The sequence below is a fragment of the Engystomops pustulosus genome, chromosome 2 (genome assembly GCF_040894005.1).
Source record: "Engystomops pustulosus chromosome 2, aEngPut4.maternal, whole genome shotgun sequence".
NCBI lineage: Eukaryota > Metazoa > Chordata > Amphibia > Anura > Leptodactylidae > Engystomops > Engystomops pustulosus.
In genome coordinates, this window is record NC_092412.1 from 259,701,159 (window position 1) to 259,820,612 (window position 119,454).

General features: G+C 51.3%; 2 protein-coding genes across 3 annotated transcripts in view; one reads left to right on the plus strand and one right to left on the minus strand.

Moving 5' to 3' along the window:
* Nucleotides 1–21,637: 21,637 nt before the first annotated feature.
* On the minus strand, nt 21,638–87,142 carry SIDT1 (SID1 transmembrane family member 1). Of its 2 annotated transcripts, XM_072138954.1 has the most exons (27): nt 86,994–87,142; nt 80,909–81,205; nt 39,321–39,442; nt 38,359–38,529; nt 38,052–38,097; nt 37,850–37,951; nt 36,924–37,007; nt 34,058–34,151; nt 33,833–33,904; nt 33,664–33,757; nt 30,526–30,569; nt 30,369–30,440; nt 30,137–30,276; nt 29,988–30,061; nt 29,847–29,913; nt 27,937–28,010; nt 27,737–27,860; nt 27,545–27,662; nt 27,323–27,459; nt 26,881–26,989; nt 26,723–26,737; nt 26,454–26,530; nt 26,150–26,196; nt 25,970–26,075; nt 25,711–25,821; nt 23,149–23,262; nt 21,638–22,655 (listed from the first exon to the last, which is right to left on the minus strand). In XM_072138954.1, exons 2-27 carry the CDS (start codon nt 81,098–81,100, stop codon nt 22,593–22,595), a joined length of 2,469 nt encoding a protein of 822 aa, XP_071995055.1. In that variant the 5' UTR covers nt 81,101–81,205; nt 86,994–87,142; the 3' UTR covers nt 21,638–22,592. The 2 variants fall into 2 exon arrangements, with proteins under 2 accessions (XP_071995055.1, XP_071995056.1); XM_072138955.1 differs by lacking the exon at nt 26,723–26,737.
* A 17,107-nt stretch (nt 87,143–104,249) lies between these two features.
* SPICE1 (spindle and centriole associated protein 1) overlaps nt 104,250–119,454 on the plus strand; it is a 23,042-nt gene continuing 7,837 nt past the window's right edge. The window contains 15 exon segments of the mRNA XM_072138957.1: nt 104,250–104,387; nt 106,932–107,030; nt 107,425–107,472; nt 110,439–110,463; nt 110,466–110,516; nt 110,519–110,583; nt 112,208–112,310; nt 112,388–112,509; nt 112,614–112,720; nt 112,988–113,097; nt 113,876–114,013; nt 114,118–114,377; nt 116,382–116,513; nt 116,745–116,844; nt 116,972–117,130. Of these exon segments, the coding sequence (XP_071995058.1) occupies nt 106,932–107,030; nt 107,425–107,472; nt 110,439–110,463; nt 110,466–110,516; nt 110,519–110,583; nt 112,208–112,310; nt 112,388–112,509; nt 112,614–112,720; nt 112,988–113,097; nt 113,876–114,013; nt 114,118–114,377; nt 116,382–116,513; nt 116,745–116,844; nt 116,972–117,130 (1,519 nt within the window). The 5' untranslated portion in view covers nt 104,250–104,387.

Genomic DNA, 119,454 nt, shown 5'->3' on the forward strand with positions numbered 1-119,454 from the left:
GCCCCGGAAGGACCGCTCTCACCCGCACCGACATCCAGGTTCTTGCTGCGCCGCTTCACATTAGACCCAGGGGGAGAAGGAGCCGCATTGCTACGACTCCTAGTGGAACGTCTCACCCCTGAGTCCTCCATAGCGCTGGCCGGTTGCTGTTCTCTCCTGCCCCCCGCAGGCCTGGCCCGGGAAGCAGGAGCCTGGGAGTCGGCTCCCTCGCTCATCCCCAGGAACCTAACTCCCTCCCTGGGAGAGGAGAGAGCAGGCCCTGGGTGGATAGATGGATCTCCAGGAGCTCAGGAGCACAAGCACAGAGCAGCTCCACACACAGACACACCCTCCTCTAACGAGGTAACCGCCTCCAGAGCTGCTCTCACTATTCTGCTGCTGGTGCAGTCACTGTGTACATGCATGACATTACTTATCCTGTACTGATCCTGAGTTACATCCTGTAAATCTTTTATTTTATATAAAAGTGAAAAACATAACAATAATAAACATAAATAAAGCCATAACTTCTGGCAAAAGAATTACAAAAGAACAAATATAAACGAAAATAAACTTACAAAACCTCCTGGCCCAGCCACACACACTCACCACACACTCAGCATGAAAACAAACAAAACCTTCACCCAGTCCCACCACCTAATTTTTTTTTTTTTTTTTTTTTTTTTATATCGAAATACAGTACACAGCAAAATACACATAAATAAATAAACACAGAAATAACAATGAATATAACGGAAATAACATTAACATTAAATAACAATAAATATAACTAACTAAATCCCACGCCCATCACCCTCCCCCCCCCCCAGACACTGGTCTAACGTCCAAAGTTCACGCTATATAGTCCAGACCAGTGCCCAGGATCGTATAGTCCAAGTCCCGTCCACCCCCCTCCCAACCTAACACCCTAACACCAAAACCCCAAAACCAACCAACCTATATACACACAAGAACTATAACTACATATAACACAAGATACAAACACATTAAACATACCAACATATATCAAAACCACATAAAGCCCAGGTTCGGCGCCTGCAAGCCCAACATCACTATAACCTCAGAACACAAAACAAAAATCTACAGTGTCAGCTTCAGCCCAACACCAGGAGAGGAGATGACAGACTAAGGGACACTAAAGGAGAACCCCCTCCAAAGGAGAGAGGCCCTCCCCGTGCCCAGCCTCTCATACTCCAGAGAGCGCACCTTCACCAGGTCACCCAGAATGTTCCTAACCACCTCATCCACCGGGAGGATTTTACGCTGCGTCGACACTAAACACCGTGCGTTCCACGTGTGGTACCTGACCACTAGACTAACTAGGAATAACGTGCAGCGGTCCCGGCCCCCCAGGCCTCTGAATGCTCCATAGGCCCACTCCACATAGGAGAGACCGGCCAACCCGGGCCAATGGATGGAAGCGCCCACCCGGTTGTACACCTCTGTGTTAAAGGGGCACTGAAGCAGGAAGTGGTAAATGCTCTCCAGCAGGCCACCGCACTCCTCCCGGGGACAACCCCTTTCCTCAGAGCTCCTACACTTCAGATTGTCCCTCACACACAGCTTTCCATGGAAGCAGCGCCAAGTCAAGTCCCAAAACTTCAAGGGGATCCGGATAGAATTCAATAAACTCAAACCCACCCCCAGATCCCGACTTGGGCAATCCCTGAGGGCCAGAGGCTTCTGGAAATGGGTCAACAGAACCCTCTTGTCAAGGAGTTTCCTCGACATGGTCCTGATCTCCCACATTCCCAGACCCCACCGGCGAATCACCTTCAGAACCGGGGTAGCGTAAGCCGGAAGATGCCCATGCGGTGTACGGAGATCCTTCACTTGTCCTCCTGTCTCCCATTCCTGGAAGAAAGGCCGAAACCATCCCCTGCAGGAGTATACCCACGGAGGAGCCCTCTCTTTCCAGAGGTTTGCAACATTGATCTTAAGAAAGGTATTCACTAGGAACACCACAGGGTTGACCATACACAACCCTCCTTGTCTCCTCGTGCGGTAAGTAACCTCCCTCTTGATAAGGTTCAGCCTATTCCCCCATAACAGCTGGAAGAACAGACTGTAGACCCGAGTCCAGAGGGGTTCTGGCAACATGCACACACTGCCCAGATATATCAGCAATGGGAGCAGGTAAGTTTTGATCAGATTAACCCTTTCTCTGAGGGTCAAAGACCAACCCTTCCACTGGTCCACCCTCTGAGCGGCGATCTTAAGCCTGCCGTCCCAGTTTTGCATGGGGTAATCCCCCTGGCCAAATTCGATGCCGAGAACATTGGCAGAGTCTTGGGGCCCTGGAAGAGTGTCCGGGAGATCAAAGCCTGGACCTCCCTCTCCCAGCCAGAGACTCTCACACTTATCCCGGTTGATCTTGGACCCAGAAGCCTCTGAGTAGCGGTCAACTTCTGACATCACCCATTGCGCCTCCCCTCTCGAGGACACAAAAACAGTGACGTCATCGGCATATGCTACCACCCTTAGAGTGGCTTCTGGTGCTGCCCGGTCCATCCCGACTCCCACCAACGGCCCACGATCAACCCTCCTAAGGAATGGGTCAATCGCGAACACGTACAGTAGTGGGCTCAGAGGACAACCCTGGCGAACACCAGACCCAACCTCAAAAGAGCGGCCAATCCAACCGTTCACAAGCGGGAAACTCTCTGCCCCTGCGTACAAAACTTTCAGCCAATTGACAAACCCACCCGGCAGGCCATACCTCAGAAGGACAGACCAGAGGTACTCGTGGTTAACCCGATCAAACGCTTTTGCCTGATCCAAGGACAGCAAGTACCCCTTCCAGTTACCAGCCCTGCCCTGTTCCACTGCCTCCCGGACACAAAGCACAGCACTAAATGTACTGCGGCCTGGAACAGAGCAGTGCTGGGTCCCCGAAAGGAGCCGGGGTGCAAACTGCACCAGCCGATTAAACAGCACCTTTGCCAAAACCTTTCTGTCCGTATTGAGAAGCGCTATGGGACGCCAGTTCTCAATACGAGATCGGTCCTTACCCTTTGACAGGATGATCAGGGCAGACCTCCTCATTGACTTCGGCAGAGCGCCCGAGGAAAGACACTCATTGAATACCTCAGTCAAGAGGGGAACCAAGGCGTCCTTAAAGGTCTTATAAAACTCGGATGTTAAGCCATCCGGACCCGGCGATTTCTTGAGGGCGAGCCCTTCAATCGCCCGGCTGACTTCCTCTTCCCTAATCATCTCTGTCAAAACATCAAGAGAGGGGTCTACTCCTGGCTCAGGGACAGTTTCAGCCAGGAAAGCCGACATCACATCCCGATCTAGATCCTTCCTGCCCAAGAGGTGCGAGTAGAAGGATCTGACGACCTCCAGAATCCCTGATCTGGACCTTTTCAGGGATCCCGTACTGTCAACCAGTCCCGTGACAACTTTACCATTCACTGACATCTTGCAGTTTCTGTAAGGGTCGGGCGAGCGGTATTTCCCGTAATCCCTCTCAAAAACCAAAGATGCGTGTCTATCGTACTGACACCTCTTCAGCAAGGATTTCACTCTGGAGATGTCCTCACGACTACCTCCAGTCGAGACGAGATGCTCGAGTTTCCTCCTCAGGCCCTGATACAGGCGGTACCTGTCCAGGCTCCTGAGGCTCGAGAGCTGGCGGAAGAATCTCGCCACCCTTTTCTTGAGCATCTCCCACCACTCTGACTTACTGCTACAAAGGCCCAGCAATGGTACCTGGCTCTGAAGAAAGTCCTCAAAGGATTGTCTGATCTCTGCTTCCTCCAGGAGAGACGAATTGAGCTTCCAGTAGCCTCTTCCCATCCGGGGGGTCTCTGTAACATTCAGAGAAAACAAAATTAAACAGTGGTCGGAGAACTCCACCTCAACAACGGACACTGCTGAAGAGATGGCTTCCTCCTTTAAATAAAACCTGTCTATTCTAGACCTGCAGCTACCCCTATAATAGGTGAACCCCGCGTGGCCTGGGGTGTGCCGGATGTGGACATCCACCAGGCGAGCTTCACTGGCTATGCTATTAAGAGCGACGCTATCATAAGTCAGCTTGTCTCTGGAACCTCCCCTATCTTGGGACCTCGTGACAGCATTGAAGTCCCCTCCAAAGACCACCTGCCGACTTGTAAAAAGGTAGGGCTTGATCCTCATAAAGAGACACTTCCTGTCCCACTTGGACTGGGGACCATAGATGTTAATAAGACGAAGTTCTTGTCCCTTCATGAGGACATCCAGGATCAGGCACCTCCCCATTTCTAACTCAATAACTCGTCGGCATTCTACCGGTGCGGTAAAAAGGACCGCCACTCCGCTATACGGCTCGGCCGCAAGAGACCAATAGGAAGGCCCGTGTCTCCATTCCCTCTTAGCTTTAAACACGGCCGCCAAATCTGGCAGCCTGGTCTCCTGCAAAAATAAAATGTCGGCTTCAACACGGCCGAGAAAATCAAAGGCCGCAAATCTAGCCGCATCAGACTTAATGCTGGCGACATTAATGGACGCCAGTGTCAACGGAGTGGGTGCCGCCATCATGAGTGATTGAGTTAGACGGCTTTTTTCTTACTACCTCCCTTCCCTCTACTGTCCTCTGAGGATGATCCCTTTTCCCTTTTCCCTTCAGAATTGGGGCAACTTCTTTTTAACGAAATCGAGGTGTCCATGTTATTACTGACCCCCAAGGACCCACCCGGACCACCCTCTCCTTCGTCCTTGTCTCCTGACTCTGAGTCAGTCTCCCACTCTGAGGACCCGGCTTCCCCAGAGGATAGAGACTCGGCGCCCCCTGCAGGCTGCTCCGCCGCCACCTCCAGAACCCCACCCTCAGCCTCTCCTTCCGAGGAGGCGATCTCATCGAGGGTGAGGAACTGGTTGGAAAGCTCAACCAGAGGGGAGGAAGTTTTCCCTTCCTTAGGTACCTTAGATACGCCGCGCTTTTTCTTTTTCTGCTTGCGCTTATTTTCTAGCCAAATCCTGTTATCCTCATCCATACTTTCATAATGGGAGGACGTGGAGGACATGGCACCTTTCTCACGCTCCATCCTCCTGACCTCCTCATCCAACTCATCATCCCTCAGGGCCTCAGTAGCATGACCAGCCTCTGAGGAAGGACCAAGGGTCACCCCAGGAACCTGAGGTTTCCCCAGTTCTCTCCCTTTTTGTCTGGCTTCAAGCCGCCTCAACTGAGGTGACTTATTCTTACTTTTCTTCACAGGCCCCTCAGCTCCTCCACCTCTGCTGGTACCTTCCCCAGCAGAAGCAACCTCATGGCTCTCCTCCACTGGGGTCACAACCGCATTGGCAAAGGAGCGAGGACAACGGCTGAAAGGGTGACCGAGCTCACCACACAGGTTACACCTAATGTCCTTACAGGATGCAGCGAGATGACCTAGCCCACCACACAAAGCGCACTTCTGCACTTGGCAGCTGGCGCTAAAGTGTGTGGGGTCACCGCACCTGTGACAGACCTTCGGCTGCCCCTGGTAGAAAATCAGGATTCTGTCCCGTCCAAGAAAGGCTGAAGAGGGAATGTGGGCGACTGTGCCGCCTGAACACTTCAACTTCATCATGAAGGTCCAGGCTCCAGACCAAATGCCAAATTCATCGCGGTTTTTCTGAGGTACCTGTACAACCTCACCATAACGGCTGAGCCAAGTCATGATGTCCATGCAAGAAAGTGACTCGTTACGGGTCAAAACGGTCACTTTCTTGACTGCGTTTTGGCGAGACACTGCTTGCACAGCAAAGTCTCGCCATGCGGGCTCGTTCTTTGCCAGCTCATAATTCGACCAGAAGAGCTCTAAGCCCTCTGGCCGAACAAAGCTGACATCGAACTCCGGAGTGCCATAAGGATGTATCAGGGCAAAGATGTCACTAGCCCTGAAGTTCATCTTCAGGAGGAGCTCCACCACCCTTGACCTGGGTGGGCATGCGTCACTGCCCCTCCAGCGAAGACGAACCACATTCCTACGGGCAGCTCCGGGCCCGGTTGTGGGTAAAGACCATACAGTCTCTCCCCCCCTTTTCTCTTGGAAGGCTGCCAGGCCATGTCTGTCTGTCCAGAAGGACAGATCAACCTCTCTCCCCTCTACAGTGATTGACTTTTCCCCTCTCCTGAGAGCCTCCAGAAGACGCCTTTGCAAAACGCTGTTCCCAGAGCCAGGAGACAAGGAGTTAACCCCACTTGCCCCAGCGGTGACACTCGCATAGCTCCTTATAGGAGCGGCCACCACTGGGGGTGCAGAAGGTCCAGCACGCACAACAGGATCACCCCCCTCAGCACCATTCACCACCCCCACATTCACCACACTATGTACATTACTGCCTCGCTTCCTTGCATCACTGCCTCGCTTCCTTGCATCACTCACACCAGCTGGGCCAGGAGGACCTGGGGTTGCCTCAGCGTCACTGGACACTGGGGGTAGAGCCACCTCCATAGCTGATACAGCCTGAGAAGAGGCAGCTCCAACCCCGATCTTACTTGTGCCCTCTGCCTCATTGGCATTAACCCCTTGTTGTCCCACAGTTTTTCTAAGGTTTGAGCATCGCTGCTCGCTGGATGAAAGAGGCCGCTTGTCCTTATTGACTCCGGACAGTCTCTTTGTGCCATCTCCAGGGTCAGATGCACCGATACAAAATAAAACTTTTCCTGCGCCCTTTCCCGCAGGCTGCACAGGACGCTTGGGAGGCGCCGCACCACAAGCCCCAGCAGCCCCATCACACTGCCGCTGCCCACCGGAGCTAGATGCAGCCACAGCGCTAGGGGCCACAGGAGCCACTGCCCCTGGCACCGGGCCACCCCCCCCTCCCACTGGGGGGCAACGCACAGTACCAGGACCTGCTGGATCGCCCTCACTGTCCGGCCTTTCGGCCGATGCCTTCCCTGCACCATCCTTGCTACTACAAACAAGGCTGGTGCTCTGCGCCATGGTGGAACGTGGCTTTGCAATCTCCCCGCACCCTGGCACCGAGTCCACTGCAGGATTCGTGCTGGGCTGGGTAACGGGGCCTACACGACAGGCTGGCACTGCTGCCCGCCCGGAGGGAACAGGGAGGGGACGAAACACCAGATTCACCTCCTGAGACGCCTTGGTCTTCCTGGCTCTCTTCTTTCTCTTTAGGTCGTCATCTGGCATATCATCGCCGAAGGAGAAGTTCTGGAGGTGAACTGGGGACTCAAGCTGACGGATCTGAGCCATTAGCGCCCCCCCCTGGCCGCTGTCATCACTTTCCTCCTCCAGGTTGGCAGAGCCGCAGCCTGATGGTAATGGCGCTTGCTCTGCAGGCAGCCTGTCGTGCGAGGCCTGCTGGTGTTGTTGCAGGCCACCAGACGGACACGGCTGGTCTTCCTCATCCTCCTCATCATCGCCATCGCCATCATCCGCCTGGACCTGAAGCCCCTTCAGCTTTCTCAGCTGCTCCTGGCGCATGTCATCAAATCTTGCGTCGTTCTCCAACTTTTCCCTGAACGGACCGCTGTGCTCCCGGATCAACCGTCGTTTTTCCTGTAGAGCGGTGACCTCGGCTTTAAGTCTGTCAATGGTGTTAAGAAGATCAGACTTTTTCTTCTGTGTAGCCACCCCCGCTAGGGCCAAGGTCTCGCGTATCTCCTCCTGGAGCCTATTCAGCGCCTTGCCAGCTTCCTCGTACTCACGGAGGTGCTCAGCAATCCGGGAGCCATAGATGGTAGCAGACTCCCGGGCCTTTAGATGTCCCCATGCTTTTTGCACACCTCCGTGAGCACCCAGCTTTCCAGCTGAACCACCCAACTTTCCCGCACAGTCACTCAGCTTTCCAGGAGGAGCACTCAGGCTGATGTCACTTGCCTTGATCTTCTGTGAACCGGAGACCTTGCGGCTTCCCATGGTCTTGGGGGTGGCAGCCGAGGTCACATCGCTGCGTCCTTGGGTTCGGGCAGATCTTCTCACCCCCTCCATGTTGGCCGGTATCTGGCTTTTCCTGCCCCCCGCCGGCCTAGTCCGAGAGGCAGAAGCCCGGGATTTGCCTGGTTCACTCATCCCAGAAAACCCACTCCCTCCCTGGGGAGGAGAGAGCAGGCCTGGGTGGATTGATCTTCCACCAGGTGGTGCAGGAGCTCAGCAGCACACAACCACACCCTTCAGTAGCACACAGCAGAATGAGATTGCACGCACTATTCTGCTGCTGGTGCAGTCACTGTGTACATGCATGACATTACTTATCCTGTACAGATCCTGAGTTACATCCTGTAGATCTTTTATTTTATATAAAAGTAAAAAACATAACAATACAAACCAAACATAATATACAATATATACAATATCTTACCTGCTGGTCCAGCCCAATTCATACCTAGCAAAAACAATAACTTACAAATACACCAAAATGAATAAACACCAAATACCACAACCCCCACCCAACCGATTATCACAACCTAAACCAAACCAATAAATTAAGACAAACCACACCCACAAATAAACAAAAATGACCATAAATATACATAAACCCACCCCACACAGATCACATCCCACATATATAATAACAAATACACATAACACTACACTAAACTAAATCCCTCGCCCGCACCCTCCCCTTCCCCCCAGACACTGGTCTAACGTCCAAAGTTTGCGTTAAGTAGTCCAGACCAGTGCCCAGGGTCATAGAGTCCAAGGTCAGTTCGTAAATCCCACCACCATCACCCCCCCTCCCAACCTAACACTATGTCCCAAACCCCACTATATACAATATATACAGTATTAACAACATAACATAAAGAAAAACAGAATACAAATAAAGTCTAAACAACATCAATACAAACCACATAAAGCCCAGGTTCGGCGCCTGCAAGCCCTACATCACTACAACCTCAGAACACAAAACAAAAATCTACTGTGCAGCTTCAGCCCAACACCAGGAGAGGAGATGACAGACTAAGGGACACTAAAGGAGAACCCCCTCCAAAGGAGAGAGGCCCTCCCCGTGCCCAGCCTCTCATACTCCAGAGAGCGCACCTTCACCAGGAGGGAGAGGACAGACTAAGGGACACTGAGGAGAGAGGCCCTCCCCGTGCCCAGCCTCTCATACTCCAGAGAGCGCACCTTCACCAGGGGGGAGAGGACAGACTAAGGGACACTAAGGAGAGAGGCCCTCCCCGTGCCCAGCCTCTCATACTCCAGAGAGCGCACCTTCACCAGGAGGGGAGAGGACAGACTAAGGGACACTAAGGAGAGAGGCCCTCCCCGTGCCCAGCCTCTCATACTCCAGAGAGCGCACCTTCACCAGGTCACCCAGAATGTTCCTAACCACCTCATCCACCGGGAGGATTTTACGCTGCGTCGATACTAAGCACCGTGCGTTCCACGTGTGGTACCTGACCACTAGACTGACTAGGAATAACGTGCAGTGGTCCCGGCCACCCAGGCCTCTGAATGCTCCATAGGCCCACTCCGCATAGGAGAGACCGGCCAACCCGGGCCAATGGATGGAAGCGCCCACCCGGTTGTACACCTCTGTGTTAAAGGGGCACTGAAGCAGGAAGTGGTCCATGCTCTCCAGCAGGCCACCGCACTACTCCCGGGGACAACCCCTTTCCTCAGAGCTCCTACACTTCAGATTGTCCCTCACACACAGCTTTCCATGGAAGCAGCGCCAAGTCAAGTCCCAAAACTTCAAGGGGATCCTGATGGAATTCAATAAACTCAAACCCACCCCAAGATCCCGACTTGGGCAATCCCTGAGGGCCAGAGGCTTCTGGAAATGGGTCAACAGAACCCTTTTGTTAAGGAGTTTCCTCGACATGGTCCTGATCTCCCACATTCCCAGACCCCACCGGCGAATCACCTTCAGAACCGGGGTAGCGGAAGCCGGAAGATGCCCATGCGGTGTACGGAGATCCTTCACTTGTCCTCCTGTCTCCCATTCCTGGAAGAAAGGCCGAAACCATCCCCTGCAGGAGTATACCCACGGAGGAGCCCTCTCTTTCCAGAGGTTTGCTACATTGATCTTAAGAAAGGTATTCACTAGGAACACCACAGGGTTGACCATACACAACCCTCCTTGTCTCCTCGTGCGGTAAGTAACCTCCCTCTTGATTAGGTTCAGCCTATTCCCCCATAACAGCTGGAAGAACAGACTGTAGACTCGAGTCCAGAGGGGTTCTAGCAACATGCACACACTGCCCAGATAAATCAGCTGCGGAAGCAGGTAAGTTTTAATCAGGTTAACCCTTTCTCTGAGGGTCAAAACCAACCCTTCCACTGGTCCACCTTCTGGGCGGCGATCTTAAGCCTGCCGTCCCAGTTTTGCATGGGGTAATCCCCCTGGCCAAATTTGATGCCGAGAACTTTGGCAGAGTCTTGGGGCCCTGGAAGAGTGTCCGGGAGATCAAAGCCTGGACCTCCCTCTCCCAGCCAGATACTCTCACACTTATCCCGGTTGATCTTGGACCCAGAAGCCTCTGAGTAGCGGTCAACCTCTGACATCACCCATTGCACCTCCCGAGGATACGAAAACGGTGACATCATCGGCATATGCTACCACTCTAAGAGTGGCTTCCGGTGCTGCCCGATCCATCTCCACTCCCACCAACGGCCCACGATCAACCCTCCTAAGGAATGGGTCAATCGCGAACATGTACAGTAGTGGGCTCAGAGGACAACCCTGGCGAACACCAGACCCGACCTCAAAAGAGCGGCCAATCCAACCGTTCACAAGCGGGAAACTCTCTGCCCCTGCGTACAAAACTTTCAGCCAATCGACAAACTCCCCCAGCAGGCCATACCTCAGAAGGACAGACCAGAGGTACTCGTGGGTAACCCGATCAAACGCTTTTGCCTGATCCAAGGACAGCAAGTACCCCTTCCAGTTACCAGCCCTGCCCTGCTCCACTGCCTCCCGAACACAAAGCACAGCACTAAATGTACTGCGGCCTGGAACAGAGCAGTGCTGGGTCCCCGAAAGGAGCCGGGGTGCAAACTGCACCAGCCGATTAAACAGCACCTTTGCCAAAACCTTTCTGTCCGTATTGAGAAGCGCTACGGGACGCCAGTTCTCAATACGAGATCAGTCCTTACCCTTTGACAGGATGATCAGGGCAGACATCCTCATTGACTTCGGCAGAGCGCCCGAGGAAAGACACTCATTGAATACCTCAGTCAAGAGGGGAACCAAGGCGTCCTTAAAGGTCTTATAAAACACGGATGTTAAGCCACCCGGACCTGGCGATTTCTTGAGGGCGAGCCCTTCAATCGCCCGGCTGACTTCTTCTTCCCTGATCATCTCTGTCAAAACATCAAGAGAGGGGTCTACTCCTGGCTCAGGGACAGTTTCAGCCAGGAAAGCCGACATCACATCCCGATCTAGATCCTTCCTGCCCAAGAGGTGTGAGTAGAAAGATCTGACGACCTCCAGAATCCCTGATCTGGACCTTTTCAGGGATCCCGTACTGTCAACCAGTCCTGTGACAACTTTACCATTCAGTGACATCTTGCAGTTTCTGTAAGGGTCGGGCGAGCGGTATTTCCCATAATCCCTCTCAAAAACCAAAGATGCGTGTCTATCGTACTGACACCTCTTCAGCAAGGATTTCACTCTGGAGATGTCCTCACGACTACCTCCAGTCGAGACGAGATGCTCGAGTTTCCTCCTCAGGCCCTGATACAGGCGGTACCTGTCCAGGCTCCTGAGGCTGGAGAGCTGGCGGAAGAATCTCGCCACCCTTTTCTTGAGCATCTCCCACCACTCTGACTTACTGCTACAAAGGCCCAGCAATGGTACCTGGCTCTGAAGAAAGTCCTCAAAGGATTGTCTGATCTCCGCTTCCTCCAGGAGAGACGAATTGAGCTTCCAGTAGCCTCTTCCCATCCGGGGGGTCTCTGTAACATTCAGAGAAAACAAAATTAAACAGTGGTCGGAGAACTCCACCTCAACAACGGACACTGCTGAAGAAATGGCTTCCTCCTTTAAATAAAACCTGTCTATTCTAGACCTGCAGCTACCCTTATAATAGGTGAACCCCGCGTGGCCAGGGGTGTGCCGGATGTGGACATCCACCAGGCGAGCCTCACTGGCTATGCTATTAAGAGCGACGCTATCATAAGTCAGCTTGTCTCTGGAACCTCCCCTATCCTGGGACCTCGTGACAGCATTGAAGTCCCCTCCAAAGACCACCTGCCGACTTGTAAAAAGGTAGATCCTCATAAAGAGACACTTCCTGTCCCACTTGGACTGGGGACCATAGATGTTAATAAGGCGAAGTTCTTGTCCCTTCATGAGGACATCCAGGATCAGGCACCTCCCCATTTCTAACTCAATAACCCGTCGGCATTCTACCGGTGCGGTAAAAAGGACCGCCACTCCGCTATACGGCTCGGCCGCAAGAGACCAATAGGAAGGCCCGTGTCTCCATTCCCTCTTAGCTTTAAACACGGCCGCCAAATCTGGCAGCCTGGTCTCCTGCAAAAATAAAATGTCGGCTTCAACACGGCCGAGAAAATCAAAGGCCGCAAATCTAGCCGCATCAGACTTAATGCTGGCGACATTAATGGACGCCAGCGTCAACGGAGTGGGTGCCGCCATCATGAGTGATTGAGTTAGACGGCTTTCTTTTTACCCATCTTACCACCACCCTCGGGAAATGAACACCCTCTTTTTAGACATATTGTGGTGTCCATCTCCCGCACCTCTAATGCTTCAGGGGCAGATCCAGGAGCTGTCCCCTCATCCTCGTCTCCAGACTCTGGGCCAGTCTCCCCTCCTGAGGACCCGGACTCCCCAGGGGGAGACTCGGCACCCCCTGCAGGCCCCTCCGCCACCTCTGGCCCTTCACCCTCAGCCCCTCCATCGGCAGGAGAGGCTCCATCCAGGGCCAGGAATCGATTTGAAAGTTCGACCAGCGGGGGTTCGGTTGCACCTTCCTTGGGTACCTTAGTCAGGGAGGGAGAAGATCTTACACCTCCCTTCTTTTTACCCTTTTTCTTCTTTTTGGCGCCACGCTTACGCTTTTCCTCTAGCCACGCCCTATTATCCTCGTCCATACTCTCATAATGGGAGGAGTCTGAGGACGTGGCACCTTCCTCTCTTTCGATCCTCCTGACCTCCTCATCCAGTACATCATCCCCTGGGGCCTCAGCGACAGGTGTGGTCTCCAGGATAGCGCCAGAGGTTGTCCCAGCAGCCCGAGACTTCCCCCGCTCTCTCTCCTGTTGACGCTTCTCTAGACGCCTTAGCTGGACAGGCGTCTTTTTCCTGTCTTTCTTCCCTGGCCCCTCCATTCCTCTGCCTCTGCTAGTCCCCTCCCCAGCAGATTCAGCCTCATGGCTTTCATCCGCTGAGGTTGAGCCCGCATTAGCGAAGGAAAGAGGACAACGACTGTACGGGTGACCGAGATCACCACACAGGTTACACCTAATCTGCCCTGTACAGGATGCAGCGAGATGGCCGACACCCCCACACAACGCACACTTCTGCACGGTGCAGTTTGCGCTGAAATGTGTGGGGTCACCGCACCTGTGACACAGCTTAGGCTGCCCCCGGTAGAAGATCAGGATCCGATCCCTCCCCAGGAAGGCTGATGAAGGGATGTGGGCGACTGAGTTACCTGAACGTCTCAACTTCACCATGAAGGTCCAGGCCCCTGACCAGATACCAAACTCGTCACGATTTTTCTCGGGTACTCCCAGTACCTCTCCATAATGATTCATCCAGGTCATGATGTCAAAGCAAGATCGTTACGGGTAAGAACGGTCACTTTCTTGACTTCGCTCTGGCGGGACACTGCTTGCACAGCAAAGTCCCGCCACTCGGGCTCGTTGTATCTCAGCTCATAGTTGGACCAGAAGAGCTCAAGCCCCTCCGGCCGAACAAAGCTGACATCAAACTCAGATGTACCATAGGGATGGATCAAGGCAAAGATGTCAGCCGCCTTGAAGTCCATCTTCAGCAGCAGCTCAACTACCCGTGCCCGAGGGGGACACACATCACTGCCACGCCACCGAAGACGGACCACATTCCTACGGTTAGCACCTGGCCCGGTTGTCGGGAGCGACCATGTTGTCTCCCTGCCTCTTTGCTCTCGGAAGGCAGACAGGCCGTGCCTCTCTATCCAAAACGACAAATCAACCTTCTGCCCCGCTACATTGATCGTCCTTTCTCCCTTCTGTAAGGCCTGCAGGAGGCGCCGTTGCAAAAAGCCGTCCCCAGAGCCCAGAGACGAGGATGATGGAACCCTACTTCCCCCAGCAGCTCTTAACGGGGGCCGCCACTGGGGAAGCAACCGGACCAACCCCTGCACCCACCACATTAACACTACCCACCTGCATATTACACTCAGCCGCGCCACTCACACCCCCAGTCACTCCATCACCCACCCCCAAAGCTGGAAAAGATTCAGCACCACTCACATTATCCACCACAACATTACTGACTCCACTCACACTGGCTGGACCAGCACCAACATCAGGGGACATGACCACCTCCGCATCTTCAGGCACAAGGGACAGGGGTCCCCCAGCAGAGCATCGCCCAGAGGGGACCCCGACTTGTGTCACACTTGTGCCCTCCGCATCATCAGTAGCAGATGTTATTTTACTTTTCTTAGGGGAAGGTAAGAGTCGCCGCTGATCTTTGGCTGGTATGTGGCACCGCTGATCCCCACCTTCCTCAGCACTCCTCTGCAGACTATCTCCAACTCCTACGCAAAACAGTACTTTAGGCTTGGGAGGTCCAGAGCCCTCAGCCTCAGCGACCCCTCCACGCTGCCGCCGCCCCATAACCAAGTGATCAGCGGCAACAGCATGAAGAGGCGCCGAGGCACCGGTAGCTGCCACCAGTGCCGGGCTATCCCCCCCTCCCACTGGGGGACGCACCACAGCACTGGATTTGGATGGTATCGCCACTGCCGAGCCGCCCTTACTGTCCGGCCTTGCGGCCGATGCCTCCCCTGCTCCCCCACTGTTACCACAAACAGAGACGGAGCCCATCGCCACATCAGATGTCACACCTGTAATCTCCCCGCTCCCTGGCACTGAGTCCACTGCAGGACCCGCGCTGGGCTGGGTAACGGGGCTCGCACAGTGAGCTGACTCTGCGAACGACTCGGGTTTTACGGGGAGGGGGCTGTAGACTAGACTCACCACTTCCACGGATTTGGTCTTCTTCTTTCGTGGTTTGCTGCCCCCCGGTGCATCCTCCGGCAGATCGTCTCCAAAAGTAAAGTCCTGGAGGTGCACAGGGGACTCGAGCCGTCGGATCTCCTCCATCAGCGCCCCTCCCTGGTGGCTGTCACTATCCTCACCCGGGCCGGCAGAACCGCAGCCAGATGACATGGCCGCTTGTCCTGCAGGGGGCCCACTGCACGGCACCGGGCTTTCCTCCTCCGTCTGACTCTCAGGCTGAAGCCCCATCAGCCGCCTCTGCTTCTCCTCCTCCATCTCCCGGAATCTCTCATCATTAAGGATTTTTTCTTTAAACGGACCGCTCCTCTCCAGCAGGTAAGCCTTCCTCTCCTCCAAGGCCTGGATGTCAGTCTGGAGCCTGGAAATCTCTGCCATAATCTGCTCCTTCTTCCTCTTTGGGGCAGAGCTTGCCCTGGCATGGGCGCACCTGAGCTCCTCCCGCAGTCTCCTCACCGTCTTGCTGGCTTCTTCGTACTCAGAGAGGTGGCCCAGAGCCCGGGAGGCATAGGTGGAAATAGACTCCCGGGTCCTCAGCATTCCCCAGCCCTCTTCACTGAGGTCAGCCTCACCTCCCTGAGCACTCAACTTTCCTGCGGTATCCAGCTTTTCCGAGGTACCCAGCTTTCCCGAGGTATCCAGCTTTCCTGGGGTTTTGGTGCTTTTTGAAGCCTTTCCTGGCTACCCCTGCCTCCCGCCGGCCTAGACCGGGAAGCAGGAGCCTGGGACTTGCTGCCCTGGCTCATGCCTGGAAACCCACTCCCTCCCTGGGAGAGGAGAGAGCAGGCCCCAGGTGGAGGTGGTTTTCCCTGGAGCTCAGGAGCAGCAGCAGCACACAGCCTCTCACAGCAACAGACAGCTAACGAGCTAACGAGCTCCAGAGCTGCACTCACTATCTGCTGCTGGTGCAGTCACTGTGCACATACATGACATTACTTATCCTGTACTGATCCTGAGTTACATCCTGTATTATACTCCAGAGCTGCACTCACTATAGTATCATAGTATCATAGTATATAAGGCTGGAAGGAGACGCAAGTCCATCAAGTCCAACCTTCAAGAATTAAATAAATGTTTTATCCCCATAACCTGTGATATTTTTTCTCTCCAGAAAGTCATCCAGGCCTCTCTTGAACATGTACATAGAGTCCGCCATAACAACCTCCTGCGGCAGAGAGTTCCACAGTCTCACTGCTCTTACAGTAAAGAACCTTTGTCTATGGTGATGGTAGAACCTCCTCTCCTCTAGGTGTAGAGGATGTCCCCTGTCTATGGTGATGGTAGAACCTCCTCTCCTCTAGGCGTAGAGGATGCCCCCTGTCTATGGTGATGGTAGAACCTCCTCTCCTCTGGGTGTAGAGGATGCCTCCTGTCTATGGTGATGGTAGAACCTCCTCCCCTCTAGGTGTAGAGGATGCCCCCTGTCTATGGTGATGGTAGAATCGCCTCTCCTCTAGGTGTAGAGGATACCCCCTGTCTATGGTCATGATAGAACCTCCTCTCCTCTAGGTGTAGAGGATGCCCCCTGTATATGGTGATGGTAGAACCTCCTCTCCTCTGGGTGTAGAGGATGCCTCCTGTCTATGGTGATGGTAGAACCTCCTCCCCTCTAGGTGTAGAGGATTCCCCCTGTCTATGGTGATGGTAGAACCGCCTCTCCTCTAGGTGTAGAGGATGCCCCCTGTCTATGGTGATGGTAGAACCTCCTCTCCTCTAGGTGTAGAGGATGCCCCCTGTCTATAGGGATGGCAGAACCTCCTCTCCTCTAGGTGTAGAGGATGCCCCCTGTCTATGGTGATGGTAGAACCACCTCTCCTCTAGGTGTAGAGGATGTCCCCTGTCTATGGTGATGGTAGAACCACCTCTCCTCTAGGTGTAGAGGATGCCCCCTGTCTATGGTGATGGTAGAACCACCTCTCCTCTAGGTGTAGAGGATGCCCCCTGTCTATGGTGATGGTAGAACCTCCTCTCCTCTAGGTGTAGAGGATGCCCCCTGTCTATGGTGATGGTAGAATCGCCTCTCCTCTAGGCGTAGAGGATGCCCCCTGTCTATGGTGATGGTAGATCCTCCTCTTCTCTAGGTCTAGAGGATGCCCCCTGTCTATGGTGATGGTAGAACCTCCTCTCTTCTAGGTGTAGAGGATGCCCCTGTCTATGGTGATGGTAGAATCGCCTCTCCTCTAGGCGTAGAGGATGCCCCCTTGTTCTGGTCACAGGCCTAGGTATAAAAAGATCTTTGGAGAGATCCTTGTACTGTCCGTTCAGGTATTTGTACATTGTAATGAGGTCTCCCCTCAGTCGTCTTTTTTCTAAACTGAATAATCCCAAATTTTGTAATCTGTCATTGTATTCTAGTCCCCCCATTCCCCTAATAATCCTGGTTGCTCTCCTCTGCACCCGTTCCAGCTCTACTATATCCTTTTTATATACTGGTGCCCAAAACTGTACACAATATTCCATGTGTATATTGACCGTTTAGAACATAATTATACTTTTTGTTTCCATGGCCCAAGTGCATAACTTTACATTTATCTACATTAAACCTCATCAACCATTTCTCTGCCCATCCCTCAAGCTTCCACAAATCCCTCTGTAATGCTAAACTATCGACCTCAGTATTTATAACTTTACACAGCTTAGTATCATCTGCAAATATTGAAACTTGACTGTGTAAACCCACTACAAGGTCATTAATAAAAATATTAAAAAGAAGTGGCCCCAATACTGACCCCTGTGGCACTCCACTGGTAACATCAACCCAATCTGAGAATGTGCCATTAATGACCACCCTCTGTTTTCTATCACTAAGCCAATTACTTACCCAGATACACAGATTTTCTCCTACTCCCAGCAGTCTCATTTTATATACCAACCTTTTATGTGGCACGGTGTCAAATGCCTTTGAAAAGTCCAGATATACAACATCCACAGCGTCCCCCAGATCCAGTCTTGAACTTACCTCCTCGTAGAAACCAATCAGATTAGTCTGACAGGAGCGATCTCTCATAAACCCATGCTGACGCTGGGTTATAAGGTTGTGCACAGTGAGATACTCCAGGATAGCATCTCTAACAAACCCCTCAAATATTTTCCCCACCACAGCAGTTAGACTTACGGGTCTGTAGTTTCCAGGATCGCTATTTGATCCTTTTTTGTATATTGGTACCACATTTGCTATGCGCCAGTCCTGTGGAACATAACCAGTCCTCAGTGAATCTTCAAATATTAAAAATAACGGTCTGTCTATCACCGTACATAATTCATGCAGAACCCGGGGGTGTATGCCATCTGGCCCCGGTGATTTATCTATCTTAGTGGTTGCGAGGCGGCGCCTTACCTCTTCCTGGGTTAAACTGTTGACATTATAAAAAGAATTTACATTATTCCTCATTGTGTCTTCCACCAGGGGATTTTCCTGGGTAAAGACAGTTGAGAAGGCGACATTCAGTAGATTGGCCCTTTCCTCATCTCCTTCCACCATGACCCCCATGTTATTTCTAAGAGGACCCACACTCTCTGTTTTTAGTTTCTTATCATTTATATACTTGAAAAATAATTTGGGATTATTTTTGCTCTCCCTGGCAATATTTCTCTCAGTCTCTATTTTTGCGGCCTTTATCTGCTTTTTACAGGATTTATTTTTCTCTCTATAATCCTGTAATGCCTCATCGCTACCTTCACGTTTTAGCACCTTAAACGCTTTATCTTTCTCGCTTATTGCTTTCCTTACAAGACTAGTTAGCCACATAGGGTTTTTCTTGTTCCTTTTATGCTTTTTCCCATAAGGTATGTGTTTCTCACAGGACTTTTTCAGAATATATGAGAAAAAGTCCCATTTTTGGGGGGGGCTTTTGTCTTTGAGAGCATTATCCCAGTCTATGCCTTTAAGGTCTTCCCTTAGTTGATGAAAATTTGCCCTCCTGAAGTTTAGAGTGTTGGTTGCCCCTTCCCTAACGTGCTTAGTAAAGCGTAATACAAAATCAATGATATTATGATCACTATTCCCCAGGTTCCCCCCAACCTGTAGTTTTGATACCCTATCAGGTCTGTTGGTAAGGATAAGGTCCAGCAGTGCCCCCCCTCTTGTTGGCTCCAGGACTAGTTGCGACAGGTAATTGTCTTTTGTTGTTGACAAGAACCTGCTGCCTTTGAAGGACCTGCAGGTTTCTGCCCCCCAGTCGATATCTGGGTAATTGAAGTCTCCCATGATAAGTACTTCACCATGCTTTGAAGCCGCATCCATTTCACTTATTCTGCTGCTGGTGCAGTCACTGTACATACATGACATTACTTATCCTGTACTGATCCTGAGTTACATCCTGTATTATACTCCAGAGCTGCACTCACTATTCTGCTGCTGGTGCAGTCACTGTGTACATACATGACATTACTTATCCTGTACTGATCCTGAGTTACATCCTGTATTATACCCCAGAGCTGCACTCACTATCTGCTGCTGGTGCAGTCACTGTGTACGTACATGACATTACTTATCCTGTACTGATCCTGAGTTACATCCTGTATTATACCCCAGAGCTGCACTCACTATTCTGCTGCTGGTGCAGTCACTGTGTACATACATGACATTACTTATCCTGTACTGATCCTGAGTTACATCCTGTATTATACTCCAGAGCTGCACTCACTATTCTGCTGCTGGTGCAGTCACTGTGTACATACATGACATTACTTATCCTGTACTGATCCTGAGTTACATCCTGTATTATACTGCAGAGCTGCACTCACTATTCTGCTGCTGGTGCAGTCACTGTGTACATACATGACATTATTTATCCTGTACTGATCCTGAGTTACATCCTGTATTATACCCCAGAGCTGCACTCACTATTCTGCTGCTGGTGCAGTCACTGTGTACATACATGACATTACTTATCCTGTACTGATCCTGAGTTACATCCGGTATTATACTCCAGAGCTGCACTCACTATTCTGCTGCTGGTGCAGTCACTGTGTACATACATGACATTACTTATCCTGTAGTGATCCTGAGTTACATCCTGTATTATACCCCAGAGCTGCACTCAGTATTCTGCTGCTGGTGCAGTCACTGTGTACATACATGACATTACTTACCCTGTACTGATCCTGAGTTACATCCTGTATTATACCCCAGAGCTGCACTCACTATTCTGCTGCTGGTGCAGTCACTGTGTACATACATGACATTACTTATCCTGTACTGATCCTGAGTTACATCCTGTATTATACCCCAGAGCTGCACTCACTATTCTGCTGCTGGTGCAGTCACTGTGTACATACATGACATTACTTATCCTGTACTGATCCTGAGTTACATCCTGTATTATACCCCAGAGCTGCACTCACTATTCTGCTGCTGGTGCAGTCACTGTGTACATACATGACATTACTTACCCTGTACTGATCCTGAGTTACATCCTGTATTATACCCCAGAGCTGCACTCACTATTCTGCTGCTGGTGCAGTCACTGTGTACATACATGACATTACTTATCCTGTACTGATCCTGAGTTACATCCTGTATTATACCCCAGAGCTGCACTCACTATTCTGCTGCTGGTGCAGTCACTGTGTACATACATGACATTACTTATCCTGTACTGATCCTGAGTTACATCCTGTATTATACCCCAGAGCTGCACTCACTATTCTGCTGCTGGTGCAGTCACTGTGTACATACATGACATTACTTATCCTGTACTGATCCTGAGTTACATCCTGTATTATACTCCAGAGCTGCACTCACTATTCTGCTGCTGGTGCAGTCACTGTACATACATGACATTACTTATCCTGTACTGATCCTGAGTTACATCCTGTATTATACTCCAGAGCTGCACTCACTATTCTGCTGCTGGTGCAGTCACTGTACATACATGACATTACTTATCCTGTACTGATCCTGAGTTACATCCTGTATTATACTCCAGAGCTGCACTCACTATTCTGCTGCTGGTGCAGTCACTGTGTACATACATGACATTACTTATCCTGTACTGATCCTGAGTTACATCCTGTATTATACTCCAGAGCTGCACTCACTATTCTGCTGCTGGTGCAGTCACTGTGTACATACATGACATTACTTATCCTGTACTGATCCTGAGTTACATCCTGTATTATACTCCAGAGCTGCACTCACTATTCTGCTGCTGGTGCAGTCACTGTGTACATACATGACATTACTTATCCTGTACTGATCCTGAGTTACATCCTGTATTATACCCCAGAGCTGCACTCACTATTCTGCTGCTGGTGCAGTCACTGTGTACATACATGACATTACTTATCCTGTACTGATCCTGAGTTACATCCTGTATTATACCCCAGAGCTGCACTCACTATTCTGCTGCTGGTGCAGTCACTGTGTACATACATGACATTACTTATCCTGTACTGATCCTGAGTTACATCCAGTATTATACCCAGAGCTGCACTCACTATTCTGCTGGTGAAGCTATTGCTTGTGACCATGTATTATGAAGTCGATATTCTCTCAATCACCGTTTCTTGTCAATAGTTAAACTTTATTTAAAAAACAAAGTGCATGCCTCCTGCAGTGTAAAATTCTATTCTTGTATGTCTTTCCTGATGATGCGGAGCTTCTCTCTTTATGAATAACTTGCAGTTCTGTGCATCCGGATCTTTTTGGTTCACGCCAAACTACAGTGAAGACTGATAAAGGAGGAAAGAAAGAGGAAACGTCTGTAACAAGTCTCATTTATGAAGGTCAAGAACGGAAGGAGATAATCACAGAATTTTATTCCCGATTCCTCATTAGTGATGAGAACGGGGTCTTCTGTGTGGGCGTGGCTGCAGTGGAGACCCCCGATCTCATGATCAGCGATGGACTCTCAGTGATCACAAGGTCGTGGTCAGGCTCCGCCCCTTTAACAGGGCAGAAGTGTCTTTAACCATTCGTGTTCAGTGGGGAGCTGAAAGCTGGGACTTGGGTGTAAGATAACGCAGAGGGATGGGGGATGGGAAGCAGCTTGTGCCGCAGCAGACGCCGGTGACAATACCGTGACGGGTTCTGCAGGTTCTCGATGATCGTCTTAAGGTTCTCATTACAAAAAAACTGTACAAATTACACTTCAATAAATTAAGAAGAAGAACCACAATTCTACAACACAGGCAGCACTGAAAGAGTTAACTGGACAGGGGGGGGGGGGGGCGCGTGCAGCGGGAGACGGATAAAAAGTTTCTAAAAATTGGCAATAATTAGTAATAAGTCATTTGGCAGTAACACCCGTCCTGAGCAGCAGGGGGCAGACAAGCCTCAGCGCCACGGGAGACCCCAGACCCGGGCAGGAGTGGACAGCCAGGTGGACTGCAGACAGGACAGGGCGACTCCTCCTCCTGCCGCTTCTGACTCCTCCTCTTCTTCCGTATCAGGAAGATAAACCAAGTTCAACTCCCGCCAGGACACAGGACAACGGAGACGCCTGAGGCTCCTCAGAAGACGGGGATCTTGTCTCTGCGCACGTCGTCCAGGTCATCGTCCAGTGTGAGGAGAACCTGAGGAGGAAGAAGCGTTACCCCGGGGAACACTGCTGTGCTCTGTGCACTCTGCAAGTCAGACTCCTCCCCCACTACAAGTCAGACTCCTCCCCCACTACAAGTCAGACTCCTCCCCCACAAGTCAGACTCCTCCCCCGCTACAAGTCAGACCCTTCCCCCTCTACAAGTCAGACTCCTCCCCCACTACAAGTCAGACTCCTCCCCCACTACAAGTCAGACTCCTCCCCCACTACAAGTCAGACTCCTCCCCCACTACAAGTCAGACTCCTCCCCCACTACAAGTCAGACTCCTCCCCCACTACAAGTCAGACTCCTCCCCCACTACAAGTCAGACTCCCCCCCCACTACAGGTCAGACCCCTCCCCCACTACAAGTCAGACTCCTCCCCCTCTACAAGTCAGACTCCTCCCGCACTACAAGTCAGACTCCTCCCCCACTACAAGTCAGACTCCTCCCCCACTACAAGTCAGACTCCTCCCCCACCGCTTACCAGGAACGAGAAGAACATGGCCGTCGAGGAGAGGAAGTGCCAGATGTCATGGTCGTCAAAAAAGTGCATGAGGATACAGTCACGGTTTTTCTCTCGGGACTGGGCCGGACTTTCCTGGAAAGAATGGGATATCTTTAATAACGAGATCACAATATTCTGCGCTCATCTCCTCGCTCTGCTGGTTCTGTCTGTGAATCCGTTTGGGAGGAGGTGGAGATTATTACTGAGCGGCTGCTGGGAGGGGCTTCTGGTGGGTGGGGCTTCTGGTGGGAGCGGCTAACCCTGCTGATTCTCATGCAGGGGACACCATGTGATGCTGCTCTCTGTGCAGGAGAATCCTGTGCCCGTCCCTTCCTCCGAAGCTCTGCCTGCACCATGCAGCCGCCTCCTCCAAGCTCCTGCTTCCTGGACACTATCTACACAGCAGGTAACCTACAGCATCTCACACCGGGCACAGACTATGCACGTCATGTGACTGTTTCATAGCTGGATACTACTCCTGTATCCATGCAGTGTAGCTGCTCCTGCACCCTCCACATGCTGACAGCTCCCACGCTAGGCCCCGGAGCTACTTTAAGCACTGGATGGGGCATGCAATCCCCTGGGGCGCAGCCTGGGCTCCATCTCCTCTTCCCTTCTGCAGCAGTTGGGTCAGTGAGAAGAGAGGAGGGGGCGGGGCACAGCCAGAGAGGAAGAGGAAGCAGTGATCCATGTGTAACCCTTCGCCTTCTGAGGCAGAGAGAAGTCACTGTGCATGGCAGTAACTCCAGGGGTAGCAGCTGCTAAGAGGCCCACAGCGTCAGGGGGCCCAGCAATCAGGACGATGTGTACCATCATGTTCAGTGTATATGGTACTGAATGTAAGTGTGTATATGGTGAGTATATGCTGTACGTGTGTGTATGGTATGTATACACTGTGTGTATGTGTGTTAGTAGTGTATACATGTGTATATACTGTAGGTATATGGCAATGTATATATCAGTGCATAAATATGTGTATTAATGTGTGGGATTGTACAGATATTTACATTTTATTTTAAGGGGAATGGGGGCTTCATTCAGAATTCCGCTATGGGGCCCAGCATCTCCTAGAGCCTCCTGTGTCACTGTGGGTAAGTGTATATGTGTGGTGGAAATATATGTATATAATCTTTAGTATATACCAATGCGCGCGTGTGTCTATGTGCATGTGTGTGTTTGCATCTGCATCTATGTGTCTCCTGTGCATGAGGTTCTGCAGCAGCTGAGATGTGTATTATTATGCGGCTCTGCAACAGCTTTAAACATAACTTTGTGGGGAGGAGCTGCAAATTTTAAGGTTTTCCCTGTTCACTAAATGACCTGGAATCTGCCCTGTTATTCACTATATGGACCTGGTATGTCCTGGGGACCTAGGTTCTAGGGCAGGTCCTGGAACAAGTTGGACACCTCCCGCACCCCTCCCCCACCTGTCCGACCTCTCCCCCATCTGTCTGACCCTTCCCCCATCTGTCTGACCCTTCCCCCATCTGTCTGACCCTTCCCCCATCTGTCTGACCCTTCCCCCATCTGTCTGACCCTTCCCCCATCTGTCTGACCCTTCCCCCATCTGTCTGACCCTTCCCCCATCTGTCTAACCCTTCCCCCATCTCTCTGACCCTTCCCCCATCTGTCTGACCCTTCCCCCATCTGTCTGACCCTTCCCCCATCTGTCTGACCCTTCCCCCATCTGTCTGACCCTTCCCCCATCTGTCTGACCCTTCCCCCATCTGTCTGACCCTTCCCCCATCTGTCTGACCCTTCCCCCATCTGTCTGACCCTTCCCCCATCTCTCTGACCCTTCCCCCATCTGTCTGACCCTTCCCCCATCTGTCTGACCCTTCCCCCATCTGTCTGACCCTTCCCCCATCTGTCTGACCCTTCCCCCATCTGTCTGACCCTTCTCCCATCTGTCTGACCCTTCCCCCATCTGTCTGACCCTTCCCCCATCTGTCTGACCCTTCCCCCATCTGTCTGACCCCTCCCCCATCTGTCTGACCCTTCCCCCATCTCTCTGACCCTTCCCCCATCTCTCTGACCCCTCCCGCATCTGTCTGACCCCTCCCGCATCTGTCTGACCCCTCCCGCATCTCTCTGACCCCTCCCGCATCTCTCTGACCCCTCCCGCATCTCTCTGACCCCTCCCGCATCTCTCTGACCCCTCCCGCATCTCTCTGACCCCTCCCGCATCTCTATGACCTCTCCAGCATCTTTCTGACCCCTCCTGCATCTGTCTGTGCCCTCCCGCATCCGTATGACCCTCCCCCATAAGTCTGACCCCTCCCGCATCTCTCTGACCCCTCCCCCATCTGTCTGACCCCTCCCGCATCTGTCTGACCTCTCCCCTTCTGTCTAACCTCTACCACATCTGTCTGACCCCTCCCCCATCTGTCTGACCCCTCCCCCATCAGTCTCACTTCAGTCTCAGGACATTTTTGCTCCCTTTTGTCAGTTTCCTGTTTGGCCACTAGATGTCAGCGCATGCTGCAGCGTTCTCTGGTGTAATACCGGCAGCAGCCAGCGGGGGGCGATCTCCCGTCTCACCTCCCAGCTGCTCAGGTTCTGGAAGAAGAAGTAGAGAGCGGCGGCCCAGAGTCCAGCGGTGGCCAAGATACAGAAGAGCGGCAGCGGACGGATCTTCTCTGAGCTGCGGAGCTGGGAAAGGAAGAGAGAAGATACATGTGCATAGTCTCCACATGATGACTCCCAGGGTTTGTCAGGGCCCTGGGAAAGTTGTGTGGCAGATATAATGGCTAGCACTCAGCTTTCCCAGGCCCTGATAAGAGTCTCCCTCCCCCGTTACCTTCATGATGATGTAGAAGGCCAGGTACAGCAGCAGGTTACAGATGAAGATCCCCAGCAAGTACGAGGCAAAGTCCCGAGGGCGATAAACCAGACCAAAGATGGCGCTGCAAGAGGGAGGTCAGAGGTCACGGGGAAGGCGGGGTCCACAAAATGGCGCTACATTGGAACCAGTACTCACAAGAACCAGTTGACGATGTTCCCCACGATGAGCAGAACCATCCGGTCCTGGGGGTAGAACAAAAACCACCAAAATCATTGAAAACACGATGGACGCGGAAGGGGTGGGGCTATTTATTATAATGAGGCAGCAAAGCTCTCAGGGCTCCGCCTCTTTAGTGTTTATCTAACAGAAAGGGGAGGAGCCTTGACAACAAATCCGGTGATATAATCGCGGATCGTATCGGGAGGCAAGTAGCTCCGCCCACTAACGATATCACTGGTGCACCAAGCCCCTCCTCTTTTGTGGTCGCGCCTTCACCTACCATGTACATGGGGCGGCTGCACTGCTGGACGCAGTCCGTGTACAGGATCTGGAAGATTCGCCGGAAGATCCCGAAATCTGCGCAGGAAAGACAAGATTCAGTCACGTGACGGCGGGAAGCGGAGATCTATGGGCGGAGCCCCGGGAGTCACCCCGATACTTGGCCTAGGACCGGAGACTACAGCGGGTGCAGCCTGGAACCTTAACCCATTGTATCCCAGGACGCAAGTAAAATACAAACAAACAAAAAAAGCGGAAAGAAGATTTTACCTGCGTTGGACACGTCTGAGAGGAGAGCGGAGGAGAAAGCGGAGAGATGGAGAGCGTCAGCAAGGAGGACGGGACAAAGAGCCAGTGTGTCTATATACCCTACAGTACAGCTATCGCTCTCTGGTGTCTGCCACCAGGAAGCTACAGGAGGGTCTCACCGATCCGGAAGCGTCCCATGTAGTAGATGTGAGTGCTGAGCGCCAGGGAGCCCACCACGTGGATGATGGAGAAGAGGACCCAGAACCACCAGTTATCCTTCCCGAAAACCTGGAGAAGACGATATAGCACAAGTCACATCCAAAGCTGCATCAAACCTGCTGCCTGAGACAGAGACAGGGGGCTTTACTAAGATTCAGTGCTATCCCCTATGAGTCCGGTTCTGGGTCCGAGATCAGCATCTCACAACCAAACCTGTGGATGAGGGAGGAGGGACAACACAGAATCCTGGGACAACCCCTTTAAACTCTTGTCAGGTAGAAAAATGCAGCTTTGGATGTGACTGGAGCAAAGAACATGAAGATTAGGTGTCATCTCTAAAGCCCGCCCACTTATCCTGGAGGCATCGTCAGATGCTGATTTAGTAGTGACTAGAGCACTCACCACCCCCAGGACGGCCAGGAAGATGACCAGAGCGAAGGAGGCGTAGGCGGCGTAGGCGCTGGCGTTGATGTCCGGGTGCCGCGTCTGGTAGAGCTTCAGCATGCAGAGGCCGGCGATCATGTACATGAAGGAGGTGTCTGCGGGGGGAGAGGCAGGATTTAGGGACCGGAACAAGGGGAGGAGCTATACCTGAACATCCCACCAGGGGTCGCCACCTCTTACCAAACTGGAAGTTGGAGTAGTTGGGGCAGACGTGGTAACAGGCGCTGAGGACACCCTCCATGGTCAGGGCGATGCCCATCGTGTAGAAGAGGCCAAAGTGTTTGGGGATCCCGAATTCCTGTAGAGAAGGAGACATTAATAATGTGACACTGCAGAGGCCCCTCCCCCTTGTCACATTGGTGGCTCCCGTACCAGGGCGTAGACGTCGTTGGCCTCCAGAAAGCTGCGGTGCTGCAGATCCCGGTGCAGGACGATGAGGAGGAAGAGGAATCCCAGGAGGACGTGGCCCAGGTTACTCAGGATGTTATTAAAGGAGCTAAAATCACAGAACAAAGGACCGGTATGTGGGAAAGCTGGGTGACAACATGGCCACCAATACCAAGGACACTTACCTGAGGACCCCTAGAGGATGAGCGCAGAGGAAGTTATAGTAACAGATGTCCTGGTTCCCGGTGACATTCACCACCTGAGGACAGCACAGAGGGAATGAGAGGAAAGCATGGAGGAAAGGCAGGGGCGGGGCATCGAGATTCAAGAAGGAAAGGCAGGGGTGGGGCATCGAGATTCAAGAAGGAAAGGCAGGGGCGGGGCATCGAGATTCAAGAAGGAAAGGCAGGGGCGGGGCAATGGTCAACATGGAGGAAAGGCAGGGGTGGGGCAACGAGATTCATGAAGGAAAGGCAGGGGCGGGGCATCGAGATTCAAGAAGGAAAGGCAGGGGCGGGGCAATGGTCAACATGGAGGAAAGGCAGGGGCGGGGCATCATTATTCATGAAGGAAAGGCAGGGGCGGGGCATCGAGATTCAAGAAGGAAAGGCAGGGGCGGGGCATCAAGATTCAAGAAAGAAAGGCAGGGGTGGGGCAACGGTCCTCAAGAAGGAAAGGCAGGGGCGGGGCATCGAGATTCAAGAAGGAAAGGCAGGGGCGGGGCAATGGTCAACATGGAGGAAAGGCAGGGGCGGGGCATCATTATTCATGAAGGAAAGGCAGGGGCGGGGCATCGAGATTCAAGAAGGAAAGGCAGGGGCGGGGCATCAAGATTCAAGAAAGAAAGGCAGGGGTGGGGCAACGGTCATCAAGAAGGAAAGGCAGGGGCGGGGAATCTGACAACATGGAAGACGAGCAGGGACTAAAATCCAGTTAAAATGGATTTTTTTCTATCTACTGTGGAAAATTGGGACAACCCTTTTAAGCATCATGCTAGAGAAATCCAGTGCTGTATCTATGTAATAGGCTTGGTTCCAGTCCTGTATCTACGTAGTAAATTTGTTTCTTGTGCTGTATCTACACAGTAAGCTTGGTTCTTGTCCTGTATCTACGCAGTAAATTTGGTTCCGGTCCTGTATCTATGCAGTAAGCTTGGTTCTGGTCCTGTATCTATGCAGTAATCTTGGTTCTTGACCTGTATCTATGCAGTAATCTTGGTTCTGGTCCTGTATCTATGCAGTAAGCTTAGTTCTTGTCCTGTATCTATGCAGTAAGCTTGGTTCCGGGCCTGTATCTATGCAGTAAGCTTGGTTCTTGTCCAGTATCTACCCAGTAAGCTTGTTTCCGGTCCTGTATCTACGCAGTAAGCTTGGTTCTTGTACTGTATCTATGCAGTAAGCTTGGTTCTTGTACTGTATCTACGCAGTAAGCTTGGTTCTTGTCCTGTATCTACGCAGTAAGCTTGGTTCTTGTCCAGTATCTACGCAGTAAGCTGGGTCCGGTCCTGTATCTATGCAGTAAGCTTGGTCCTTGACCTGTATCTTTGCAGTAAGCTTGGTTCCGGTCCTGTATCTACACAGTAAGCTTGGTTCCGGTCCTGTATCTACGCAGTAAGCTTGGTTCTGGTCCTGTATCTACACAGTAAGCTTGGTTCCGGTCCTGTATCTACGCAGTAAGCTTGGTTCCGGGCTTGTATCTATGCAGTAAGCTTGGTTCCGGTCCTGTATCTACACAGTAAGCTTGGTTCCGGTCCTGTATCTACGCAGTAAGCTTGGTTCTGGGCTTGTATCTATGCAGTAAGCTTGGTTCCGGTCCTGTATCTACACAGTAAGCTTGGTTCTGGTCCTGTATCTACGCAGTAAGCTTGGTTCCGGTCCTGTATCTACGCAGTAAGCTTGGTTCCGGGCTTGTATCTATGCAGTAAGCTTGTTTCCGGTTCTGTATCTATCCCTCTAAGCTTGGTTTACGTACTGTATATAAGCATTTACCTTGATTTGGTACCAAGGATATCTATTTAAATGTTTGGACTGAGGGGAAGTAATTTCCATCTACCGCATCTCACGGAATGAATACAGCGGGTGGTGGCAGTACTTACCGTCTGGTAGGTGATAACGAGCTGGATGACGGGCAGAGCGTAGAAGACGGCGATGGTGATGATGTTCCTGTGGGGAGGAGAAGGGATCATGAATCTGAGGGGGTCGGAGGTGCGAGGGGTCGGGAGAGGCGCAGGACTCACCAGAAGTAGATCTTGTACTTCTTACTGATGGTCCTGCGGTCCTTGATGGACAGATCCGAGACGTAGAGGAAGGCCTGGGGGGAGGGGAGGACAGTAAGTAACAATGGCCGCTCCATGGCAATATGGGGACAGGGTCGTGTCACTTGTACCTTTGCCTGGATGACATTTTTGTCGCCCTCCATCTCGGGGATTCCATCAATGTCGCTCTCCTCATCCGCAGAACTGTCGGAGTAGACCCGCGGGCGGGGGATGGGCGGCAGAGACTTCGCTTTTCTCTGACGCGACTCATCTGGGAAGACAGAATAGTCACAACCACTGGCATCTGCTGCTCCTTCTTTTGTTCCCTGTTATCAGCCCCCTGCAGTTTCCGGGTAGTCTTACCTATCGCCCCGTAGCTGCTTCCCTCTGGGGTGCTGGTGGTTATGGGGTGTGAAGCCGCCACCGTCCCCTCTCCTGTAATAGGAAGACAACATAACTTATCTGCCCCCCCTGTATTATCTACAGATAAGGGGGGATCATTGTATAAACTCAGACGCACCATCATCCGGGCTCCCGCTCATGTTCAGAGACTTCTTCTGCAACCTGAAACAGCAAATTATTTATCAATGTCAATGACCCACAGTCACCACAAGGGGGAGCAGCGCTACTAATAACATGTACTACCCACAGTCACCACAAGGGGGAGCAGCGCTACTAATAACATGTACTACCCACAGTCACCACAAGGGGGAGCAGCGCTACTAATAACATGTACTACCCACAGTCACCACAAGGGGAAGCAGCGCTACTAATAACATGTACTACCCACAGTCACCACAAGGGGGAGCAGCGCTACTAATAACATGTACTACCCACAGTCACCACAAGGAGGAGCAGTGCTACTAATAACATGTACTACCCACAGTCACCACAAGGGGGAGCAGCGCTACTAATAACATGTACTACCCACAGTCACCACAAGGGGGAGCAGCGCTACTAATAACATGCACTACCCACAGTCACCACAAGGGGGAGCAGCGCTACTAATAACATGTACTACCCACAGTCACCACAAGGGGGAGCAGTGCAACTAATAACATGTACTACCCACAGTCACCACAAGGGGGTAGCAGCGCTACTAATAACATGCACTACCCACAGTCACCACAAGGGGGAGCAGCGCTACTAATAACATGTACTACCCACAGTCACCACAAGGGGGAGCAGCACTACTAATAACATGTACTACCCACAGTCACCACAAGGGGGAGCAGCGCTACTAATAACATGTACTACCCACAGTCACCACAAGGGGGAGCAGCGCTACTAATAACATGTACTACACACAGTCACCACAAGGAGGAGCAGCGCTACTAATAACATGTACTACCCACAGTCACCACAAGGGGGAGCAGCGCTACTAATAACATGTACTACCCACAGTCACCACAAGGGGGAGCAGTGCTACTAATAACATGTACTACCCACAGTCACCACAAGGGGGAGCAGCGCTACTAATAACATGTACTACCCACAATCACCACAAGGGGGAGCAGCGCTACTAATAACATGTACTACCCACAGTCACCACAAGGGGAAGCAGCGCTACTAATAACATGTACTACCCACAGTCACCACAAGGGGGAGCAGCGCTACTAATAACATGTACTACCCACAGTCACCACAAGGGGGAGCAGCGCTACTAATAACATGTACTACCCACAGTCACCACAAGGGGGAGCAGTGCTACTAATAACATGTACTACCCACAGTCACCACAAGGGGGAGCAGCGCTACTAATAACATGTACTACCCACAGTCACCACAAGGGGGAGCAGCGCTACTAATAACATGTACTACCCACAGTCACCACAAGGGGGAGCAGCGCTACTAATAACATGCACTACCCACAGTCACCACAAGGGGGAGCAGCGCTACTAATAACATGTACTACCCACAGTCACCACAAGGGGGGAGCAGTGCTACTAATAACATGTACTACCCACAGTCACCACAAGGGGGAGCAGCGCTACTAATAACATGTACTACCCACAGTCACCACAAGGAGGAGCAGCGCTACTAATAACATGTACTACCCACAGTCACCACAAGGGGGAGCAGTGCTACTAATAACATGTACTACCCACAGTCACCACAAGGGGGAGCAGCGCTACTAATAACATGTACTACCCACAGTCACCACAAGGGGGAGCAGCGCTACTAATAACATGTACTACCCACAGTCACCACAAGGGAGGCAGCGCTACTAATAACATGTACTACCCACAGTCACCACAAGGGGGAGCAGCGCTACTAATAACATGTACTACCCACAGTCACCACAAGGGGGAGCAGCGCTACTAATAACATGCACTACCCACAGTCACCACAAGGGGGAGCAGCGCTACTAATAACATGTACTACCCACAGTCACCACAAGGGGGAGCAGCGCTACTAATAACATGTACTACCCACAGTCACCACAAGGAGGAGCAGCGCTACTAATAACATGTACTACCCACAGTCACCACAAGGGGGAGCAGCGCTACTAATAACATGCACTACCCACAGTCACCACAAGGGGGAGCAGCGCTACTAATAACATGTACTACCCACAGTCACCACAAGGGGGAGCAGCGCTACTAATAACATGCACTGCCCACAGTCACCACAAGGAGGAGCAGCGCTACTAATAACATGTACTACCCACAGTCACCACAAGGGGAAGCAGTGCTACTAATAACATGTACTACCCACAGTCACCACAAGGGGGAGCAGCGCTACTAATAACATGTACTACCTACAGTCACCACAAGGAGGAGCAGCGCTACTAATAACATGTACTACCCACAGTCACCACAAGGGGGAGCAGCGCTACTAATAACATGTACTACCCACAGTCACCACAAGGGGGAGCAGCGCTACTAATAACATGTACTACCCACAGTCACCACAAGGGGGAGCAGTGCTACTAATAACATGTACTACCCACAGTCACCACAAGGGGGAGCAGCGCTACTAATAACATGTACTACCCACAGTCACCACAAGGGGAAGCAGCGCTACTAATAACATGTACTACCCACAGTCACCACAAGGGGGAGCAGCGCTACTAATAACATGTACTACCCACAGTCACCACAAGGGGGGAGCAGCGCTACTAATAACATGTACTACCCACAGTCACCACAAGGGGGAGCAGTGCTACTAATAACATGTACTACCCACAGTCACCACAAGGGGGAGCAGCGCTACTAATAACATGTACTACACACAGTCACCACAAGGGGGAGCAGCGCTACTAATAACATGTACTACCCACAGTCACCACAAGGGGGAGCAGCGCTACTAATAACATGTACTACCCACAGTCACCACGAGGTGGAGCAGCGCTACTAATAACATGTACTACCCACAGTCACCACAAGGGGGAGCAGCGCTACTAATAACATGTACTACCCACAGTCACCACAAGGGGGAGCAGCGCTACTAATAACATGTACTACCCACAGTCACCACAAGGGGGAGCAGCACTAATAATAACATGTACTACCCACAGTCACCACAAGGGGGAGCAGTGCTACTAATAACATGTACTACCCACAGTCACCACAAGGGGGAGCAGCGCTACTAATAACATGTACTACCCACAGTCACCACGAGGTGGAGCAGCGCTTTAGAATTTTGGGGGTCCCACCTTAGATGGTGAATGAAGAACGCAAGGAAGGCCCCCAGGTAGAAGATGAGGAAGAAGAGGAGGCAGAGGAGGGAGGCGTGGAGGTAGACGGAACCTGGGGAGTAGGAATTAGACATGTGATTGTTGCTATGGTGACCACAGTATATGGGGGGACCCCGGGGGCACTCACTGCTGATGGACGGGGTGATGGTCACCTCCATGTGCTTCACCCGCTTCAGGTTCCAGGTTTGGTTACCCGTCCCTAAGTAAGAAGAGAGATATAATGTATAGGGGAGACCCTGTGGGGGCGCTGTCCGGTGCAGTCACAGCTCACCCCCAGAGCTGCAAGTCCCCTGCATTGTACTTAATGCAAACTATCAGTTCCTCTGTGTGACCAGCGGGGGGCGTCTCTTACCTATGGTGGAAACAGGGGCGGAGCCGCCGCATGCGTAATCCTCCGGTTTAATGACGAACACCGTGTAGAACTGACCGCGAGGGAAATCCTTCCTCTGTATGGGGGAGACAACATGTCACCAGGAGCTCAGGACCCCCAACAACCAAACATGACTTCCAACACCCTGCATGACCACTCAACGCCGGGCACAAACCCTCAACGCCCAACACGACCTCCCAACGCCCAACCCAACCTTCCAACGCCCAACACGACCTTCCAACGCCCAACACGACCTTCCAACGCCCAACACGACCTCCCAATGCCCGACACGACCTCCCAACACGACCTCCCAACGCCCAACACGACCTCCCAGTGCCCAACACGACCTCCCAACGCCCAACAAGACCTCCCAACGCCCAACACGACCTCCCAACGCCCAACACGACCTCCCAACACCCAACACGACCTCCCAACACCCAACACGACCTCCCAACACCCAACACGACCTCCCAACACCCAACACGACCTCCCAACACCCAACAAGACCTCCCAACACGACTTCCCAACTCCCAACACGACTTCCCAACTTCCAACACGACTTCCCAACTCCCAACATGACCTCCCAACGCCCAACATGACCTCCCAACGCCCAACATGACCTCCCAACGCCCAACACGACTTCCCAACGCCCAACAAGACCTCCCAATGCCCAACACGACTTCCCAATGCCCAACATGACCTCCCAACACCCAACAAGACCTCCCAACACAAACTCCCAACGCCCAACACGACTTCCCAACACCCAACAAGACCTCCCAACGACCAACACAACCTCCCAAATCCAGCACCGCCCAACATGACCACCTGACACCCAGCACAATATCCCTACGCCCAGCACGACCTCCCATCGCCCAACCCAACACCCAACACGACCTTCCAACGCCCAACACGACTTCCCAGTGCCCAACACGACCTCCCAACACCCAACAAGACCTCCCAACGCCCAACACGACCTCCCAACGCCCAACACGACCTCCCAACGCCCAACACGACCTCCCAACGCCCAACACGACCTCCCAACGCCCAACACGACCTCCCAACGCCCAACACGACCTCCCAACGCCCAACACGACCTCCCAACGCCCAACACGACCTCCCAACGCCCAACACGACTTCCCAGTTCCCAACACGACTTCCCAGTTCCCAACACGACTTCCCAGTTCCCAACACGACCTCCCAACGCCAAACACGACCTCCCAACGCCAAACACGACCTCCCAACGCCCAACACGACCTCCCAACGCCCAACACGACCTCCCAACGCCCAACACGACCTCCCAACGCCCAACACGACCTCCCAACGCCCAACACGACTTCCTAGTGCCCAACACGACCTCCCAACGCCCAACACGACTTCCCAGTTCCCAACACGACCTCCCAACGCCCAACACGACCTCCCAACACCCAACATGACCTCCCAACGCCCAACACGACCTCCCAACACCCAACAAGACCTCCCAACGCCCAACACGACTTCCCAGTGCACAACACGACCTCCCAACGCCCAACAAGACCTCCCAACGCCCAACAAGACCTCCCAACGCCCAACAAGACCTCCCAACGCCCAACAAGACCTCCCAGTGCCCAACAAGACCTCCCAGTGCCCAACACGACCTCCCAACGCCCAACACGACCTCCCAACGCCCAACAAGACCTCCCAACGCCCAACACGACCTCCCAACGCCCAACAATACCTCCCAACGCCCAACACGCCCTCCAAATGCCCAACACGACCGACCAACATCCAACACGACCTCCCAAGCCCAACACGACTTCCCAACGCCCAACATGACTTCCCAACGCCCACCAAGACCTCCCAACATGACCTCCCAACGCCCAACACGACTTACCAACGCCCAACAAGACCTCCCAACACCCAACAAGACCTCCCAACACAACTTCCCAACGCCCAACAAGACCTCCCAACAACCAACACAACCTCCCAAATCCAGCACAGCCTTCGACCGCCCAACATGACCACCTGACACCCAGCACAATATCCCTACGCCCAGCATGACCTCCCTTCGCCCAGCACGACCTCCCATCGCCCAGCACGGCACCCAACGCCCAGCATGACAACTAACGCCCAGCACAACCTCCCAACGTCCAGCACAGCCTTTCACCGCCCAGCTCGACCACCTAACGCCCAGCACAACCTCCCACCACTCGGAACAAACCCTTAACATCCAGCATGACCTGCCAATGCCCAGCGCGACCTCTCAACGCCCCCAGCACAATATCCCTACGCCCAGCGCGACCTGGTAAAGTCCTCCATTGCAAAGCCGGAGCCCCGCTGCCTGTCAAATGAGTGGACGGCCATCCTTAGACTAAACTGCCACAAAGAGGTGGGCCTCTCTCTCCTGCCGACGTTGGTCGGAAACCAAGCATGACCTCCCAAAGCCCAGCACAACAACCAATGCCCACCACGACCTGCTAACACCCAGCACAACTTCCAAATGTCCATTACAACCTCTCAACGCCCAGCACAATATCCACATGCCCAGCACGACCTCCCAACGCCCAGTATGACCCCCTTCAACACCCAGCATGATACCTCCAACATCTTGACAGACACCTGCAACACCCAGAAAGACCCCTCAAAATGCAGAATACCCTCCCAACACAGGCACAACCCCTTAACACCCAGCATGTCCCCTCCACACCGCAGGACTACAGCCACCTCCTGTGATCTAGGAGGGTGCAGTTAACATAGGGGCAGCCTGCTGGGGAGCACCCTCTTTTAAGGAGGGTATTCCTATTATTCAACTTCCTAATATGAACACAAGGATAACCCTTGGCATTAACCCCTTGCTGACTGGTGCCCCCACCTGGATGGTGATGGCTGCTTTCTTGGTCATAGACTGGTAGACGCCATTGAACTCCACGTTGTGGTCCAGATCATAGACGGGACACTGGGGAAGAGAGAGAGTGAGATGTGTCATGTGACCCTCCTGGGGGGGGGGGGGGCGGACACTAAGCTTAGGAGGCTTGCTGGGACTTGTAGTCCTATACATGATACAAATCATCCCTTGTTATCATTCCAGCCTGGAATAAGGCTCTGATTTGGGGGTCTCCTCTTCCCTTTGTAGATGAGCACTGATACAACATGGAAGACTGGAAATTAAAGGGGTTCTCAAAAATTACACATATGAAGGTAATATAAGAAGTACATGAATCATATACGGACCCTCTACGGTCTTGCACTTGACTGTAGTCTTGGGGACTGTGGCTTTCTTAAGGATCGGCTTGTTATGTCTTACAGTTAAGAGAATCCTGAGGAGACATCACCAATCAATCCTAGAAACAGTAACAGGGTGTATTCCCCGGGCCCCTGTAATAAAGATCCAGCCCCCAAATATTGGTTTTAGGGATCGATTCTGCAGACGATCACATTTTGTAGGATCGATTATTCATGTCTGGCCAGGACTGTGGTCAAATCCCATCTAAAATCAACAGACATAACCAATCAATCCTAAAAAAAAAGTCACAGCCCCTGAGAACACTGAAAGGTCATATTTCAGGACAATACCAGTCTATGATTTGTGCTTTCATTACTTCCCCTAGTTCGGGGAACCCCTTTAATTTTCATGTCCATAGAGCGATGGTTTTGTTCAGGTATCGGCATTCGCGGCCTGAATCTTTAATATCTCTTAAAGGGACAGTAACTTTATAGTCTCAGTTTACTCGGCTTTTACTATGCAAGCTATTGTCCCTGTTATCACTATTTTGGATTGTTCCAGGGGTGACGACTCACTGCAATATCCTGGACGGACACCACGGTGCAGGGGAAGGTCTCTGCGGACTTCACCTTGATGACGACAGAGTCCACCCCTTCTGGGAAGGAGTATAGGAAATACTGTGTGGGAGAGAAAGGGTTAAAGGCTGAGAACCTTTTATGCCAGTGTCACCCTCCCAAAAAGCAAACACGAGCAGCTGATAGCTGGTGCGGGGCGTACCTGGGGCTGCGAGGGCGAGGCGCTGAAATTCAAGGGAACGTCCGTCCTGAGAGAGAGAAAATACATACAAGGTTCATCAATTTATAGTTCATTAAAGCTCAGCATTCAGCTTTCCCACAGTCCTGAACAGCAGATTTGCTTAGTTAAGCAATCTCACCATCATGGCATTCAGTGGTCTAGGAAAGCTGGGGAACGCATTGCTACTTTTAAATATCGGACCCATGGGGTGACCCCCGTTTTCCCAGTTTTTAGTAGAACTTCACCCTTTATGTCATGAAACCAAAAGTAAAAGAAGAGAAACGCTCACTGCAGCTCAAAATCGGGCAGTCGCCTGACGATCAGCTCATACTGGACACTGGAGGGCGCCATGGAGGCGATGTCTATGTATAAGAATTGCTCTGAGGTCGGGGCCTGGCCCCTGGGGTCGGTGGGGCAGAGGGTCCGGCTCACGTCCTGGTAGGTGTACGTTCTTTGGTAGCTGGTAAAAAAAAGGAATAAAATTGGTAAAATGCATTTATATCCAGGATTGTAGCATGTGCACTGGAGGCGTGTCCTCACACTGCTGTGCTCCTTACTGTGCACACTGAGATGCTCCATAGACAGACAAGCAGCCGCCTCGGTGACTGTCCGGGTACACACCGCGCACTGCACCATCACCGGACGACATAGAAGTCAAACTATGCAAACAGATCATGGCCCCCATAACGTCAGAATGAGCCTTAAAGGAAACCTACCACTTCTGAAGGTAGGTATGAGATGCAAACACCGGGCACCAGCTCAGGGTGAGCTGGTGCCGGTGCTTAGTCTCGTTAGTGTTAAAACCGCGGTATCGCGGTTTTAACACTTTTTAAACTTTCTAGCAGAAACTGCTTCGGCGCTTCGTGCGCACGATCGTGCGCGCGCCTACATTGGAAATGCCGCAGGCGTTGCGCGCGCACGGTCGCGCGCAGCGCCGAAGCAGTTTCTACTATAAAGTTTAAAAAGTGTTAAAACCGCGATACCGCGGTTTTAACACTAACGAGACTAAGCACCGGCACCAGCTCACCCTGAGCTGGTGCCCGGTGTTTGCATCTCATACCTACCTTCAGAAGTGGTAGGTTTCCTTTAAGTGGCTGTGCACTAGTTCAATGCAGAGGGCACAGAGCACAGCAGTGGATGATCTATGCAGGCCATGATGTAGAACAAGGTACAGAATAATGAAGGTGATATGAGCAGAATAGTGCATGCAGCTCTGGATGTGACTAGAGTCACCATGCTGGCTGTACTTACTAGCCCCTAAAGGCGAGGGGCACCTGCCATGACAGGACTCCTTTCTGCTGGCGAACCACAAACAGGAGAGGGAACTCCAGGTCATCGGAATCCGAGCGAACGAAAACCCGCAGCGCATCCACCTGTGGGAGGAGCAAATGATTAGAGGGAGGAGTCAACTATTATATATATATATATATATATATATACATACAATGTGCAGAATATACAGTCATGTGACTTCAAGCCCCCCTACAACAGGGGACCTTCAAACATAAAGTTTTATAATGGCAATTTGCATATACTCCAGAATGTTATACAGAGGGATCAGCTTAACAGCAATTAAGTCAATGTTTGCCTAGAAAATGAACTTTTTCCCCAAAAACACATTTCCCCTTCATTGCAGGCGCCTTAGGCGGAGCAGCTGCCATGGTGTCAGTGATGTCTCCAGTAACACAGGTGCAGGGGCTGATGGGGACAGGACTGGGGACAATCTGTCAGGATTAAGTAACAATCACACCCCTGGACACTTTACAAGGAGGCTGGTGCTTGGCATCATTGTTTCTCTTCTGTTACCCATGGTTATCTCTAAAGAAACACGTGCAGTCATCATTGCACTGCTGTAGAGATCACAGAGCACAGCCGTGTGAGGAGACATCCCCTTATGCTGGGAAGTCTTATGATGTTCACTTTGGTCAGCTTGTCACTCAGCTTCGGGTCCCTGTACGGCTCTGTAGTATTTTCTTTCTGGAGACTGGGAAAGCTGGGTGACAATGAGTGTGATGCATGCTGGGGATTGGACTGTCATGGCTGCCGGGATCTGGTCTCTGTATTCCTGGTCCTGGATGTTGGATGCGCAGATAAACATCAATAAGCAGCCAAGTGGTTGCCGTGGTAACTCCGGGGGATGCTCGGATGTTCTTGGAGATTTATCCGTGTGCGCTCCTGTTGCCAGGCTGCCGTGGGAAGAGCAGGATGTCCGCAGCGCACCGTCTGTTAACCCTGCGTTATCTCTGCATTTGGCTGAAAACGTGTCAATCATGGGAAGATCTGAATTATTTAGACGGTGGAAACGACTGTGACCCAATTACTCATCGGATTTGAGCTAAATATCAGCACAAGAAATTAGTAACCGCGCGGCTGACACCACCGCAAACACGAAAATCACGTCCACTCTTCGCTTCTGCAGTGATCTGCACCCTCAGGCAATTTTAACATAAACCTTTCCCCTAAAGCTGCGCTCATGGCCCTGGTTTGGGTTGGGGCAGATGTTATCCCGTGGTCGCCCTCGGGGCCTACAGCGACATATCCTAATCATGTGTTTCTTGCAAGAGCCACCCACTACGACATGTATTCAAATATAAATACAACTAAGGCCGCGGTCACACGTACCGCTAGGCGTCCATTTATAATGTGACGCTAGCGTACAGGGGGACGGTCCTCACCCCAAACGCACACGCTTTTCCAGAGAAACGCATGCGATCGGCTTATCAATTGCATGTGTTTCACTGGAAACGCATGTGCATTTGGGCCGAGGACCGCCCCCCTGTGCGCTAGCGTCGCGTTTTGAACGTACGCCTAGCGGTACGTGTGACCGCGGCCTAAATAAAATCTCTTTTTCTGTGATCTGGTTCTTAGGACCTCACCACAAAATGTGGACAAGAAAGACTCTTAGAAAGTCTCCCCGTTTCCTTAACAAACAGCGTTCAGTTTTCATCTTTTCAACAAAGTTTCAGCTTGGTTGCTATGGGCAACAAGGATCAGAAAAAGAGAGAGGGCACTCCAAAAATTCTGGGGTCCTCGGAGTTTCCAGTCTAAAGTGCCCCATAAAGCAGGATTACTCATGGTGGGAGTAGTGGTAACTATGGTAACATGGTCACACACTACTAGGCCTCAAGCCTGTTCATAACAATCCACAGAAGAAAGTGAAGGAAAACCACAGCCACGACGCTTACATATCTAAGAACATCACAAAGTCACCACAGACGCCGCCAATAAACACCTGCAGCATAAACTAGGACTTTGTATTTTGTCCGTGTGAATGAGATTCGGTCAATTCTCATCCCCTTTGCTGCCCCTATAAACCCTTCCTGCCACAGTGTTTACATTATTATATGTGGTTTCACTAGCCCTAAATTGTATAGAGAAGGACTGTGTCACTTTAAGGTTTTTAAGGGCGTGGTCACACGGGACGTTTTGGCTGCGTTTGTAAACGCAGACCAAATCCCACTCACCGGGGCGGGCCGTGGCCCGATCACATCAACGTTTTTAGGGAAACACCTGCAATCGGGAACAAGCAGCGGGTGTTTTGCGTTACTTTAATGCAAAACACCCACGGCTCATTCCCCGCGTCGTGTGAATGTGCCCTAAGGGTGGGAGGTGTTAGAAGCTTTGGGGGCACGAGAGAGGCCTCTTTTCTTCTGCCCTCAGGACTGAGCGGTGAGAAGGCTCCCACCCCCCTGCCCTCAGGATATATTTCTTTACAGGTGTTTTTTCTCGTCATTCCGGTTTCTGGTTGTTTTTCTCTTTTACAGATGTCACAGCATTGGTGGATTTTTCACATGCCCGTAGGCGAAATGAAGGTACCCACATGATGTTTGCCGGCCAGCAGCCGCCAATTGGGTGAAGGGTTTTATCTCTGAAGAAGCGAGGGCGCTCGGATGGGCAGTTTTTTTTGTTACAATGGTTTTTGCACTTTATTATGTTTGTTAATTAATTATTTGTTTCTCTAAAAACGTCCCCGGGTCAAGAGCCTAAGTTTCCAGGATTTAGGGTGATGTCACACATGGCGTTTTTAGGCCGTTTATAGTTAGTGCGTTTATAGATCATAAAAACTGCATGCGTTAAAAAACGCATCAGTTTTTTAAAAACGTATGCATTTTTTGAAAATGCATGCGCTTTTGTCCGTTTTTAATTGCGCAAATTAGGAAAATCGGACAAAAACACATGCGCTTTCAAAAAAAAAAACGCCTAAAACCGCCATGTGTGACATACCCTGAGTGCACACAATGCGTTGCGTTTCTGGTACATTCCATTGGCCTCAGCCTTGATGACATGCTAAGGTTACATTGCGTTTTAGCAGATGCAGTGGAAACGCGATGTAACCTTAGCATGTGATCAAGGCTGAAGCCAGTGGAATGTGTCAAAAACGCAACGTGCGACGCAACGCATCGTGTTAAGAGGTAACATTAGAGAGGTATTGATGAGGCAAGGAGAACAAAATGCTTTTAAAGGGATTTTCCAGGCTAAGAATATTAATGACCCTTTCCATATGATCGTCATCAATGTGAGATTAGTGGGGGTCTAACACCTGGCACCCCCAAGGATCTACTGTTTGCAGGACCACGGCAGCGGACGGCTCTATAGACAGCCTGGCTGCTCAGCTCTGCAGAGGAGGGGCCCGGAGCACCGAGGGTTGTGGCCCCCACATCCTATTGATTAATTAAACCTGGTACAAAGATCGCAACAATTCACCCAGGGATCTCCGCAGAGGAGGTTCTGATTGTACCTGTTCTGCTTTGTCGTCTATATCATCTTTGTGTAAACTGCTAAAATCATGTTAATAAAAATTACTTGATTTGAAAAAAAAAAAGAGATCTCCACTGAACCCCTCAAAGTACACAGGACCCCTAAATCACACAGTAAATACAGGACCCATACAAGACTGAAGACTCCTCCTCCTCCTGCAGCTTGAAGCCCCTTTATGTCAGAACCCCAACTCTATAAACTCCAATAAGGCCCCTTTCACACTTGCGTTTTTCACGCGCGTTTTCTGCACGTGCTTTTGACGCGCAGAACTTGCATTGCACTCTGACACATTGGGGGTCATTTACTAAGGGCCCGATTCGCGTTTTCCCGACGTGTTACCCGAATATTTCCGATTTGCGCCGCTTGTACATGAATTGCCCCGGGTTTTTGGCGCACGCGATCGCATTGTGGCGCATCGGGGCCGGCATGCGCGCGACAGAAATGGGGGGGGCGTGGCCGAACGAAAACCCGACGTATTCGGAAAAACCGCCGCATTTAAAAACCGAAATGTGTCGCTTGGGGAGCGCTCACCTTCACCTTCTATGGGATGGTGCATTCCGGGGCGTTAAGATTATTTTCGGCGCTGCAGCGCCACCTGGTGGACGGCGGAGGAACTACCATCTTAAATCCCAGCCGGACCCGAATCCTGTGCAGAGAACGCGCCGCTGGATCGCGAATGGGCCGGGTAAGTAAATGTGCCCCATTGTAACCAATGGGTCTTTTCAGACTTGCATTCTTTTTCACGCACACACGCTCGTTTTTTTTAACGCGCGTTTAAATCTCGACATGCTCTACTTTTGCAAGTCACGCGCGTGAAAAACGCACCATGCAAGTCTATGGAGACGCATAAAAAACGCATCGCACTCTGAGGCACTTGCAAGTGCAATGCAAGTGCAATACAAGTGCAATGCCATAGGAAAGATAGAGGTCAGTCAAAAACGCGCGTAAAAAACTGAGACACTGAACAAACTCTGACTGAAAACTGATTGCACTCTGATGCAAAATGTGCGTTTTTCACTGACCAAACCCTGATCGCACCCTGATCAAACTCTGACGTGAAATGCAACGCGAGTGTGGAAGGGGCCTTACTGATTTGGTCTTTCCCGGTTTTGGAGGGCGATGAATACAGGACAATACGCTCCTCTTTAAGGCATCTGAGTATTTTCGGTTTGTTTCCTCTATAAGTGACGGCAGGAATAAACACGCGGCTCCTGAATGGCAGGAATTTCCTCGTCACTCATTGATCGTCTTATCTGAGGCTGCGGAGTTCCCTTTAATTGCTTCTTAACAAGTAAAGTGCCCAAAGATCAGACAGAGATTTCCTGAATGTAATGTGCTGGTATCGATCGCCCACATCTCTGCGCCAGCCCAGCACCAGGGAGGGCATTAAGCCATCAGTGCCAGCGAGCGGGGAGAAACCATCAGACAGCCCTGGGAACAAGAGCTTACACTCCACACATACAGGACTGGGCAAAGGAGCTTATACTCCAAAAACCCAGGACTGCAGCAGTGACTGGACGGTGTCACGGTGCTGGGAACAAGAGCTTACACTCCACACACCCAGATATTGGGAAGTACCGTAAATCAACAAAACTCTGGGGACAAGAGCTTACACTCCACACATCTAGAACTGGAGCAGTGAAGGGAACAAGAGCTTACACTCCATGCACCCAGGACTGAGAACCCAAAGCCATAACCCCAATGTAATCAAGTAATAAATCTGAATATTTTATAATTCGCCACTGATTCAGATTAATGGAAATGATGATCTGAAGTCTGTGATGAGCCTGATGTGATGCCTGCAGGGCAGTGACACTGATCAGCAGGGGGCAGCAGAGAGCCGTGTGGCTGTGCACATTACAGTGTTGCAGGGTGGAGTTGCCCTTTAACCATTTTAATTCAGGATTATTGGGAGCACAAATCGTATATCTCCGGATGTAGTTTGCCTGGTGATGATGTGGGGTACAACCACTATGGGGGTGCAGGGCACTGGGTGATGGTCTGTATCCAGGGCATAATGTCTGAACTTTGCCCCACAGCTCTGAGCACTGCCCTGCGCCAGGACACGTACAAGATCAATGATTAACCCAACACTGGAGGCGCCCAGAGCACAGACCGCGTCACCCAGCGGGCACCACCAGCAAGGCTAGGGACTGGGCAGAGCTGCCAGGGCCCAACCCAACAGGGGCGCCATTCACATCCCGCTAATACTGAATATCCCCCACACTGCTGATGGATATAATTGTATCCGCTCTACAGGAATCTTGTCTTTTGTTACAGTGTACAATGTATCAGTCTGGAGATGTAGCAATGTCTGGATTCAGGTCTCTCTTATCTAAGACCAGGAGTGAAATCTGCTCAATTCTGTGACACTGGTGATTTTGTTTGCGTTTAATACATACGTTTTTAAACAGCTGAATAAGAGATTTGTCTAATCACATTGTTGTCAACATTGCGTTTACAAAATGCATAAGTTAACACTTTGTTAAAAAATGTGTCTGTTAAAGCAATGTTGACAACAATGTGACCACAGCCTTAAAGGGATCTGTCAGCAGGTGTGACCAAACACATTGCAGCCAGTGTTATATAGTGTCCCTGGAGAGATGTGTAATCATACCTCACACTGCTGTGCTCTGTGCTCTCTGCAGCCAGGGTTATATAGTGTCCCTGGAGAGATGTGTAATCATACCTCACACTGCTGTGCTCTGTGCTCTCTGCAGCCAGTGTTATATATTGTCCCTGGAGAGATGTGTAATCAGACCTCACACTGCTGTGCTCTGTGCTCTCTGCAGCCAGTGTTATGTATTGTCCCTGGAGAGATGTGTAATCAGACCTCACACTGCTGTGCTCTGTGCTCTCTGCATCCAGTGTTATGTATTGTCCCTGGAGAGATGTGTAATCAGACCTCACACTGCTGTGCTCTGTGCTCTCTGCAGCCAGTGTTATGTATTGTCCCTGGAGAGATGTGTAATCAGACCTCACACTGCTGTGCTCTGTGCTCTCTGCAGCCAGTGTTATATATTGTCCCTGGAGAGATGTGTAATCAGACCTCACACTGCTGTGCTCTGTGCTCTCTGCAGCCAGTGTTATATATTGTCCCTGGAGAGATGTGTAATCAGACCTCACACTGCTGTGATATGTGCTCTCTGCAGCCAGTGCTATGTATTGTCCCTGGAGAGATGTGTAATCAGACCTCACACTGCTGTGCTCTGTGCTCTCTGCAGCCAGTGTTATGTAATGTCCCTGGAGAGATGTGTAATCAGACCTCACACTGCTGTGATCTCTGCTCTCCGCAGCTAGTGTTATGTATTGTCCCTGGAGAGATGTGTAGTCAGACCTCACACTGCTGTGCTCTCTGCTCTCTGCAGCCAGTGTTATGTATAGTCTCTGGAGAGATGTGTAATCAGACCTCACACTGCTGTGCTCTGTGCTCTCTGCAGCCAGTGTTATATATTGTCCCTGGAGAGATGTGTAATCAGACCTCACACTGCTGTGCTCTGTGCTCTCTGCAGCCAGTGTTATGTATTGTCCCTTGAGAGATGTGTAATCAGACCTCACACTGCTGTGCTCTGTGCTCTCTGCAGCCAGTGTTATGTATTGTCCCTGGAGAGATGTGTAATCAGACCTCACACTGCTGTGCTCTGTGCTCTCTGCAGCCAGTGTTATATATTGTCCCTGGAGAGATGTGCAATCAGACCTCACACTGCTGTGCTCTGTGCTCTCTGCAGCCAGTGTTATGTATTGTCCCTGGAGAGATGTGTAATCAGACCTCACACTGCTGTGCTCTGTGCTCTCTGCAGCCAGTGTTATGTATTGTCCCTGGAGAGATGTGTAATCAGACCTCACACTGCTGTGATATGTGCTCTCTGCAGCCAGTGTTATGTATTGTCCCTGGAGAGATGTGTAATCAGACCTCACACTGCTGTGCTCTGTGCTCTCTGCAGCCAGTGTTATGTATTGTCCCTGGAGAGATGTGTAATCAGACCTCACACTGCTGTGCTCTGTGCTCTCTGCAGCCAGTGTTATGTAATGTCTCTGGAGAGATGTGTAATAATACCTCACACTGCTGTGCTCTGTGCTCTCTGCAGCCAGTGTTATGTAGTGTCCCCGGAGAGATGTGTAATCAGACATCACACTGCTGTGCTCTGTCCTCTCTGCAGCCAGTGTTATATAGTGTCCCTGGAGAGATGTGTTATCATACCTCACACTGCTGTGCTCTGTGCAGCCAGTGTTATGTATTATCCCTGGAGAGATGTGTAATCATACCTCACACTGCTGTGCTCTGAGCTCTCTGCAGCCAGTGTTATGTATTGTCCCTGGAGATATGTGTAATCAAACCTCACACTGCTGTGCTCTGTGCTCTCTGCAGCCAGTGTTATGTATTGTCCCCGGAGAGATGTGTAATCAGACCTCACACTGCTGTGCTCTGTGCTCTCTGCAGCCAGTGTGATGTATTGTCCCTAGAGAGAAGTGTAATCAGACCTCACACTGCTGTGCTCTGTGCTCTCTGCAGCCAGTGTTATGTATTATCCCTGGAGAGAGGTGTAATCAGACCTCACACTGCTGTGCTCTGTGCTCTCTGTAGCCAGTGTTATGTATTGTCCCTGGAGAGATGTGTAATCAGACCTCACACTGCTGTGCTCTGTGCTCTCTGCAGCCAGTGTTATGTATTGTCCCTGGAGAGATGTGTAATCAGACCTCACACTGCTGTGCTCTCTGCAGCTAGTGTTATGTATTGTCCCTGGAGAGATGTGTAATCAGACCTCACACTGCTGTACTCTGTGCTCTCTGCAGCCAGTGTTATGTATTATCCCTGGAGAGATGTGTAATCAGACCTCACACTGCTGTGCTCTGAGCTCTCTGCAGCCAGTGTTATGTATTGTCCCTGGAGAGATGTGTAATCAGACCTCACACTGCTGTGCTCTGTGCTCTCTGCAGCCAGTGTTATGTATTGTCTCTGGAGAGATGTGTAATCATACCTCACACTGCTGTGCTCTGTGCTCTCTGCAGCCAGTGTTATGTATTGTCCCTTGAGAGATGTGTAATCAGACCTCACACTGCTGTGCTCTGTGCTCTCTGCAGCCAGTGTTATGTGTTGTCCCTAGAGAGATGTGTAATCAGACCTCACACTGCTGTGCTCTGTGCTCTCTGTAGCCAGTGTTATGTACTGTCCCTGGAGAGATGTGTAATCAGACCTCACACTGCTGTGCTCTGTGCTCTCTGCAGCCAGTGTTATGTATTGTCCCTGGAGAGATGTGTAATCAAACCTCACACTGCTGTGCTCTGTGCTCTCTGCAGCCAGTGTTATGTATTGTCCCTGGAGAGATGTGTAATCAGACCTCCCACTGCTGTGCTCTGTGCTCTCTGCAGCCAGTGTTATGTATTGTCCCTGGAGAGATGTGTAATCAGACCTCACACTGCTGTGCTCTGTGCTCTCTGCAGCCAGTGTTATGTTTTGTCCCTGGAGAGATGTGTAATCAGACCTCACACTGCTGTGCTCTGTGCTCTCTGCAGCCAGTGTTATGTATTGTCCCTGGAGAGATGTGTAATCAGACCTCACACTGCTGTGCTCTGTGCTCTCTGCAGCCAGTGTTATGTATTGTCCCTGGAGAGATGTGTAATCAGACCTCACACTGCTGTGCTCTGTGCTCTCTGCAGCCAGTGTTATGTTTTGTCCCTGGAGAGATGTGTAATCAGACCTCACACTGCTGTGTTCTGTGCTCTCTGCAGCCAGTGTTATGTATTGTCCCTGGAGAGATGTGTAATCAAACCTCACACTGCTGTGCTCTGTGCTCTCTGCAGCCAGTGTTATGTTTTGTCCCTGGAGAGATGTGTAATCAGACCTCACACTGCTGTGCTCTGTGCTCTCTGCAGCCAGTGTTATGTATTGTCCCTGGAGAGATGTGTAATCAGACCTCACACTGCTGTGCTCTGTGCTCTCTGCAGCCAGTGCTATGTATTGTCCCTGGAGAGATGTGTAATCAGACCTCACACTGCTGTGCTCTGTGCTCTCTGCAGCCAGTGTTATGTTTTGTCCCTGGAGAGATGTGTAATCAGACCTCACACTGCTGTGCTCTGTGCTCTCTGCAGCCAGTGTTATGTATTGTCCCTGGAGAGATGTGTAATCAGACCTCACACTGCTGTGCTCTGTGCTCTCTGCAGCCAGTGTTATGTATTGTCCCTGGAGAGATGTGTAATCAGACCTCACACTGCTGTGCTCTGTGCTCTCTGCAGCCAGTGTTATGTTTTGTCCCTGGAGAGATGTGTAATCAGACCTCACACTGCTGTGTTCTGTGCTCTCTGCAGCCAGTGTTATGTATTGTCCCTGGAGAGATGTGTAAGCAAACCTCACACTGCTGTGCTCTGTGCTCTCTGCAGCCAGTGTTATGTTTTGTCCCTGGAGAGATGTGTAATCAGACCTCACACTGCTGTGCTCTGTGCTCTCTGCAGCCAGTGTTATGTATTGTCCCTGGAGAGATGTGTAATCAAACCTCACACTGCTGTGCTCTGTGCTCTCTGCAGCCAGTGTTATGTTTTGTCCCTGGAGAGATGTGTAATCAGACCTCACACTGCTGTGCTCTGTGCTCTCTGCAGCTGGTGTTAGGTACTGTCCCTGTGCTCTAGGTTTTCCATATAAAGGCAGTCCCCGGGTTACATACAAGATAGGGTCTGTAGGTTTGTTCTTAAGTTGAATTTGTATGTAAGTCGGAACTGTATATTTTATCATTGTAAAACCAGACAGAACTTTTTTGGTCTCTGTGACAATTGGAATTTAAAAATATTTGGTTGTCATAAGAACGAGGATTAACACTAAAGCTTCATTACAGACGCCTGTGATAACTGTTACAGCTGATCATTGTAGCCTAGGACTAAAGTACAAGAAATTACCAACATCCAGAGGTCCGTTTGTAACTACGGGTCGTATGTAAGTCGAGTCTTCTTAAGTAGGGGACCACCTGTACCTTTCTTTCTGCTTTGAATAAGGGTCGCGGTCCCACTTGCCATTTTGATTGCGTGTTTTTTTAGGCCGAGGAGAGGTGATTTGCCTAATTACATTACTGTTAACATGTGTGTTTACAAAATGAAGTGCAAACGTGATGTAAACGCATATGTTAACTGTGTTCAATGTAAATGTTAACACATACGCAAATGTTAACAGTTATGTAATTAGGCAAATGACCCCTCTAAGCTGTTGCAAAACGCAACGTGTGACCGCGGCCTTAAGGCTGCAGCAGATTTCTGATTGAACACTATAATGGGCAAGGAGGACACGCCCCCAGGGCACTTGAAGAAGCTTCACTCCTGGAGTATAACTCCATGTCTCACAGTCCTGCAGCTACTAATAACTTACAGAAAGGTCTGATTACACATCTCTCCAGGGACAATACATAACACTGGCTGCAGAGAGTACAGAGCACAGCAGTGTGAGGTCTGATTACACATCTCTCCAGGGACAATACATAACACTGGCTGCAGAGAGCACAGAGCACAGCAGTGTCAGGTCTGATTACACATCTCTACAGGGACAGTACATAACACTGGCTGCAGAGAGCACAGAGCACAGCAGTGTGAGGTCTGATTACACATCTCTCCAGGGACATTACATAACACTGGCTGCAGAGAGCACAGAGCACAGCAGTGTGAGGTCTGATTACACATCTCTCCAGGGACAATACATAACACTGGCTGCAGAGAGCACAGAGCACAGCAGTGTGAGGTCTGATTACACATCTCTCCAGGGACAATACATAACACTGGCTGCAGAGAGCACAGAGCACAGCAGTGTGAGGTCTGATTACACATCTCTCCAGGGACAATACATAACACTGGCTGCAGAGAGCACAGAGCACAGCAGTGTGAGGTCTGATTACACATCTCTCCAGGGACAATACATAACACTGGCTGCAGAGAGCACAGAGCACAGCAGTGTGAGGTCTGATTACACATCTCTCCAGGGACAATACATAACACTGGCTGCAGAGAGCACAGAGCACAGCAGTGTGAGGTCTGATTACACATCTCTCCAGGAACAGTACATAACACTGGCTGCAGAGAGCACAGAGCACAGCAGTGTGAGGTCTGATTACACATCTCTCCAGGGACAATACATAACACTGGCTGCAGAGAGCACAGAGCACAGCAGTGTGAGGTCTGATTACACATCTCTCCGGGGGCAATACATAACACTGGCTGCAGAGAGCACAGAGCACAGCAGTGTGAGGTCTGATTACACATCTCTCCAGGGACAATACATAACACTGGCTGCAGAGAGCACAGAGCACAGCAGTGTGAAGTCTGATTACACATCTCTCCAGGGACAATACATAACACTGGCTGCAGAGAGCACAGAGCACAGCAGTGTGAGGTCTGATTACACATCTCTCCGGGGACACTACATAACACTGGCTGCAGAGAGCACAGAGCACAGCAGTGTGAGGTCTGATTACACATCTCTCCAGGGACAATACATAACACTGGCTGCAGAGAGCACAGAGCACAGCAGTGTGAGGTCTGATTACACATCTCTCCAGGGACAATACATAGCACTGGCTGCAGAGAGCACAGAGCACAGCAGTGTGAGGTCTGATTACACATCTCTCCAGGGACAATACATAACACTGGCTGCAGAGAGCACAGAGCACAGCAGTGTGAGGTCTGATTACACATCTCTCCGGGGACACTACATAACACTGGATGCAGAGAGCACAGAGCACAGCAGTGTGAGGTCTGATTACACATCTCTCCAGGGACAATACATAACACTGGCTGCAGAGAGCACAGAGCACAGCAGTGTGAAGTCTGATTACACATCTCTCCAGGGACAATACATAACACTGGCTGCAGAGAGCACAGAGCACAGCAGTGTGAGGTCTGATTACACATCTCTCCAGGGACAATACATAACACTGGCTGCAGAGAGCACAGAGCACAGCAGTGTGAGGTCTGATTACACATCTCTCCGGGGACACTACATAACACTGGCTGCAGAGAGCACAGAGCACAGCAGTGTGAGGTCTGATTACACATCTCTCCAGGGACAATACATAACACTGGCTGCAGAGAGCACAGAGCACAGCAGTGTGAGGTCTGATTACACATCTTTCCAGGGACAATACATAACACTGGCTGCAGAGAGCACAGAGCACAGCAGTGTGAGGTCTGATTACACATCTCTCCGGGGACAGTACATAACACTGGCTGAAGAGAGCACAGAGCACAACAGTGTGAGGTCTGATTACACATCTTTCCAGGGACAATACATAACACTGGCTGCAGAGAGCACAGAGCACAGCAGTGTGAGGTCTGATTACACATCTCTCCGGGGACAGTACATAACACTGGCTGAAGAGAGCACAGAGCACAACAGTGTGAGGTCTGATTACACATCTTTCCAGGGACAATACATAACACTGGCTGCAGAGAGCACAGAGCACAGCAGTGTGAGGTCTGATTACACATCTCTCCGGGGACACTACATAACACTGGAGTGAAAAGTGATTTCACAAGTAAAAAGATACAATTGTATCTGTTTAATAAATAAAGGTTACATTATATGTGAGACACTTCTTCCCCATTCTATTCCCTTTCTGTGTATTGATGCTACATTGTAGGTGGTGACCCCCGTTAGCGTTTTGTTAGGATTAACACTTTGTTTACTGTTGCTCACAGTATTACAACAGCTAAGGAGAGGTGATTTGCCTAACTACATTACTGCTAACATTTGTGTTTACAAAAGCATCGTAAACGCGATGTCAACGCGTGTTAACATAGAGTTAACAAATGTAAACATTAGTGTAATTAGGCAAATCACCTCTCCTCAGCTGTTGCAATGAGTTTTAAACGCAATGAAAATGCAGGACAAATCCCAACGTGTGAATACACATGGCGCTTTGAACCCGTTTTTGGTCCGTTTTTAAGCAGTCCGTTAAAAAACGCATCTGTTTTTTACCATTTTTAATAAAGATAATTGGTAAAAGCTGTAAAAAACAAATGCGTTTTTTAAAGGACAGTTTAAAAAACGGACCAAAAACAGGTTTAAGACGCCATGTGTGGACCCTTAGAGTGATGCCACACATGGCGTTTAGAACCCGTTTTTAAGCAGTCCGTTAAAAAAATGCATCCGTTTTTGACAGGTTTTACCAATTATCAAAAACTGATGTGGTTTCAAAAAGCGCATGCGTTTTTTGATGGACAGCTTAAAAAACGGCCCAAAAACGTGTTCAAAACGCCACGTGTGCCATCACCCTAAGGTGAAAAAGCGTGCGTTTTTGCATGTTTATCATGTGTTTCGTTGGTTTGTGGAAGTGTAAGCAGTTGTGAAAATGTATATATAGGATTCAAACCGGCCAAACACAAGGTAAACACGCCAAAACGCACCAAGAAGGCACCGCGTGACGGGGGCAATAACACAGAGCGCAGTGTCATGTATTGTCAGCCATAGCCCACGCCACGTGCACATGAATACAGCAGACCCAATGTCACTGCAGCGGATTCAGAATAGGACAGGGAGGTCCTCGCACCTCCACCTCACAGACAGACAATCCGATAACCAAAAACTGATCCTGTGCCCGAATGTAACGTTCATTGGACTGTACAGCAATCCCCCCCCACCAATGGAAATGGACCCTGCAGACAGACCCCAAGTCTTTATGTGTTGATAATTCTTGGATGGGTTCTTTCCCTCCATGTACACAGCACTGCCCCCCTCCATGTACACAGCACTGCCCCCCTCCATGTACACAGCACTGCCCCCCTCCATGTACACAGCACTGCCCCCCTCCATGTACACAGCACTGCCCCCCTCCATGTACACAGCACTGCCCCCCTCCATGTACACAGCACTGGGCTAGTCCCTTGCAGGTGGTGCTGTCCCCAGGTGTGGGCTCCTTGGCATGGGTTGGCGCTGCACCCTGTGCGATCAGGAAGTCTCTAGGATGTGTATTATTTGGCCGCTTTGCCAGTTTCCTGTTTTATTAGACTTTTATAATTAAGTAAGAGAAATGTTTGTAATCTGCGGGTACGATGCCAGGAGGACAGAGCTGTGCCAGGACTAGAACCACCACCATCAGATGCCAGGAGGACAGAGCTGTGCCAGGACTAGAACCACCGCCATCAGATGCCAGGAGGACAGAGCTGTGCCAGGACTAGAACCACCACCATCAGATGCCAGGAGGACAGAGCTGTGCCAGGACTAGAACCACCACCATCAGATGTCAGGAGGACAGAGCTGTGCCAGGACTAGAACAACCAACATCAGATGTCAGGAGGACGGAGCTGTGCCAGGACTAGAACCACCGCCATCAGATGCCAGGAGGACAGAGCTGTGCCAGGACTAGAACCACCGCCATCAGATGTCAGGAGGACGGAGCTGTGCCAGGACTAGAACCATCACCATCAGATGTCAGGAGGACAGAGCTGTGCCAGGACTAGAACCACCGCCATCAGATGTCAGGAGGACAGAGCTGTGCCAGGACTAGAACCACCGCCATCAGATGTCAGGAGGACAGAGCTGTGCCAGGACTAGAACCACCACCATCAGATGTCAGGAGGACAGAGCTGTGCCAGGACTAGAACCACCACCATCAGATGTCAGGAGGACGGAGCTGTGCCAGGACTAGAACCATCACCATCAGATGTCAGGAGGACAGAGCTGTGCCAGGACTAGAACCACCACCATCAGATGCCAGGAGGACAGAGCTGTGCTAGGACTAGAACCCCCGCCATCAGATGTCAGGAGGACAGAGCTGTGCCAGGACTAGAACCACCGCCATCAGATGTCAGGAGGACACAGCTGTGCCAGGACTAGAACCACCACCATCAGATGTCAGGAGGACAGAGCTGTGCCAGGACTAGAACCACCGCCATCAGATGTCAGGAGGACAGAGCTGTGCCAGGACTAGAACCACCGCCATCAGATGTCAGGAGGACAGAGCTGTGCCAGGACTAGAACCACCACCATCAGATGCCAGGAGGACAGAGCTGTGCCAGGACTAGAACCACCGCCATCAGATGTCAGGAGGACAGAGCTGTGCCAGGACTAGAACCACCACCATCAGATGCCAAGAGGACAGAGCTGTGCCAGGACTAGAACAACCACCATCAGATGTCAGGAGGACGGAGCTGTGCCAGGACTAGAACCACCGCCATCAGATGCCAGGAGGACAGAGCTGTGCCAGGACTAGAACCACCGCCATCAGATGTCAGGAGGACAGAGCTGTGCCAGGACTAGAACCACCGCCATCAGATGTCAGGAGGACGGAGCTGTGCCAGGACTAGAACCATCACCATCAGATGTCAGGAGGACAGAGCTGTGCCAGGACTAGAACCACCGCCATCAGATGTCAGGAGGACAGAGCTGTGCCAGGACTAGAACCACCACCATCAGATGCCAGGAGGACAGAGCTGTGCCAGGACTAGAACCCCCGCCATCAGATGTCAGGAGGACAGAGCTGTGCCAGGACTAGAACCACCGCCATCAGATGTCAGGAGGACAGAGCTGTGCCAGGACTAGAACCATCACCATCAGATGTCAGGAGGACAGAGCTGTGCCAGGACTAGAACCACCACCATCAGATGTAAGGAGGACAGAGCTGTGCCAGGACTAGAACCACTGCCATCAGATGTCAGGAGGACAGAGCTGTGCCAGGACTAGAACCACCGTCATCAGATGTCAGGAGGACGGAGCTGTGCCAGGACTAGAACCACTGCCATCAGATGTCAGGAGGTCAGAGCTGTGCCAGGACTAGAACCACCGCCATCAGATGTCAGGAGGACAGAGCTGTGCCAGGACTAGAACCACCGCCATCAGATGTCAGGAGGACAGAGCTGTGCCAGGACTAGAACCCCCGCCATCAGATGTCAGGAGGACAGAGCTGTGCCAGGACTAGAACCACCACCATCAGATGTCAGGAGGACAGAGCTGTGCCAGGACTAGAACCATCACCATCAGATGTCAGGAGGACAGAGCTGTGCCAGGACTAGAACCACCGCCATCAGATGCCAGGAGGACAGAGATGTGCCAGGATCGGAACCACCACCATCAGATGTCAGGAGGACAGAGCTGTGCCAGGACTAGAACCGTCACCATCAGATGTCAGGAGGACAGAGCTGTGCCAGGACTAGAACCATCACCATCAGATGTCAGGAGGACAGAGCTGTGCCAGGACTAGAACCACCACCATCAGATGCCAGGAGGACAGAGCTGTGCCAGGACTAGAACCACCACCATCAGATGTCAGGAGGACAGAGCTGTGCCAGGACTAGAACCACCACCATCAGATGTCAGGAGGACAGAGCTGTGCCAGGACTAGAACCACCACCATCAGATGCCAGAAGGACAGAGCTGTGCCAGGACTAGAACAACCACCATCAGATGTCAGGAGGACAGAGCTGTGCCAGGACTAGAACCACTGCCATCAGATGTCAGGAGGACAGAGCTGTGCCAGGACTAGAACCACCGTCATCAGATGTCAGGAGGACGGAGCTGTGCCAGGACTAGAACCACTGCCATCAGATGTCAGGAGGTCAGAGCTGTGCCAGGACTAGAACCACCGCCATCAGATGTCAGGAGGACAGAGCTGTGCCAGGACTAGAACCACCGCCATCAGATGTCAGGAGGACAGAGCTGTGCCAGGACTAGAACCCCCGCCATCAGATGTCAGGAGGACAGAGCTGTGCCAGGACTAGAACCACCACCATCAGATGTCAGGAGGACAGAGCTGTGCCAGGACTAGAACCATCACCATCAGATGTCAGGAGGACAGAGCTGTGCCAGGACTAGAACCACCGCCATCAGATGCCAGGAGGACAGAGATGTGCCAGGATCGGAACCACCACCATCAGATGTCAGGAGGACAGAGCTGTGCCAGGACTAGAACCGTCACCATCAGATGTCAGGAGGACAGAGCTGTGCCAGGACTAGAACCATCACCATCAGATGTCAGGAGGACAGAGCTGTGCCAGGACTAGAACCACCACCATCAGATGCCAGGAGGACAGAGCTGTGCCAGGACTAGAACCACCGCCATCAGATGCCAGGAGGACAGAGATGTGCCAGGATCGGAACCACCACCATCAGATGTCAGGAGGACAGAGCTGTGCCAGGACTAGAACCGTCACCATCAGATGTCAGGAGGACAGAGCTGTGCCAGGACTAGAACCATCACCATCAGATGTCAGGAGGACAGAGCTGTGCCAGGACTAGAACCACCACCATCAGATGCCAGGAGGACAGAGCTGTGCCAGGACTAGAACCACCACCATCAGATGTCAGGAGGACAGAGCTGTGCCAGGACTAGAACCACCACCATCAGATGTCAGGAGGACAGAGCTGTGCCAGGACTAGAACCACCACCATCAGATGCCAGAAGGACAGAGCTGTGCCAGGACTAGAACCACCACCATCAGATGTCAGGAGGACAGAGCTGTGCCAGGACTAGAACCACCACCATCAGATGTCAGGAGGACAGAGCTGTGCCAGGACTAGAACCACCGCCATCAGATGTCAGGAGGACAGAGCTGTGCCAGGACTAGAACCACCACCATCAGATGTCAGGAGGACAGAGCTGTGCCAGGACTAGAACCACCACCATCAGATGCCAGGAGGACAGAGCTGTGCCAGGACTAGAACCACCACCATCAGATGTCAGGAGGACAGAGCTGTGCCAGGACTAGAACCACCACCATCAGATGTCAGGAGGACAGAGCTGTGCCAGGACTAGAACCACCACCATCAGATGTCAGGAGGACAGAGCTGTGCCAGGACTAGAACCACCGCCATCAGATGTCAGGAGGACAGAGCTGTGCCAGGACTAGAACCACCGCCATCAGATGTCAGGAGGACAGAGCTGTGCCAGGAATAGAACCACCGCTATCAGATGTCAGGAGGACAGAGCTGTGCCAGGACTAGAACCATCACCATCAGATGTCAGGAGGACAGAGCTGTGCCAGGACTAGAACCACCACCATCAGATGTCAGGAGGACAGAGCTGTGCCAGGACTAGAACCACCACCATCAGATGTCAGGAGGACAGAGCTGTGCCAGGACTAGAACCACCACCATCAGATGCCAAGAGGACAGAGCTGTGCCAGGACTAGAACAACCACCATCAGATGTCAGGAGGACAGAGCTGTGCCAGGACTAGAACCACCACCATCAGATGTCAGGAGGACAGAGCTGTGCCAGGACTAGAACCACCGCCATCAGATGTCAGGAGGACAGAGCTGTGCCAGGACTAGAACCCCCGCCATCAGATGTCAGGAGGACAGAGCTGTGCCAGGACTAGAACCACTGCCATCAGATGTCAGGACCTCTGCTTGATGTCAGTGACTTAGAATTCCATCCAGGATTTGCACATCTGTGAACGCAGCCTGAGCTGTAATTGTATCCAGGACCTGCTGACACCTTCTACAGGAGCTCAGCTCAGAGGACGGAGATCGTCCAGGGGATGACAAACACTTTGGGGTCACGTCTACAATTTTGTCTGAGTTTTTTCATAAACTTGGCAAAAGATTCACTGCTCCTGCACTGGGACCTAGAGGAGGACAGGACCATGTGCTGGAGCCCGGACCCAGGAGACTGGGGGGCTCCAGCTTTAGATCAAGCATCCTGGGGTCCCAGGGTGGTCGGGTGCTGTGCGGGGGAAGGTTGTGCTAAGGATAAGCAGGGATGAGTCCAGTCCATTATAGAAACCCAATACAAAGCAGTTCTTCTGGAGGTGAGATAAAGCTGCAGTGTAAAGCAGGGAGGGGACAGAAATGTCACTGGCAGCTATTCATAGACTGCGCCCAGAGCAACCTCTACCCCACCAGGACTAGGGCAGAAAGCATTACCCATCCAATCACAGCAGCCGCGCAGGACCCGAACATCTGCAGGCGCTGACTCACAGGTCAATATCACAGAGATCCACAGGAGGAGAGCAGGAAAATCCACATTCTAATAGAAGAAATGGCCAAACCCAAGGTCACGTATAAACCGCAAGCAGCATCTATCACACCTGCAAGACTGTACATAGGGGGCAGTATTATAGTAGTTATATTCCTGTACATAGGGGCAGTATTATAGTAGTTATATTCTTGTACATAGGGGGCAGTGTTATAGTAGTTATATTCCTGTACATAGGGGGCAGTATTATAGTAGTTATATTCTTGTACATAGGGGGCAGTATTATAGTAGTTATATCCCTGTACATAGGGGGCAGTATTATAGTAGTTATATTCTTGTACATAGGGGGCAGTATTATAGTAGTTATATTCCTGTACATAGGGGGCAGTGTTATAGTAGTTATATTCCTGTACATAGGGGGCAGTATTATAGTAGTTATATTCCTGTACATAGGGGGCAGTATTATAGTAGTTATATCCCTGTACATAGGGGGCAGTATTATAGTGGTTATATTCCTGTACATAGGGGGCAGAATTATAGTAGTTATATTCCTGTACATAGGGGGCAGTATTATAGTAGTTATATTCCTGTACATAGGGGGCAGTATTATAGTAGTTATATTCCTGTACATAGGGGCAGTATTATAGTAGTTATATTCCTGTACATAGGGGGCAGTATTATAGTAGTTATATCCCTGTACATAGGGGGCAGTATTATAGTAGTTATATTCCTGTACATAGGGGGCAGAATTATAGTAGTTATATTCCTGTACATAGGGGGCAGTATTATAGTAGTTATATTCCTGTACATAGGGGGCAGTATTATAGTAGTTATATTCCTGTACATAGGGGGCAGTATTATAGTAGTTATATTCCTGTACATAGGGGGCAGTATTATAGTAGTTATATTCCTGTACATAGGGGGCAGTATTATAGTAGTTATATTCCTGTACATAGGGGGCAGTATTATAGTAGTTATATTCCTGTACATAGGGGCAGTATTATAGTAGTTATATTCTTGTACATAGGGGGCAGTATTATAGTAGTTATATCCCTGTACATAGGGGGCAGTATTATAGTAGTTATATTCTTGTACATAGGGGGCAGTATTATAGTAGTTATAGTCTTGTACATAGGGGGCAGTATTATAGTAGTTATATTCCTGTACATAGGGGGCAGTATTATAGTAGTTATATTCTTGTACATAGGGGGCAGTATTATAGTAGTTATATTCCTGTACATAGGGGGCAGTATTATAGTAGTTATATTCCTGTACATAGGGGGCAGTATTATAGTAGTTATATTCCTGTACATAGGGGGCAGTATTATAGTAGTTATATTCCTGTACATAGGGGGCAGTATTATAGTAGTTATATTCCTGTACATAGGGGGCAGTATTATAGTAGTTATATTCTTGTACATAGGGGGCAGTATTATAGTAGTTATATTCTTGTACATAGGGGGCAGTAATATAGTAGTTATAATCCTGTACATAGGGGGCAGTATTATAGTAGTTATAGTCTTGTACATAGGGGGCAGTATTATAGTAGTTATATTCCTGTACATAGGGGGCAGTATTATTGTAGTTATATTCCTGTACACAGGGAGCAGTATTATAGTAGTTATATTCTTGTACATAGGGGTCAGTATTATAGCAGTTATATTCTTGTACATAGGGGCAGTATTATAGTAGTTATATTCTTGTACATAGGGGCAGTATTATAGTAGTTATATTCTTGTACATAGGGGGCAGTATTATAGTAGATATATTCTTGTACATAGGGGGCAGTATTATAGTAGTTATATTCTTGTACATAGGGGGCAGTATTATAGTAGTTATATTCTTGTACATAGGGGCAGTATTATAGTAGTTATATTCTTACACATAGGGGGCAGTATTATAGTAGTTATATTCTTACACATAGGGGGCAGTATTATAGTAGTTATATTCTTACACATAGGGGGCAGTATTATAGTAGTAATATTCTTGAACATAGGGGGCAGTATTATAGTAGTTATATTCTTGTACATAGGGGGCAGTATTATAGTAGTTATATTCCTGTACATAGGGAGCAGTATTATAGTAGTTATATTCCTGTACATAGGGGCAGTATTATAGTAGTTATATTCTTACACATAGGGGGCAGTATTATAGTAGTTATATTCTTACACATAGGGGGCAGTATTATAGTAGTTATATTCTTGAACATAGGGGGCAGTATTATAGTAGTTATATTCTTGTACATAGGGGGCAGTATTATAGTAGTTATATTCCTGTACATAGGGGGCAGTATTATAGTAGTTATATTCCTGTACATAGGGGGCAGTATTATAGTAGTTATATTCTTGTACATAGGGGGCAGTATTATAGTAGTTATATTCCTGTACATAGGGAGCAGTATTATAGTAGTTATATTCTTGTACATAGGGGGCAGTATTATAGTAGTTATATTCTTGTACATAGGGAGCAGTATTATAGTAGTTATATTCCTGTACATAGGGGGCAGTATTATAGTAGTTATATTCTTGTACATAGGGGCAGTATTATAGTAGTTATATTCTTGTACATAGGGGGAAGTATTATAGTAGTTATATTCCTGTACATAGGGGGCAGTATTATAGTAGTTATATTCCTGTACATAGGGGGCAGTATTATAGTAGTTATATTCTTGTACATATGGGGCAGTATTATAGTAGTTATATTCCTGTACATAGGGGGCAGTATTATAGTAGTTATATTCCTGTACATAGGGGGCAGTATTATAGTAGTTATATTCCTGTACATAGGGGGCAGTATTATAGTAGTTATATTCTTGTACATAGGGGGCAGTATTATAGTAGTTATATTCCTGTACATAGGGGGCAGTATTATAGTAGTTATATTCCTGTACATAGGGGGCAGTATTATAGTAGTTATATTCCTGTACATAGGGGGCAGTATTATAGTAGTTATATTCTTGTACATAGGGGGCAGTATTATAGTAGTTATATTCCTGTACATAGGGGGCAGTATTATAGTAGTTATATTCCTGTACATAGGGGGCAGTATTATAGTAGTTATATTCCTGTACATATGGGGCAGTATTATAGTAGTTATATTCCTGTACATAGGGGGCAGTATTATAGTAGTTATATTCTTGTACATAGGGGGCAGTATTATAGTAGTTATATTCTTGTACATAGGGGGCAGTATTACAGTAGTTATATTCCTGTACATAGGGGGCAGTATTATAGTAGTTATATTCTTGTACATAGGGGGCAGTATTATAGTAGTTATATTCCTGTATATAGGGGGCAGTATTATAGTAGTTATATTCCTGTACATAGGGGGCAGTATTATAGTAGTTATATTCCTGTACATAGGGGGCAATTTTTATTGTGAAAACCAACAAAAATACAATTAAACAAAATACAAAATCATAAATACATTCTTCTGTATGTACAATTAGTATTCAAAATATTAACTCAAAGTAAATTTAACTTATAGTGTCCATAGCTGCTGCTGCTGGAAAGGAAAAAGTTAAATGTAAATTCAATATATATAGAAATTAAGCACTAGATACATTCATCCATAATTTCCTATTTCTTTGGTCTTTCCTGACTTCCAGTGATTTTATCCACCTTAGCTCAGACAATATTTGGGATACCACAGCCGTGTAGTTATAGTCCTCTCTGTGTAGGGACACCCGGGTTCTGGCATGCCAGTGGTAATACTTTATCACTGTTATTATGAGATACATGGTTCCCGGATCTATAATACCATCAGGAGATGGGACGCCATAGATGATGTCCGGGTACTGGAGGAATTGCAGCCTCGGGATGTTCAGCAGGTCAGATACTTCCTTCCAGATCTTCCTCCCTCCCCAGCACTCAGAGATGAAATGCTCCATCGTCTCCTCCTGCTGACACCCCAGGGGACACTTCCTATCTGCCACACTCACAAACTTTAGGTTCCCTCTCACAAATAACTTCCCATGTAGTGACAACCAAGAAATATCAAACAACTTGGGGGGAAGTCGCTTCCCATTGAGGAACCTGAGACTCTTCTGTAAGGTGGTGGTCACACAGTCTCTAAGAGCGAGTGGTGAGTGGTAGAAAGCCCGACATATCCTAGTATAGAGATCTCTCCTGGTGTTACTGACAATGTAGGACTTCTCCAGCTTCCACATCCTGACACACTTCAGACCATATACCAGATACTGGGGGAGGAAGCCAGGAGTCCATCGGCCCCTCTTGAGACTGCCGCCTCGCACCCAAGACTCTGCAAAAGGCAATATCCAGTCCCTGACACTACTTACCCACAGGAGACCATTGTTTGAGTCCAGGCAACCAAAATTAACTTTCAGAAACATGGAGTCAAAGAAAACCCTTGGATTTAACATATCCAGTCCACCCTCTCTCCTCCGTAGGTAGGTTATCCCTCTTTTTACTGGGTTCAACCTGTTTCCCCATAAAAGCTGGAAGAACAAGCTAAAGAGCCGAGCGGAGAAAGATTCTGGCAAAGGAAATACGACAGAGACGTAGAGGAAGACAGGAACCAGGTAAGTCTTCATCAGAGTAACCCTTTCTCTATAGGTCAGCCTCCAGTTCTTCCATCGCTGAACCTTTGCATTTCCGGTATCCAACTTCTCTTCCCAATTTAGTTTGGCATTATCTTCCCTCCCGAATTTCACCCCAAGGATCTTAATATGGGTGGAGGCCTTGGCGAATTGTGGCAGATCAAAGCCAGGAGCAGTATCCAATGTCCAGAAAGCTTGACTCTTCTCAAGGTTGACCAGAGACCCGGAGGCCCCTGAGTAACTTCTGATGGCTGCAGACAACATCTCCACCTCACGAGGTTCAGATATCACCACAGTCACATCATCCGCGTAGGCGACTACCTTCAAAGGCAGGCAATGGGGGACCGGCACCCCCCGAAAATCACACCGCTGCAGTGATCGCAGAAACAAGTCTATGGCAAACACATACAGCAGCGGACTCAGGGGACAGCCCTGTCGCACCCCTGCCTCTACTTCAAAAGTGTCCCCCTGCCAACCATTGATCAGAGGAAAGCTCTCAGCCTCTCTGTACAAAGTTCTCAGCCAATCTATAAATTGTCCCGGAATACCGTACTTTGACAAAGTGGCCCATAGATAATCGTGATCAACCCTGTCAAAGGCTTTAGCCTGGTCCAGACCTACAACATATCTCCCACACCTCAGAGCTTTACATCTCTCAAACATCTCTCTTATAGAGAGGACTGCTCCAGAGATGTTCCGCCCTTTTACCGTGCCGTACTGAGAGCCTGCCAACAGTGCCGGGAACAAACAGACTAACCTAGAAAACAGAATTTTTGCCAGAATCTTCCTGTCGACATTCAAGAGGGCGATCGGCCTCCAGTTCTTGATGTCACTAGGCTCCTTACCTTTGGACAGCAGAATAAGGGAGGACACTCTCATGGATGGAGGCATCAGGTGATTTTCTAGACAGTTTGTATAAACATCCACAAGGATCGGGGCTAAGAGGTCTCTAAACTTCTTATAAAATTCTGCTGTAATACCATCAGGACCTGGTGCCTTCTTCAGATGTAACTTATCAATGGCCTCTTTAACCTCCTCCTCTGTTATTCCTGCTGTCAAAGGAGTAAAGTCCAAATCTCTAGTGTCAGGACCTGGAGTTGCCTCCAAGAATTGAGCCATTTTATCCTTATCCAAAACCTTCTTCTGAAATAACTCGGCATAGTAGGATCTCACCACCCCCAGGATACCCTCCCGAGATTCCTGCAAAACTCCCTGGGAGTCAGTGAGACCTGTGATCGTTTTCTTAGCCACACGTTCCCGGCAACTCTCATATGGATCAGGCGTGACTACGTTTCCGTAGTCTCGCTCCACAACCAGGGACGTGTAGCGGCTGTACTGATACTGCTTTATTTCAGATTTCAGTCGGTCAATCTTTTGTTTTTCATCCCCACCCGCCGAATAGAGTGACTCCAATTCTCTACGCAGCTTGAGATACTGGCTGTACTTACTCTTCCCCTTCTTCACTGACAGTCTCTGTAAGAGGGACCGGATCTCCTCCTTGACGTCCTCCCACCAGTCAGATATGTGGTTATAGAAATCCACTCTCTCCATTTCACCCTGTAGAAGAGAATGGACATGTTCCTGGACAAAACCTTCTTCCAAGAGACTAGAGTTAAGTCTCCATAACCCTCTTCCCATATTAGGCCGCTCACTAGCACCCAAGCAAAAATATAAGGCAAGGTGATCTGAATAGGGAACACACTTTTCGCTTCTCTCACCTATGACCTCCATAGGACTCACCAGCGCCAAGTCTATCCGGCTAGATCTTCCAGCACAGGAGTAGGTAAATTTGGGTTTCCTACCACCCTGCACAAACACATCAGATAGACCTGACTGCGAGATTATAGCATTCAAGACGTTGGAGTCCCTGGTGAGAGGTCTACCACTGGATCGATCACTAGATGCTCTGGTGGCGTTAAAGTCACCCGTCATGATTACGGGCACAGATGTAAAGAGATAGGGTTTTACCTCATTAAACAGATTTACCCTTTCAGTCACTGTCTGTGGACCATAGATATTAATAAATCGGAGCCTCCTACCTCGGATGGTAACCTCCAGCACCAGACACCTTCCCATCAATACCTCGGTAAGTCTATGTAGGGTAACATCGTGTGTATTAAACAGTATGGAGACCCCGGCACAAGGCTCCACAGACAGCGACCAGAAGGATGGACCTGAACGCCATTCCCTCTCTGCTTCTCGTAAGAGACTAAGACTATTGAGATGAGTCTCCTGTAAGAAAAAGACATCAGCGTCCAGATATTGGAGATGTTCATACACCGCATGTCTTTTCTTCCTTGCCCTAATGCTGTTTACATTAGTCGAGATGACTTTAAGGTGAAAATCCGCCATTAGAGCCATAAGAAGAAGCAGAGAGAGTAACCCCATCATCATAAGTCTGAGTCCGAGCCCTCCTGCTGACCACCTGTCTCCATATCGGATTCAGATTCTGGCCCTACTGCCTGAGGTCTCCGTTTGGATGGGGGATCTGCATCTGGCTCATCCTCATATTCTGCTACCATTCTCTGCAATTCACGTTCTAGTTCTTCCTCCGCATCTGACTCTGACAACACACTAAACCTGTTTACGGTCATGGTCACATCTGCAGTTCTATCCACCCTCATCCTAGATGATTTTTGGACAGTGGTCCACTCACCCTCTGGCTTACGGGTGGATGTATCTTTCTTCCTTCTCTTTGTAGAAGTTGGTGCTGGAGAAGGAATGGGCACTGAGGGTGGTACAACCTGAGGGACAACCTGCTTGCTCCCCTCAATGATTTTTGTTTGGGACTGGTCTGGTACTGGTGTGGTTTTCATCTGAGGCTGGTCTGGTTCTGGCATGGTGTTTATTTGAGGCTGGTCTGGTATGATATAATTTTCAACGCACTGAGGTTCTGGCCCAACCTGAGCTGACACCAAAGCCTCCTCCTCCCCCAGGTCATCTGCCCCTGCCAATAGGTCTTCATCAGGGAAGGTCTTACATATGTTGTGCCAGGCATTGGGACAATCCCCGTGGGCATGCCCCATCTCTCCACACAGATTACACCTGATGTTCTGGCAGTCCGCACTCACATGGCCGATATCCCCACACAGGCTGCACTTGACCACAGAGCAATTACTGGCGATGTGACCGACTCTACCACATTTGAAGCATCTACGGGGCTGACCCGGATAGAAACATACCCCCTTCTCCCGGCCAATGAAGAAGGAGTTGGGCAGATGCTGGGTTATGTTGTTGTACTGTCTTAATTTCACCAGGACCTTCCACCCTCCTGTCCAGATCCCGTCCTCATCCCGGGTCTTGGTGAGCTCTGACATGAGGTCACAGTGCCTCTTGAGCCAGATGACAATATCCTGCTGGGGAACAGACTCATTCCAGAAGATGACTGTGACAGTGACTGTACCAAGTTTAGAGATGGGGATGAAGCTGAAATTATTCCACCCCTCAGCATCTCTAAACCTGGGGAAGATGGCCCAAAACCGGTCCAAGTTACACATTAACTTAAAGCTCACATCATATCCTAGGCGGTCTGGGAGGTTTATAACTGCCAGGATGTCACTTGGCGAGAAACCCATCTGGTCACATAGCAGAGATCTCACAACAAACCTCCGGTCAGGTAGGTCTTCCTTGTCCCCTTTGTGCTTAAACCTAACCACGTTCCTCCTCTTAAAAGCCTGACCGGTGTAATGTGAGCCGGACGTAAAGGATGGTGCACCCCGGCTCCAGGCATTGCCAGAGGAGGTCTGGTCAGGACCGGTACCACGCTGTGACTGGGGGCGCTGCTGAGCACCTGAAACAGGGGGGTCTGCGCCACCATCAGGAACTAATGGAGGAAAGTCCTGAGCACTGGACTGCTCTACCACCTCCCCACCATCAGCCTCCATGTCCCCAGCCTCCATACACTGCTCTGACTGCTCTATAACAACATCCCAGACAGGTGGTGAAGCCCCTTCCGTTGGAATATTATCAAATACGGAGGTATCAATACAGGGATTAGTTATATCACAGACATTGGCAGCAATAACCACAGACATATCAGCAGTATCAGACACATTAGGACCAGCAGAGTCTGTAACATTAGGATCAGCAGAGTCAGTAACAGGCACAGCAGAGTCCTGATTGTCCTGCTCTGGTGTCACCTGGGAGCTCTGCTGCGCTGCTGCAGTGTTACCTTCAGGAACGTCATCTGAGTCTTGTGGTGCACCATCACCAACTGCACCATCACCATCAGTCAGGTGTCTCTGTTCTTGCTGCAGATTGCAGGCTGCTGGGACTTGTAGTGCCTCTGCTGTAAGTGGCTGATCACTGGCTCTGTGGTAGGGGAATGTTGCCGGCTGCAGTATTGGCTTTACTTGGGTCTGCTGGACGACATCAGGGCAGGTCACGGGTGCAGGATATGATGGTCGTCCATGTGTCTGTGCCTGGAAGCGCTCCTGATTCCTGAAGGTCTCTGCCAGGGGTCCCATCTGCTCCAGGACTGCCTCAGTTTGGGTGATGTTGTCTGCGAGCTGCTTGGCCAGTGTGGCCAGTTTCTTGTCCAGGAGCTCGTGTCTCTCAGGATTCGCTGCCTTCAGCTTGTAAGCGCAGTCGATGTTTTTCTGCAGCAGCAGTTTTTGCTCCTTCAGCTTCTCCAGTCTTTTCACGAGCGCTGGGATCTGATCAGCGAGGTGGAGCTCAGGTGCACGCTCAGCCACAGGACTGGGAGAGGCTGCAGGTGCACGCTCAGCCACAGGACTGGGAGAGGCTGCAGGTGCACGCTCAGCCACAGGACTGGGAGAGGCTGCAGGTGCATGCTCAGCCGCAGGACTGGGAGAGGCTGCAGGTTGGTTACATGCTGAGGGTAATGACTTGCTGCTGGGTCCGGGCCTCTGTGGCGCTGGCGGGCTCTGGCGCGCTGCGACTGTCACTACTGGGGGGGTACAATGTCCATCATGGGGACTGGGTCCCACTTTCCTGCCAGTGACAGTGCTGGTGGCAGCTTGAGGCCTCCCTGCTGGTCTCACCTCGGTCTCCACAGATCTTACAGTCCTGTTTCCTCCACTCCCAGACCTGGTTCTCTCAGGCCGGATGAATACAGACTGTTGCAGGTTCTCCAAGATAGTCTGGCGCTCTAGAGATGTCCTCCTGTGCCTGGATGGAGGTGTAGAGGGCACAGCTGAGGCCTGTAATGGAGGCTGCCTCTGCTCCTGCACAGCTTTCCCTGCTGCCTGACCCAGCGCTCTGGTCTCACTCACTGCTTTTTGCTGCACATTAACACTGGGAGATGGTTTCACCAGACTGGAACTCACTGCTGCTTCTTGCTTTTCCAATACATTCACCTTCTTTCTCTCACAAACTCCAGCTGTACTGAAGCCACTGACATTCTGCACCTTATTCACAGACTTCACTTTAGGATTTGCATCCTCAGTTTTTGGTGTCTGAGAGTTTCCTCCCAGAGAAGGCCTTGGAGCCTGGGCCTTGCTTGGGGAAGTTCCCCACCCAGGGTGGCCCCGCCCCGCCCCAGGCTATCTCCAGGCATTAGGAGACTTCAGGAGCTCTGCTCACACACAACCTCCCAGCAAGGGGGCAGTATTATAGTAGTTATATTCTTGTACATAGGGGGCAGTATTATAGTAGTTATATTCTTGTACATAGGGGGCAGTATTATAGTAGTTATATTCTTGTACATAGGGGGCAGTATTATAGTAGTTATATTCCTGTACATAGGGGGCAGTATTATAGTAGTTATATTCCTGTACATAGGGGGCAGTATTATAGTAGTTATATTCTTGTACATAGGGGGCAGTATTACAGTAGTTATATTCCTGTACATAGGGGGCAGTATTATAGTAGTTATATTCCTGTACATAGGGGGCAGTATTATAGTAGTTATATTCCTGTACATAGGGGGCAGTATTATAGTAGTTATATTCTTGTACATAGGGGGCAGTATTACAGTAGTTATATTCCTGTACATAGGGGGCAGTATTATAGTAGTTATATTCCTGTACATAGGGGGCAGTATTATAGTAGTTATATTCTTGTACATAGGGGCAGTATTATAGTAGTTATATTCCTGTACATAGGGGGCAGTATTATAGTAGTTATATTCCTGTACATAGGGGGCAGTATTATAGTAGTTATATTCTTGTACATAGGGAGCAGTATTATAGTAGTTATATTCTTGTACATAGGGGGCAGTATTATAGTAGTTATATTCTTGTACATAGGGGCAGTATTATAGTAGTTATATTCTTGTACATAGGGGGCAGTATTATAGTAGTTATATTCCTGTACATAGGGGCAGTATTATAGTAGTTATATTCCTGTACATAGGGGGCAGTATTATAGTAGTTATATTCTTACACATAGGGGGCAGTATTATAGTAGTAATATTCTTGAACATAGGGGGCAGTATTATCATTCATTTGATCCTTAAAGATGTGTGCACCATACATTATAGGTAGTGATCCGTCCAATTATCCGCGGTGTAATGTCCCTCCCTTGTCCTGGGAACACACAGATGTGTAAATGTCGTCTTATCTGCCGCTCAGTGAATGTATTTACCTCCAGGTTTCCCACACTCGGCGCCTGTAACCGCAGCTCCCTGACAAGTCCTGAGCAGATTATGTCCTGATCTTTGTATTATTAATACATAAATATTCATTAGAAACAATGACCGGATCCTGGATTTTTGGCCTTTGGAGTTCTGTCCCTAAGGTCGGCCCTGGGGTGAGGGGTGAGGGGTGAGGGGTCAGCTTCTTATATCATTACTGGGACATCTGTCTATTATCTGGAAGCTGTGGTCACTTACTATGGACCCTCCATCTCTAACATGAGGAAACCAGACAATGTTCTGCGAGCCAAAGAGCCCGGAACCCAGAGTGATACATTGTAACAGAGTAATATTACAGAGTAATGATTGATACAGAGTAATATTACAGAGAAATGATTGATACAGAGTAATATTACAGAGTAATTATTGATACAGAGTAATATTACAGAGTAATGATTGATACACAGTAATATTACAGAGTAACGATTGATACACAGTAATGTTACAGAGTAATGATTGATACACAGTAATATTACAGAGTAATGATTGATACACAGTAATATTACAGAGTAACGATTGATACAGAGTAATATTACAGAGTAACGATTGATACACAGTAATATTACAGAGTAATGATTGATACAGAGTAATATTACAGAGTAATGATTGATACACAGTAATATTACAGAGTAATGATTGATACACAGTAATATTACAGAGTAATGATTGATACAGAGTAATATTACAGAGTAATGATTGATACACAGTAATATTACAGAGTAACGATTGATACAGAGTAATATTACAGAGTAACGATTGATACAGAGTAATATTACAGAGTAACGATTGATACAGAGTAATATTACAGAGTAATGATTGATACACAGTAATGTTACAGAGTAATGATTGATACAGAGTAATATTACAGAGTAATGATTGATACAGAGTAATATTACAGAGTAATGATTGATACACAGTAATATTACAGAGTAATGATTGATACACAGTAATATTACAGAGTAATGATTGATACACAGTAATATTACAGAGTAATGATTGATACACAGTAATATTACAGAGTAATGATTGATACAGTAATATTATAGAGTAATGATTGATACAGAGTAATATTACAGAGTAATGATTGATACAGAGTAATATTACAGAGTAATGATTGATACAGAGTAATATTACAGAGTAATGATTGATACAGAGTAATATTACAGAGTAATGATTGATACACAGTAATATTACAGAGTAATGATTGATACACAGTAATATTACAGAGTAATGATTGATACACAGTAATATTACAGAGTAATGATTGATACAGAGTAATATTACAGAGTAATGATTGATACAGAGTAATATTACAGAGTAATGATTGATACACAGTAATATTACAGAGTAATGATTGATACAGAGTAATATTATAGAGTAATGATTGATACACAGTAATATTACAGAGTAACGATACATTACAGTCTCAGCGGTGATATCGCAGGACAATGGGGTCTGACACTTCTTTATTAAGATTTCAGGTGATTTCGAAGCAGATTTTAAGGCAGAAGATAAATGTGAAGATTTCCTAATAATCAGTCATCAGGATTCTAATTATTTCCACGTTCCTCATGTAATGCCGCCATATAGTGCACCTCACCCCCGGCCCAGGGTTACATTACATCTCTATTATCTCCACTACACATGTTCTCAGCTGAACAAATACAGAAAATACGGATTTTCCTTCTAAATAGATGCGGGAGCGAGGGATCAGATCTCCGGCAGATGACGGACCCCCCCCCCTCCCCCATGTACATCATGGCCGCCCCTTGTATCTCTGTATCTGCCTCATTCACTGCTCAGAGGAAAACACACAAAAGCCGCCAATTATAGAGAAATAATCCCCATAACCAGGAGACGGATCATCCACTAATAGCAGGAGCCGGATATACACAGCCCAGACCTGTGCTCTACTCACTGTTATACACATCATCAGAGTAATACCCCAAAGCTGCACTCACTATTCTGCTGGTGCAGTCACTGTGTACATACATGGCATTACTTATCCTGTACTGATCCTGAGTTACATCCTGTATTATACCCCAGAGCTGCACTCACTATTCTGCTGCTGGTGCAGTCACTGTGTACATACATGACATTACTTATCCTGTACTGATCCTGAGTTACATCCTGTATTATACCCCAGAGCTGCACTCACTATTCTGCTGGTGGTGCACTCACTGTGTACATACATGACATTACTTATCCTGTACTGATCCTGAGTTACATCCTGTATTATACCCCAGAGCTGCACTCACTATTCTGCTGCTGGTGCAGTCACTGTGTACATACATGACATTACTTATCCTGTACTGATCCTGAGTTACATCCTGTATTATACCCCAGAGCTGCACTCACTATTCTGCTGCTGGTGCAGTCACTGTACATACATGGCATTACTTATCCTGTACTGATCCTGAGTTACATCCTGTATTATACCCCAGAGCTGCACTCACTATTCTGCCGCTGGTGCAGTCACTGTGTACATACATGACATTACTTATCCTGTACTGATCCTGAGTTACATCCTGTATTATACCCCAGAGCTGCACTCACTATCCTGCTGCTGCTGCAGTCACTGTGTACATACATGACATTACTTATCCTGTACTGATCCTGAGTTACATCCTGTATTATACACCAGAGCTGCACTCACTATTCTGCTGCTGGTGCAGTCACTGTGTACATACATGACATTACTTATCCTGTACTGATCCTGAGTTACATCCTGTATTATACCCCAGAGCTGCACTCACTATTCTGCTGCTGGTGCAGTCACTGTGTACATACATGACATTACTTATCCTGTACTGATCCTGAGTTACATCCTGTATTATACCCTACAGCTGCACTCACTATGCTGCTGCTGGTGCAGTCACTGTGTACATACATGACATTACTTATCCTGTACTGATCCTGAGTTACATCCTGTATTATACTCCAGAGCTGCACTCACTATTCTGCTGCTGGTGCAGTCACTGTGTACATACATGACATTACTTATCCTGCACTGATCCTGAGTTACATCCTTTATTATACCCCAGAGCTGCACTCACTATTCTGCTGCTGGTGTAGTCACTGTGTACATACATGACATTACTTATCCTGTACTGATCCTGAGTTACATCCTGTATTATACCCCAGAGCTGCACTCACTATTCTGCTGCTGGTGCAGTCACTGTGTACATACATGACATTACTTATCCTGTACTGATCCTGAGTTACATCCTGTATTATACTCCAGAGCTGCACTCACTATTCTGCTGCTGGTGCAGTCACTGTGTACATACATGACATTACTTATCCTGTACTGATCCTCATGCGTCAGGTTTTGGGTGTTGTCATCTTGATGCGTAATGGAATCTAAAGTCGTCAGAGAAATCTATCAGATGAGGTTTAGTGGAAAGTTTTCTCCTCCTCTTGGCACAGAATGACTGAGGGAAAACATTGACCAAACACAAGACATTTCCGCGATATGCGTGACCCGGTGGCTCAGGTGAAGTCACTGCCCGACACCGGATCTCACATCCAGGGGCGGCAGCGAAGCTGAAATGTGTCTTTTTGGAAGAAAATATTTTTGTAGTGAAAAATTACTAAAACTTCACAACTTTCCATGTAGTTATTAGGAATCCAGGTCATTTTATCATCAGCAAACAAAGGATTACAGGGTGAACCCCCCAGAACTTCTGCCAAAACATATTGAGGGATATGTTCGGTGTCTGGACTGTCTGTACATGAGGGATATGTTCAGTGTCTGGACTGTCTGTACATGAGGGATATGTTCAGGGTCCGGACTGTCTGTACATGAGGGATATGTTTAGGGTCCGGACTGTCTGTACATGAGGGATATGTTCAGGGTCTGGACTGTCCGTACATGAGGGATATGTTCAGGGTCTGGACTGTCTGTACATGAGGGATATGTTCGGGGTCCGGACTGTCTGTACATGAGGGATATGTTCGGGGTCCGGACTGTCTGTACATGAGGGATATGTTCAGGGTCTGGACTGTCTGTACATGAGGGATATGTTCAGTGTCCGGACTGTCTGTACATGAGGGATATGTTCAGTGTCCGGACTGTCTGTACATGAGGGATATGTTCAGTGTCCGGACTGTCTGTACATGAGGGATATGTTCAGTGTCCGGACTGTCTGTACATGAGGGATATGTTCTGTGTCCGGACTGTCTGTACATGAGGGATATGTTCAGGGTCCGGACTGTCTGTACATGAGGGATATGTTCTGGGTCTGGACTGTCTGTACATGAGGGATATGTTCGGGGTCCGGAGTGTCTGTACATGAGGGATATGTTCAGGGTCTGGACTGTCTGTACATGAGGGATATGTTCTGTGTCCGGACTGTCTGTACATGAGGGATATGTTCAGTGTTCGGAGTGTCTGTACATGAGGGATATGTTCAGAGTCCGGAGTGTCTGTACATGAGGGATATGTTCAGTGTCCGGACTGTCTGTACATGAGGGATATGTTCTGTGTCCGGACTGTCTGTACATGAGGGATATGTTCAGGGTCCGGACTGTCTGTACATGAGGGATATGTTCAGGGTCCGGACTGTCTGTACATGAGGGATATGTTCGGGGTCCGGACTGTCTGTACATGAGGGATATGTTTAGGGTCCGGACTGTCTGTACATGAGGGATATGTTCAGGGTCTGGACTGTCTGTACATGAGGGATATGTTCAGGGTCTGGACTGTCTGTACATGAGGGATATGTTCGGGGTCCGGACTGTCTGTACATGAGGGATATGTTCAGGGTCTGGACTGTCTGTACATGAGGGATATGTTCAGTGTCCGGAGTGTCTGTACATGAGGGATATGTTCGGGGTCTGGACTGTCTGTTCATGAGGGATATGTTCAGGGTCTGGACTGTCTGTACATGAGGGATATGTTCAGTGTCCGGACTGTCTGTACATGAGGGATATGTTCAGTGTCCGGACTGTCTGTACATGAGGGATATGTTCAGGGTCCGGACTGTCTGTACATGAGGGATATGTTCAGGGTCTGGACTGTCTGTACATGAGGGATATGTTCAGGGTCCGGACTGTCTGTACATGAGGGATATGTTCAGGGTCCGGACTGTCTGTACATGAGGGATATGTTCAGGGTCTGGACTGTCTGTACATGAGGGATATGTTCAGGGTCCAGACTGTCTGTACATGAGGGATATGTTCAGGGTCCGGACTGTCTGTACATGAGGGATATGTTCAGTGTCCGGAGTGTCTGTACATGAGGGATATGTTCAGAGTCCGGAGTGTCTGTACATGAGGGATATGTTCAGGGTCCAGACTGTCTGTACATGAGGGATATGTTCAGTGTCCGGAGTGTCTGTACATGAGGGATATGATCGGGGTCTGGACTGTCTGTACATGAGGGATATGTTCTGTGTCCGGAGTGTCTGTACATGAGGGATATGTTCAGTGTCCGGAGTGTCTGTACATGAGGGATATGTTCGGGGTCCGGACTGTCTGTACATGAGGGATATGTTCAGTGTCCGGAGTGTCTGTACATGAGGGATATGTTCTGTGTCCGGAGTGTCTGTACATGAGGGATATGTTCAGGGTCCGGACTGTCTGTACATGAGGGATATGTTCAGTGTCCGGACTGTCTGTACATGAGGGATATGTTCAGTGTCCGGACTGTCTGTACATGAGGGATATGTTCAGTGTCCGGACTGTCTGTACATGAGGGATATGTTCAGTGTCTGGACTGTCTGTACATGAGGGATATGTTCAGGGTCTGGACTGTCTGTACATGAGGGATATGTTCAGTGTCCGGAGTGTCTGTACATGAGGGATATGTTCAGTGTCCGGAGTGTCTGTACATGAGGGATATGTTCAGGGTCCGGACTGTCTGTACATGAGGGATATGTTCAGGGTCTGGACTGTCTGTACATGAGGGATATGTTCAGGGTCCGGAGTGTCTGTACATGAGGGATATGTTCGGGGTCCGGACTGTCTGTACATGAGGGATATGTTCGGGGTCCGGACTGTCTGTACATGAGGGATATGTTCAGGGTCCGGACTGTCTGTACATGAGGGATATGTTCAGTGTCCGGACTGTCTGTACATGAGGGATATGTTCGGGGTCCGGACTGTCTGTACATGAGGGATATGTTCAGGGTCCGGACTGTCTGTACATGAGGGATATGTTCAGGGTCCGGACTGTCTGTACATGAGGGATATGTTCAGGGTCTGGACTGTCTGTACATGAGGGATATGTTCAGGGTCCGGAGTGTCTGTACATGAGGGATATGTTCGGGGTCCGGACTGTCTGTACATGAGGGATATGTTCGGGGTCCGGACTGTCTGTACATGAGGGATATGTTCAGTGTCCGGAGTGTCTGTACATGAGGGATATGTTCAGGGTCTGGACTGTCTGTACATGAGGGATATGTTCAGTGTCCGGACTGTCTGTACATGAGGGATATGTTCAGGGTCTGGACTGTCTGTACATGAGGGATATGTTCAGTCTCCGGACTGTCTGTACATGAGGGATATGTTCGGGGTCTGGACTGTCTGTACATGAGGGATATGTTCAGGGTCCGGACTGTCTGTACATGAGGGATATGTTCAGGGTCCGGACTGTCTGTACATGAGGGATATGTTCAGTGTCCGGAGTGTCTGTACATGAGGGATATGTTCGGGGTCTGGACTGTCTGTACATGAGGGATATGTTCAGGGTCCGGAGTGTCTGTACATGAGGGATATGTTCAGGGTCTGGACTGTCTGTACATGAGGGATATGTTCAGTGTCCGGACTGTCTGTACATGAGGGATATGTTCAGTGTCTGGACTGTCTGTACATGAGGGATATGTTCAGGGTCTGGACTGTCTGTACATGAGGGATATGTTCAGTGTCCGGACTGTCTGTACATGAGGGATATGTTCGGGGTCTGGACTGTCTGTACATGAGGGATATGTTCAGGGTCCGGACTGTCTGTACATGAGGGATATGTTCAGGGTCCGGACTGTCTGTACATGAGGGATATGTTCAGTGTCCGGAGTGTCTGTACATGAGGGATATGTTCAGTGTCCGGACTGTCTGTACATGAGGGATATGTTCAGGGTCCGGACTGTCTGTACATGAGGGATATGTTCAGTGTCCGGAGTGTCTGTACATGAGGGATATGTTCAGGGTCCGGACTGTCTGTACATGAGGGATATGTTCAGGGTCCGGAGTGTCTGTACATGAGGGATATGTTCAGGGTCCGGACTGTCTGTACATGAGGGATATGTTCAGGGTCCGGACTGTCTGTACATGAGGGATATGTTCAGTGTCCGGAGTGTCTGTACATGAGGGATATGTTCAGTGTCCGGACTGTCTGTACATGAGGGATATGTTCGGGGTCTGGACTGTCTGTACATGAGGGATATGTTCAGGGTCCGGACTGTCTGTACATGAGGGATATGTTCAGGGTCCGGACTGTCTGTACATGAGGGATATGTTCAGTGTCCGGAGTGTCTGTACATGAGGGATATGTTCAGTGTCCGGACTGTCTGTACATGAGGGATATGTTCAGAGTCCGGAGTGTCTGTACATGAGGGATATGTTTTGCTCACTTTGGAATAAATTCAACCTATTTCCATGGCCGCTTCTTCTTGCCTACAATAAACTTTATTTGTACATCCTAATTGTGCAGACAACAAACAAACCTTGTATTATACAAATTACTGATCTTTTCTGTATAATTAGTTTTTTTTCTAATTTTAGCATAAATCGTCTCTGGTTTTAGTCACAGCTCGGATGCAAGGACCTTGTGTCCCGGGGCGGGGGAGGTGAACGCGCACCCGTCATGGTGATAATGACCTGATTAGGGATAATTAGTAAGACTGAGCCCGTTCATTAGGTTTTCCAGTCATCTCCGTGCAGATTATCGGGCCGCAGGCCGCATGCTGTGCCGGAGGCAGAACCCGGAGGGCTCTCTCAAATTGGCGCCGTTTTAAACATGTTCCATGTTTTCTGCGGACGCCTCACTGAACCATTGATTTCTATGGGTATTTTCACTGATCCGTCCGTGGGAAAAATTATGAAATATGTCCTATTTTTTCACGGATGCGGATCACGGAAGGCAATAGAAGTCTATGGGGGAGATTTATCATAAGTCTCTAAGAGCAGAACTGTTCTAGTGTCCCATGGCAACCAATCAGAGCTCCCCACAGATGTTTATAAAATGAAAGCTGAGCTCTGATTGGTTTCCATGGGCAACTACAACAGTTTTACCTCAGACACCTGGTGCTAAATCTCCCCCTGAGAGTCTGCAAAAAACATCCATTATTTTCACTGAAAAACCAGGTGTTTTTTTTTTTAAAGCAATGTTACACCTTCAGGTTTTTTTGTGGACCTGGAGATAAAACGAAAACAAAATGAAAACAAAATGCATCAGGTGCGCAGGGGGAGCAGAGCGCCAACGTGAGAGACGCTGATCTATACACATATATCAAGTCACATGACCACACAAACAATAGGAATACAAAGTCACATGACCCCGCAGCCTATAGGAATGTCACATGACCCCGCAGCCTATAGGAATGTCACATGACCCCGCAGCCTATAGGAATGTCACTTGACCCCGCAGCCTATAGGACTACAAAGTCACATGACCCCGCAGCCTATAGGAATACAAAGTCACATGAAGACGCAGCCTATAGGAATGTCACATGACCCCGCAGCCTATAGGAATACAAAGTCACATGAAGACGCAGCCTATAGGAATGTCACATGACCCCGCAGCCTATAGGAATACAAAGTCACATGAAGACGCAGCCTATAGGAATGTCACATGACCCCGTAGCCTATAGGAAGAATGTCACATGACCCTGCAGCCTATAGGAAGAATGTCACATGACCCCGCAGTCTATAGGAAGAATGTCACATGACCCCGCAGCCTATAGGAACAGTGTCACATGACCCCGCAGCCTATAGGAACAGTGTCACATGACCCCACAGCCTATAGGAACAGTGTCACATGACCCCGCAGCCTATAGGAAGAAAGTCACATGACATCTTCCTCACCACTGTCAGTATGTAATCGGCTGCAGCACATTGCGCCCTGTACACCGCACGTATCGCTGCCATTGAGTGAAGTATTTGGGGTGTGGTGGGTCCGCACTCACCCCGTGTCTACACCTGATGGAGTGTGACGGCTCATTGCCTCAGGGGACTCGCAGAGTATTAGGGGAATGTGTGACATAGCAGAGCTGATCGTATCCAATCAGTAATCGGCTCTGCTACACGCGCTGTAGTGTGTACGGCACCGGCCCGGGAGATGCACCATCCATCACAGTCCTGGCGCTGATCCAGATGGAACTAATGAGAGGTTATTGATTGCTGAGAGCAAAACCTGCGATGGCGGCTGCACCAACAGACCCCCCGTACAGAATAGGGCAGTCAGGGTACAGTAGGACCTGCAGGTGTCAGAGATACAATAGGACCTGCAGGTGTCAGAGGTACAATAGGACCTGCAGGTGTCAGAAGTACAGTAGGACCTGCAATTGTCAGCAATACAATAGGACCTATAGCCGTTAAAGTACCGTAGGACCTGCAGCAGTTAAAAGTACAGTAGGACCTGCAGATGTTGGAGATACAATAGGACCTGCAGGTGTCAGAGGTACAGCAGGACCTGCAGCCATCAGAGGTACAATAGGACCTGCAGCCATCAGAGGTACAATAGGACCTGCAGCCATCGGAGGAAACAATAGGACCTGCATGTGTCGGAGGAAACAATAGGACCTGCAGCCATCAGAGGTACAGTAGGACCTGCAGCCACCAGAGGTACAATAGGACCTGCAGCCATCAGAGGTACAACAGGACCTGCAGCCATCAGAGGTACAATAGGACCTGCAGCCATCAGAGGTACAATAGGACCTGCAGGTGTCGGAGGAAACAATAGGACCTGCAGCCATCAGAGGTACAACAGGACCTACAACCATCAGAGGTACAACAGGACCTGCAGCCATCAGAGGTACAACAGGACCTACAACCATCAGAGGTACAACAGGACCTGCAGCCATCAGAGGTACAGTAGGACCTGCAGCCATCAGAGGTACAATAGGACCTGCAGCCATCAGAGGTACAGTAGGACCTGCAGCCATCAGAGGTACAATAGGACCTGCAGCCATCAGAGGTACAATAGGACCTGCAGCCATCAGAGGTACAGCAGGACCTGCAGGTGTCAGAGGTACAATAGGCCCTGCAGCCATCAGAGGTACAGTAGGACCTGCAGCCATCAGAGGTACAGTAGGACCTGCAGCCATCAGAGGTACAATAGGACCTACAACCATCAGAGGTACAACAGGACCTGCAGCCATCAGAGGTACAGTAGGACCTGCAGCCATCAGAGGTACAATAGGACCTGCATCCATCAGAGGTACAATAGGACCTGCAGCCATCAGAGGTACAATAGGACCTGCATCCATCAGAGGTACAATAGGACCTGCAGCCATCAGAGGTACAGTAGGACCTGCAGCCATCAGAGGTACAATAGGACCTGCATCCATCAGAGGTACAGTAGGACCTGCAGCCATCAGAGGTACAGTAGGACCTGCAGCCATCAGAGGTACAATAGGACCTGCATCCATCAGAGGTACAATAGGACCTGCAGCCATCAGAGGTACAACAGGACCTGCAGCCATCAGAGGTATAATAGGACCTGCAGCCATCAGAGGTACAGTAGGACCTGCAGCCATCAGAGGTACAACAGGACCTGCAGCCATCAGAGGTACAATAGGACCTGCATCCATCAGAGGTACAATAGGACCTGCAGCCATCAGAGGTACAGTAGGACCTGCAGCCATCAGAGGTACAGTAGGACCTGCAGCCATCAGAGGTACAATAGGACCTGCATCCATCAGAGGTACAGCAGGACCTGCAGGTGTCAGAGGTCCATTGGACAAACCGTTGAATGAACCCACAATCTCGGCATCGTCTCCTGAAATCCTCTGCACTGCTGAGGTAACCAGTGCTACTGCCTGGCTATACCTGCCCCCGGCACTGGTGACTGCAGCTTTGGATGTGACTGGAGCATTGGTACCTACCTTGCCTGGTTTGCTGGTGTAGTTGAAGGAATAGACCTCCTCGATGTTCCTGTCTATACGTCCAGTGTAAAACTCCCCGATCTGCGCTGGTTTGATGTCTGTCGGGCGACTTTCTGCTGCGGCGAGCGGCACCAATGTTATACAGAACAAGAACCAGGCACAGAACCAGGAGCACAATCCTGAGGACACCATGATCCCAATCAGACCAGCCGGACACCCCTCTCCATGGAATGGAATAATCCAAAACAAAATCTATGGTCTATAGTGTCTGTACAGAGGCTCCGGACCGACACATGTCTACAAGAGGGGGAGACAGAGAAATGTATCTATTATCTATCTGTAACCCCATTGTATCACACATCACCCCATTACATCATCCCATTATATCACACATCACCCCATTGTATCACACATCACCCCATTACATCATACATCACCCCATTGTATCACACATCACCCCATTATATCATAGATCACCCCATTGTATCACACATCACCCCATTATATCATAGATCACCCCATTATATCTCCCCATGTTATCATACATCACCCCATTATATCATACATCACCCCATTACATCACACATCACCCCATTATATCATACATCACCCCATTATATCATACATCACCCCATTGTATCACACATCACCCCATTATATCACACATCACCCCATTATATCATACATCACCCCATTACATCACACATTACCCCATTATATCATACATCACCCCATCATATCACACATCACCCCATTATATCATACATCACCCCATCATATCACACATCACCCCATTATATCATACATCACCCCATTATATTATACATCACCCCATTATATCATACATCACCCCATTACATCACACATCACCCGATGATATCACCCCATGACATCACACATCACCCCATTATATCACACATCACCCGATTAGATCACCCCATGACATCACCCATCACCCCATTGTATCACACATCACCCCATTACATCACACATCACCCCATTATATCATACATCACCCCATTATATCATACATCACCCCATTGTATCACACATCACCCCATTATATCACACATCACCCCATTATATCATACATCACCCCATTACATCACACATTACCCCATTATATCATACATCACCCCATCATATCACACATCACCCCATTATATCATACATCACCCCATCATATCACACATCACCCCATTATATCATACATCACCCCATTATATTATACATCACCCCATTATATCATACATCACCCCATTACATCACACATCACCCGATGATATCACCCCATGACATCACACATCACCCCATTATATCACACATCACCCGATTATATCACCCCATGACATCACCCATCACCCCATTGTATCACACATCACCCCATTATATCATACATCACCCCATCATATCACACATCACCCCATTACATCACACATCACCCCATTATATCATACATCACCCCATTATATCATACATCACCCCATTACATCACACATCACCCCATTATATCACACATCACCCCATTATATCACACATCACCCCATTATATCATACATCACCCCATGTTATCATACATCACCCCATTACACCATACATCACCCCATTACATCACACATCACCTCATTATATCACACATCACCCCATTACATCACACATCACCCCATTATATCTCCCCATGTTATCATACATCACCCCATTATATCACACATCACCCCATTATATCACACATCACCCCATTATACCATACATCACCCCATTACATCACACATCACCCCATTGTATCATACATCACCCCATTACATCATACATCACCCCATTATATCATACATCACCCCATTATATCATACATCACCCCATGTTATCATACATCACCCCATTATATCACACATCACCCCATTATATCACCCCATTACATCAAATATCACCCCATTATATCATACATCACCCCATTATATCATACATCACCCCATTATATCATACATCACCCCATGTTATCATACATCACCCCATTACATCACACATCACCCCATTGTATCATACATCACCCCATTATATCACCCCATTACATCATACATCACCCCATTATATCATACATCACCCCATTATATCATACATCACCCCATTACATCACACATCACCCCATTATATCACACATCACCCCATTATATCACCCCATTACATCATACATCACCCCATTATATCATACATCACCCCATTATATCATACATCACCCCATTATATCATACATCACCCCATGTTTCATATTACATCACGTGATGATATCACACATCACCCCATTGTATCATACATCACCCCATTACATCATACATCACCCCATTATATCATACATCACCCCATTATATCATACATCACCCCATGTTATCATACATCACCCCATTATATCACCCCATTACATCATACATCACCCCATTATATCATACATCACCCCATTACATCATACATCACCCCATTATATCATACATCACCCCATTACATCATACATCACCCCATTACATCACACATCACCCCATTGTATCATACATCACCCCATTACATCATACATCACCCCATTATATCATACATCACCCCATTATATCATACATCACCCCATTACATCATACATCACCCCATTATATCATACATCACCCCATGTTATCATACATCACCCCATTATATCACACATCACCCCATCATATCACCACATTACATCATACATCACCCCATTATATCATACATCACCCCATTACATCATACATCACCCCATTATATCATACATCACCCCATGTTTCATATTACATCACGCGATGATATCACACATCAACCTACATCCCCCTGGTCAGTGGATGGAGGGGACCCCTTACCTGTGTGGCTATACTGTGGGGCAGGACCCCTCTGTGTGGCAGGACCCCCCTGTGTGGTTATGCTGTGGGGCAGGACCCCTCTGTGTGGCTATGCTGTGGGGGCAGGACCCCTCTGTGTGGTTATGCTGTGTGACAGGATCCCCCTATGTGGCTATGCTGTGTGGCAGAACCCCTCTGTGTGGCTATGCTGTGTGGCAGTACTCACCTGTGTGGCTATGCAGTGGGGCAGGATCCCTCTGTGTGGCAGTACTCACCTGTGTGGCTATGCTGTGGGGCAGGACTCCCCTGTGTGGCAGGACTCCCCTGTGTGGCTATGCTGTGGGGGCAGGACCCCTCTGTGTGGTTATGCTGTGTGGCAGGACCCCCCTATGTGGCTATGCTGTGTGGCAGAACCCCTCTGTGTGGCTATGCTGTGGGGCAGGATCCCTCTGTGTGGCTATGCTGTGGGGCAGGACCCCTCTGTGTGGCTATGCTGTGGGGCAGGACCCCTCTGTGTGGCAGGACCCCTCTGTGTGGCTATGCTGTGGGGGCAGGACCCCTCTGTGTGTCAGGACCCCCCTGTGTGGCAGGACCCCTCTTTGTGGCAGGACCCCTCTGTGTGGCTATGATGTGGGGGCAGGTCCCCTCTGTGTGGCAGTACTCACCTGTGTGGCTATGCTGTGGGGCAGGACCCCCCTGTGTGGCTATGCTGTGGGGCAGGACCCCCCTGTGTGGCTATGCTGTGGGGCAGGAACCCCCTGTGTGGCTATGCTGTGGGGCAGGACCCCTCTGTGTGGCTATGCTGTATGGCAGGACCCCCCTGTGTGGCAGGACCCCCCTGTGTGGCAGGACCCCTCGGTGTGGCTATGCTGTGTGGCAGGACCCCCCTGTGTAGCAGGACCCCTCTGTGTGGCTATGCTGTGTGATGAGGACCCCCCTGTGTGGCTGTACTCACCTGTGTGGCTATGTTGTGTGATGAGGACCCCCCCTGTGTGGCTGCACTCACCTGTGTGGCTATGCTGTGTGATGAGGACCCCCCCCTGTGTGGCTATGCTGTGTGATGAGGACCCCTCTGTGTGGCTATGCTGTGTGATGAGGACCCCTCTGTGTGGCTATGCTGTGTGGTAGGACCCCTCTGTGTGGCTGTACTCACCTGTGTGGCTATGCTGTGGGGTTATGCTGTGGGGCAGGACTCCCCTGTGTGGCTATGATGTGTGATGAGGACCCCTCTGTGTGGCTGCACTCACCTGTGTGGCTATGCTGTGTGATGAGGACCCCCTGTGTGGCTATGCTGTGTGATGAGGACTCCCCTGTGTGGCTATGCTGTGTGATGAGGACCCCTCTGTGTGGCTGTACTCACCTGTGTGGCTATGCTGTGGGGTTATGCTGTGGGGCAGGACTCCCCTGTGTGGCTATGATGTGTGATGAGGACCCCTCTGTGTGGCTGCACTCACCTGTGTGGCTATGCTGTGTGATGAGGACCCCCTGTGTGGCTATGCTGTGTGATGAGGACTCCCCTGTGTGGCTATGCTGTGTGATGAGGACTCCCCTGTGTGGCTATGCTGTGTGGCAGGACCCCCCTGTGTGGCTGTACTCACCTGTGTGGCTATGCTGTGTGATGAGGACCCCTCTGTGTGGCTGTACTCACCTGTGTGGCTATGCTGTGTGATGAGGACCCCCTGTGTGGCTATGCTGTGTGATGAGGACTCCCCTGTGTGGCTATGCTGTGTGGCAGGACCCCTCTGTGTGGCTGTACTTACCTGTGTGGCTATGCTGTGTGATGAGGACCCCTCTGTGTGGCTGTACTCACCTGTGTGGCCATGCTGTGTGATGAGGACCCCCCTGTGTGGCTGTACTCACCTGTGTGGCTATGTTGTGTGATGAGGACCCCCCCTGTGTGGCTACACTCACCTGTGTGGCTATGCTGTGTGATGAGGACCCCCCCCCCTGTGTGGCTATGCTGTGTGATGAGGACCCCTCTGTGTGGCTATGCTGTGTGATGAGGGCCCCTCTGTGTGGCTATGCTGTGTGATGAGGACCCCTCTGTGTGGTTATGCTGTGTGATGAGGACCCCTCTGTGTGGCTATGCTGTGTGATGAGGACCCCTCTGTGTGGCTATGCTGTGTGATGAGGACCCCTCTGTGTGGCTATGCTGTGTGATGAGGACCCCTCTGTGTGGCTATGCTGTGTGGTAGGACCCCTCTGTGTGGCTGTACTCACCTGTGTGGCTATGCTGTGTGGTAGGACCCCTCTGTGTGGCTGTACTCACCTGTGTGGCTATGCTGTGGGGTTATGCTGTGGGGCAGGACTCCCCTGTGTGGCTATGATGTGTGATGAGGACCCCTCTGTGTGGCTGTACTCACCTGTGTGGCTATGCTGTGTGGTAGGACCCCCCTGTGTGGCTATGCTGTGTGGTAGGACCCCCCTGTGTGGCTGCACTCACCTGTGTGGCTATGTTGTGTGATGAGGACCCCCCCTGTGTGGCTATGCTGTGGGGCAGGACCCCCCTGTGTGGCTATGCTGTGTGATGAGGACCCCCCTGTGTGGCTATGCTGTGGGGCAGGACCCCCCTGTGTGGCTATGCTGTGGGGCAGGACCCCTCTGTGTGGCTATGCTGTGTGATGAGGACCCCCCTCTGTGGCTATGCTGAGTGATGAGGACCCCTCTGTGTGGCTGTACTCACCTGTGTGGCTATGCTGTGGGGTTATGCTGTGGGGCAGGACTCCCCTGTGTGGCTATGATGTGTGATGAGGACCCCTCTGTGTGGCTGTACTCACCTGTGTGGCTATGCTGTGTGGTAGGACCCCCCTGTGTGGCTATGCTGTGTGGTAGGACCCCCCTGTGTGGCTGCACTCACCTGTGTGGCTATGTTGTGTGATGAGGACCCCCCCTGTGTGGCTGCACTCACCTGTGTGGCTATGCTGTGTGATGAGGACCCCCCTGTGTGGCTATGCTGTGTGATGAGGACCCCCCTGTGTGGCTATGCTGTGGGGCAGGACCCCCCTGTGTGGCTATGCTGTGGGGCAGGACCCCTCTGTGTGGCTATGCTGTGTGATGAGGACCCCCCTGTGTGGCTATGCTGTGGGGCAGGACCCCCCTGTGTGGCTATGCTGTGGGGCAGGACCCCTCTGTGTGGCTATGCTGTGTGATGAGGACCCCCCTCTGTGGCTATGCTGTGTGATGAGGACCCCCCTGTGTGGCTATGCTGAGTGATGAGGACCCCTCTGTATGGCTGTACTCACCTGTGTGGCTGCTGGTGGCTCCTCCAGTCTCCCATCCCCTGAGCCCAGGATGTCACAGGCAGCAGCAGCGGCACAGGGTGCAGCCGGGAGCCCGCCCCTCCAGCCCTGGGATTGGCTGCTGCCGTCCAGAGCAGGGAGCACTGACCAATCACTGCAGCCCCTTCCCTTACATTGTTCTCATCCTCTGCTTCCCAAGATGTAAAGTGCAGAGGAATGAGAGTGTGGACTCCAGCGCCACCTGCTGGTGATACAGGGGTATTACACCTCAGTCACAGCAGTGTGAAGACATATAAACCCACATGTCACAGTCCTGCTCTGCGCATAAAGGGCGATCACTAGAGGAAAACTGCTGCACTCAGTCCATGCACATAGATTCATGAAGACCGCGCTCCGATGTGCTCTCCCCCATAGTGACTGCAGGGAGCACACGGCGTCACTAGTTATATATGTGGCCTCTATGTTTCCTTCTTTTTTATTAAAATACAAAGCTTTGGAGGGAGGATGTGGATGTGTGATGCTGCTCCCTGCTCACTCTGGAGGATGAGGTCGTGTGATGCTGCTCCCTCTGGAGGAAGGGTAAGCTCATGTGATGCTGCTCCCTGCTCACTCTGTTGGGAGGTGATGTGATGCTCCTCCCTGCTCACTCTGGAGGGAGAGTGAGCTTGTGTGATGCTGCTCCCTGCTCGGGTAGGTGATGTTATGCGTCTCCCTGTTCACTGTGGAGGGAGGGGGAGGTGGTGCAATGCTGCTCCCTGCTCACTCTAGAGATGAGGTCGGGTGATGCTGCAACCTCTGGAGGAAGGGAAAGCTCATGTGATGCTGATCCCTGCTCACTCTGTAGGGATGTGATGTTGCTCCCTACTCACTCTGGAGGGAGAGTGAGCTCATGTGATGCTGCTCCCTCTGGAATGAGGATGAGCTCATGGAATTCTGCTCCTACTGGAGGGAGAAGAAGGTCATGTGCTGCTGCACCCTGCTCACTCTGGTGGGAGGATGAGGTTGTGTGATGTTACTCCCTGCTCACTCTGGAGGGAGGCTGAGGTCATGTAATGCTGCTCCTTGCTCACTCTGGAGAGAGCATGAGATTGTGTAATGCAGGTCCATGCTCACTCTGGAAAGACAGTAAGCTCATCTGATGCTGTCCCCTGCTTACTCTGGAGAGAGGGTGAGGTCATGTGATTCTGCTCCCTGCTTACTCTGTATGGAGGGTGCACACACGTGATACTACTCCATGCTCTCTCTTAAGGGAGATTTGATGTGATGCTGCTCCCTGCTCACTCTGGCGGGAGGATGAGTTCATGGGATGCTGCTCCCTGTGGAGGGGGGGATAGGTGATGTGATACTGCTCCCTCCTCACTGTGGTGGGAGGATGAGCTCATGTGATGCTGCTCCCTGCTCACTCTGGAGGGTGAGTTCTTGGGATGCTGCTCCATCTGAAGGGGGGTCATGTGATGCTGCTCCCTGTGGAGGGAGGGATAGGTGATGTGATGCTGCTCCCTGCTCACTCTGGAGGGAGGGTGAGTTCATGGGATGCTGCTCCCTCTGAAGGGAGGGGGAGGTCATGTGATGCTGCTCCCTGTGGAGGGAGGGATAGGTGATGTGATGCTGCTCCCTGCTCACTGTGGTGGGAGGATGAGCTCATGTGATGCTGCTCCCTGCTCAATCTGGAAGGAGGGGGGGGGGTCATGTGATGTGGTTTTGTATGCAGCTAGCAGAAGAGCTTTGTATATACAGATGGCAGAACCCTTTGAATGGGATCTGGTTTCAGGCTTCTGTGCTTGAAAGCCAAACCAGGACTGCTTTTGCCTCTGAGGATCAGTTCCTTAGGGAAAGCTGGGTCATCATATTGTTCACTTTGTGTTGAGCTTTGGCCTGAGTAAAGGACGGTCGGCCTAGTCAGCTTCAGGCGGCAGCGTCCCTTTCCCCCTTCTATGTGCACTCACAGTCTCTTCATGTTGCTGAATATTTCAGTCTTCTGACACCATGGGGCTCATTTACTAAGGGCTCCGCGGCCGCACTTTCGTTGGGTTTCCCGAATTTTTCTGTTTTGCGCTGAATTCTGACGGGTTTTTGGCGTACGCGATCGGATTTTGCCGCAATCGCGCCGGCTTTCACGCAACAGAAATGGGGGGGCATGGCCATTGGACAAGCCGACGGATTCGGAAAAACTGCAGAATTTAAAAAACAAAATGTGTCGCAAGATCAGCACTTACATGCACCGGAAAGAAGGTGAACTCCGCCGGACCTCGGCGCAGCAGAGACACCTGCTGGATATCGGCCGCACGACCTTAGTGGATCCCGGCAGAACCTGAGTCCTCGTTGGTCAACGCACCGCGGGATCGCAACTGGACCGGGTAAGTAAATGAGCCCCACTGTCTGTTTTCCTTGATATTGTTTTGCTATTCTGTTTATCCGACCTCTGCTACGTTTACCTGACTATCTCTTGCCTCTTGAATGTGTACTTTGCCGCCCTGTAGGTTTTTCCCCACTTCTGCCTGACTTTGCTTGTGCATCTTATCTGTTTTGTGTCCATCTGTTTGGTCATCTTTCCTGTACATCCATTCAGTGTAGGGATTGTGGCAAAAGTCCCGGACCACTGGGGTTTGTGAGGCTTGTTGGGTAGGTGACAGGGGTTGGGGGTGAGTTCAGGGCCGACACCCCATTCTCTACATTGACAGCAGATCTGTGGACCCTCACATGTTGCGGTTATGTAGCATTAACAACACGTTTAAATAGTGTTAACAAACTATGTAAATGTGATGTTAACTGTATGTTTACATTGTGTAAACACAATTGAGTTGCTTTTGCAATACATTAACAAAACAATGTGTGAACACAACCGTTAAGAGAAGAACTGTAATCACTTGCATCTTATTGTCATGGTTTACAAGAAAGCAGAAAACCGCAGCAAGAACTAGGGAAACGGGGGAAAACTGTCCCTTAATCTAAGGCTAAGCTATTCCCTGCCTGCGGGTGATGGGCAGCTTCCCTGGACTAGCCCCGGACCCGACAACTTCTATCTCTCTGAACATGAAAACCTACACCAACAACTACATAAACAGAGACAAAGTGGTGAGAGACTACAAGAGAACAGACAGGAAAGTGGTGAGTGACTACAAGAGAACAGACAGGAAAGTGGTGAGAGACTACAAGAGAACAGACAGGAAAGTGGTGAGAGACTACAAGAGAACAGACAGGAAAGTGGTGAGTGACTACAAGAGAACACACAGGAAAGTGGTGAGTGATTACAAGAGTACAGACAGGAAAGTGGTGAGAGACTACAAGAGTACAGACAGGAAAGTGGTGAGAGACTACAAGAGAACAGACAGGAAAGTGGTGAGTGACTACAAGAGAACAGACAGGAAAGTGGTGAGTGACTACAAGAGAACAGACAGGAAAGTGGTGAGTGACTACAAGAGAACAGACAGGAAAGTGGTGAGTGATTACAAGAGTACAGACAGGAAAGTGGTGAGAGACTACAAGAGTACAGACAGGAAAGTGGTGAGAGACTACAAGAGAACAGACAGGAAAGTGGTGAGTGACTACAAGAGAACAGACAGGAAAGTGGTGAGTGACTACAAGAGAACAGACAGGAAAGTGGTGAGTGACTACAAGAGAACAGACAGGAAAGTGGTGAGTGACTGCAAGAGAACAGACATGAAAGTGGTGAGTGACTACAAGAGAACAGACAGGAAAGTGGTGAGTGACTACAAGAGAACAGACAGGAAAGTGGTGAGTGACTACAAGAGAACAGACAGGAAAGTGGTGAGAGACTACAAGAGAACACACAGGAAAGTGGTGAGAGACTACAAGAGAACAGACAGGAAAGTGGTGAGTGACTACAAGAGAACAGACAGGAAAGTGGTGAGTGACTGCAAGAGAACAGACATGAAAGTGGTGAGTGACTACAAGAGAACAGACAGGAAAGTGGTGAGTGACTACAAGAGAACAGACAGGAAAGTGGTGAGTGACTGCAAGAGAACAGACATGAAAGTGGTGAGTGACTACAAGAGAACACACAGGAAAGTGGTGAGTGACTACAAGAGAACAGACAGGAAAGTGGAGAGTGACTGCAAGAGAACAGACAGGAAAGTGGTGAGTGACTACAAGAGAACAGACAGGAAAGTGGTGAGTGACTACAAGAGAACAGACAGGAAAGTGGTGAGTGACTGCAAGAGAACAGACAGGAAAGTGGTGAGTGACTACAAGAGAACAGACAGGAAAGTGATGAGTGACTACAAGAGAACAGACAGGAAAGTGGTGAGTGACTACAAGAGAACAGACAGGAAAGTGGTGAGTGACTACAAGAGAACAGACAGGAAAGTGGTGAGTGACTACAAGAGAACAGACAGGAAAGTGGTGAGTGACTACAAGAGAACAGACAGGAAAGTGATGAGTGACTACAAGAGAACAGACAGGAAAGTGGTAAGAGACTACAAGAGAACAGTCAGGAAAGTGGTGAGTGACTGCATGAGAACAGACAGGAAAGTGGCGAGTGACTACAAGAGAACAGACAGGAAAGTGCCGAGAGACTACAAGAGAACAGACAGGAAAGTGCCGAGAGACTACAAGAGAACAGACAGGAAAGTGGTGAGTGACTACAAGAGAACAGACAGGAAAGTGGTGAGTGACTACAAGAGAACAGACAGGAAAGTGGTGAGTGACTACAAGAGAACAGACAGGAAAGTGGTGAGTGACTACAAGAGAACAGACAGGAAAGTGGTGAGTGACTACAAGAGAACAGGCAGGAAAGTGGTGAGTGACTACAAGAGAACAGGCAGGAAAGTGGTGAGTGACTACAAGAGAACAGACAGGAAAGTGATGAGTGACTACAAGAGAACAGACAGGAAAGGGGTGAGTGACTACAAGAGAAAAGACAGGAAACTGGTGAGTGACTACAAGAGAACAGACAGGAAAGTGATGAGTGACTACAAGAGAACAGACAGGAAAGTGGTGAGAGACTACAAGAGAATAGACAAGAAAGTGGTGAGTGACTACAAGAGAACAGACAGGAAAGTGGTGGGAGACTACAAGAGAACACACAGGAAAGTGGTGAGTGACTACAAGAGAACACACAGGAAAGTGGTGAGTGACTACAAGAGAACAGACAGGAAAGTGGTGAGTGACTACAAGAGAATAGACAAGAAAGTGGTGAGTGACTACAAGAGAACAGACAGGAAAGTGGTGAGAGACTACAAGAGAACAGACAGGAAAGTGGTGAGAGACTACAAGAGAACAGACAGGAAAGTGGTGAGTGACTACAAGAGAATAGACAAGAAAGTGGTGAGTGACTACAAGAGAACAGACAGGAAAGTGGTGAGTGACTACAAGAGAACAGGCAGGAAAGTGGTGAGAGACTACAAGAGAACAGACAGGAAAGTGGTGAGTGACTACAAGAGAACAGACTGGAAAGTGGTGAGTGACTACAAGAGAACAGACAGGAAAGTGGTAAGAGACTACAAGAGAACAGTCAGGAAAGTGGTGAGTGACTGCATGAGAACAGACAGGAAAGTGGCGAGTGACTACAAGAGAACAGACAGGAAAGTGCCGAGAGACTACAAGAGAACAGACAGGAAAGTGGTGAGAGACTACAAGAGAACAGACAGGAAAGTGGTGAGTGACTACAAGAGAACAGACAGGAAAGTGGTGAGTGACTACAAGAGAACAGACAGGAAAGTGGTGAGTGACTACAAGAGAACAGACAGGAAAGTGGTGAGTGACTACAAGAGAACAGACAGGAAAGTGGTGAGTGACTACAAGAGAACAGGCAGGAAAGTGGTGAGTGACTACAAGAGAACAGACAGGAAAGTGGTGATAGACTACAAGAGAACAGACAGGAAAGTGGTGAGTGACTACAAGAGAACAGACAGGAAAGTGGTGAGTGACTACAAGAGAACAGGCAGGAAAGTGGTGAGTGACTACAAGAGAACAGACAGGAAAGTGATGAGTGACTACAAGAGAACAGACAGGAAAGTGGTGAGAGACTACAAGAGAATAGACAAGAAAGTGGTGAGTGACTACAAGAGAACAGACAGGAAAGTGGTGGGAGACTACAAGAGAACACACAGGAAAGTGGTGAGTGACTACAAGAGAACACACAGGAAAGTGGTGAGTGACTACAAGAGAACAGACAGGAAAGTGGTGAGAGACTACAAGAGAATAGACAAGAAAGTGGTGAGTGACTACAAGAGAACAGACAGGAAAGTGGTGAGAGACTACAAGAGAACAGACAGGAAAGTGGTGAGTGACTACAAGAGAACAGACAGGAAAGTGGTGAGAGACTAGAAGAGAACAAACAGGAAAGTGGTGAGAGACTACAAGAGAACAGACAGGAAAGTGGTGAGAGACTACAAGAGAACAGACAGGAAAGTGGTGAGAGACTACAAGAGAACAGACAGGAAAGTGGTGAGTGACTACAAGAGAACACACAGGAAAGTGGTGAGTGACTACAAGAGAACAGACAGGAAAGTGGTGAGAGACTACAAGAGAATAGACAAGAAAGTGGTGAGTGACTACAAGAGAACAGACAGGAAAGTGGTGAGAGACTACAAGAGAACAGACAGGAAAGTGGTGAGTGACTACAAGAGAACAGACAGGAAAGTGGTGAGAGACTACAAGAGAACAGACAGGAAAGTGGTGAGAGACTACAAGAGAACAGACAGGAAAGTGGTGAGTGACTACAAGAGAATAGACAAGAAAGTGGTGAGTGACTACAAGAGAACAGACAGGAAAGTGGTGAGTGACTACAAGAGAACAGGCAGGAAAGTGGTGAGAGACTACAAGAGAACAGACAGGAAAGTGGTGAGTGACTACAAGAGAACAGACTGGAAAGTGGTGAGTGACTACAAGAGAACAGACAGGAAAGTGGTAAGAGACTACAAGAGAACAGTCAGGAAAGTGGCGAGTGACTGCATGAGAACAGACAGGAAAGTGGCGAGTGACTACAAGAGAACAGACAGGAAAGTGCCGAGAGACTACAAGAGAACAGACAGGAAAGTGGTGAGAGACTACAAGAGAACAGACAGGAAAGTGGTGAGTGACTACAAGAGAACAGACAGGAAAGTGGTGAGTGACTACAAGAGAACAGACAGGAAAGTGGTGAGTGACTACAAGAGAACAGACAGGAAAGTGGTGAGTGACTACAAGAGAACAGGCAGGAAAGTGGTGAGTGACTACAAGAGAACAGACAGGAAAGTGGTGATAGACTACAAGAGAACAGACAGGAAAGTGGTGAGTGACTACAAGAGAACAGACAGGAAAGTGGTGAGTGACTACAAGAGAACAGGCAGGAAAGTGGTGAGTGACTACAAGAGAACAGACAGGAAAGTGATGAGTGACTACAAGAGAACAGACAGGAAAGTGGTGAGAGACTACAAGAGAATAGACAAGAAAGTGGTGAGTGACTACAAGAGAACAGACAGGAAAGTGGTGGGAGACTACAAGAGAACACACAGGAAAGTGGTGAGTGACTACAAGAGAACACACAGGAAAGTGGTGAGTGACTACAAGAGAACAGACAGGAAAGTGGTGAGAGACTACAAGAGAATAGACAAGAAAGTGGTGAGTGACTACAAGAGAACAGACAGGAAAGTGGTGAGAGACTACAAGAGAACAGACAGGAAAGTGGTGAGTGACTACAAGAGAACAGACAGGAAAGTGGTGAGAGACTAGAAGAGAACAAACAGGAAAGTGGTGAGAGACTACAAGAGAACAGACAGGAAAGTGGTGAGAGACTACAAGAGAACAGACAGGAAAGTGGTGAGAGACTACAAGAGAACAGACAGGAAAGTGGTGAGAGACTAGAAGAGAACAGAAAAATTGCAAAATCTCTCACCACAGACAAAGTAACAAACAACTTGGAAGTATAGATGTTCCTACAGAACAAAGCCAGGGATAAGCTGCAGATACAACACCTAGAAAATACTGAATGACAAAACCAGCCTTACATAAAGCCCGGCCACTCCTGACAGGATAATACAAATTACCACAGCTGAAACACCAATAACAAAAAGTATAAAACAACCAGACCACATAGAACAGGGGTAGAGAACCCACCAGAAGGGGCAAAGGACATCGGTGCAAATCCAGACACTTGTAACCATCAACAAACCTCTGACTCCTCTCACCAGGAATTACGGATCCATCTTTTGCACATCGCTCTGGGTTTCTCAGATTGGGATTCACCGTCTGCCAACAACACTTTTAAGATTCCCTTCACAGGTGTTCAACGAGATGTACAATGGAGAGGAAAATTAGAGAACAATCTCCGATCAATTGATTTGATCAGGAAATAATATATTCTCCATTGCAGAACATGTGACGGATGTACGGGGTCTCCCGGTCACTAGAACAGGGTTTTACACAATCACCAAAGTATCAACATAAAACCTTCATTATACAGAACATGTGATGGATGTACGGGGTCTCCCAGTCACTAGAACAGGGTTTTACACACTCACCAAAGTATCAACATAAAACCTTCATTATACAGAACATGTGATGCTGATAATTACAGAACAGCAATGACCGGAGCCCAGAGACATTATAACGACTTCTCCTGCAGGTCCCAGCAGTCTCCATTCAGGAGGGAGAGCACAGGGCCGCAGCCCCCGGCCACAGGACCTCAGCCCCGGCCACAGGACCTCAGCCCCCGGCCACAGGACCTCGGCCCCCGGCCACAGGACCTCGGCCCCCGGCCACAGGACCTCGGCCCCCGGCCACAGGACCTCGGCCCCCGGCCACAGGACCTCCGCCCCGGCCACTGGACCTCAGCCCGGCTACAGGACCTCGGCCCCCGGCCACAGGACCTCGGCCCCGGCCACAGGACCTCGGCCCCCGGCTACAGGACCTCGGCCCCCGGCCACAGGACCTCGGCCCCGGCTACAGGACCTCGGCCCCCGGCCACAGGACCTCAGCCCAGGCCACTGGACCTCAGCCCCGGCTACAGGACCTCGGCCCCCGGCCACAGGACCTCGGCCCCCGGCCACAGGACCTCGGCCCCCGGCCACAGGACCTCGGCCCCCGGCCACAGGACCTCGGCCCCCGGCCACAGGACTCCAGCCCCGGCCACAGGACCTCAGCCCCCGGCCACAGGACCTCATTAGTCTCTCACACGGTTCTGCTGGGATCGGCTTCGCTCTTCTTCCAGTCTCTTCCTCAGTTCTGGGACTGTTGTGGGTTTCTTGTCCAGAACTTTGTCACCAAGGACTTTCCAGAGGTTTCCTATTGGATTTAGATCAGATCTCGGGGCCGTGACCTTTTCATTTCCATAAACTGCTTTTTGCTTTGTGACAGGGGACATTGTTCTGAATAAAAATTGCTGCTTACTGAGTGACTAACACAAGGAAGGAACCACAAGTTGAAAAAGGTTCTGATACTTGTAGTCTCTCTGCCATGTAGCTATATGAGAGGTCCCACTCCTGTGCAGAAATCATTCCCCAAACCCTGACACTTCCTCCACCGCCTTTCACTGACTCCTTTATACACTTTGGGTTCAGTATCTCCCCAGTTTGGCTACAGACATAATGGGGCAGATTTACTTACCCGGTCCGTCCGCGATCCAGCGGTGCGTTCTCTGCGGTGGATTCGGGTCCGGCCGGGATTCACTAAGGCAGTTCCTCCGACGTCCACCAGGTGGCGCTGCTGCACTGAAGTTCCCGGAGGCGCGCTGGAATGCCCTGAAATTCACCGGCCTATTCCTAGTGAAGGTAAGTGCAATTTTCGCGACACATTTTTTTTAAAAAATGCGGCGGTTTTTCCGAATCCGTCGGGTTTTCATTTGGCCACGCCCCCCCCCATTTCCGTCGCGTGCATGTCGGCGCCGATGCGCCAAAAACCCGGGCATTACAGGGAAAATCGGCGCAAATCGGAAATATTCGGGTAACACGTTGAGAAAACGCGAATCGGGCCCTTAGTAAATGACCCCCACTGTTTCCCATCAGATCCAAATACATTGCACTTGCTTTCATCCCTAAATAAACTTTTTAAACTGCTCCTCTGTCCACTCCTTACTGCTCCTTAGTAAAGGTGAGTGTAGACTTTGGATTCTTTCTTCTAATGAGAGGTTTGGTGACTGCAGAGTCGGCTTACGGACCAAATGCTCTTATACACGGAGACTCTGTATGAGGAGACGGATCCTTCCCCTGGTCTGGGCTGAACTGGTGACAATTCCAGCTACTGAAACGATTCCCCATGGAGATTCTCCGCATTATCCCGTCCTCTCTTGTTCTTTTGGGGGTGAGCGGCCTTCCTGGAGGACTAGAATGAGTTTGGGAAGTTGTAGAGATGCAATATTCTACAAATCACAGATATGGAAGAACTTCTCTTGCTGAGGCTGATAGGGGCTCCCCTTTACCTTCATCTGGACAACCTGCTGCCGGGGGGGTTCAGTCACTTTGGAACAACACAACATTTTTGTAAAATCAGTGAAAGCTGGAAATGTTGGTGTCTTTTACATTCATCTCATTTACATTTTTATTCTGGGCTTTAGATTATATACAATGTATGAAATAAGATAAACTCCGGATATTCTGCTTCCCTTGTGGTCGTGAAGTGGTTAATGCCTGGCGCTGTGCAGCCGGGTCACACATTATTATTCCCGGTCAGGGGTCGCACTGACATTTTCTTGAGCCGATAACGTAGACATTTGATCTTGTAGGTAAATGTTATAATAACAGATGGGGGGGGGGGGGGGCGTCCATTATAAGATCTTCGTCATTCGCCGCTCCAGGGTTGCCGGCTCCGTAACTCCCTCATTGTCCTCCTGTAATATCCTGGCGGCCGCTCACAGACGTCTTGTGTGACATTTTGTGTAACAACCACGGCGGCTCCTGTTACACGATGGTAAATGGTCATTATAATGTATTATAGGATCACAAAGACCTCCGCAATCCCTGGAGAGATGTGTAATCACACCTGTGTGTATGTGGTTAGTAGCAGCAGGACTGTGATATATGGGTTGTATTCCAGGATTGTAGTTTCTCCAAGTTTACTGCTGCCCTTACACTGCTGTGCTCTGTGCTCTCTGCAGCCAGCATTAGGTGTTGTCCCTGGAGAGAGGTGTAATCAATCCTTAGTGTATGTTGTTAGTAGCAGCAGGACTGTGATATATGGAATTATATCCCAGGATTGCAGCGTCTCCAAATGCATTGGGCGACGTCCTCACACTGCTGTGCTTTGTAGACAGTATTAGGTATTGATCCTGGGGAGACGTGTAATCAGAACTTTGCAGCATCGGGTTTAGGAACCTTGGGCCCAGCATTGACATTGACTTTTCAGGCCGACCGTCTGCCGTATATAAGGACTGTGCATCTCCTTTCTAGGACTTTCTATAAAGTCCTGATACTATTAATAATATGTCACCTGTAGATGCTGCACTCTATGAAGAAGGCAGATATGTCTCACGCTGGAAATGACTCCATACATGATGAGAGTTATCTCACAATCCAGATAGTTAATGACTACACTGCTCAGACACAGGTAGAAGTGCGGTCTAGTACCTCACAGGTGACATGTCTTCTCCTTTGTATCCTGAAGTGCGGGACAACTGCTCCTTGTTGTGACTTATTGCTGCAGATATTTTCAGCCCCAGGCAGCACATGTCCACACCGAGCCCCTAAAAATACCACAACGACAGTATAATGTCACCCAGATCAATATCCCACACTGTGCTCCTAAATAATATAAACCACCACGCTGTGTACCCTGTATATATCAAAAATTACATTGTGACCATTCAGTATATTACAATATATACTAAAGCGCTTCTACACAGCCCCCCTAATAAATTATATTAAATTATATTCTATATTGTGTCCCCCCCCCTAATTACATAATAGATAGCTCCCCTCTGAATATAGTTACATATATACAATTCCCCTACTTATCAATTGTGTTTTATATAATGTTTGTCACGGGTGACCCCGCAATCCATGTTGCGGATCACAGGTGCACCCGTGCTCCGAAGTGTGCTGCCGCTGACCCGCTCCCCCAGGTCAGTACTTACCTTTACCGGCTCCTGATGGCTCCATCACTGTCCTGTCCAGGCCGCGCCTACTCTCTGAGAATTTAAAGGGCCAGCTTCCTCCTTATTGGGTCTGGCATTCCCGGCTCTGCTATATAGTTTGGCGACTCCCAGCATCCCCTGACGGATCTTCAGGTCATTCCACTGAAGAGAAAGCCTCCCTGAGTGTTTCCAGACGCATTCTTGTGGCGGTCCCGAAATCCTGTGGAGGTCCTGTAATCCTGTGGTCTTCCGAGGTCCTGCCAGCCGTCCTTCCGAGGTCCTGCCATCCCGTGGTCCTGCCTGCCCTGTGTCCCTACCTTGGCTGCCACCGCGGGCCTAGTCGCACCCGTGGAACGACCTGGTGGCTCCCCGCCGCAGCAAGACCATCCTGCTTTGCGGCAGGCTCTGGCGAAGACCAAGAGTCCACTTAGACTCCGCTCCCAGGTTGCGGCTGGTATCGTTATCCCCCGCGTTCGTCCAGGGAGTCCACAGACTTTAGTCCCGAGGGACCATTCCCATAGACTGTGACAATGTTCTCCATTTGCAGAAGCCTTACCCTTTATCAGAGTCGGGGGAATATCTTGTGTATTACAGCATCAAGCCAAAACCTTCCTCAGCCCAGCCTGCTACTAGACAGATCCTCAGGGGGTGTAACTTGAATCTGATGGTCCCCAGTGCAAAGTCTGTGCCGGGCCCCTGACTATAATGTATGGATTATAGCACTAATCTTCTCATATGGGAAAGTGCCAACTTATGGGCCCCCTAAGCCTCTTGGGCCCTGTTGCGACCGCACCCCCTCAAGTTACGCCCCTGCAGATCCTGTATATGTAATGTTCGGGAGTTGTGTCATTACTAAATCTAACCCTGGAGTTCTTGCCTAAGGGACCCAGTGGGACCGAGCACCCTACTGGATTTGCATTACTCGGGTGTCCAGCTATTTAGGCCCCTTTGCTTGGTTCTGTATTACCAGATTCTATCCTCCTGAAGGGCTGCATGTTACATCACCACCGAATGGCAAGAATAGATCTCTGCAAGGAGCATTATTTATATACCTGTCCGTTTGTAATCTAAGGGTTAAAGAGTTGTGTTTACATTATGTGTGTAACTATATAACTTTTTGTAACTTTCCTGAGGTTGCACAGGCTGTCACTGGTTGGAAACTAAGAACTTTCTAGACATAGCAAGAATATATATATAGGCTCCATTTGGGGCTCTGGATCCTTTTGGGCGATAGTTTTTTTTCTTTCTGACTCATTGGCAGAGGTGCTGCGATTGTTCCTGCTCTCTAGAGGACTTTTATCCTGGCACAGCCGGCCAACTAACAGTCCTGCTAGTCCTCGGAGGACGGGGCTGTTACCAGCCTCTTCTGTGCTGCTGTTGGAGTTCTCCTAATAAAGTAACCGTGAGTTTACAATACCTCTGTTTGCTGTGTGCAGCCACTCTGGTCCTAGATAACAGCTGCCCCCGCACACTATCGCCTCCCAGTGGGGATGACATGCGGCACATCCTGCACTACTGTTCTTGCTGCTGTTGGATTCCTGTATTGGAATAAGTTATAAAGTTGGAATCAAGTGTCTCCCCGTGTGCCCTGTGTTTGGTGCATTAGCACGTTACATGCAGCCCTCTTGTTATAGCGCCCCCATCAGCCCAGGAGGATGATCATCATCCAGGAGAGGACACCATGACTAGGCCTCAGCACAAAGACCACTCACCTCCTGGCCTGTAAGTCCCTCTCCCTGGTCAGAATACTAGGGCAGTGATGGCAAACCTTTTAGACCCCGAGTGCCCAAACTACAACCGAAACCCACATATTTTTCGCAAAGTGTCGATTTGACAATTTAAGCAGTAACTTATTACCCCCTGCTGTGCCACAGGATTAATTGTATAGGCACCTGAGGACACCAATACAGGAGAAAGAAGGAGAAGAAGTATGGATTATCATTGTAGCTTCCTTCTGGGGTCCTGGGACTGCAAGAGGCCTTGAGTCCTGTCTTGTGAACTCTGCGCTGGGGTGATGGCGCAGGTGCCCACGGAGAGGGCTCTGAGTGCCACCTCTGGCACCCGTGTAATAGGTTCGCCACCACTGTACTAGGGTGTTCGTGGAAGCAGTGATCCGTGTGACTGTGGGTCCAGATCTCTTCAGGTCATTAGTCATGTTCTCCTGGGCAGTTCTGGACTGATTCCTTTCTCAGAACAATCCTTACCCCACTAGGGGAGGCCTTACATGGAGCCCAGAATCTTGTGCTTCTTCCATTCTCACCTGCTCTTGTCCTGTATCACATCCCGGCCTCGTGCAGGTCTACAAAGAAAGAATGGGTCAGCTCATCCCGGTGGTGTTGGATCCCAAACATATAGGCAAAAGCTGGTCCTGGATGGAGCGTAAGAAAGCGGGGAGGGGGAGGGGGGAATAATGGCTGCAAATCATCTCACTGCGACCACCTCCACAGCCAAAAAGAGCTGTCACCAGGGACGATACTGTAGGATACGACGCGTTTCAAACCATAACAATGACCATGGTCATGTACGACACGCGCTACGTGACAAGAATCAGCTGCTGGGGAGAAGGTAGAAAGCGTCTGACTGCGTCCCAGATACAAGTGCACTTACCTCCATACATACCGGGCCGGAGAGGTAAGTGTACATGTGTACAGGGATAAGGGAAACGTGACGGGTAGAGGCGGCGAGCGAAGATCTGACTACAGAAATACGGATAAAATCTCTTCAAATAAAAGGGAAATACAATGTAATAGCGACCGCTGCGCTGTCCGGTACATCACAGACCGGAGGCGTCACAGAAGTATAAGCAGCGAGTTATAAGGAGTCACACAAGATTATTGGGGACTGTGATACGGCCGCACAATGTGAGGGCAGATGGCGCCCCCTATCGAGGTCTGTGGCACCCGGTCTCTCCGCACTATGATGGAGCCACAGCCGCAGTATATGTGACTGGTCTCTCTATGGGGAGGGGCGGGTGAGGAGCAGTCACCCCTCTTCCCTCCGTATGTGCGCTACACCCCAGTACTGGCTCGGGGAGGTCATGGTTGTCTGCATGCTGCCTAAAAGAGATGAAAAATACATCAGGAAACGGGTAAGAAAAGGGGAGAGTTACAGGAGTAATGCACAAGGGAAACACAAGGCCCGCAGGATCTGGGGCTCTGCTGGGGGGGGGGGGGGGGGGGCTGAGCAATGCAGATATATGTCATGTAATGGTACACACATATATATATATAGAAGTAATGGTAATGCTGTACACGGCGTCCATCCGCGCACTGGTGTCCGATCCTTTTCCCATGCCCGGTACAGGCCACATATACAGACCCCACAAATCTCCATGTGACAGGAGCGAAATGTAACCACTAAACATCTCAGCTCCATACACTTATACAGTATAATAGGACATTCACCCCTGATGTGCCCCCGGGGTCAGGGATCAGGAGGGGGGCATTATACTGGGGGTCCTGGGGTCCTTCTCTGCCGCTTATGGGTCAGGTCCTAACCCTCCTGGACAGAACCTCCGGAGCCGGGACCTTAGAAAAATAAAGCTGGAAAATAAGGAAAATGTTTTGTTACTTTGCAAAGATTTAAAGTCTAAGTTTTGTTAAGAAGGTAGACAAATGACCCCTCCCCCTCCCATAACGTCCCGTGACGACTACAACCGCTCAGTGTGGACGGATCAGTCAGTAGTTCACACCATGCGCTTGTACCGCTGGGCGCGCTAACGTGTCAGACCCCGCCCCGTCTCCGCCCACTGACCGCCCCGTCTCCGCCCTCTTCCCCGCCTGTAACTGTCAGTGCAGCGTTAGGTGGTTGTCATAGAGACCAGACCGGAAGTGACGTGTAATCTGTATTCCGGCGCCGATTGGAGGCCGCAGCGGCGCTAACGTTCAATCCGAATAGGCACCAGAGGTGAGAACCGGGACCGGGGGGCGTCACTGGAGGGGACCGGGTGCGTCACTGGGGGGAAGAGGGATCGGGGGTCGTCACTGGGGGAAGAGGGATCGGGGGGCGTTATTGGGGGAAGAGGGATCGGGGGCGTTATTGGGGGGAAGAGGGATCGGGGGGCGTTATTGGGGGGGAAGAGGGATCGGGGGCGTTATTGGGGGGAAGAGGGATCGGGGGGCGTTATTGGGGGGGAAGAGGGATCGGGGGCGTTATTGGGGGGAAGAGGGATCGGGGGGCGTCACTGGGGGGAAGAGGGATCGGGGGGCGTCATTGGGGGGGAAGAGGGATCGGGGGGCGTCACTGGGGAAGAGGGATCGGGGGCGTTATTGGGGGGGGGAGAGGGATCGGGGGCGTTATTGGGGGGGGGAGAGGGATCGGGGGCGTCACTGGAGGGGACCGGGTGCGTCACTGGGGGGAAGAGGGATCGGGGGACGTTATTGGGGGGGAAGAGGATCGGGGGGCGTCACTGGGGGAAGAGGGATGGGGGGGGCGTTATTGGGGGGGGAAGAGGGATCGGGGGGCGTCACTGGAGGGGACCGGGTGCGTCACTGGGGGGAAGAGGGATCGGGGGTCGTCACTGGGGGAAGAGGGATCGGGGGGCGTTATTGGGGGAAGAGGGATCGGGGGCGTTATTGGGGGGGGAAGAGGGATCGGGGGCGTTATTGAGGGGGAAGAGGGATCGGGGGGCGTTATTGGGGGAAGAGGGATCGGGGGGCGTTATTGGGGGGAAGAGGGATCGGGGGGCGTCACTGGGGGGAAGAGGGATCGGGGGCGTTATTGGGGGGAAGAGGGATTGGGGGGCGTCACTGGGGGGGAAGAGGGATCGGGGGGCGTTATTGGGGGGGAAGAGGGATCGGGGGACGTTATTGGGGGGGGGGGAAGAGGGATCGGGGGGGGACGAGGGATCGGGGGGCGTCACTGGAGGGGACGAGGGATCGGGGGGCGTCATTGGAGGGGACCGGGGGGCGTCACTGGAGGGGACAAGGGACCGGGGGGCGAGGGATCGGGGGCCGTCACTGGGGGGAGAGGGATCGGGGGGCCGTCACTGGGGGGGGGAGAGGGATCGGGGGGCCGTCACTGGGGGGGGGGGAGAGGGATCGGGGGGCCGTCACTGGGGGGGGGGGGGGAGGGATCGGGGGGCCGTCACTGGGGGGGGGGAGAGGGATCGGGGGGCCGTCACTGGGGGGGGAGAGGGATCGGGGGGCGTCACTGGGGGGGGGGGGGGAGAGGGAGAGGGCGCTTGTACCGCTGGGCGCGCTAACGTGTCAGACCCCGCCCCGTCTCCGCCCACTGACCGCCCCGTCTCCGCCCTCTTCCCCGCCTGTAACTGTCAGTGCAGCGTTAGGTGGTTGTCATAGAGACCAGACCGGAAGTGACGTGTAATCTGTATTCCGGCGCCGATTGGAGGCCGCAGCGGCGCTAACGTTCAATCCGAATAGGCACCAGAGGTGAGAACCGGGACCGGGGGGCGTCACTGGAGGGGACCGGGTGCGTCACTGGGGGAAGAGGGATCGGGGGTCGTCACTGGGGGAAGAGGGATCGGGGGGCGTTATTGGGGGGAAGAGGGATCGGGGGCGTTATTGGGGGGAAGAGGGATCGGGGGGCGTTATTGGGGGGGAAGAGGGATCGGGGGCGTTATTGGGGGGAAGAGGGATCGGGGGGCGTTATTGGGGGGGAAGAGGGATCGGGGGGCGTTATTGGGGGGAAGAGGGATCGGGGGCGTCACTGGGGGGAAGAGGGATCGGGGGGCGTCATTGGGGGGAAGAGGGATCGGGGGGCGTCACTGGGGGAAGAGGGATCGGGGGCGTTATTGGGGGGGGGAGAGGGATCGGGGGCGTTATTGGGGGGGGAGAGGGATCGGGGGCGTCACTGGAGGGGACCGGGTGCGTCACTGGGGGGAAGAGGGATCGGGGGACGTTATTGGGGGGAAGAGGGATCGGGGGGCGTCACTGGGGGAAGAGGGATGGGGGGGGCGTTATTGGGGGGGGAAGAGGGATCGGGGGGCGTCACTGGAGGGGACCGGGTGCGTCACTGGGGGGAAGAGGGATCGGGGGTCGTCACTGGGGGAAGAGGGATCGGGGGGCGTTATTGGGGGAAGAGGGATCGGGGGCGTTATTGGGGGGGGAAGAGGGATCGGGGGGCGTTATTGGGGGAAGAGGGATCGGGGGGTGTTATTGGGGGGGAAGAGGGATCGGGGGGTGTTATTGGGGGGGAAGAGGGATCGGGGGGCGTTATTGGGGGGAAGAGGGATCGGGGGGCGTTATTGGGGGGGAAGAGGGGGGGGCGTTATTGGGGGGGAAGAGGGATCGGGGGGCGTCACTGGGGGGAAGAGGGATCGGGGGCGTTATTGGGGGGGAAGAGGGATTGGGGGGCGTCACTGGGGGGGAAGAGGGATCGGGGGGCGTTATTGGGGGGAAGAGGGATCGGGGGACGTTATTGGGGGGGGGGAAGAGGGATCGGGGGGCGTCACTGGAGGGGACGAGGGATCGGGGGGCGTCATTGGAGGGGACCGGGGGGCGTCACTGGAGGGGACAAGGGACCGGGGGGCGAGGGATCGGGGGCCGTCACTGGGGGGAGAGGGATCGGGGGGCCGTCACTGGGGGGGGAGAGGGATCGGGGGGCCGTCACTGGGGGGGGGGGAGAGGGATCGGGGGGCCGTCACTGGGGGGGGGGGGAGAGGGATCGGGGGGCCGTCACTGGGGGGGGGGGAGAGGGATCGGGGGGCCGTCACTGGGGGGGGGGAGAGGGATCGGGGGCCGTCACTGGGGGGGGGAGAGGGATCGGGGGGCCGTCACTGGGGGGGGGAGAGGGATCGGGGGGCCGTCACTGGGGGGGGGAGAGGGATCGGGGGCCGTCACTGGGGGGAGAGGGATCGGGGGGCCGTCACTGGGGGGAGAGGGATCGGGGGGCCGTCACTGGGGGGGGGGAGAGGGATCGGGGGGCCGTCACTGGGGGGGGGGAGAGGGATCGGGGGGCCGTCACTGGGGGGGGGGAGAGGGATCGGGGGGCCGTCACTGGGGGGGGGGGAGAGGGATCGGGGGCCGTCACTGGGGGGGGGGGAGAGGGATCGGGGGCCGTCACTGGGGGGGGGGGAGAGGGATCGGGGGGCCGTCACTGGGGGGGGGGGAGAGGGATCGGGGGGCCGTCACTGGGGGAGAGGGATCGGGGGGCCGTCACTGGGGGAGAGGGATCGGGGGGCCGTCACTGGGGGGAGAGGGATCGGGGGGCCGTCACTGGGGGGGGGGGGAGGGATCGGGAGGCCGTCACTGGGGGGGGGGGGGGAGGATCGGGGGGCCGTCACTGGGGGGGGGGGAGGGATCGGGGGGGCCGTCACTGGGGGGGGGGGAGAGGGATCGGGGGGCCGTCCTGGGGGGGGGAGAGGGATCGGGGGGCCGTCACTGGGGGGGGGGGGAGAGGGATCGGGGGCCGTCACTGGGGGGGGGGGGAGAGGGATCGGGGGCCGTCACTGGGGGGGGGGAGAGGGATCGGGGGGCCGTCACTGGGGGGGGGAGAGGGATCGGGGGGCCGTCACTGGGGGGAGAGGGATCGGGGGCCGTCACTGGGGGGGGGGAGAGGGATCGGGGAGGCCGTCACTGGGGGGGGGAGAGGGATCGGGGGGCCGTCACTGGGGGGGGGGGAGAGGGATCGGGGGGCCGTCACTGGGGGGGGGGGAGAGGGATCGGGGGGCCGTCACTGGGGGGGGGGGAGAGGGATCGGGGGGCCGTCACTGTGGGGGGGGGGGAGAGGGATCGGGGGGCCGTCACTGGGGGGGGGGGGGAGAGGGATCGGGGGGCCGTCACTGGGGGGGGGGAGAGGGATCGGGGGGCCGTCACTGGGGGCGGGGGGGAGAGGGATCGGGGGGCCGTCACTGGGGGCGGGGGGGGAGAGGGATCGGGGGGCCGTCACCGGGGGGGGGGAGAGGGATCGGGGGGCGTCACCGGGAGGGGGACGAGGGACCGGGTGTGATCCTCACTGTTCCCCTCTCTCCTCAGATGTCTGTACGATCTTCTCGCCCCGTTAGTGGACGTTCCGGAGTGAAGAAGGCGGCAGGTGGTGGGAAGAGGAAGGTTTCGGGGCGCCAGGCCTGGGATGTGAGTGTATCCGGAGTCACATGGATCCTCTCATAGCGGTGGGAGCCCTGTGATATCAGGGGCTGTAGCAGCAGGACTGTGAAATATGGATTTTATATTCCAGGATTGTAGCTTTGCTAATTGCATGGGGGAGTCCTCACACTGCTGTGCTCTGTGTACATTGAACTATTCCACACCCCTGCCCTCTGCTCTGCATATGGAGACTGTGGAGCAGTTCAGTGCTCTCAGCTAGTAGCACAGCAGTGGTGAGGATCCCTCCAGCTATAAAACACATAGAAGGTCTTTACCACTAAGCCACACCCCTTGTATCTTATGGGATGGTGGGGGGTGCTGTGCTGAGGAAGGGGGGAGGGAGTCCCAGGTGTTGTCTTACCATGCAACTTCTCTTTTGCAGAGTTCTGTCCATGATCTCGGCGTCCATCGCGCCACCCCTGAGGAGCTGGTGAGTGCACAGGGAGCAGTGTGAGAGTGCTGAGAGGTGACTGTCCCCCAGCACAGAAGGGAGCAGTGTGAGAGTGCTGAGAGGTGACTGTCCCCCAGCACAGAAGGAGCAGTGTGAGAGTGCTGAGAGGAGACTGTCCCCCAGCACAGAAGGAGCAGTGTGAGAGTGCTGAGAGGTGACTGTCCCCCAGCACAGAAGGGAGCAGTGTGAGAGTGCTGAGAGGTGACTGTCCCCCAGCACAGAAGGAGCAGTGTGAGAGTGCTGAGAGGTGACTGTCCCCAGCACAGAAGGGAGCAGTGTGAGAGTGCTGAGAGGAGACTGTCCCCCAGCACAGAAGGGAGCAGTGTGAGAGTGCTGAGAGGTGACTGTCCCCCAGCACAGCAGGGAGCAGTGTGAGAGTGCTGAGAGGTGACTGTCCCCCAGCACAGAAGGAGCAGTGTGAGAGTGCTGAGAGGTGACTGTCCCCCAGCACAGAAGGGAGCAGTGTGAGAGTGCTGAGAGGAGACTGTCCCCCAGCACAGAAGGGAGCAGTGTGAGAGTGCTGAGAGGTGACTGTCCCCCAGCACAGAAGGGAGCAGTGTGAGAGTGCTGAGAGGTGACTGTCCCCCAGCACAGAAGGAGCAGTGTGAGAGTGCTGAGAGGTGACTGTCCCCCAGCACAGAAGGGAGCAGTGTGAGAGTGCTGAGAGGTGACTGTCCCCCAGCACAGAAGGGAGCAGTGTGAGAGTGCTGAGAGGTGACTGTCCCCCAGCACAGAAGGGAGCAGTGTGAGAGTGCTGAGAGGTGACTGTCTCCCAGCACAGAAGGGAGCAGTGTGAGAGTGCTGAGAGGTGACTGTCCCCCAGCACAGAAGGGAGCAGTGTGAGAGTGCTGAGAGGTGACTGTCCCCCAGCACAGAAGGAGCAGTGTGAGAGTGCTGAGAGGAGACTGTCCCCCAGCACAGAAGGGAGCAGTGTGAGAGTGCTGAGAGGTGACTGTCCCCCAGCACAGAAGGAGCAGTGTGAGAGTGCTGAGAGGTGACTGTCCCCCAGCACAGAAGGAGCAGTGTGAGAGTGCTGAGAGGAGACTGTCCCCCAGCACAGAAGGGAGCAGTGTGAGAGTGCTGAGAGGAGACTGTCCCCCAGCACAGAAGGGAGCAGTGTGAGAGTGCTGAGAGGAGACTGTCCCCAGCACAGAAGGGAGCAGTGTGAGAGTGCTGAGAGGTGACTGTCCCCCAGCACAGAAGGGAGCAGTGTGAGAGTGCTGAGAGGTGACTGTCCCCCAGCACAGAAGGGAGCAGTGTGAGAGTGCTGAGAGGAGACTGTCCCCCAGCACAGAAGGGGGCAGTGTGAGAGTGCTGAGAGGTGACTGTCCCCCAGCACAGAAGGAGCAGTGTGAGAGTGCTGAGAGGAGACTGTCCCCCAGCACAGAAGGGAGCAGTGTGAGAGTGCTGAGAGGTGACTGTCCCCCAGCACAGAGGAGCAGTGTGAGAGTGCTGAGAGGTGACTGTCCCCAGCACAGAAGGGAGCAGTGTGAGAGTGCTGAGAGGTGACTGTCCCCCAGCACAGAAGGGAGCAGTGTGAGAGTGCTGAGAGGTGACTGTCCCCCAGCACAGAAGGAGCAGTGTGAGAGTGCTGGAGAGGTGACTGTCCCCCAGCACAGAAGGGAGCAGTGTGAGAGTGCTGAGAGGTGACTGTCCCCCAGCACAGAAGGAGCAGTGTGAGAGTGCTGAGAGGTGACTATCCCCCAGCACAGAAGGAGCAGTGTGAGAGTGCTGAGAGGTGACTGTCCCCCAGCACAGAAGGGAGCAGTGTGAGAGTGCTGAGAGGTGACTGTCCCCCAGCACAGAAGGAGCAGTGTGAGAGTGCTGAGAGGTGACTGTCCCCCAGCACAGAAGGGAGCAGTGTGAGAGTGCTGAGAGGTGACTGTCCCCAGCACAGAAGGGAGCAGTGTGAGAGTGCTGAGAGGTGACTGTCCCCAGCACAGAAGGAGCAGTGTGAGAGTGCTGAGAGGTGACTGTCCCCCAGCACAGAAGGAGCAGTGTGAGAGTGCTAGAGGTGACTGTCCCCCAGTACAGAAGGGAGCAGTGTGAGAGTGCTGGGAGGTGACTGTCCCCCAGCACAGAAGGAGCAGTGTGAGAGTGCTGAGAGGTGACTGTCCCCCAGCACAGAAGGGAGCAGTGTGAGAGTGCTGAGAGGTGACTGTCCCCCAGCACAGAAGGAGCAGTGTGAGAGTGCTGAGAGGTGACTGTCCCCCAGCACAGAAGGAGCAGTGTGAGAGTGCTGGGAGGTGACTGTCCCCCAGCACAGAAGGAGCAGTGTGAGAGTGCTGAGAGGTGACTGTCCCCCAGCACAGAAGGAGCAGTGTGAGAGTGCTGAGAGGTGACTGTCCCCCAGCACAGAAGGAGCAGTGTGAGAGTGCTGAGAGGTGACTGTCCCCCAGCACAGAAGGGAGCAGTGTGAGAGTGCTGAGAGGTGACTGTCCCCCAGCACAGAAGGGAGCAGTGTGAGAGTGCTGAGAGGTGACTGTCCCCCAGCACAGAAGGGAGCAGTGTGAGAGTGCTGAGAGGTGACTGTCCCCAGCACAGAAGGGAGCAGTGTGAGAGTGCTGAGAGGTGACTGTCCCCCAGCACAGAAGGAGCAGTGTGAGAGTGCTGAGAGGTGACTGTCCCCCAGCACAGAAGGGAGCAGTGTGAGAGTGCTGAGAGGTGACTGTCCCCCAGCACAGAAGGGAGCAGTGTGAGAGTGCTGGTAGAAGACCATCTTCCATGACACACTGTTACGAGTTCTGCACCTACTCGCTTGTAATAGGACAGAATCGTCAGGACTATACTAAATATTAGTTCTGGACCAAATCAACTTTGCATGTATTCTCATGTAATGCAGATATAGTGCAGCACAGCGCTGGATGATCCGGGGTCCTGTTGCAGGTGTGGTGCAGGAGTGGTTCTGGTCACTTTCATCATCCTGTTTGTGTTGTCTGCTGTAGGCGCACCGCCATGAGATCCACAAGTCCAAAATCACAGCCTGGCCCAATGGGAGCTGAAGAAGAGAGCGCTGCGGAAGGAGTGGAGGAGGCAAACGGCGGCACCCCGGACCCCCTAGAGGACCGCCGGCTGGGCCTGATGATGGAGGTAGATGCTGCTTCATACACATCATACTAATTATTAAAGGGGTTCACTACAAGTTTTCTCCAACTTCCAGTCCTTAATTTCCGACTCTACATTTCTGTGTTCCTCGCTCTAGCAGTGCTTGAGATAAATGCAGGACTCCTTCCCAGGGCTTATTCCTCTGATCTGCAGGGGTGGAGCTTCACTGCTGAGCATGTACATAAAGTGCAGCCACATTCATCTCAGCTAAAATTCTGTGACAGGGCTGCACCAGCAATGTGACCGGCACTTCCAGGACTGATGGCAGATCATTGGTCCAGGAGAAGTACTAACCTGTTACTCCACTCTGGGTCCTCTCCTGCTACTGGCACAGTTCTGCGCCGGGTCCTGATTCTGCTCCATACAACCAGCAGGAGACACAGCGCAGCAAATGGAGGAGAGAGAAGCTGCAGTGCGGGGCAGGGAGGAAAGAGCCAGGAGGATTTTTCTCCGGGGGGGATGAAGTATTCTCTGCCTGGGGAGGGGGCTCCAGTATTATCCGCCCTGGGGAGGGGGCTCCAGTATTATCCGCCCTGGGGAGGGGCTCCAGTATTATCCGCCCTGGGGAGGGGGCTCCAGTATTATCCGCCCTGGGAGGGGTCTCCAGTATTATCTGCCCTGGGGGGGGGGGGGGGGGGGGGGCTCCAGTATTATCCGCCCCGGGGGGTGGGGGCTCCAGTATTATCCGCCCTGGGGGGGGGGCGGGGGGCTCCAGTATTATCCGCCTGGGGGGGGGGGCGGGGGGCTCCAGTATTATCCGCCCTGGGGGGGGGGGGGTGGCTCCAGTATTATCCGCCCTGGGGGGGGGGGCTCCAGTATTATCCGCCCTGGGGGGGGGGGGCTCCAGTATTATCCGCCCTGGGGGGGGGGGCTCCAGTATTATCCGCCCTGGGGGGGGGGCTCCAGTATTATCCGCCCTGGGGGGGGGGGGGCTCCAGTATTATCCGCCCTGGGGGGGGGGGGCTCCAGTATTATCCGCCCTGGGGGGGGCTCCAGTATTATCCGCCCTGTGGGGGGCTCCAGTATTATCCGCCCTGGGGGGGGGGGGCTCCAGTATTATCCGCCCTGGGGGGGGGGGGCTCCAGTATTATCCGCCCTGTGGGGGGCTCCAGTATTATCCGCCCTGGGGGGGGGCTTCAGTATTATCCGCCCTGGGGGGGGGCTTCAGTATTATCCGCCCTGGGGGGGGCTCCAGTATTATCCGCCCTGGGGGGCTGCTCTGATTGCAGTATTCGGGTGCTGTAGTGGCATATGGTGCTGTCCTGTGGGTGTTGGGGCATCTAGGGTGCTGGTCACTGATGCGGCCCCTTACAGTGGTTCAGTCTGACATTGGACCTATAAAAGTTGTTCGCCTCCGGCCTAAATCCTTATTTCTGGAATAGAACAGAAATTTCCTAATTTTTCTAATTTATTATATGTTTTGGAGTTGGTGCATTTTATCCATCAAAATGTTCACCGACTCCACAGCCCCCGACACCTGACCCTGGAGATGCCACCGTGTCTATTGGCCAGGGCACCTCAGGGGTTAAGCCCTCAGGATTTTGTGTTCGCCTGTAAATTAGAATTGGGCCCATGTTACCAGTCAGTGTGATTGTCGTCCTCCCGGCAGATCCTCTCGGATCAGTACCAGATGAAGGACGTCCTGGAGCGCTCGGACAGGGCCATGGCGGTAGTGAAGGATCTTTTTGGCGACGCCCCCCGCAGGCACACGGGTACATAGCGACTATCATTACTCACTCCTAGTAACACATTAGATTGTCAGCTCACTTGTCTCTTGGGATCCTCGCAGGTTTCCCATATGTGACCATGGCTCCATCCTGCGACCTGGACACATCACGTGGCCCCATAGCTCAGAAGAAGGATCCCCCCACCCGCCTGTCCGTTCTCAGCGAGGGCATCATGGACTCTCAGGTAGGTACACAAGCGTTCTGTGTAATGTGAGGGGGATGGGATAATCCAGGGGCTCCGCACAGGATACTATGGATCTACTCCACTCCCTCTTGTGTGACCTTTAGGCTCTGAATGACGTGGAGGAGTCCGGACCACAGGATAGCGATGATGATGATGATGATGATGATGCAGAGGTCTCCATCAGCTTCCAGCCCGGCCTCCACACACACAGGTCAGTCATCTATCAGACCGGATAAAGCTGCAGGAGGGCGCAAGTGCAGAGGGGGAGGCCAGGGCCTCATTCACACACTCAGTATTTTACATCTGGAGGACGTCCCAGTACAATACGGAGCACAATCCTGCAGTGTGAATGACCTCCCAGCACACAGGGGGAGGGGCCCAGGGCCCGGCTGGGGGGTGGGGTTTTTATTTGGGGGAACTTGGGGGATTCAGCTGTAATGAAGATTCTGCAGTTTCTCACATTTTGATCTTCTTCCAGGATTCGCCGGATATTGAATGAGGAGACTTCACGTCTGACATCTGAAGACTGGTCCCGAGATAAGAACCCCCCTGTGACCCCCAAAGGTGACCCCTCAAATGACCAAACTGGTAAGAACATTCAGGTAAAGGTAACGTGCATCTAAAATAATGAAACATGTAGACTCCTAATGGATTGTGTCTCCATGGTAACAGACTACAAACCCCAGTGTAGTCATGTATTACTCCCTGCAACCAGCAGTAGAGGAAAGGATCAGACTACACAGGGGTGGTTTGTCTGTAACCACGGCAATGCATAGATCTGCATAGGAGTATGTGGAAATGTGCATCAGGACAACCCCAGATGTTAGTGATAATTTGCATCTAAAATTATAATTTTTTTTTAATGAATTAAAATGAACTGTGCGGATAGTCCTGATTTTGTGTACGCAGCCCCTATGAGCCCAGACTACAAACCCTGCGCACTCTGATCCTGCAGTTGTGTGTTACTTGCTCCACTCCATGCTTGATCAGACTACTTCAATACGAAAAAAGGTCACGGTCCAGCCAACACTCCGATTCAACAAGGCTTTATTTACAAATAAAGCCTTGTTGAATCGGAGTGTTGGCTGGACCGTGACCTTTTTTCGTATTGAAGTGGAATAGCTACCTGAGCAGCGAGGTGGTCCGTGCCGACCCGTCTTCAAGTACCCACTACCGAGGAAAGGTGAGCTGGTTATTCCCCACGTTTGTCTACTCTTGATCAGACTACACAAGGTTGGTTTGTAGTCTGTAACCATAGAGATACAAATGAGCCACAATGAATGAGAATACAGCCCTTGTATCAGCCATGGTGTGGACTGCATCTCCTGCTCTATACAGTAGTGACACTGCCCCCTCTACTCTGCAGCATTAAACGCCACCGCAGCCGTGAACAAGGTGAAAACCCGCCTGACCCTGGAGGAGCAGGAGGAGCCCGAGGACAGCTCAGTGATTGGTCGTGTATTAAACCCACATCCCATAAACCCCCGCAAGCTCCAGAGTAAAGGTAAGAGAGATGCAGCGCCCCCTCTGCCCAGACCCTGCATGACGCAGACATGGACACACGGGGGAGATACCACAAGGTTAATGGGGTCTTTCTTGTTCTGGCAGGTAAGAAGAAGAAACCCTCCCATGTCTCCAGCAGTCAGAGCACAGCGCCCCCTGCAGTCTCCACACATGAGGCCTCAGGCTGCAGTCAGTCCGGGCTGGACGTCCTCAACCATATGATCCAGGAGGTGGAGAGAGAACTGGAGGCCTACGAGAGGGAGAGCGGCCGGGAAGTGTCCTCTGTGCCGCAGTGTCATGGCCTCACCGGCTTCACCCTCTCCCTGGTCAGCTCCATACGCCGGCTGGTGTCTTACCTGAAAGAGGTGAGGAGTGGGCGGTAGGATGGGGGAGGACGGAGGAGCGGGAGGGAGGAGGACGGGGGAGGAGGACGGAGGAACGGGCGGCGGGAGGGAGGAGGACGGAGGAGCGGCGGAAGGGAGGAGGACGGAGGAGCGGGCGGCGGGAGGGAGGAGGACGGAGGAGCAGGCGGCGGCAGGGAGGAGGACGGAGGAGCAGGCGGCGGCAGGGAGGAGGACGGAGGAGCAGTCGGCGGCAGGGAGGAGGACGGAGGAGCAGTCGGCGGCAGGGAGGAGGACGGAGGAGCAGGCAGGGAGGAGGACGGAGGAGCAGGCAGGGAGGAGGACGGAGGAGCAGGCAGGGAGGAGGACGGAGGAGCAGGCAGCGGCAGGGAGGAGGACGGAGGAGCGGGAGGGAGGAGGACGGAGGAGCGGGCGGCGGGAGGGAGGAGGACGGAGGAGCGGGCGGCGGGAGGGAGAAGGACGGAGGAGCGGGCGGAGGGAGGAGGACGGAGGAGCGGGCGGAGGGAGGAGGACGGAGGAGCGGGCGGAGGGAGGAGGACGGAGGAGCAGGCGGCGGGAGGGAGGAGGACGGAGGAGCGGGGGGGAGGACGGAGGAGCGGGAGGGAGGAGGACGGAGGAGCGGGAGGAGGACGGAGGAGCAAGGGGGGGGGGGAGGACGGAGGAGCGGGCGGCGGGAGGGAGGAGGACGGAGGAGCGGGCGGCGGGAGGGAGGAGGACGGAGGAGCGGGCGGCGGGAGGGAGGAGGACGGAGGAGCGGGCGGCGGGAGGGAGGAGGACGGAGGAGCGGGCGGCGGGAGGGAGGAGGACGGAGGAGCGGGCGGCGGGAGGGAGGAGGACGGAGGAGCGGGCGGCGGGAGGGAGGAGGACGGAGGAGCGGGCGGCGGGAGGGAGGAGGACGGAGGAGCGAGCGACGGGAGGGAGGAGGACGGAGGAACGGGCGGCGGGAGGAGCGGGAGGACGGAGGAGCGGGAGGGAGGAGGACGGGGGAGGAGGACGGAGGAACGGGCGGCGGGAGGGAGGAGGACGGAGGAGCGGCGGGAGGGAGGAGGACGGAGGAGCGGGCGGCGGGAGGGAGGAGGATGGAGGAGCACGCGGCGGCAGGGAGGAGGACGGAGGAGCGGGCGGCGGCAGGGAGGAGGACGGAGGAGCGGGCGGCGGCAGGGAGGAGGACGGAGGAGCGGGCGGCGGCAGGGAGGAGGACGGAGGAGCGGGCGGCGGGAGGAAGGAGGACGGAGGAGCGGGAGGGAGGAGGACGGAGGAGCGGGAGGGAGGAGGACGGAGGAGCGGGCGGGAGGAGGACGGAGGAGCGGGCGGAGGGAGGAGGACGGAGGAGCAGGCGGCAGGAGGGAGGAGGACGGAGGAGCGGGGGGGAGGACGGAGGAGCGGGCGGCGGGAGGGAGGAGGACGGAGGAGCAGGCGGCGGGAGGGAGGAGGACGGAGGAGCAAGGGGGGGGGGGAGGAGGACGGAGGAGCGGGCGGCGGGAGGGAGGAGGACGGAGGAGCGGGCGGCGGGAGGGAGGAGGACGGAGGAGCGGGCGGCGGGAGGGAGGAGGACGGAGGAGCGGGCGGCGGGAGGGAGGAGGCCGGAGGAGCGGGCGGCGGGAGGGAGGAGGCCGGAGGAGCAAGGGGGGGGGAGGAGGACGGAGGAGCGGGCGGCAGGAGGGAGGAGGACGGAGGAGCGGGCGGCGGGAGGGAGGAGGACGGAGGAGCGGGCGGCGGGAGGGAGGAGGACGGAGGACGGAGGAGCGAGCGACGGGAGGGAGGAGGGCGGAGGAGCGAGCGGCGGGAGGGAGGAGGGCGGAGGAGCGGGCGGCGGGAGGGAGGAGGACGGAGGAGCGGGAGGACGGAGGAGCGGGAGGACGGAGGAGCGGGAGCAGCGAGGAGGGATGAGTGGGGGGTGGCGAGGGAGCAGGGGGATGGGCTAGCGGGCGGGTGAAGCGGGTGAGAATATCTGCAGTACCTGGAGGGTTGGGGATCCATCACCGGTGTCATGTGATTCCTCTACAGAGTGACCGGCAGCTGCGGCAGGAGGCGCTAGAGAGGCAGCGGCTGAAGGAGGAGCTCGGTGAGCAGCGGCTGCTGATAGACGCCCTGACTGCAGAGATTCTGGCTATAAAGGACGGCGGCTCATTGTCCCCGGTAATTTCCTGGTGGTTTATCTTTCTATTTGCCTTCAGGGCAGTCCAGTACTTAGCGCCCCTCTTGTCTATGTGGCTGTGTGTGGTACTGCATCTCAGACACATCAGTACTGAGGCCTTGGCTGATGCATGGACACTAGTGATTCCCGGTGACACGTCTCTCCCCTGTGCCTCACCCCGGCGGCCATGCTTCTGTCTTCCCCAGGGTAGTCACCATTTTGTCTCTGACCAGTCACAGTCTTCCCCTGGAGAGGCCTTGACCAATATCCGAATGCCCGACCCCGAGGAGGCGAAACCCACAGCCCCAGTGCCCGACTTAAGGACAAAACAAGGTGAGTCCAAACAATAGTTGTTTCTGGGAAAGCTGAGTGGCTGCTACTATAGTTCACACTTAAAACTTTCCTATGATCCTGACAGGTAAATCTGCTACAGTCATATATTTGTGTTTTTTGTTGGCAGGTGGAGAAGTCTCTGCAGCGCCTCACGCTGGTTCTAATGTGTCCACACAGATGACAACATCACTGCGGGACACGGCTTCTCTTCTGGACTTCCAACCCGCCATCATGTTATCTCCTCCCACACAGAAATCACGGTCCGATATCAGGTCCCAAACTTCATGTGAGTAACAGAATATACACAGTGACTGCACCAGCAGCAGAATAGTGAGTGCAGCTCTGGGGTATAATACAGGATGTAACTCAGGATCAGTACAGGATAAGTAATGTCATGTATGTACACAGTGACTGCACCAGCAGCAGAATAGTGAGTGCAGCTCTGGGGTATAATACAGGATGTAACTCAGGATCAGTACAGGATAAGTAATGTCATGTATGTACACAGTGACTGCACCAGCAGCAGAATAGTGAGTGCAGCTCTGGGGTATAATACAGGATGTAACTCAGGATCAGTACAGGATAAGTAATGTCATGTATGTACACAGTGACTGCACCAGCAGCAGAATAGTGAGTGCAGCTCTGGGGTATAATACAGGATGTAACTCAGGATCAGTACAGGATAAGTAATGTCATGTATGTACACAGTGACTGCACCAGCAGCAGAATAGTGAGTGCAGCTCTGGGGTATAATACAGGATGTAACTCAGGATCAGTACAGGATAAGTAATGTCATGTATGTACACAGTGACTGCACCAGCAGCAGAATAGTGAGTGCAGCTCTGGGGTATAATACAGGATGTAACTCAGGATCAGTACAGGATAAGTAATGTCATGTATGTACACAGTGACTGCACCAGCAGCAGAATAGTGAGTGCAGCTCTGGGGTATAATACAGGATGTAACTCAGGATCAGTACAGGATAAGTAATGTCATGTATGTACACAGTGACTGCACCAGCAGCAGAATAGTGAGTGCAGCTCTGGGGTATAATACAGGATGTAACTCAGGATCAGTACAGGATAAGTAATGTCATGTATGTACACAGTGACTGCACCAGCAGCAGAATAGTGAGTGCAGCTCTGGGGTATAATACAGGATGTAACTCAGGATCAGTACAGGATAAGTAATGTCATGTATGTACACAGTGACTGCACCAGCAGCAGAATAGTGAGTGCAGCTCTGGGGTATAATACAGGATGTAACTCAGGATCAGTACAGGATAAGTAATGTCATGTATGTACACAGTGACTGCACCAGCAGCAGAATAGTGAGTGCAGCTCTGGGGTATAATACAGGATGTAACTCAGGATCAGTACAGGATAAGTAATGTCATGTATGTACACAGTGACTGCACCAGCAGCAGAATAGTGAGTGCAGCTCTGGAGTATAATACAGGATGTAACTCAGGATCAGTACAGGATAAGTAATGTCATGTATGTACACAGTGACTGCACCAGCAGCAGAATAGTGAGTGCAGCTCTGGGGTATAATACAGGATGTAACTCAGGATCAGTACAGGATAAGTAATGTCATGTATGTACACAGTGACTGCACCAGCAGCAGAATAGTGAGTGCAGCTCTGGGGTATAATACAGGATGTAACTCAGGATCAGTACAGGATAAGTAATGTCATGTATGTACACAGTGACTGCACCAGCAGCAGAATAGTGAGTGCAGCTCTGGAGTATAATACAGGATGTAACCTAGGATCAGTACAGGATAAGTAATGTCATGTATGTACACAGTGACTGCACCAGCTTCAGAATAGTGAGTGCAGTTCTGGGGTATAATACAGGATGTAACTCAGGATCAGTACAGGATAAGTAATGTCATGTATGTACACAGTGACTGCACCAGCAGCAGAATAGTGAGTGCAGCTCTGGGGTATAATACAGGATGTAACTCAGGATCAGTACAGGATAAATAATGTCATGTGTGTACACAGTGACTGCACCAGCAGCAGAATAGTGAGTGCAGCTCTGGGGTATAATACAGGATGTAACTCAGGATCAGTACAGGATAAGTAATGTCGTGTATGTACACAGTGACTGCACCAGCAGCAGAATAGTGAGTGCAGCTCTGGGGTATAATACAGGATGTAACTCAGGATCAGTACAGGATAAGTAATGTCATGTATGTACAGTGACTGCTCCAGCAGCAGATAGTGAGTGCAGCTCTGGGGTATAATACAGGATGTAACTCAGGATCAGTACAGGATAAGTGATGTCATGTATGTACACAGTGACTGCACCAGCAGCAGAATAGTGAGTGCAGCTCTGGGGTATAATACAGGATGTAACTCAGGATCAGTACAGGATAAGTAATGTCATGTATGTACACAGTGACTGCACCAGCAGCAGAATAGTGAGTGCAGCTCTGGGGTATAATACAGGATGTAACTCAGGATCAGTACAGGATAAGTAATGTCATGTATGTACACAGTGACTGCACCAGCAGCAGAATAGTGAGTGCAGCTCTTGAGTATAATACAGGATGTAACTCAGGATCAGTACAGGATAAGTCATGTCATGTATGTACACAGTGACT

Excerpts from the sequence above, each read along its gene's own strand:
- SIDT1 (XM_072138954.1), bottom strand. The coding sequence starts at position 81,100 with ATGGTGTCCTCAGGATTGTGCTCCTGGTTCTGTGCCTGGTTCTTGTTC. Across the intron at positions 39,443-80,908 it reads ACACCAGCAAACCAGGCAAG|GTGGATGCGCTGCGGGTTTT; the intron begins GTAGGTACCAAT and ends CTCCTCCCACAG. Across the intron at positions 26,076-26,149 it reads AACATCGTCAACTGGTTCTT|CGCCATCTTTGGTCTGGTTT; the intron begins GTGAGTACTGGT and ends TCCCTCTTGCAG.